Below are 137,188 nucleotides of genomic sequence, written 5' to 3' on the forward strand. Positions count from 1 at the left end.
CTGAAACACTTCAAACAGATGCACAAGAGAGCAAGACCACTGGAAGGACTATTACTAAGCAGAACTCCAGATAGAGAAAAGTCAGCAAGCCAGACAATGATGTGAGGAAAGAGCTCAACTTCACCCATGCAATAAAACAAGCAGTAACCACATTTTGTTGGGCCAGTCAGCTTTCCAGCATTCCAACACTTCTTGTCCTCTGGAATCTGGTATCAGAAAATATGAATAATTCAAAAATTTCAGGTAGAGAACAATTGCAGTTGGCACTGCTGCATTTCTAAAAATATGCGTTACTAAACCAAAAGTGCACAAAGACTCAACAAAGTCACTATGCTAGTCTGCCTTCAAAATTAATTGTTATAAAACTACCTGCAGGAACCAGATAGTGATTTCCACTATCATACTCCAAAGTCTGCAGTTTTCTGGGCCTAGCTTAGTTATTCCAGTTAGCCTAGGAACAGGTTAGCATCCAGACTGTTTTAAATCCTCATTCTTGAATTCAAATACAAGATTCAGCAATTTGTCATCAAGTTGCTTGAGCTTTCACCCTTCTACTTTGCTATCCCTGGATGTGTAACTAAACATAATACAGCTGAAAATAAACCAAAATGATTGGTAGACTGTGGCAGTAAAATTATAAGTAACTGAGCATGTCCTGCAACATAAGGATAATATAAGAATAATATATGAAGCAAGTTAGGACAAGTATGCCTGAGGATTCTCAGTTGGGGTGCTAAGACATTTATCTATTACACTGTTCACAACTAGTTGCTAGCTTACCTTGTTCTCTTTTCTTTATTTCCTTTTTCCATTTGATGTGGAATGTCAGGACAGGTACTTTTTTCAAATTTGAAGAGGAGAATGAAAGTGTTGTTTCTTTAAAATGTTCTGTCTTTTTTGTTCGTGTACACAATGCCTAAAGCAGGACTGTAATGGAAATTCCGGTTAAAGTATTTTCTAGAGGAAAAGGTCAGCTGAAGCAAGAAAGAAGGATGATCTCATATTTCTGACAGCTCAGATACAAGCAAATCTTAGCACCAATAAGTTATGTCATCTGTTAAATTCACATAAGCAGAATGCTTGTGTAGATTTTGCACTGTTATGACAAGGCTGTAGAGAACAGGGGGTAAATATTCCATATGAAATAGCTATATATACAGGGTTACTTGTATCTATTATTATCTTTAAATAAATCAACTGAGAGTTAAGGCCAGCGTGGTTTTCTGTTCTGTCTTCAGAGGCCTAAGCTGTGCCACATTAAAAAACATAGAAGGCATAGATTTATACTTGGCCAGAATAACACAGAAAGCCATACCTTAGTATCTTGCGTACTGAGATACCGTCCATCCTGACCTTGGCTGCAGCTCCATATTTTACACACTATTACTGTCATAGTAACAGACAGAGCCAACAATAATTTGCTTATACAATTCACAATACATTGTCTCCCAGCCACACTGAGGTCTCTTTAACCATCAGCAGATGTGTTGCTTGTATTAGCTATATTTGAACAAAGCAGAATCTATTCAGCCCTACAGTCCCTATGGCTGGTTGGCTGTCTTTTGAGCTTAGTGCATAGCTAATTTGGTGTTCATACCACTGTAAGCAATTACAGCACAGCTGAGGAGGTTCAGAAGTTTTATCCCACAACCTGCTGACAAAGTTGCATGTGTTTCTCCCCTTGCTGGCATCTGAGTTTTAGGAGTAGATGCTCAGAAAGGTTAATTGGAAATTAATACTGTAGATGTTCGGTGACATTCAGTTCTTAAAGTTTTTTCTGTGTGAATAACATCCACAATTTCTTTCACCATAACCATAAAATATTGTGTCACTTATTAAATTGTCAGTATTCATGCTTCATAATTGAGCCACAAAATCTTGTACAAAAATTTATATATTCACATTAATAAACCTGAAAAATAAAGTGATGTAAAAAAGAAAAACATCACCACTGTTGTCCCACATAAAAGACAGAAGGGTTGTGGCTTTTTAATGTATAGTTATGGACCTACTTTTCTAAGCAAAGGCATTAAAGAAAAAAAGCAGACCCCTCCAAAAAAAGGCAAGTCTTTTGTTCCAAATTTGGATTCCTGATACAGCAATACAAATGTACCTAGCACAGTGCAATAAAGAATGCAGCTATAGTTAATTTTTTTCTGGGTTTAAAGTCATTTTGACTGGTAAAAACAGGTCGATCCTAGCACTTGGTTAGGATCAGCAAATAACTTAAACTAGAAGTCCCTGAACTCGAATTCATTTGGACAGAAAGGCTGTTTAGTTTCAAGGATCACTAGGCTGAGAGCTATGACTACTGTTTTTAACAGTAGACAAAGAATTGCCTTCCCAGAAGCTTCCCCAGAAAACTTTTGCTTCCTATTTAAAGAATATGAAGGAAAGAGAAACAGTTCAGAAAGCTGCTATATATTTTACCTTTTTTTACTAATTTTTGCTCTTTTACTTTCCAGAATTAGAAGACAAGGAACAAGTCAATTCTGAAACAGATGGAGTTGACTTAAGAACTCGGTATATTCCTCTGCTTACTTCTCTCAGTACTTCCTCACACATTTTATCTAGCACATAGCCTTTTCCTTTTAATACCTTTATCCCATCATTTATTTCCTTCCTGGTATCCATAATACCCATCTTTGACATCTGGCTACTAAACCTACCATTATAGCACAAGGTAAACATGGAGTTTATAAAGGTGGTTGCTTATTTTGATGGTGGGTTCCACAGCCCAAAGATTTTGCTTTTAAGCCTGACATATTCAGTCTGCAAGAGATTCATACAGCTGTAGAGATGTTCTTATGCCTGCTAGAAAATGTGAAATTTAGGTTCAGAAATTCCCCTTCTTCTTGCTGCCTCCACAGGAGATAGTATTTCTCTAAGCTGATCCCCAGCTGCTTTATTGGACCCTTGAGTCCATTGCCAGATAATACATAACCCCAAACAGCCTTAAGATTGCTGGAAGTTCCTGAAGGGTCTGGATGCAGGAATACTGCAACTCAGAAAAAAGGCAGCTTTATACTTCCTCCCCTGGGTGTCCTTTTTGCTCTTTGGACATAATAGAGCATCCGGACTTCATATTTCACTTCTTTCTCTCTGCTTCCCTTTCTGGAATGCCAGTCTACATCAAGCCTCATGTCTAAAAACTTAGGTGAATTTGCTATAAAGTTAGATGTTGGTCTAATTACTGCAGACTGGATGTTTAATCCTTCTGCTGCTTCTCTCTGAAGAATCACAATGCCTGAACTGTCAAGCACTGGCAACACTTCCCTAGGATCTTTTGTTCTTATATAATAATATTCATCTTAGTTGAGATTATTATGAAATGAAGGACCTTATTCCTTTTCCTAAGATGGTTTTGCTTAGTTCCAATAAGTCTCCAAATTTTCTGAACTTCAGGGTAGTAATTGTCATCGAAATAGATAATTCTGTTCTTATACAGCTCTTCATTGTTCTTCCCAGCTGCCTGTAAAAAATTATAGCTGAGTTTGATAATTCTGGAAACAGAAAACAACATATCTTGAGGGGTATTGTGCTTCTGCCCTTTAAGATCTTTACATAAGACTATCAAAATGCAAGGATTGCATAAGTGACAGAGACAACGTTCCCACATTTTAGTTATTTTCTGTGTTTTTAGGAATGCCATAAATCCTGTCATTGCTTCTCCTTTGAGCTGTTTCCTAAATCACCACATTTTACTCTTTGGAGCCTGTTCTGTTTTACCAGGAAAAATGAGATGTGTGTTCCCTGCACAAGGTTAATCAATAAAATATTTACAGTCTCTTCTCATCTGGCCAGCCTCACTTTAATTTCAGTAACAGTGCTGTCAACTCACTCAGAGAGGCAGTTTAAGCTTTCTGAAGCCTTTGTACTTCATTTCCCCATTCTTTTACTCTTTATTGCTAACTCTTTTTAATGTATTATCCAAGTTTCTGATAGCCAATCGTTTTCACAAAACCCAAGATCTGCAAGTCATGTTGCCTCTTGAAAATCTCAATTTTTGGGAGTATCTGTTAACCCTCAAAGGTGAGAAGATTACTTGGAAAACATGCTGTAAGGTATGGGAAATACTGAAAAAACAAGTTACAAGTATCTTCAAACGTGTACTGTTTCTAAAAGTGCTTCTTTTCTTCTTAATCTTTTGAGGCTTGATTCATGATTTGCAAATGCCTGAGACTGGCAGTGATATTTTTTCCCAAAAGCAGAACAAATTTTGGTTTTGGTCAGCAGAGTACCTCAGGACAGTTTTGGACAAGAGTCACTCTGTATCTCACCACTTAAGCCATTTTCCCCAGCAGTGCATAATACCATACTTCACCTTCCTTTCCAATGGAAAAGACTCTTACCAGTGTTCCAAGTCCTTTTACATCAATTTTTTCACCATCTAAGTGTTGAAATGGATAAAGTGTGGCAGGCAACATTTATTTTAAAGACATATTTTCCAACACCAGTCACATTTACACATGCATCTCTGCAGCTTATATACACAGAGACACGTCAGAAGACTGGGTGATCAGACACAAGAGCAGCAATGAATGCTCAAGGACTGTCAGAATTTGTTTTTGCCAGACTGTTTGGTGCTTGTGCCAAATTCCTCACCACAGCCTGAGATTTGATGGAACTGAATGTTCTGGAGAATATTGTGGAAAGCTGCCAACATTACCCTTAAAATTAAAGAAAGCATTAATTATTATATGTAATTTTATGATTCTGAGAAAATTAAGCTGTTTATTCAGGATAAGCTTTATTACTGAAATAGATTTTTTTAATTGGCAATTTCACTGTACTTTATTTTTTTCAGATCCATCTGTCTGAAAAAATAAAGGGAGCAGAAACTGCAGCGGTGCATGGAACTTAAGCAAGGTACCAGGGTTATTTAAAATTTGTAATATTAATTAATTAATGTAATAAAAAATCTACTCTTTTTCCAGTCCTCTCATTGTAATATTTGAGAACCTGAGATTTTATACTCATATCATTCTAGTTTTTAATTAAAGAAATTAAGAATAAGATTAAATTATGAGCATTAAAAACAAAGAAACAAGAATAGTGAAAAACAGTTAAATATAATTCAAAGTGAATCTTCCTTATATCATGGCCTAAAGATTACTGCATAGGCAACAAACTCAAGGTTTTCCAAATAAAAACTACCCCAGATAGACCTGATGGGAAAGCTGGGGGCTGAGCTGTTAAACACTGAAAGTACTGCAAACACAAAAGTACAAAAAGGCCTCTTGGGCAAGTCTGCAAAATATATTTATAAGTACAACCTGAGGAGATCTGGAAATCACTGAAGAAATTTAAAAGCTATCACTGGAGAAATTTAAAAGCTAAGTTAGGCTGGTTTATACTGAAAATTTAGGTGAGTCTACAGTTCTGGATAACGTGAGGAAGGGTTCAACTACAAATGGCAGCTTCCACTGCAGAGAGCCATCATATGACTATCAAAGGGCCATGAAATGCACGTAGTAAGACTCACAATTAAAACAAGCAGGCTGTGGCATCAACCTGCAAACTCATGCAGGAGCAAAACAAATTTTACATTCTGCAGCATCACACACCTAAATTTTTATTAAAATTAATTGCTATTCTAATAGTCATAGATTCCATCTTTAAAAAGAAAGAGGTTCTTTCCCAAAATATTCCTTTTAAAGATCTCTAAAATAAAATTTAAAAAAAAAACTCAAAGTGAAGTTTCTTCTTTAAATAAATAACAAATTTTAAGGAGATTAAAACTATAATGTCTTTTAAAACCTACCAGTTTGGTATGTTACATACATAATACAAGAATAGATCTTGTTCTGTTCCCAGTTGTCTAGAAGTAATGTCAAAAATGTTTCTAAATAGCAGGATTAAAATACTGCACATTACTTTTTATGCTGCTAGCAGCTGTACTATCCTCTGCAAGTTCAGCATTTCCAAATGATTAGAACTACATATTACAAAATCATGGTTTGTTTACTTTTCTATCAAATACCTTTAATTTGCACTCTGAATGGAAGTGCTTTAGGTTCCAAATCAAATAACATTAGGTTTTGAAGCTGCAGCAGCAAGCACTTTAATCATGTGCTATATGGAACAAGTTCTAAATATTAAGAAGAATATGAGCTCCACCAGCTAAATAAAAGGCTGGGATCTCTGCAAACACAAACTGAATCTCGCTCTCTGTGTGACCTTGAGCAAGCTACTTGATCTTTTTGTGCCTTGACAAGAAAATTATTAAAACTTGGACTTCTCTGACTAACAGATGTTTCTGTACATCAGTATAGAGAATACTAGAGTAAACACATTACTGAAAACATTCATTACAATAAAACTATGTGGAACCAAATTTCTTTAATTCCCTGTGATTTGCATCTTCATAATTCTTACTGCACTCACTGACAAAGGCACTTAAACCATGAGATCACTTGTTTTCCAACAAATTAAGTCCCAACACTTGCCAATCATTCTGCTTCAAAGGTCAAGGAAGATAAAGTCCTTCTTTTCCTTGCATAGATCCTTAAGACCCTTAGAATTACATCTATTTGCAAGAAGTGCTCACAAAGCTAACAAGTTCCAAATATTTCCTTTTCTTAAATGCATGTTTGTTTCAAATCACATGTTTTTAATCTGCACAAATTGTACATTTCTTATTTATCTCAAATATATGCTGTCCAAGAAATAGTATAACTAATACAAGTTAGAAAATACTTTTTTCTTGCTTCAACACAAACTGTTGAGCTAGACAAAAAAACACTATCTTCTCATGACCAAGTTATGAAGCCTGTAGTACTACTAAGTAAAATACTAACTGCAGAGAGTGTCATTAATAGAGCTGAGTACTTAAAATAGTCCTAGCCATAATTAACACTAAATATATGATGGTAAAAGTTTTCAATACATTGAAGTCACAATCACACTTACCTAATCAGTGTAGGTCCATTACATGCTATTCCAAGGTGATCATTCAAAGGTTATTCAAAGCTCATCTTCAATTCTAGATGTATTGAAGAGAGGGAGGGAAATGCTTCTGAGTGTGGAACATCCCACCCTCAACCAGCTGACTAAAGTAACCTGACTCAGTGTAGAGACAGTCTAGACAAAATTCCTAGTGGAGTTACCAGGTTGAACACCTAAATTCAGGTGAGAAAAATGCCAGCCAAATGTGGGACTGTCTTCTTAATAATGCCAGGCAAAGAATGTAAAAATTAACCAAGGTCAATATGTCTGTTAGATAGCAAAATACTTCTAGGTCTCTACTTCTTTTATGTGTAATGGATGGTCATCCTTGCTTGGGAGAAAGATCTTTGAAGCATCTTAAAGCTATTTGGTTTTTGGATTTTTTAAATTTATATTTAGATGAATATATGCTTTATACAAATAGAGAAATAATATGCTTCAACATGTGTCCAATGGTTCTACTGTAAAAACAACAGTGTTGAACGAGACAATGCACAAAACAGGGTAGGGAAAATGTTAAAACTCAGACACAGAAGAAGTGCTATTCCATAATTAATGTGAGCTCTGATAGACTCAAATTATTGCTATTCAGGCTAATGTAAAATAAAAACCCATTAGATGTTGCAGACTCAAGATGGTCCATGAAACTTGCTCTTCCAGTAGCTATCATTCTAGATTTTGGGTATTATTTTATTTTCATAGCACTGATGAGCTTTTATCACAGGGCAGTTAAAATATAAATGTTTAAACAGAGGGTTGGTTTGGAGAGTTTTGAGGGGATCTTTTTGCTTTGCTTAACATAAAAACATCCAATAAAAATTATTACTTCCACTTAGGGCTATTATACATGAATCCATATCTTCCCAAGGATACAACCTTGTTAAACAACCTTTCTAAGGTTGTTAACAGAGTTTGAAAAATTAGTTCAGGTATATAATAATATAGCGATTAACCAGAATATCTCTGGTGTGTCAGACTGATTCCAGAAGGTCATCCAACAACAGCAATGATGTTATATATTATGTGTCATATACTCATCTTGTTGTATCACAACAAGAAGCTATTTCATACCAAAAGGAATCCAAAGAAATTTTGGCAAGGAAACAAGAGATTCTTAGGACATGTAAGCTGGTGCTTACATGTTTTAGTGGCATCCATTCTTCCAACAGATTCCTGCAGACTAGAACTAGCTGTAGAGCTGGGAAGGAAAGATAAAAGGGTATTTTAAAAGAATCTGTGAGCAACATTGATGGAATTATGCTTCCAATTTGAGTCTGGTATGAACTCTAATGAGGTTTCCTCCAGACAAGTGGAAATTTCTTTTGCTTTGCCACTTGCATTGAAGTAGCTCCAGAAATTTGCTCTTAACTCTTAACTGCAATGTCATGAGTTTTCTCTTCATTCTTATCTAATACTTAGAAACATTGAAAATCTAACAATGCCAAGTGCTTGAAAGATGTCTTCACAAGACAGTTTCCAGCACATAACATTGTCAAGGCTCTCTAGTCTCTCACCCATTTCCATGCAGTGAATGAAGTACTGATATATAAAGATATTAATCCAAAAAGCATTTTTTCACTTCTAGGTTAAAAGAACCTCACAATAATACCCTGCTGTATGTCAATATCACACAGGCAGTTGTCATTACAACTGGCTCTGTCCAGCTTTATTTACTATGATCAGAGCTTGATGTGAAACCTGAAGCCCTTTGCCATACCTCTCAAGAAAAGAAAAGAAAAAAGACAAAACAGCCAAAAACCTGACTTATGTTTCCCAAAGCTGCAAATTTAAAGTGATGCTAGTAAGCAGGTTTCTAACGAGCTTTATGAGTAATTAATCAGTTTCTTCTGGGACAAAACAAATTTTCAGACATCAATTATACTGTTGACCAGGGGAAGAGTTAGGTTTTGAGGGGATTTTCTTAAGACAGTAAGAGTAGAAAACCATATGGACCCTTCCTATGGACTCTTCCTATGGATTGGCTTCCCCTTGCTGTACATGGAACTAAAACATACAGTTCTTTCCTGTGCAGAGAAGTCCCACCTTAAATGTAACATTTGTTTTTTTTCCTTTGAGAGCCCCATGGCAAGGCAACTTCACCAAATCTCCTCCACTGTCACCTGGCCCTGGCCAAGCAGGCACCCCAGGTCTGCAGGAGGAGGATAAACGGCAGCAAGGCTCACAGCAAATTTGGGGGGTGACAGCATCCCCTCTTTCACTCCCCTTTTTGACTAAAACATGTCACACCAGGAAGCTCCCATGATTTCCCTGGTTACTCAGTGTCCCCCACCCCATCCCTTAGCAATCTCTTTCCCAACCTTCATGCCATGTTTCATTTCAGCTTTCATCTGTCCTCTTCCTGGCTTTATGCCTCTGTTTCCTTCTTGGCCCACTCCCAGTTGATGAAGACTTGGTTAGGACTGAAGATTAGTCCTAGAAGGAAAGGACAAAATAACCACAATTTAGTGGTTACAGATGCTCTCCTACCTCTCAGTCTAGATGTATCTGTAAAATTTTGCAGCCCTGTGCCCTCCTTCCAGAATTAGGTAAGACTGAGTAGTTTCCAACTGTGTTTATTCTCTAATGCCCTAACCCACAAAATACATCTATGAGCTATTTACATCCCTTATCAGCCTTCATCAGTCAGGTTAAATATCAATTCTTTTTAGTCTGCAGTCCTGAAGCAGGTTTCCTCTTCCACTCTTCTCCACACCTGTTTCAATTTGAATATTTTTTGTGTTTTTAACACAAGCAGATAAAATTATATGAGAATTCAGCTAAGGTCATATTGGCACCACACAGAAAATTCCTCTTTTGTTTAATGCTTCTGCTAGCAATAGTCTGCTTGAGATTTATATTTACTTTTTTCCCAGCTGTGCCACATCCTTGGCTCAGTCAGAAACTTTTGTCTTGCCCTGCTTTCAACTGCAGCTTCCTGTTTCACATAAAATTTAAGACAAGCTATGGCAATGAACTGAAATGTGTTTAATAACGTCTTGCTTCACTTAATTTAGTCACAATGAAGATTAAATGTTATTTATAGTGTTATTTTACTTGTTTAGATTAGAAGAATTTCTTATTCTTGAAAATCTAATAATTCAAAAATTATACCAACACTTATAAACCAAATGCAGGGTGAAGAGCAGGCATCTGTGCTGGTCTGGGACTGCAGTTCCAGAAGCTTCAGCTTTGCTACTGTCAGCTTCAAAGCCTGACTACAGTTTCAAAGATGTCATCATCTTGCTGTAAAAATTAAGCCTATTTTAAGAGGTTCCTCAGCTGTTTATAGGGATTCAGCTCTCAGCACAGTCAACTCAAGAGGTGGGAGCATATGTCTGAGGACATTTCTGGGCTTCTCAGACCTGCACTCTACTTTTCTCAGTGTATGCTCAGTATCCCATAAAGCCTGAGGCTTATCATGGAAATTAGCAATGAGTTGAGGACCAAAAGCCACAATCATGCTAAACTAACTCTGGTTGAAACATGAGGATCTTTGCTTTTTCATATTCCTTGAAAAGGTCATGGCAAAATGACAGATTTACAGATCAGATAATCTTTCTCCAGCTGTTGCTGGAGCTGTGTCTCCTCCCATGCTGGATGTGGCCAGTTAAGCCAGCGTTGTTGCTGTGAAGCATTAGTAGATCAACAAAACCAGGGATCAAGGACTTTCAAAGATTATGATACCAGATAGATTATCCTTTATAAGAGATAAAATTCCTCAAATCTATATATCTCATCACTGAAGTAGTTTTATCAGTGCTGTTTAACTTTTCCACAAAATGCATAATTTCCTGTATTATTTTACAGGCTCACTTTCCTGGTTGCTGGAGTTCGTGCACATTAGGAAGCTGGCTTTCCGAGCCATGCTCTCGATTTTGTTTTTATTTTCCTTTAATGATTTGTCACTGGATAAAACAACAGAGCCCAGGGAGCAGGATCTGAAATCCCAATTCTGCCCTTGGCCCAAGCAGAGTAGAGGGCTAGTCAGGCTCCCTTCTATTTCCTGCTGTCCCCCTCTTACTTCTCAGCTGAGTTTTTTAGCACTAGCTCATCATGCAAGAGGCAAATGGCAGCATGTCAGATGAGGAAAAGTTGCTTCCCTGAGCAGATACAATACCAGAATGCCTAGAATTTGAATATTAGGACAGTGTTAAGTGGGAAATAAACTCCTCTCTTGAATGAATGAGAAATAGATTCAAGACTAGACCTGAGTGACTAAATTAAAGTGTTCAGGCTGTCTGGGTAAATCTGCTTTCCTATGGGGTTGTCACGTAAAAAAGTAGGTAAATTGGATGACCACTTGGCCTGTTCCAGAATATTTCTGCCTTTTATCACTCCGCTGCAAGGGTTAATATGATATGGGCTGTAATGAGCTGGCCAGCTCCTGACATCAACAGAATCTGATTGATTATATGCATAGTACACTAACTCTCTGCAGATGATAATGGCCATTCATGTATCATGCATTCAGCAATCACCAACATCTTTAATACAGATGTAAACCTTTGTATGGATGCCAGTTAAGCTACAATGAAGAGAGAAAGAATGTCAGAGAACATTCATTTTATTTCAAAGGGTCACTCCCGGCAGTACAGCATGCCATTTTGTGCTGTCGTTGTTTCTCAGAAACATAATTCCCAGGAATGTACTGTTCCTAGTTTCAGAAGTAAGGACACAATTAAACAGAAAAATACTCCAAACAGATAAAATCCATTGCAGCACAGCTCTCATCCTCTATGCAACAGCATGACAATGCAATGGCATTTGTGACAAGATGTCAAAGGGGAGAGGGTGACCACTGTTCCATGCTGGACCATTTAGGATGAGCTGGACACTAAATAAATTCCTGTAGGTTTTTTTTACCTTCCGTTCACAACAGGCATTTGCAAGTACAATGTCACAGCATTTTCAGAATAACCTCAGATCCTCCTGGAATCAATGAGAGACACAGGCAGGTACCACAAAACAAATCTGCAGAAGAATAACTCAAGGAGAAACTTGTGCAGGGAATAGAAACAAGGTGCAAGTGGAAAAGGGGATAATATGCACAAAAATGGTGATACCACATAAAAACTTGCATGACAGACTAGACAGGCAAGGAACAGACAGCAAGAAAACATGGGATGGGTCATAACAGAAAACTAAAATTGCCAGGACAAGTAACTTGAGCTGAAAAGTGGGATAAAGAATAGTTTCCAAGGATATGTTTCTTTGCAATATAAGCTGAGATCAGTCCTCCCAGATGCAACTACTACATCATAGTGCTGAACACAGGTAGGGCTGGAGATGGTGACCCCAGACCCTGCCCTTGGCTTGGTGTCACCCTGTTTTGCTTTACACTCAGCTCTTTTCTCTCTTGTGCAAGCACGAGCATGGAGGCAGCAATGCACCAGGGAATTCACCTGGATGAGAATTAAGAAGGAAAAGACAGCCATTCCTCACCTGCACCAGTTTTCTGATCAAATTCAGTAGGAGCTGTTGCAAATGGTTCTGTCAGCATAACACAGGAATCAGCAGACAGAGACTGGCATGAAGAATGAATGTTCATGGAATGGGGCATGGACACATGCAATTAATTACACCTTTGACATTTGCCATTTCTGGTTCATATATGAAAGAGGGCTTGAATGCCTGAAATCTTGTCTGTGTTATTTTACCAGTTAGTCTAGCAAAAACAATAACAGAGAAGGGTCAGAATTAAGATTTGGAGCAAAACCAGCTCTAGCTTGTAACTAAAATAGTTGCTTCCTTGAATAATTAGATTCACAAATTTAGCTGTGCTTTGCCTGCCTGGTTCAGTACACTATAAGCCAAGTTTTACAGCAGTTGGAATTAAATCACAGCAATGGGATTGGTCAGAAAACAAATTATAAAGTACAGTAGATTAAAGGTCAAAGTCCCAAAGAGTTAAGTATTCTTTGAGGAATATTTCCATTCCCTAAAGTAGATGGGTGTAACTCTCAGGCTTGAAGTCATTGATAGGAGTGGCTGATTGCATCAGGTGCATAAATATGGCCCCTGAGAGGCCAAAGTATCCCACAGCACCAAATTAGATAAGTGGGAGGTTTGTTTTCTCTTTCAATCTCTGAGTGGTACTTCGTGCTTACTTCTTCTTCCTCTCTACCGTCCAGGAAATGTGTAAGTCACTTTTCATGTCAAAATCTCCAACAGGGTTGCTTCTCCTTTCAAGACAAGCTTAAGCTATCTGATGTACCATACCAAAAACATGAGAGATATTCAGCAAATTTGCCCACACTGTATTTAGGCAATATTTTGACTGAGGTCATTTAACACTGGGGCAAATGAGATGGTGTTAGGTGTCTGTACTGTATGAAGGAGGGGGAAATATTTCCCACCATTATTTTTGTATGTATGTAATTCTGAGAGACCTATGTATTCTGATAATTAATAATCATATGCCTAGAAGACAAAACACTCACCAATTCAATTTATTCAGCAGTTCTTCCTGTATTAAGACACTACGAAAAAAAGAAAAGGAAAAAAAACCTTCCATGTGCTGGAAAAGAACAGCCTAGGACACCAGAGAGACAAAGGAATGCAAGTCCATTTAATGTATAATCAATTCACCTCAGTTTATAATGGGAATTAATCTCACTTCCTCCTATACAGTAAAAAGCATGCAACAGCAAAGTGTACCTGATGAAAGTATATAGAAAATGTCAAATATTCCACAGATGCAAGCCAGGAGCTCAATTTAATTGGCAAAGCACAATCAAGAGAGAAAATAGATCTAAGGGCTTACTGGAGTTCTCTTTTTGTATAGCTAATTCCCATGCACGTTAATGCCCTGCAAAAATTATTTGGCCTCAACATATCACAAAAAAATCAGTCAGAATTAACTATTTCATCCTGAAGGTGTAATTTTAGGAGACTAAGGTTCAGCATTTCAACTGCTCAGCAAAAGCATTTAACATCAATTAATTTGTCTGAAATTTTCTGGAGGAGATTACTGAAAACTAAGATTGATGATGATGATCAAATCATAGAATCATAGAATAATTTGTGTAAGAAGGGATGATAAAAAATAATCCATTTCCTGCTTTGTGCAGGAACACCTTCCTCTAGACAGGTTGCTCAAATCCCCATCCGACCTGGCCTTGCACATCTCTCAGGGATGGGCAACCACAACTTCTCTGCACAATCTGTTCCAGTGTCTCACCACTCTCATAGTAGAAGAATTTCTTCCTAATATCTAATCTAAACCTACCCTCTTCCATCTTAAAACCATTGCCCCTTGTCACTACAAGCCCTTGTAGAAAGTCCCTCTCCTGCTTTCTTGTCACTCCTTTTACATACCAGAAGGTGCTACTAGGTCTGCCTGGAGCTTCTCTTTGCCAGACTGAACAACCTCAATTCTCCCAGCTTGTTTTTCACAGGAGAGGTTCTTCAGCCCTCTAATCATCTTTATGATCCTCCTCTGGACTTGCTCCAGCAGGTCCACATCCTTCTGATGTTGGGGCCCCACAGCTGGATGCACTACTCTGGGTGGAGTCTCACAAGAGCAGAGCAGAGGGGCAGAATCACTTCCCTCAATCTGCTGGTCACATTCCTTTTGATTCAGCCCAGGACATGGTTGGCTGCCTGGGCTGTGAAGACATGTTGTGGGTCATGTTGAGCATCTTACCAACCATCACTCACTCCCAAATCCTTCTCCTCAGGGCTGCTCTGAGCCCATTCTCCACCCAGTCTGTGTTTGTGCTTGGGATTGCCTCGACCCAGGAGCGGGACCTTGCACTCGGCCTTGTTGAACTTAATGATGTTCACTCAGACCCACCTCTCAAGCCTGTCCAGGTCCCTCTGGATAACATCCCTTCCCTCCAGTGTGTTGACTGCTCCTTCTAGCTTGGTGTCATCAGCAAACCTGCTCAGTGGTACCAGCTCAGTACTACTGTCCATGTCACCGGCAAAGATGTTAAACAGCACCCATCCCAACACCAGTCCTTGAGGGATGTCCCACTCTTTGAGCATGACTATCTAGCCAATTCTTTATCCACTGAGTGGTTCATCCATAAAATCATATTTCTCCAGTTTAGAAACACAGATCTTGTAGGATGAACAACTAAAATAGGGAAAGATTTGTGTATCCTTAGTTCTCTACTTGTCTTGATTTTGAGTGACTACTTCAGATGCAGAACAACTTCAAAATAAGATGTAAAGACCTTCAGAGCTTAGGATTCCAGACAGCAGCAGATTTCTTTGCAGGTCACAGTTATTTTTTAGTCTCAATCCTGCTGTCCCCAAAACAGTGAGTAGCCAAGGTCTCTAACATTATAGTGTTTGTTACAGAAGTTTGTTCTTCTGCTCTGTCATATCTCAGAAGAGGCATTGGAGAGGTCTCTTGCCTATGGCAGAATTTGTTGAGACTCTCTTGCAGATCATTTTCAGAGCTACATGCTAAAACTGCGAGATAAAATAGAGCCTATGAGCACCAGTATGATATCCTGCTATAACAGTCATCACCACCACAACTCTCTTGGCTAAATGGAAGGAAGAAATACCCACAAACAAATGGGACATTCAAGAGAATTTAGCACTAATCTCCAAAACTGAAGGATGTTCTGCTTCTTGATGTTCCCAAATTACATCTCCCCTGAAGCCCTTCAAAGTTCATTTCTGGACAACCATTGGAAAACACCACAGGATGAATTGCCTGAGCAGTTCAACGCCTACCTGAGGCCTGAACCTTCTTCAGATCCACAAACCAAGCACTCCTGAGACACTCAATCCAGCAAGTGCTTGAAAAAACATGCAAAAGGCAGTGGAGTCTACCATATTTTTCCAAAACAGCTCCGTTTAACCAACAATGGATTTGCTCCCTCTCTTGCTGCCAGCTATGGAGACCTACCCTTCCCTTTCACCAGCTCTTGCATTAATTTGACCCCTTGAAAAGTGAATTTAGCTCACTAAACTGGCATAAACCTAATCCAACAACAACAACAAAAAAAAAAAAAAATCAAGAAAAAGTGAATACTTTTCACCACTTTAGCTTCCATAGCTTGCATTTGGAGCTAATGGATCAGACACATTCTAGGGATGACAGAAGGGAGACAAATGGAGTGTGTGTCCAGGAACAGGCCTGGCCCTTTCACCAGCAGCACATTCGTGGTCTGAATCAGCTGCCTCATGAAGCCTCACCCTCAGGAGAGGATAAAGTCTGATGGAGAGGCCAGATACTCTGAAGAGGACTGGGGAAAAGAGTGAGACCTTTCTAGTCCAGTCGCAGTGCAGGAGGGCCCAAGCTGCTAGAAAATCAGGGTTAGGTAAGTCTTCTCAGAGGAGAGTTGTGACACCCTCTGGCTTGAAGTCTGGTCACCCCACAGCTCCAAATGGAAGGAGAGGCAGGAAGGGCAAGGGAGGTTGTCAAAGCCTATCAGTCCCTGGAGCAGGGGTACTGCTGGACTAGTCATGCCTTTGAAAGAGTAGTGCTGCAGTTGGCTGTGAAGACACAAAAAATGATGTGTCCTCCAATAAGAAAATTAAGGACTAATCACAAAAAACTTTACCACAGCAACTGAGGACATAAAGGCCTGAGCTGAAATAAAAGCCTATCTAACACAGCAAAACTGGACCACATGCAACATTTTCTGGTTAGTATATACAACTGAGAAACATCAGAGAGCAAGAAGCCTGGGTTGACAAAGCAAGTAAATAATTTGTCAAAGAGAAGAACCTGCCCCGTGTTATATCCATGTATGGATATAATTGACCACATTTCATCTTAGGAGAAAAGAAAAGTTGTGGCCAACTTCAAAGGGAACTGAACAAAAGTATTCTAATGATTAATGAATTAGCATCGTTGAAGTAAACGAGCTATTCTGAATGCCTGCCCAAAGGCAGTCATGGGAAAGTTTCCAGAACTATTGTCATTTTTCCTGGAACTCATTGACTTTAAGGACTCCACAGCTGCAAGAATTGTGTGAGCATTTCAAGACTGTCATTTTCACCACCGATTTTCTGAAAAATTCTTCCTGAACTGATTTTTATTGGTTTCAGCTGGGGAATCCATTGCACCCAGCCAGGAAATGCCACATGCCTCCTAAGCTACTGCTCTATTCTTCTTGCACTGATGCTATCAGATACTCAAATTTACTTCAGGGAGAACGCTGGGGGCCAAATTTGCCCTCTGATGTATGCACACAGCTCCCATAGAGCTAATGCAGAATTTTTTCGCCTTTGATGCCTCTTATGAAGAAGCCTGGAAGTATTGCATTAGAACAGGGAGTTCACACTATTGGTGGTCCCCATTGTCATTAACACAGTTAGTGGCGTTCCAGTGAAAAACACAGAACAACTCTTTTGTTTGTTTGTTTTATAAGCAGATCTTCCAGGGTGGGATCTGGCTTGCTCAAATCCTGCCTAAGATTAAACCTCAGCCTCTAAAATCCACGTAAACCAAGAGTGATCCATCCTGCTTTCTTTTGGGAACTGTCTAACCTTTTAGGCACTCAAATAAATCAGGCACCTTCCTCCTCTGCCTGAAAACTCTGCAGGCAACTAATTCACAGCTCCATGCTCAGCAAGGCCAACTGAGCACACTCCCACAAGGAGTTAGGGAGGGTATTTCACTCCTGCTCAGCAAGACCAACTGAGCACACTCCCAAAAGGAGTTAGGGAGGGTATCTCACTCCTGCTCCCACTCTTACTCCCAGCCTCACCAAGCCACAACTTCTGTTGTGCTGTGATGCTCATGGGACCCTTGCTGTGGCAAGCAGCACAGCAGAAAAGCATCCACTTCTTTGCAGGGCTTGTTTTCTACTACTACAGTGAGTTGGGTCAGCTCCTACACAGTCTCAGTCCCACAGCCAGCCCTAGGTATGTGGTTGTACATGCAGACAGAAAGTGTGAATGAGACCATGCTACAGCATTTTTTGGCTTATGAAACTGGTTGCTTTATTGCCAGTTAGTGTTCAGAAGGCCCATTTCTGGGGAGAGAGGAGCTCTAAGTCATATGCTTAGATGACTTGCAAGCAGGAAACTACCCTAGATCTACCTCTACTCTCAGCAAAATCTGCATAACTAAGTAAGGCCAATACTACAGCTACTGTAAATCACTGACTTGAAAAACATACATCAGGCAAGCTTGTTCAGTTGCCTTGGCTTTTCCTTGATACAGTTTGGACTTTTTCTATGAAGTCTAAAAAAGACAGACAAATTAGAGCAAATTGTTAAAGTGGATTAAATACATATAAACATAATTTCACACTGAAGGAAACATAAGTGAAGACATGTAACTTGGAGCAGAACTGAAATCCACGCCCACCAGCTGCAGCCAGTTCACCTCCTCCTTCCCACATGAGCACACACCCCGGGCGTGCTGCTCTGTGGAACTGCTCTGGTCCTCTGTCCAGATTCCCAGCTTCAGCAGAGCTTTGATCACAGCTCTTTCCTGAATGCATTCTTGTGTGTTGGAGCAGCCATGTGAGGGGCCTTGATGGGACTGAGTGCTGAGAGCCACAACAGAAACTCATTTAGTTTGATGTGACAAAACTGCTCCTCAGACAAATGCTACGTGGTGGTCCCATGGTAGGAACATGTGTAGAAGGCCTTGCTGAAGTAATAATACTAAAGTAATTTCATGCCTCCACCCACTTCCAGGCCTTGAAAATTTGTCATCCTCAATTGGTATAAATGGATGCAGCTTCTCTGAATTCAGTGAAGCCATGGTAATATCCTGAGAGTCTGGTCTTCACGGTCTTACAGTACTCTACCATAATGAGCTTTATTCTGAGTCCTATTTATAAATAAAGACTTGTTCTTTGTAAGCTCAACCTTTCTCAAGTCATTGAGCAAAAATGCTCAATTTTTTCTAGCTTCTGATTAGAGAATAGATCTACAGACTACCTGTATTTATAAGTACGTAAATACTTAAACTCCCATTTCAAAAAATTAAGGACTAAGTTCTGTAGGAGACATCCTATAAAAGAATTCTTTCCCAGGTCTACAAATGATGTTTCAAATGAATTTGATATCCTAAGATTACAGAGAGGAAATATTAACACCTAAAACAAGTAAATCAATGTGTGAACTTTGGTTTACAATACTTTCTGAAGCAGTTGTTGAATACTTGTTTTCAAGTTCTTATGAGCTCATTTGTTAAGCAACTCCATCACTTACATAATTGCCATGAGTAACCGTACAGACACATGTCATTTTGGCAGTCTACTCAATCACTGACAGCATTTATCCAGCAATTTTTCAAGCACATAGAAGGTCTAGATTCCCAGGCCCACCAGTGGTACAAAAGAAAGAGGGTACAATAGACTCCTCTGCCATCAAAAGAAAGCAGCCACAAATACATCAGGAGTCTTGAGCAGAAGGACTCACAAATGAGTTAGACCGGATTTGGGTGCAACACAAAAAGTTCCAAAGATCTAGATGTGACATATAGGCTGAAATTTCAAATAGCTTTGCCTCTCCACAAGGAGGGGCCAATATCATCCCATATCTTGCTTACAGATCTGGTGTTCAAACAACCATCTGAAATTCTGAAATCAATGCAGAATGTTGAAACTGTTAAGGTGTTTAAATCTGATGGGTGCATTCAGTGGGGCCAGTTCTGTATATGAACTGAAATTCATTGAAACTGTGTCTCTTCCAGTCCAATTCATCTGTGATTCTATGAAACACTGTTTAACAGCTATTTTATTTAGTGAAGTACAATCACAACCAGGTTTTACGTTTTCCTAAGGCCAACGGAAAAAGTTAGAGCATTAGATAATTGCATTGCCTGCTTAGAATGCAACATTTCACACTGGAGAAGGATGGAAATATTATAGATCACTGCCAGGCATGCAGATTTGTTCTTATAAGATTTCTCAGGCTCAAAATAATTTTAGATTAAAGAAAAACTCTGTTTCAAACTACCCTGCAGTAGAAAAAGTTCCAATGACAAACTTCTACTCTCTTCTTTTTTATTTTACATACCTTTTCAAGTCCCTCTCTACTCCACTGTCAAGTTCTGTTAGCATCACCACACTGAGAAAGAGACTGGAAACAAACCACAAGAAAATCTGTCTTGCTAAAATTAACCTGATTTTTCTTTTCATCTGAGATGACTAACTAGCATTTAAAAAATAGCATTTTACTTTAGTATAGTGAAGAGACTAGCCAGAACTGCAAATTTTGGATAGAAACTTGGTTTTCAATTTTGTTTTCCAAATTTCTTTTATACTTTCAAAGTCAAGTGGATTTAGGCTTGTGTTTTGACGTCTTCTGCAGGATTTTCCTCAGTGACCCACCATTCTACTATCTTCCCTCAGAGCTTAATCTTCCTGTTAACAAAGAACAATATATTTGCACACTGCCTTGCTAACATAATGAGCATAGTTATAAACCACAATTGCTGGACACTTGAACTTGAAGTTCTCAGGGAATGGTTAAATGAGGTCAGCCACAGGAGGGGCTTAAAATAATTAAAGGTAAATTTGCACTAAAGTTACAGAGGCTAAAGGACAATGGTGGGCAAGGAACCATCTATTTTCCATGAACCAGTTAAGCGGAAAAGATTGTTGAGACCAAGGTCTTATTGCAATATTCATTAGCATTGGATGATGTATAGAACTGGCATATTTAGAGAAAGTTACAGTTTGTTCAGTGGAAAGGAAAAATCTGACATACTAACCATGCATACACTTTCTCTGAAGTCAAAACAGAGAGAGACTTGCTGCTTTAAGATCTTTGGACAATATTAAAAGGGCTAGAAGACCATTGGGACTGTCTTGGATTAGAACACAGCATAATATCACACTGGGAAATTCACACAGCAAAACTGTGACAGTTGCAACAAAAATGACCTCAAGTGTATAATTTGAATTTCCCAAACTTTAGCTGAAAAAAAGGAGTATTACAAGGCCTGTTCAAGTTGGCCAAATATTCAAACAATTTTATAGTCAGGGAACGGAGATAAATATTTGACAAGAGCTATTAATCCTAGTCAGATATTCTAAGTTGAGTCAAACAATCTTGGGAGTGCTCCTATCCACTACCTGAAGAGACAGCCTGGACATCTGGTCTAGATATCCAATATCTAGATGTGTAGAATACATAGATACATGAGCTGACTCCCTCCCAGCAAGTTCTTGAAATGTATCTGTCCTGGAGCAAAAAGGATAGTACTTGCCTGGACTCCACTCTAAGGAATAGGGAGGGATGGAGTGGTAATGGAAGTGGGTTTGTGACTGTGGATTTTAGAAGAAAAAGTGGCAAAGAGCATAATGGACAATGGAATTTAGGAAAACAGCTATCAAGAAATGCCATTTTAACAGGTTAGAAAAAACAAAAAGAGTCCAGTTGTTTAAAAAAGCAGCAATGAGGGTATTGTCAAAAAGCAGTAATTCTTCTAATCCATGTCTCATGTCAGATGGTGGCACAGCATTTCACAAAAGATGCCAGATTCTTGTGAGGAGTCTGAAGATGTCTAGAAATACAAGAAAAATTAGGAATTGCTGAAGGAACTCAGAATATTTAAGTCTAGGGAAAAAACCCAGACTGATTTACAAAATTTTGATAATACTCTAAAGATAGAATAGTGCAACATGAAGGAGATTAAATTAACCAGTTAGCATGAACATGTCTGATTTTGAAGTGGTCAAAAATTCTCTGAATTTACAGCAAAAGAGGTTTAGGCTGACATTAGAGATTTCTTTCTCTAGCAAAACTAGTGATGCGGTGCAGTGGAAATTCAACAGTCCCAATCTATTAACAGAATTTTATGAACAACTTTCATCAGTGCCTGCAATAAATGTAGATAATTGCCTTGGAATAAGTGGTGGAGTAGATGAGCTCAGTCATTTCCTAAAGCAGACTCCAGTAAAGCTAATTTTAGCCTCGAGATGCAAATTCCTCTTGGCTCTCTCCACAGTTAGTCAAGAACAGCTTCTACAAATGCAGATACAGAGCAGAACTCTCCCCACTGGCTTAACATGAATAGGCCCAATAATCCCCCAAAGACCATCCTGGTCCCCTCCCTCCACTACTGCCACAAATAGTTTTGTGCTCCTTTCAATCCACTTACAGTCTTCTCTTCCTGATCTTTTTAAATACCAGACTTCAGCCTGTGAAACCCAAAAAAATTCCCACTCCTTCTCACTGTTATCCTTGTTCCTTATTTCTCAGTATTGAAGAATCATAATTAATTGAGGATTCTTACAAAACAGATCAGACTGACAGTCGTGTATGAGAAATGCCTTGGTCTGCGTTACATTCAGGTTTGTTTTTCAGGAAGTGCAATTACAATATCACAAGTGTCCTTTGTCTCAAATTTTTTTAATCAACACTAACTAATCAGCAGATATTAGTGCTCTCTGGAATATTCCCTCAGGTTTGAAAAGTAGTCACAAGTCAGTAATCACTCTTAAATACTTGCACGAGAAAAAAAAAAAGTGGCCTCTTTGCCTTCCAAAAAAACTTCGTAGTACCTTTGAAATTAGCTATAGTTTAGTAGGGCAAATTGCCCCATAGTAAAAACAAAACAAAAATATAATCCCTGACAGACAGAGGTCAACAGCAACAATAGGCTCACAGTCATTCTCAGGTTTCTGCCAGGGATAGGGTTCAGCTTCCACTGTACAGGTTATGTGCAGGTTCAGTGACCACAGAACATGCCCTTGAGCCACCCACTTTCCTCAGGATAAGCTGGCTGCAGAGTGCTCCACCCAGTCCTGTCCTGTGCAGATGCTTCAGTCTGTACTGCATGGGCAGGATTGGCAAGTGACACTGATCATTCAGGGTGAGACCACAGGCACTGCCTCAATCTCAGAGGCACACAGCAACCTCTGCACTGTGCTCCCTCTAGGAACAAGGGAAAAAAAAACATTGTGGCCATATGGTCATTTTATGAATTGCTTTTGCTTGCCAGGAAACACTTGGGGACCCCTGGTTCAAACAACCCTCAGTTCAGAAATCAAGATTATATCTAAAGCCTCTGGAGATAAAGCATAGTACCAGGTAATCCAGACACATGTAAGTTTCAAAATTATTAGAATAGTAAATACTCAAATCTCAAGTACTGCTCAGCCCTTAGCATTATGGTCTGCTAACCCCAATGTTATTCAGCTGCAGATTCTCTCTATCACTTGCTTGTGTTTTATAAGCTACCATACTGGGACTCCCAGGGTAAGTGACAGCAGAGGATGTGGCCACAGCCGAGTATTGACACAGGCAGCATAGCCTCAGCACTGAACCCACCTAATTCACCCTTACATTCCCACTAGCCAGCTGCAGGATAAGAAGGGCTGTAGATAACTCCTGGGGGCTGTAACAATAGAACTGTAGAATCATTAGGATTGGAAAAGACCTCCATGATCTTCAAGTCCAACCTGTGGCTGAACACCCCCTTGTCAACTAAACTACAGCACTAAATGCCCTGTTCAGCTGTTTCTTGAGCACTTCCAGGGATGGTGAAGCACTTCCAGGTGATGGCTTTTTCTCTACCACTTCCCTGGGCAGCCAATGTATTGGGTGTGACAACACTGTCCACGAAGAAACTCATCCTGATGTCAAATCTAATGGTTTGGAAATAAGCAAAAATTATGTTTACACTGTCAAAAAGGTCCATAGGTCACTGGTTCTTCTTTGGGAGATACTAAGCAGTATGAAGCCAAAGCAGACCACTGGGCTGAAGTGTTGTTGGCAGGAGAGACTTGAGGCTTGGCAGAGGAACCCAGCTATTCAAGAACTTTGAAGGGAGTAGAGTGAATGAACAGCTACAAAGTCATTCACACAAGAACATTGAATCTGAATTAGATTTCATGAAAATGTAAAATCGCATTATCTGTTGACAATTAGACAATCCTACTAGGTCATAAGTGGGGAAAAGCCTGAAAATGGCAGAGAGAACATATGCATTGCTCTCTGTGAAAACCAGAATGAGAGACACAAGTGATAGTTTGCTAAAAGCAACCAGACAATGGGCAGAGAGAAAGAACTGGCTAAGAGAGAAAAGCAGGGCATCACTTGGTGAGAAAGTACAGTCAATGGCCATTTCTGCAAGTATCAGAACTAAGGTTCAAATGAGGAAGAGGTCAAGATGCAAGAGATTAATTAAATGGTCCCTTTAGCTGCACCCCCAGCTGGAAAAGGGAGACTGCTCAGGAAAAATGATCAATCAGTAAATAGGTACAAAACTTACTAAGAAAAGTAAACAAACCAGGAAATATCATCCAATAGACACACTTGGTTTATTTTTCAGCTCATAGAATTGAACTCATTTAAACAAGTTTATGATAAATATTAAGACCCATGCTGCCTAAGAAAAGCAATAATGTATTAACATAAGCCATGCCAACTGAATACTGAATGCACCATAGGAATGCTATTGAATAAGAATGAATAAGAAATACTGAATGCCTGGAGATTATTATCTTGATGATGCCTCTATTATTCATGTCATAACCAGAGCTCAGCACTCCTACAGAGTAGCCCTGCATAGCTTCCAGCAAACTCCTGTTTTTTTCTCTTCCAAATGGTGAAGTTTTGTCTTGAGGTTTTAAAAAGGTTTATTGGTAAAGGACAGAAGATAGGTCTTGCTGCGGTGCATGATCAGTCATTGACTCTTCTGAAAAATATTCATCATATTTATGATTTTAAAACAAAAATTCCTTGAAGCATTTTCAGGCTTTGCTTTACAGTTTTCCACACTTAAATTTTGGATACAAATAGCAGCAGATTCAAACACTCTGCTGGCATTTCCAATAGTCCATAGTCATCAAACTGGCAGCTGTGTAGCACTAGCAACACCACCTGTAATTTAAGATGTATACATAAATAGTCAGGGGTGTAAAAATAGACTGTCATCTTTACTGAATATGAATGCTAAAGAGCAAAGTGTTGCAGTTCCTTTTCTCAGGTGATTCAGATTTATAATGAACAAATTTCTTATGAATCCTCAGCAAGTATGCAGACAACTGAATGTTAGCCAAAGATTCAGCACAAAGGTAGGTTGAAACACAGGAAGAGAAGTGTAATAGTAGCAATATATAATTTATTCCAGTATCCCAGTTACACTTGTATCTGCTTTCATCTCCACCCAGATATTTTCCTGCACCCTATAAAGAAATGTCAAGCACATTCCTAATCTGGTGTTGAGTGTAATCCGACATTTGGAAAAGTTTGGTAACTAGAAGGTGAGGTCACATACACCCCTGAGAGAATCTGGATACTTCAAAGGATGAAGTTACCAAGCAAGCAGAAATTATTTTTGCAACTTGCACCACAATACTAAGATTACATCTTTCTTCTCCATTGTTACTGAATGGAAAATAATCCTTATTCAAACATTATTCTTCAAAGACAGCCAGAGGTTCTAGGCAGATAGCAGGGCCCTTTCACTTAAAAAAAAAAAAAAAAAAAACCATAAAAAATTATATTAAAAATACTGGTTACATTTCTAAAAGAGGAGGAGGAAAGGTTCTCCATAAAATACCCCAAATAATGAGCAACATAGGAGGGTGAGAATGGCTGTGTATGGTGGTAGAGTAGCCCAGCTTTCAGTGGGATCACAAAAATTCCAGTAGGTGTCCTGGTTGCCCCTGCCCCTGGCTGTGCCAGAGCAGCAATAATGCTGTGGTCTTCACCTCTGACCCACCAGGCTCCAGCAGTCCTTTCCCTGTATGCAGACTCCTATAGCCCCCTGACATGGTGGCTTCTTGTACCTCAGTTTTCACTCTGCCCAGGACATTTCACATGCACCTCATGCTCTTCCTCACCAGTGCCTCACAGCACCATGGGCATTCCTCAGGCCCTTTCCCATCAGAAACCAGCTCTACAGACTTCCTCAGCCTTTCTTACCTTTCCCTGTCTACCAGCCTTTGTGAAAGATCCCTATCCCACTTGATGAGAGTAAATCATTAAGTCATCACCATTTCTAGCCTTTTACTAGAGATCAGATCACCTCCCCCTGCTGTTCCACAGCTTCATTTCCATTCCTGTCTTCCCTGCTCACAATTTCTTTTGTACAGCAGACAGCTTCAAACTTCATTTTTACCATCTGGAAGACAAGACAGCATGCTTTGAAGAGTTCCCCTCCACCATATTTAATCCAAATCCTTTAGCCTTGTGGGGATGAGTTGGTTTTGTCAGTAATTTGAGTAATAAGAGCACAAACACAATTGCTAACTGAGCCAAGCTGTGTCTGAGCTTTCCTCAGTAAAATTCCTGTCCTAAATCACAGCTCCCTGTCTTTTAAGAAATAATTGCTCTCCCAACTCCATCTGTCTTACAACCAGAATGGAGTCAGTGTTTTTTACATGTCTCCAAATAAGCAAGAGAGATGCAGGAACCAGAAATTTAGCTAACAAGAGGGATTGATAAGATCAGCAGTGCCAGCTTGCTATAGAAGTTCTAATAAATGAGAACAGTCCAATTAATAATGGCCTTTTAAATATTTCTTTCAGTTCTATTTAGTAGATGAGAAATTATTTTCAAGAAAGATATTCCTAGTTTCTGGTTTGATATTGGACCCCCTAGCTAATATTTTTCTTTAATTTCTGTGCTCTATTTGCCTTCATTCCTGAAGACCTTTTTTTCTTTTTTTCAAAGCCCATGAAAGCTCTTGTTAAGCGTTCATCGGAACACACACATCAGTTCTTGTGTGCTGCCTTCTAGCAGAATGTTCTTAATTGAAAGGAAAACCCGGCCTCCTGCTAGGTTTGGGTGGGCTGCAATTAGTTCCATACTAGTTAGTTTTTCCAGAAAGTCATATAACTCTTCTACACAAGCATTCCCACTTCAGACCAGCTGCAAACAATATGCTGAGTCAGAAAAAAGAAAAAAAAGAAAAAAAAAAGAAAAAAAAAAAGGCAGCAGAAGGAATTTTTCATTGAACTAAGAATCCATTCAGTCCTCAAATCTTATAAAATATGTCTTGTACTCCATCTGTCCTGGAAGATACACACTCTAATCATGACAGTCCTTGGCACTCGCATGGGACCTGTGTGCCTGCAGTGATACTGCAATTTCCCTCACTGCATGGAGGCTTTGGACTCCATCAGCCAGGGACATCACCTTGCAAGCTAATGGTGTGGGCCTGTATGGGGAGCAAGATGCAAATGTCCCCTTATGCCTGAACCACACTGCTTCAGTGTTAAAAAAAAAAAAAAAAAAAAAAAAAAAAAAAGCATCTTCCTTACTTGCAAGGAAATCAAAATCCACTGCCCTAGTAGTAAGTTACAGCAATGGAAGCCAGGATAAAAGTGTGCCGAACATCTGAATTTTGGCAAATTCAGATGCAAATGAAAGTTGGAGGAAACCTTTTTCAGGATACTTCTGGTTTACTGGAAGCCAACAAAGCATGAAATGGTCTTAGCAGTTTGTTATTTTTTGATGTAATGTGAGGATCCAGAATCTCTTGACAAGTAGAGTAGGAGCTCAAGTTTCAGTTTGCTGATTGGTGGTTTTCTGGATTCGTCCAAGAAATGTATTCAAACAGCGTGTGCAGCAGAAACCATTGTAGTCATGAATGTTCAATGGCGAACATCTGAAGGTGGACATCAGATAATGAAAACAACAGCTAAGTAAATTATCATTTTCATTTCCAAAGACAACTGTTAGAATTGGGATATGTTTTGTCTTTTTACATGCACCAAGGTGTGTGCTAGGATTTTTCTATGTTCTAACAGAAAACCATGCAGGTGCATTCGAGCCTTTACTAGACCTAAGAAACACTTATGTTGAAATCCATTAATTTTGTGGGGTTTCACAGCCATGACTTGGATCAGGACAGTTGGTCCTCTAACACAACTACTGCATAAAAATTCAAAATAGTCAGCCCATATTTAGCATATTCTTTCACAAGCTTCTCTTGGTAGTAATAAAAGACACCAGGTAAATTTTGCATTGTTAACTATGAGTAAAAGGAATGTGTCACATTTTAGTTCACATGGGAAGTGAAAAAAGGAATTTTTGTTTGAACTTTTTCCTTTAAAGTTGCAGGATTTTATAATGGGAAATTTTTGAGAATTTTAAAGGAGTGTTCTAGTTTCACTTTGATTCAAAATATCAAGGGTTTTGCCAAAAAGCTCCAATAGTATGAATGAAATTTATTCAGAAATACTTATTTATGAAACATGATTTAGTATGAAAAAAAATTTTGGAAGTATTTGCTGTGGGAAATTGAAAATTTCCAGTGGAAATTAAGTAAAACCATAAAAAATAGGCATTAACAAAGTATTTTTGGTAAGAAAATCTTCTGCACTAAATACTGGCCAAGAGTAATTAGAATTTATCCAAAAGCCTGAGAGAGCTACAATGGATTTTTGGAATCTTTTAAATATCCCACCTAATGAAGTAATAAAGTTGCACAGTGAGAGTGTGAAAAGATTATAGTGAAAGGTTTGTATCCCAGCAGCACCTGAATATAAACAACATGTTTGTTTAACTGACAACAGCTTTTTTCCATACATGATTTTAAATTTGCAGAAAACTATAAATAGATAGCACTTTCACTGAAAGCCTTAAATTAACCAACTGGGTACTTGACTTTGTAATGTGGAGCAATGTGGAGTGATAATGAACACCATGTGTGCGTGATAATGGGGGTTGTAGAAAATAGCTCTGGCCAGCTGAATGAAAAGGAAATGCTAAAAAGGAAAAAATCTGAAGTCCAAGCCAAAACAAGTGACCTAGTGGAGCAAGTAAAGGTTTGTATTTGGGGCAGGCTAGAGGCCTGAGAGAGATCAGCAATTCAGCAGGGTATTTTTAAGCATATGCTCAAGGCCCTCCTTATTCAGCAGGAAACTTAAGCATATGCTCAGAGGTTAAGCATCAGCTAAAGTCTCATTGATGTCAATGGGTCTTAAACACATACCTAGAGATACATATGTGCTGAAGTGCTTTTACAAATAAGAATGGACTGGGGATCAGGGCCTCAGTCCCCTGGTATTCCATAGCAGGCTAACCCTGCAACCTCCTGGCTTTCCAAATTCTTCAGAGTAGATCTCATTTATTATACACACAGGACCAGACTTAAGCGTTAAGAACTTGCATTACTGCCATTGGTCCTTTGGTACCAAAATAAATCGGAAAGTACAGATACATGTATAAAACATCAGTAGTTTTTACTGCAATGTGTCCAAAGAATTCTCTAAATGATAACATGAAAGCATAAAATAAGCAGAAAGGCAACTTTTGAGCAGGTCATTTAGTCTTTCCAGTACAGATGTAAGAAGACTTACACAATAATGTATTTAAAGATAAAACTGAATCTTAACTGGAAACTGACATTGAGTAATTTATTTTGAAAGAGCACATGGTGCTCTTAATTTTAGTGCAACCAATGGATCTGTATTTCCTTTTGACCTTCTGTGCCTGATTAGTCACAGATAAGTCCACTTATCAATCACAGAGCTGACTGGACATCACCGCAACAATAGTCGCTTTGGCAATTCAACTTCATGTAGACAAACTGTAAAGCATTAATCTGCCATGATACAAATTTAGAAATCCACAACAATTATTCTCTGCATCTCAGATGGCAGGTTAACATTATGAAAAAAATCTCCAAAAATTTTAGGTAAGTTATGTCATACTCCAGTATGGCTTGTCCTTCTTTAAAACTGCATGAAAATATACCATAAAGTGGCATGGGGAATTCTATGGTCAGGTTACTAGTGATATAAAATATATTTTCTATGAAGTTAGCACAGAATTTGAAATTATCAGTGGAAATCCTTCCTGCACATTTCAGTGAACCTGAACAACCATTTGGTCTTTGCATTTTGTAACTCTCCAAGGACAAATATGTGGCAGAGGAAATGGTAATGAAGATGCACTGCAGGGCCAGTTGAGAACTACTTTCGATGGATTCTGTAAATGATGGCCCATTTTAAAACACCCTTAATGCCACAGGAGCAAACTGGGGTGCATTTGTACTGTTGTATGCAAGCACTGCATTGCTTTTCTCTAGTGATGCCATAGAAATGATTATAGCAAAAAAGCTGCCTTAAACAAACAAACAAAGATAACTTCAATAAAATTTATGAAGAAAATCTATTATTTACATGTGTGTTTTCCTTCTGTCAGAGGACTCATGTCTTTAACTGGAGAGCATTATGATTTGGCATTTCCTGCAAATGCACTGAGGAAAAACCACAGTAGTATAGTATTCCTTCCATAGATGTTAATGTTTAAAGACTCACAGAAGTGGCTAATGTTCAATTTCTGGTTAACATTTGATTACTTTCTTGCTTTGTTTTTCCAGATGAAGACAACCTGGTGAAAGCATTCCCACATTCCTCTTTGCACTTCTGCTATGACAAAGCTTAGCTGATGTAGGCAAATTCAGGTTCTAAAAGCATATATCTTAGTCCAATTTTGTTTCAAGTTTCTGCCTCTTTATTAACTAGGGAAGAGCACCTCTTCTTTCTTGCCCAAGAAAGCTGCTGGTTATCATTCCCATCCTTCCAGTCAGTCGAGTAACACATGATGCTAGCCGAGTATAAATAGGAAACAGGTTCCTATGGAATCTGAAATACTGTTTGTACATCCTACCACTGACCACAGCGGAACAATGGTGTGCCAATGACAGAGAAAAAAAAATTACTCTATTTGCTTGCTCTTTCTGTGCCTCTGTCTGAAATATACCTAACTCCAAAGCTATTATTTATAGTTATGAGGTGACAACTGAGAGCTAGCAGTCTGCTGAGTGAAAAAATGTTTGCATTTATCCTTTCTAGAGATATCCTATATATGCACACACATGCATGTGCAGCAGCTATTCATACATACTGGATAGGGAGAAATACCTAATCAACTACAGTGCTTATTCAGTGCAATGAAAGAAAAGTAAAGAAATTCTTTATTTTGTGTGAATTAAATGGCAGAACTTTTTTTATTATTATTATTTAAAGTGAAGATAATTTTAATCAAAGCTTACAGCTACACTGGCATTGTTTAAAACACTGAGAAGCAGTGTTGTAAGTTTTCTGTGAACACTTCTGGGTATCAATTTTATTAAAAAAAAAAACACCTCTTTGGAGTTGCAATATGTTGTAACTTTCTAATACGTTTTTTTTTTAAGTCAGTTTTGGGCAAAAAGGTTGGACAGGATAGACATTAGGAGGAATTGCTTCACTGAAAGGATTGCAAGCATTGCAAAAGGCTGCCCAGGGAGGTAGTGGAGTCCCCATCCCTGGAAGTTTCTAAGAAAAGACTGGATATGGCACTTAGTTCCATGGTCTAGTTGACATGGAGGTGTTTGGCCAAATATTGGACTCAGTGATCTCAGAGGTCTTTTCCAACCTAATTGATTCTGTGATTTTGTGAAAAAAATTTACACTGTTCACACAATCACCAAAATGCTGATGTTGGAGGGGTCTTCTGGAAGTCATTTAGTTCAGCTGCCTGTTTGCAGGACTATTACCAGCACCAGACCAAGCCACTCATAGTTTTCCTTAGTCATGTCCCCACAACCTTTAGGGATAGATATTCTGCCTCTTCTTTGGGTACCCTGTTCCAATCATCCAAAGCAAAAACACTATTCCTAGCCTCCATTCTAACTTCCACAGTCACAATTTGATGTCGTGACCCCTTTTTGGTCACTTGAAGCTATGAAGAAGGGTTTCACTTCATCATCTCCACAGCTTGCCTTCAAGCAGCTCCAGACTGCCTATAGCTGCTTCTTCATCAGGCTCTACAAGCACAGCACCCTTCACCTCTCTGTAAAAGACATGTCCTCCAGGCTTCTGGCCACCTTGGTAGCCCTCCACTTGTCCTCTCCAGCATCTCTATACCCCCAATGTTTCAGCCAACCTCACACATCATTTCTGTAGTTAGGACAAATAGGATGAGCTCAGTTTCATCAGGGTTGCTTGGAAGGCTGTCACTGAACAAGCCCTTTATTCTGCTTGGGATTTATGGTACAGCTTTTGACAGGCCCAGCTGAGGCAGTCTAGGACATCAGTGCCCCAGGCTGTGCCTTTTCCCAGTTCCAGAGGTAACCACTCCTAGCTCAGAGATGGCAGAAAATCTAGTTGCCCAACAGCCTTCTTCTATTTACTCTGCTCTGGGGACAGCACAGGATGGCAGATCATGATGCCTGTAATGGCTGCTATCACCACACCTAAATCCCATGGAGGTCATTTCCAGGTGGACTTTACCTCTGAATTTCAAACAATGTCTTTATTCCTGGATAATTTTTCTCCATTAATGGGTCATTTCAAGGAAATATAAAAAACAGTTCAGTGATCAGATGCAGTCTTATGACCGCTGCCCTTGATTTAAGAGGAGCAGAAATCCCCCTGCACAACTCTTTCCAGCAGAAAAGCATTTAATAAATCTTGTGAAAGTGTGAGATAAATATGGGGAAAAGGAGACACTGATAAGATAAATACTTTCAAAATAGACAGAAACAACAGACAGTTTAAAGTAATTTTCTAGCCAAGTAATTACAAGAGTTCTCTGTCATAATTTCCCATGGAAGAAAAAAGTCAAAAACAAATAGGTAGTAATCTGCAAGTCTGAACCACAGAAAATCTGTTGTACTGTCCTTCTAAGGGAGGGTTAGAACTTATGTTAAAATAGGAGGTCTGTGTTTCTCTAATCACACAGAACTTACAGTCTACATCAGTTCTTGGCCCCTGACTACATGGATTATGGTGGATACTACTCTTCTCATGGGCAGTGTGACTGACCTTGGCCTCTTCTTCAGCAGATCAGCTATGTACTTCCCTGCTTAAGGTGCAAGAAACAACTACTGAACAGACGAACTACATTCTAATAACTGCGATTCCCCCAAATCTCTGTTTTCAGCATGTCAGGATGTTCTGTCCATGTTTCCTACTGAGCAAAGCTAATTCCACTTCCTTATTCTTTTAGGTACCTCCCTGCTCAGTTTATGGTCTCTGGGCTACTTTCCAGAAGCTAACAAAGCTGCCTGGCTCTCCCCATGGGCTAGGAAGAGGGGATGAGGTGGGATTTAGGTTATCTGAACATGGCCTGAAGCAGAGAGTCCAAGGTTCCCACCAGCAGGTGAGAATTGCTTGGCTCTCCTCACCTTAGCCATCATGGATGCTTGATCCAGGCTAAATCCCACCCACCCCAAGGGCTATCCATTCCTACATGCTTCCAGTCAACCTTTGGGAGCTCAGTGTATAGACACACGCGCTCCTCAGGCAGTTCCCTGTGAGTGTGCCAGGACATTAAAAATGTTTCTTGTCCCCAGCTTGGAAATATTTGACTGGTTGAAGAGAAATATACTTTTGGCATGTACTCCCAGCCCACATTTTGTTTTCATATTCTTTCCTATCAGTAAAGACATTTTAATATGCCACAAAAAAAGCTCTGGATGAATTTTCTCAGTTAAAAGTATTTCTGAATCCACACCATAAACAGAAACAGAGCTGACTCAACAGCAACACTTCCTAAAAGCCCAAAACTCAACAGCAAGTTACATACAGGAAACAAGACAGTTTTAGTCATAAAAAGAAAACTCTAATCTCATACTGGGTATTTCTGTCATCTATATGAATCACAGTAATAAGTAATCAGACCTCAGTCATGTTATTTTCCCAATGCCTTAGGATGCAAATTAGTTCTAGAGAAGTAATAAGCCCGTTATAACAATATGAAGGAGACACCTTTCCCTTTTGCACTCCAGGAAACTTGAAAACCCCCTCTGAAGATGCCTACATACACCTGCTCTCCAGCCATCAATTGACACAGAACAGTGGTGGCAAAGACCAGCAAATTCTCTCCAGAACTCTCCCGGAGACACACTGATAGGATGGGATTTTGTGTCAAGCTAGATGTCAGTTCAATTTGTACCATCACAGCAGCATGGAGCAATTTCAACACTGAAACCAGTGGATCAGCCACGTGAGCAATGCCTGCTGTTCCCTCTGTCATATCCTTCTGTGAAATCTGGACACAGGTACAAAGGAGACCCTGTATAACCAATTGCATGAACCTGCATATTCTCAATGAATAAACCTTCTAATACCCTGTGGGGCTGAGGCTGGAGGTAAAAAAACAAGGTTTGACAGGTTCCTCCCCCCCCCCCCCCCCTTTTTTTGCCTATCTTAGGGTTAGAGGTGTCATTGAGTAACCCCTTTCTCTATGGAAAAGGAAAAAGAAAAGTTCTGGTAGTTGATTTATTGTTTTTGTGAACATTATGTTCTAAACTCCTGAAATTGTTTTCAAGAACCAGAAACTGTTTTTAAGATTTTGCTTTGCAAGGAGAAAAAAATGCTCTCCTTCAAAGAAAGAAGTGCATTTTAAAAAAATAAAGAAATGCATGCTTTAGGAATGTTTCTCACAGGAAAAAAAAAATTACACTCATATAAAAGGACATATAAGGCAAAATTCACCAGGGAATAAGATCATAATAAAGAAAATATTAAAGCTTACCAAACTTTTATGCTAATCACGCAGCTAACCTGTCTGACTCCTCTCACATACAACCAGACAAGCTGCTCCTAGGTCAATGTCAGTAAGAACAGACCACATTACACCAGACTCAGTATCTTACAGACTCTTACATGGACACTGCTACACTAACACTCTTACAAGGACATTGCTAAAGGAACACAGGCCCTATTGTTAATCATTCCTTTTAGCAAACTTCCCTCACAGCCTGAGCTAAGCACCATATTAAATTGTGAAGAAATCACTAGAACTACTATGCTGCAAGTGACTTTTAAATCAAGTGCATCAGTTATACGATATTTAGCACTGCGCTGTAAAGGGTGGTAAATGGAGGTGTCATAAATATCTGACTTTATCATCTGTTGACTCATAATCCAGATGCCAATGGGATATAAATCATGTAAAGCATGTTTCCAGATTAGGGAAGTCTGGCTGTTCGCTATTGTTCTAGCAAACCACATTATTTCTTTGTAGGATCAGGAGTGCCCTCTGATGGATAGCAGCTATTACTGGGAAATAAGAGTAGACTGAAAAGTGACACATCCTAAATTGTGAATGCAGTACAAGATATTCTCACATCCTGCAATATGCATTTACAGTTTTCTGTATGCTTAACTACTATAATAACCAACTTTTTTTTTCTTGGAAAGAACTTTTTATATATTTCTTTTTCCATTTCCATCATTTATACTAGTATTACAAAATGCAATCAGGGCACTGTGTATGCAAACATCAAGGTGTAAAATAAATAAACTGAAAGAAATTTAAGACATAAAATACAAAATTTGTGTCACAAGCTCTGAGAAAGGTCTTGAAAGGCTCTGACAAATTCAGACACCTGAAAATTCAAATATTCAGTTGGATATAAAAAAAATATATCTGGGAAACAGGTAAACTTTCTTAAGTGCTTATGTGCAGGTAAGAGCCCAAGAGCTAGTACACATATTTCTAGCTCTGTAAGCTCTAACCTAATAAAACATGTTAATTCTCTCTGCAAACTTTGCCTCATTTGCATTCTTAGAAAATCACAAAAGAGCTGTGAGAAAAAGAAAATATTTTTTTCTTCCCTATCTGTTACTTTACCTGTGTGTCAGCTACTGAGCATCTTCAGGCTGCTTATAATTTTAAATTTTATCACCTCTGATATCAACTGTTCTTTCTAAACTGATTTGGAAGCTGGAGAAGAGTCACAGACTTGGAGTTTTTCGTGAAGACTATTGTGCCCAATACCTGGTAACCTCTCTCCCTTCCACTGGAATAGCAAGACTGGAGCTAACATCTTTGGTGAAACAAAATCCCCTAAAACTGGTCTCAAACACACACCTTCCCTATTATACACCAAAAAAATATAAATGCAAATTTGAAATATCCAAGCTCTTATGGTACTCATGAACAGCACCTTAGTGTTAACAGCAATTAATACTAATACTGATCAGTCAAAGACCCTTAGAAAAGGCAAAATACTAAGAATTGCACATTATTTAATAAGTTACAAATGCAGACACAAGTTTCAGAGCAAAACCCGTCTCCTTAGACGTGCAAAGGATGATGGGTGGCATCAAGGAATGTGGCTGAGGAACAGGGAGCTGTGTGCATTTTCCCCATGTCTCCATCACTGCTGCTGGTGCACATGGGCAGCAGCGGTTTTGCCCTTGGTCTGCTGTACCGTGTTGGCAGAGACCCACACTCTGCTCTCTCACTGCTACTTTATTTTATTGTTATTTTTAAGATCTTAACCAAATGTCATTTTTTAATTTTCCCTCTCATCAGCAGAGCAGGAGGAGATTACAGCTTCGAATGAAAGAGACCAGCAGAAAGCTTTTCTGTGACAGATTTTACTCGAATTTTGCACATACCATAGAACCCTAAATATTCTGAAATAGTCAATACTTAGATACTATGATTGTAGCGTCCCTTTTCCACATGGAATTGCAGGCAGCCGAGCCTCAGACTGGGATAGTCCAGTCGCTGCCCTGGATGGGGTATGAGGCACCCCGCAGCACTCCCGTGCGCGGAGAGCCCTGGCGCTCCGGCGGGCAGCCCGCAGCCCGGCCAGCCCGAGCGCCGGCTCGCTGCGGCAGCGCCCCCAGGCCCGAGGGCTCTCCCTCGCCGGCAAAGGACGGTCCTGCCGCTCCTTCTGCCTCGGTCTGCGGAAGGACTGCTCTGACCTTGTCCCTGAGGGGTTTCTAAACCCCGGAGGAGATGTTGGGGGCCGAGAGCGGGAGGAGGCAGGCCCCTGTCGGGCCATGCGGGGCCCGAGGCGGGCGAGGGGCTGTGCCCCGGCCCCTCAAGGAAGGCGCTGCAATTCCCCTGGAGTGCCGGGGAAGGGGAAACCTTCTGCCGTGCCCCCTCGGCTGCCCGTGGCCCCCAGTTAACCACATGCCGCCTGACAGAGCTTCACGCAGGCGCTCCCGACGGCATCCCGTCCCAAGGCTCCATCCCCGCCGCCATCAGCCCGGGCTGCGAGAAGGAGACTGGGGGCAGGCCGAGCCCCTGGCGGGCCATGGCTGTCCGCGCCCGGCGCTGCAGCTCCCCCGGCCGCGGGCGCGCAGGGCGGCGCGGGAGGGCCGCGTGTGCCGCCGCGGGCAGCGGGTGCCCGGGGTGTCCCGGAGCCGCCTTAGAAAAGCCAGGAAAACGGCTTGGGAAATAGCTTGGGATTTTAGCTTATTTATGCTGAATTGGTGGAAGAGTGTTAAGGTTTAAATGAAACATCCTTTCCACCTTCAGTGGGGCTGTTTAATTTTATATTCAGATTAGTGAAAATATCTAAAGCGGTGCCTTTTGGCTGGTTTCAGAGCAGGACTTTCATTTTCATGCTATAACCTTTCCCACACGTTGCCACTGCCACCCCCTTCTGAAGGCGCCGAGGTGCCATGCCAAGCCTCGGGGCCGTGCTGCGTCCTTGGCACCTCACGGAGCTTGATCCAAGTTCATCCGAGTCCAGATCCAGCCTTCTTGCCTAAATACCCCTCCACGTTAATTTTGTATTTTCTTGCATTTTCCCACGTGGGGTTGCGGAAGGTTAGGGAGCAGAAGTCCTATGAGGAGTGGTTGAGGGAGCTGGGGATGTTTAGCCTGGAGAAGAGGAAGCTCAGAGGTGACCTTATCACTTTCAACAGCTCCCTAAAAGAAGGGTATAGCCAGACAGGGTTCAGCCTCTTCTCCCAGGCAACCAGCTGCAGGACAAGAGGACATAGTCTAAAACTGCACCAGGGGAGGTTTAGGTTGGACATTAGGAGGATTTCTTCACAGAAAAGGTGATTAGACATTGGAATGGACTGCTCAGGGAGGTGGTGAAGGAAAGACCAGATATGGCACTTAGTGCCACAGTGTAGTTGACAAGGTGGTGTTCAGTCATAGGTTGGACTTGATGATCTCAAATGTCTTTTCCAACGTAATTGATTCTGTGATTCACCCACAGGCCTGCTGTGATCTGTGAATTTGGAGGGTAACTTGCATATACACACCCCAGACAAGTGGCATTTTAGCTCTGCAGGAAAGATTTGTAGCAGAAAACTAAGTATTGCTCTAAAACTAGCCAAAGGGCACCACTTTAGATATTTTCATGAAAAAAAAATCCAAGTAGAAAATAAGGTAGATCCATTAAAAATTGGAAAAGTAGTTTTATTTTGAGCTTAACATTTTTCCACCAATTTAATAATAAATTAGCTAAAATTCAAAATTATGTGCCCTCCTAAATTAAAAAAAAAAATCAATTTAAAAGGTGAAATGGGTTATGCTCTTATCATCTCTTCAAAACATTTTTCCATTAAGATTAATGGGAACTGACCCTTTTAGCTTGACATTTTGTACCAAATGTAAGCATTGTCCAGTGGGATAATAGTCATCATAATAACATCATTACAATATCACCAACACTACTTATTAGCATCACAAATACTGTGAGATCCCAGTTCTCTTCTGAAATCCTGGTTTTTAGATGTAGCAGTTTGCAATACCTGCTGTTACTGTTTAGCTACAGCATCTACAAAACAAAATCTGTTTTCAAAATTAGTGGTAAAAAAATTGGGCTAAGGGAAAATACTTGTAGTTTTCTAAGAGGAACTAAGCTGTATGAGAACAGCTCAGAAACAGCAAGTGGCTTACGAGTGAGCAAAAGAACACGGTGAAAGAAGATGCCTACTGGGTCCTTCCTGTGTTCAGGGCCTTGGTGAAGTGCTTATGTTATGAACAGTGTCAGAGAAAGTACCTGAGCCGGAGCAGGGTAAAAGAGTTTCAGGTTTTTGAGGTTGTCTTTCAGTGAAAGCTATATAGTTTAAAATTGTTCTGGATTTCTGTAGAATAAAATATTGCCTTTTGTTGCTGCATAGCACTGGAGAAGAAAAATTACTGCATTTGTACTCTTAAGTGATCAGGCTATTATCAGGTAAGTAGTATGACACCATTCCTCTTTGAACACATGGTTTAAATTTATTCTCCAAAGTTTGACTGGACTTACTCTTTATAGGTGAGGCCTTTCAGATCCTGCATACCTGTCTCTGCCATAAATAAGGAGTCAGAAGTGCAGTGTTGTACTTTTCATTTTACTTGTCTTTCCCCTGATCTGAAATCTTCTTTTGATTTGCTGACAATTCAGGGCAATCATGATTTAAATGCAAGATATATGAAAAAGGCAAAATGAAAAGCAGTCCAGAAACAGAACTCTGTGGACCAAAAGGCAGTGAATTCCCTAGTGACTGGGATAGACGGACTTTAATTTGTCCATAATTCATCAGTGTTATGGAGAAGTATCAATAATAAAACGATATGAAAATACCAGTCTTGTTGCTTTATGGACAAATCGACCTAGCCAGTCCAACACCTTGAATGAGGGGAGACTGACATGCAAACCATGGTCTATACATCTTTACCCTTCAGGCATGCTGAGGTGATGGCAAGATCAAAGAGGCTTTTGAAATGCCAAGTTCTGAGAAAGGAAATTGGGAAATATAACTCCAGAGTTAGCTGGAGGGGGCAGGGATGAGGGTCATGTTAGAAGGTGTTAACCACTGTAGAGAGAAGAGAGACTCTTATCCCAGATGGTGCAGACATTTCATTGTTGAAATACAACTGTGACCAGCGCATGTTATAAGGTAATGAAATCTGTCACAACTGGAACATCAAAAGTGGTCACAGGCTATAAAGGAACGGTGTTTGTGGGAGCAGTAGGGGCAAGAAATGTCGGACACTGGAGGCTGTGTCTCTGAGACACTGTAGTCAAGAGGATCAGAAAGGAGAGGAAGGAAGAGATTGTCTTGCTGACAGCTGCCCGAGGATAGGAGCGGAGGACAAGTAAGATATTGCTTCCTTTGTAATGAATCCAAGATGTACCTCCGTAGCCTGACATTTACTGAGTAAACTGAGTTAGTTGCTCACTCAGGCAAGTCCTTTCAGTCCATTCTGGTTTTTCTATACATTCTTAGTACATTCTGTTTTAATTAGACCAGTTGAGTTCTTGATTGTTTGCAAATTTCATGCAGACCTTTCCTTAGCGGTGCTTCTAAAGAAGAGGAACTACAGAAAGATGCCTGGAGCCTATCATAGTTGGGATGTTTGGTCAAAGGGGCTTGGACTATGGAGAATTCTCACAGGAGATGGCACTTGCAGAACTGGGGACTGGCAAACACAAAGGAAACACCTGGATGGTTGGATGTCTTTTTATCTTCCTCTGATTTTCTTATGGCTTAGAATTTGAGAATAATGGAAGTCAAATCAGAAAGAGGGCTGTCAGTCAGCTTTCATGAAAATCGATGCTGCAAAGCAGTAATGTATTGAAAAGCACAAAGTAATTGCAGGAAAAGAGGGGAGAGCAGACTAAAAAGTGCAAGTAGTAGAACTAGACACTTCCAGCAGAGTGCAGCATCACCCTGAATGAGCTATGCATGAGCATGAAGGCTGAGAACCGCTTGCCTACCAATAAAAGATAAAACAGTAGGTGTCTGTAGCAAATAAATCTCTCAGAAAAATAATTACACCTTTCAGTTTTTTACTTTTGTGTAATACTTAGATGGTCTTAAATGATTGACTGTGCATGATAAATGTGTTGGGGATGGAAAGTAGGAGAAAGAATCTGGGACTGGAATTGGAAGTGGCAGCCAGGAAGATCCAGGCCAGACGCATGGGGAGGAGTGGAGAGTCAGCCAAAGAAATAATGAGTTGACTGGTAGCTTGGTGATAGAGCAGGACGCTGGAAATAAATGAACTCATGGAACTGACAGAGCAGAGAATGAAATGAGAGGAAGTACAGGCAAAGAGAACAGGATTAGCACCTGGAGCCAGAGACAGGAAATAAAAAAACATACTGGAAGAGATGAGACAGGTGGGATCAAAGAGAGAATGAATAAGCAGAAAGGATATTCTGTTAACCAGTAAAGCCCATCTATCTACAGAGGTCTTGGGGATGCATATGAGGAGCTATTCTGCTTCCTGCAAGTCTCTGTGAAGCCCCATGTCTGACATAATAGAATACCCCAGGAAGAGGTCAATACTGTAGATTTAAAGGTCCCAAGCCAACTGTGGTATCATGGAGCTGCCACATGATAGAACTTATGATTTTTTTGTTCTCATTTTCTTTTTTTAAAAAACTAGGACATTGCAAACAAAATTATTTTTTAAAACCTTATTAAGTTTGCAGGGTCAAATCTGGAAAAGTCAGGCAATGAGACAGTCAGAGGATTTTACCCAATCCTCTGTGGAAGGGCATTGTGCTAGGTCCTTGAAGCACATGGCCACCTGGGTCTTTTTGCACTGGAATTCTCTTTCACTTTCGGTATGGAAAAAAGCTTGTTTTGGGGGTGATCGGGTTTGTACAGTGAAGGAGGGTGACTTCTCTCCCTTTATACTTCTTTTGTTGCAGAAATACAAAGGACATAGGACAATGGGGAGAGAAGTTTATGGAGAAGGACAATGATATGGCAAGAGTCACTGGACAAACCCTGAAAAACAGCACTTTACTTCAGTGCCTTAGCACCTTCCTAGCTTTGTGATATCTGGGAGATCACTTAGTGAAACTTTGCTAGTTGTTTTTGTTTTCTTCTGCTTTTTTTGGCTTATTTTTGTTTTCTAAGTGGTGATCATGTCATAAGGTGCTTGGCTTGAGGATCAGTGGTGTGCAGTGTGTAAGACTACCAAAGGCTACAACTGAAGCAGTACCATGCTTGAGACAAGGACTATACCCATTTGAGTACTCTGGAAAGCCAGGTATCAGGAGACTGAGCTGGTGAAGGTGACAATTCTAACCTTAATTTCTGTGCACCATAAATTCTTGATTTATAAAATTGTCATGATGATGTCACTACATTACTCCAGAGAATCAATCTAGAAATTAAATAACATTTTGGTAACACTAAGGGTACAGCAGTGAGGGATTCCATAGTCCATCTTGCACATGAATCAGAGGTGCAATTGAAAAGCATATTTTATGATCTTCTAATTAAAACCTGATCATAACACACACAGAGTGAAGTGAAATTAATATTGTGTGGCAAACATGGGATTCATCTGACCTAGTTTGAGTCATCTTGACTTGCTCCAGTCAGTAGGGATTTTTTTCCAAAGTAGGTGTCTGTGACAGGCAGGTCACTCGTCTCTCTGTGTCTACTTGTTAGCTGCTTTCTCATAGAAAATTTATTTAACAACCAGGTATTTTGCTTCATGGCTTAAAAATTACTATGGTATTTCACACTGTTTGTGCAAATCAATGTGTTTTATTAATGGCATGTGCAAAATACACAACTACACCAGGTCAGTCAAGAAGAGACACAGCTATCTGGTCAATTTGATTTCCAAACTTTATTTTCTGACCAAACAATAAAGGTAAAGTAAAACCTAACTTTGATCTCAAAACTTGTTTTATTTTAGATTCCTACATTATCTTTTACAGACCCTATTTTTTTTCTACCTGATACTTTTCCCTAGACAGTTCTTTGTTTAACAACCTGCCCCACATACTCTTAATCTGGACTGTAAACTCCGGGCTAGGTCTCTTTTTTATGTTCTGTCTGTGTAATACCTAACATCTGAGACACCTCTTAGGTTTGAAACTAAGCGCTTCCATAGAACAGGTAATAAATACTCATCATTCCAGTATCATAATGGTTTCAGTCAAGTAGAAGTAAAGCAGTATAGGTCAGAGATCTCTGGCTGAATCTTGCACTGCATCCAGGAGATCTAAAGAGTACTGGTGAAAATTCTACAGTGAACAATTACATGCAGGTGCCATAGGAATGGAAATAGAGACTGAGGAAGTTAAATCTGCTTTCAGTAGCAGCACAGGGTTCAACCAACCACACGTGGTTGCTGTTCCATTCTCAGGGAAGAAGTAGTGACTGTCCTGTAGCAGCTGGAAGGGATGCTATGAGTCACTGGTACCTTTCCACTAAGCTCTAGTCTAGTGTGGAAAGGAAGGGGAATTTTTCTAGAGGTTTTTTTTTTTCTTTTTTGCACGTTTCTGACTAGCCAAACTGCCTGAGAAATTTCATTGTAGAGCTCCCCCAAAAAATTAGGGGGACAGATGCTCTCCCTATCTCCCAATTACATGCACAGTGTAGTGAATTATCCTCAAGGAAAGCAAAATACCTTCTCACTTTATTAAATTAAAATTACTATACTGGACATAAAGCAGTAGATATAACATCAGCTAATTCCACAAGGCTAACAGCAATTAGTGACATTGGCAGAAACTGATGCACAGGAAATTTCACATTAATATGAGGAAGAACTTCTTTACGATGCAGGTGACTGAACACACTGGAACAGATTGCCCAGAAAGGATGTGGAATCCCCTTCACTGGAGATATTTGAGAGCCATCTGGATGCAATCCTAAGCAGGGAGGTTGGACCAAATGACCCACTGTGGTTCCTTCCAACATGCCCCATTCTGTGATTCTGTGATATTGAAAAAAGTAAAAGATACTGATGCATCAAAAGGCACTGAGTATGTTTGGACTAAACATTGCAATGAAAATTCATACTTCTAAGACACAGAAGAGAGAGACAGTAGAGGAGGATTCCCACTGCACCAGGATGGAAATGAGAATTATATCCACAGGATTTACTGAGAGAAAGAACAGTGTGGGGGATTGTTTTGTCTTATAAGACATGCCTACAAGCCCATTACCAGAGGCATGAGAGTGTGCCCAAGTAGAGCATGTTCTTGTTCAGCCCTGGAAAAGCAATGACAGCATGTCTCAGAGATTATGTAAGGCAGGGCAAAATGAAGCCATGCTTGGGGGCGATGAGCTGTATGAGAAGCCAAGGACGTTTTTTTTATGTCCTTCTGAAGTCTGATGAGACAGTTCATTGCTCTGGGTTCTCATTCAGTTCAGACTGCCTCCATCACACAGCTAGAAGGATAGCCTGTGTGAAAGCTGAGGACTGAAGTCTGGTTATTTCTGTAATACCATAAAGGAAAAATATGCTGTGAATCACCATTCCTTGCAGATTAGTAGATTGTTGAGCCAGACCACCCTGGCATCTTTGTGGTAGAACATGAGAAATTCCACCTATGTGGGACATTTACCCAGCTGGCTGGCAGGCTCTGTGACAGCTCTTAATCATCTCAGAGCCAGTTCCTGAAGAGAGGACTCTTCTGGCCTCACTGCTCTGAGTTCCTCTAGTGCAGCTGAGAGGCTCTTTCCATTTGGAAACCAAGTATTTTGTAATAGCTGATGTGAGCTGCTAGGAATTGCAACAGAGATGCCAGGAAGGAATACAGTGACAAAACAGGCCTTTTACCAAGAAACCCTGTGTGGAGACTCCAAAAATTTCTTCTAGCAACATTTGAATGCTAAAGTCAAGATATATAAATTTACCTTTGTTCCATGCTGGCCTCCAGATTAAGACTAAGAATTTGTTTCCCATCCAGTTATGCTGAGTGACCTAGAAGAACAATACACAGCAACCTGCTCCATAGAGGGAAACAACAAGGAAGGGTAATTCCCATGGTCTCTCAAGGCACTGCTGGCTGGCTGTGGAGGTCACCAACCAAGGTTTGCAGCACTTGCCCATGTCAGAACTAGTCCTGTGTGAGAGGTTTGGAGATGGTTAAAGAAACTTCAGAAGTGCTTTTATGAGATATATCCTGTGCTGAATATGAAGACTGATCTCCACTGTCCTGGGATGTGCCACTGACATTCTGCAACAAGTCTTAATCACTTCTTTCAGAGGAGCACAAGGGAAGAAAGGAAGGAGTCAACTGCATTACACATCAGCTGTCTCTCTTATAGACTTGCTAGACAGACACTCTCTGATGGTCTCTTGTCTTCTCTCACTTCAGTTCCAGCAGTCTGGGGTTTATTTCTGTATATTTCCACGATGTTACTCTTTTCCTTAAAGTGTTGGTGATAGCCTGAAGAGGCAGTGATAGGAGCAAATGGATTGGATATCCAGTGACATCTTGTTTTAGTAGGACATCCCTTGGCTTAGATACCTTGTTTTGGGCATCCCAACATGATTCTGGAGTAGGTCATTTTAGTATAAGGCTAGTCTCACACATTTTCCTCTTATTGCCTGAATTAATATTCAAGAAGCTATTTTCCAGCATGAAAACGGTGTCAAGGAGCCCTTCCCACAGGAAAAGAATGCCTACTTATGCAATTGATCACCTTGCAAATGGATGTCACATGAGATGAGACCTTCACAGCATCAGAAGGAGCAGCTTCCTAAGAGAATCATCATAAACAGCCAAGGCCAGCAGACAAAAGTGGCAGGGTGACCCTCCAGGAGTGCTTCATTGTCCACCCTATTCCATGAGGTGTAGGGTGAATTCAAGACAGCCCTGGCTGTTTTCTGCAACACTCTGCCCAAGCAGACTAAAGCACACATGTTTCTGGCATGGAGAGCTTTGTGGAGTTCGGGGTAGGGTTGTGCTGTACCAGCCAAAGATTGTGTATACACAATATTGTGTGTACAAGTCCTTTTTGCTTCCTTTGGGGTTTTGCTATCTCTCTGTTTGCACACAGCTGTGGTGGGCAGAACCAGCATCTGTTTAGAAATAGTGTGGCTGTGGACAGGGATTGATGAGGAGAGGAAACAAGGCCAGACAGATGCCAATGAGATAATTGGTGCTGGTGCACACAAACATTCAGAAGTGACTGGCCAGAGTTATCTTTGTTTCTCACACAGCTGACTTCCTAGCAGATTTGAGACACTTGGTAATGATGGTGTTGCTATTTGTCTAGCAGATTAGAGCAGGGCCACTGGATAAGGATGAAGTGGATGTGACTAAACTCAGGACTGATATTTATTTTCAACATATTTTGAGCCATTCAAACTTATCAGGTCAGCAGAGACCTAGACTGGGGAATGCACCCCAAAGAGCAATCCATCAGGCCTGCCATGGCATGAGACACTCAGATGCCCAAAAGAAGCCAGCCAGACACCCAGACCTCTGCCATATGAGGCTGGCAGGTATGGCACAAAACCTACACAAGGTCCTCCTTACTAGAGGGAATCCTGGTGAGCACCAAGCAAAACCAGCACCTTTGCTTGAGTGATGAGTTCCAGCTGCGTGTCTACTTTAGTGTGACCAAATCCCTCTCTAACTGTCCATGACTGTCCCAGCCAGATTTCCTCTGGCCACAGTGAAAGCTTAAGACAACTCGAGCTCATGTAGTCACCTCCTTGTGGACACCTGAATGTGTCCTGGCTTTGAACTGAATCCCAGCCAGGCTGCAAGCAGAGGCCAACTGCGGAAGAAAGCAAAGCCAAAGAGGATGTGAAAAGGAGGGCAGGAAGCACAGCTCCAGGTTTTGCTAGCATGCAGCTCATGCCATTAAGAATTGCCCTGTGGTGGGGAGGGCAGTGCACAGTGCAGTCACCAAGGCAATAACAAGATACCACACAGCTGTTCTAAATTAATTCAAGTCACATCTGGGAGCACAGAGACAGTGGAGCATAGCCATCATGGAAGAAAACACAGGTTCATTCACTTTCTAGCCATCTGAGGAAACAAACAAACCAAATGAGTCCAGATTCCATTCTGCAGACTTCGGGTACCCAGGAAACTGGGGCATGACATAATCCGGCAGAAAGGAGACAGCAGCTTGTTCCAGCTTCTACTGTAATGCTGTAAGAAACCACCACTTCCCCGCACAGTGGGGGAGCTCATGTTTTTAAGAGAAAAAGCGACCTGTCGGTCACCACTTACAATGTGTTTTTGTCCAGAAGTTCCAAGGAGGTGTACAGAAGTGGCAGCACTTTGACTTTGAAACATTTTTTTCTCCAGATAATTTTGTTGTTTAATAGTGGAAGAAGATGTGGACTTGCACTGTGAGTGCATGAATTAAAGAAGCAGGTGGGAAGTCTTATTTTCTGAAGAGATGGTCACCCCATGCTGTACCCCTAACAAGCTGTTTATTTAAGGCATTGGCAGATTTTCCCCTCACCGTGCATTTGCCAAGCCACAACTAAGAACTTTCCACTTAGCCACGGAAGGAAAATCTTGAAAGCAATTCATGAATCTACACTAAAACCACTAGAGCTATAATTAAATCAACTCTTAAAGTAGTGTAACTCTTTTTATCGCTGAAATAGCAGTCTTTATTTTAAGCATCATTGGAGAAAGAGGAGGAGAGAGGCAAACATTTCCATGTGAAGGCTTGGAAACTCCTTTCAGCGTACTAAACATTCACCAAGGCTTCCTGTGAGAACTGGAGTTTGTCCTTTCACTGCTGACTGGATTTTCATCTGTTTGACCTCCAGCAGCCGGCTGAAAGCCCTTCTCCAACCCGACAGCAGCTGTCCTCGGGTGAAAGACGTCGGTGGGACAGCGGGGACTGGGACGTGCACGGGCGCAGGACATTGCCTGGAGCTGGGAGAGCACCAAGGGCAGGCGGACAGCGAGTGAGCAGCGAGGCGCGGCGAGGCACAGCCGGCAGCCCGGGCGGCCGCCCCGAGCCCTCCTCGCCCACGCCCAGCAGATGCGGAGCACCTGCGGCGCCCGGCGGGCGGCCCGTGCCTGGCGGCGGGCGGGTCGCGGCCGGAGGCTGCGCGGGGCGGCGCGCAGGCTGCGCGGGGGCCCCGGCGGCTCGCCCGCTCCCCGCCCCGCCGCGCCGCTGCCCGGCCCTCCTCCCCGGCCGCAGCCGCAGCCGCCCCCTGCGCGGTGCGGCGGAGCGGCGCGCAGCCCCCGCGGGATGGCGGGGCTGTGGCTGTGGCTGTGGCTGTGTCTGTGCGCGGCGGCGGCGGCGGAGCTGCGGCTGACCCTGCTGCACACCAACGACGTGCACGGGCGGGTGGAGGCGCAGGGCGCGGGCCCGCGGCGCTGCGCGGCGGGAGCGCCGGGATGCTTCGGCGGCGTGGCGCGGAGAGCGGCGCGGGTGGCGGCGGAGCGGGCCGCGCACCGCAACGTGCTGCTGCTGGACGCCGGGGACCAGTACCAGGGCACCGTGTGGTTCTCCCGCTTCAAGGGCCGGGAGGCGGTCCACTTCATGAACCTCCTGCGCTACGATGCCATGGTAAGGCGGGCCGGGGGACGGCGAGAGGCCCGGTGGGGTCTTCCCCTCCCTCCCTCTCTCCCCTTGGGTGCTGGGTCTATTCCTGCCTTTGCTCGCCTATGCCGGTTTTTCTCATTGCCGCCTCCTTCAGTGCGTAACGTTGCCTCAGAAAAGGCTGTAGATAATGCTAAAATCGTGGCCAAAGGCAGGTGGGAGGCAGGCAAAGAGAAGGGAAGTGATTTGCTGGGTGATGGGCTCCCGGCCGAATTAAGTAGTGAGCTGGCAGCCCCACGGGCAGCCAGAAACTGGGAGATGATGGCAAGGCTACACAGAGTGTTGCAATGGAGCTCTCCTTGGCAGAAGCAGGGGCTGGACGGGCTCTGTTGGAGAGGGGTTGCAAAACAAGGAAATGACCCCAGGAAAAGCCGGGCGAAGAGCCTGGTCTGAGACAAAGGAGTTAACTCTGCCTGAGGTTCGCAGCCTGTCCCGCTTCGGTCCTGCGGGAGACCACAGGTGGCACAGGTTGACAGTGCTGCTTCCAAGGGTGGAGGTTTTTAGTTTCCATCAGTCCCATCCTGGTTGTGTCCAGTACCCTCAGAGCTGTGGTCATGACAGGTGTACAGGGGGCTGGGTATATGAGGGGCTGTGTACAAACAGCCCAGATATTACAACAGTGCCTTAGTAAGGAAGGTCTCCGAGACTGTGCTAATCGTGCACCTTTACTCTGCCTCTTTTGGTCGTGCAAGTGCTGAGAGGAAGTTGGAATTTGTGGCTGAGATTGGGGGATGTCACTCCATGTCCTTAAATCTTTTGTCTCAGAGCAGTGACTTATTTTGCTTGTGTACAACTCCGGAAAGGAGAGAGATTAAAGTCATGTTTGAGCATGACTGCTGTTGTGAGAGTGACTGGATCTTTATTTCATCCCAGCTGTCAGCTTAAGGGGAAAATCTTCTGGATGTATCACTTTCTTTGTCTTCATCTTTTTTGTTTTGTCTGGAAAGGACTGTGCTTTCCTTTCCAGGTAAAAGTGGCTTCAGGTGTGTATTCCCTCTGCCTCAGGACAGCTGTGGAAGGGAAAATCATGCCCCAGTGCACTTTCTTAGGCTAAGCACCAGACAGGTCTGTGAGGGATACTGCTCCCTGTTCACATGCCCTAGTGAACGGTTTTCTAACTGTGAAACTAACATTGAGGTCTTTCCTCCCAATGGTGATGGAGAGGAGTGTGTGCATTCAGGACTCCTCCTCACTGAGAGCTGGGGAGCACTATTTCTGCAGTGCAGGAAATAGCTTGAGGTGGTTTTTCCTACCTTTCTTCATAAGGCTTTCTGCTGTCTGTCATTTTTCAGTCTTGTGCTTGCTGGTATAACTGGTTCGTGGGCAGTCTGCGAGCCTGTACAGTGCCTGATTATATCACAAGAAGAAATTTTTTCAGGCAGTGTTGAAGTACTGTTCAGTTCTAGAGAAGTTATGTAGGAAGAACCCGGTTTTGGAGATAGCATGAGCTTTTTCATCAGAATAAGCTTTTAAAATAAACCTACCCCATACCAGATATCCAGAGGCTTGTGCCAGATATGAATGCCTTAGGCAAAGTAGTCAACCACTTGTTCTCTGTGGAGGTGCTGCTTATTACAATTTGAATAGAAGGTGACAGGACAGGTGTAAACGTTCTGTAGCTTCTCTGTCGTTCTCTGCTGTCAAAGAGTCTGAGGAAGAGATGCCGAGTGTCGGGCAGTGATGCAGCATCTGTTTCTATTCTGTCTGTGGACCGTGCAGTGGGGATGGTGGCTGGGTGCGGCACAGGGAGCAAGGTGAGAGCTGCACTGAGAGGGGTGAGCTGGTCTTTCTTTAAGTAAACTTTGGGAAGGCACAAGTAGGGGTGGGGATTACTGAAATGTTTAGAAGTGAGCTACAGGACTAGGATTACAAACAGGGAGCATGAATCACTAAAGTTGTTACAGGATGCGGGCAGGAACCATAGGAGGATTTATGACAGCCTGGAAACATTAGAGGTTTTCTCCACAAATAGGAGCAATTTTCTTTTTTAGGTTAACCTTTTTTCTCATTTATACCTGTTATCACCTCCAATATGTTTTTTCGTTTCATTACCTCCCAAAAATTATCATGGCACCAACCTTTTTTTCTGGTGTAATTAAGACTAAAGTTCAATATCCATTCCTCAAAGGCAGTAACTGGAGAGGTGATGGAAGTCTTCTAGCTTTACTTTTAAGTTTCACCCTTCTGTTAATTTGTATCCTGATTTTTGAAATATTTTTAGGACTTGCTGCTTGTAAAAAACAGGATTATATAATCACATGTTGTGTGCCTGAATATTTCTGTTTATTCTGCCTTGTGACTTACACTTATGCTGGCCAACAGATTCAGATTTGGTTAAGGGATATTGCACAGGTGCAGAGTCCCAGGGGCTCTGGGTGTAGGGGCAGTTAGGTAGAGAATACCAACCCAAAATAGTCCACATCTTCCTCCTCAGAGGAGGAGTAGTATCAAAAGAAAAACTGTCTTTTTAGCCACCAGTAATTTCTCATTAACAACTTAGTAACCATCTACACCATGGTAAAAGTTTTGATTAAAGCTACTGTCCTAATGGACATGGAATAATCCAAATGCCAGACAGTAGAGCCAAGAGAAACAATCTTTCCTAGCTGGTTGGTTGGGTTAAGACTTTGGGGGTTTTTGCCTCCAACAAGCTGGTGGCAGTTATATCCCATTCAAATTTGTAATTAATTTTCAACCTTTTTTTTTTTTTTTTTTTTTTTTGATGTTGGGGTTTAATTGCATATTTAGGAGGAACAGAAGGCATATACACTAGCCAAAAGGAAAGAGCTTTGTACCCTTCTGATATACTCTACTAGTCCATAGGTATCTTTTCAGAACATCCAGACAGCATCAAGATTAATGTCTTTCTTCTGTTTATTAGTTTTTTCTTTTTTTACAGCAAATTAGATTGCAATTAGAATACAGATAGGAATAGAACATAGTTGGAGTGCACTGTGTCTTCCCAAGTCAGGACTTTTTCAAAGATAGCTCTTGATTCTTTAGGAAAAGTGCTGCAGCAGCACACAAACAATTTGGCTCCTTCCCAGGGGTGTGAGCAGTGTTCTCACCAGTGTCAGCAGGAGCAGCTGATTTCCAATGCAAGTTACTGCTGATACCCTGAAATTTTCACAGAGCTATGACTACCTGCCTGTGAGGATAAAAGGAGCCAGGAATCTTTGTCTGTCCCAAAAGGTAGACACTGCAAATCAATTGATTGAAATATTGAGCTCCCAAACCTGTGCTGGCTTCAGGGTCCTGCTTGGTTTGGAGCGTGATCAGGGTTAATACATCCATTTGAAGAATAAAAGCTGAAGTAAGCACAGCTGGGTGTGTGGGTTGTTTATGTAGAACAGAATGGTGCATAAGCCTTGTGAGACAATGAATGCAGCTTTACCCAGTTAATTTCAGTATAAAATTAAGAGCACACTTTTACCTGGAAGAGTTGGCCCATTGGCTTTGAGGCCTCTTATGGGCTTTGCTCCAGCTGCAACCTGAAACCTTGTATAAATTTGTTATTTACCAGGTTACACAATTACAGTGTTTCTGTGGACACATCTTTTCCTTGCCTAACACTTAAATATGCTACAAAGTCCTTGTGTTTATGGTGTTTCTGCAAAATGCCACCTATGGAGGTTTTGCTGGCTTATCACCAAACTTGCAGGCACAGGCTTGTGGCAACTTAGGCTGAGCATGAAAAAGGGGCAGGTAGGAGAAATTTCCTTCAAGGTAAGTCCCTTTCCATCTGCTTAACTGACCTGGAAAAACCAAACATCCTCATCTGGGTGATATTGCCTTGCTAATCAATAAATAGGACTTCTCGATTTGTGTGTCATGACACCTTACTGTGTTAAGTGCACACCCACTTTGGATTGGCTCTGGGGGTTCTCCCTAACTGATAAACATTACATCTTCTTGCAAGTAATGATATTGATGGTGGATATGACATTTTCTTTTTGCATGTTAAAGTACAGAAAAGCCTTTAATGCAACACAAGTATGTTTTCAAAACTAGACCAAGCACAAAGCTCTTAAAATGCACTTTTTATTTAAAGAAAATGCTAAGTATCAATGACAATATTTGTTCAGTATTTAAATAATGTATTTTCCATACACAAAATATATGTTTTCCTTTGTGGTTATTAATCCTGTTTTTTAGAGCTACAGGATCTAAAATGAATGGATTTTGATCTGGTGCACGGTCACAAACAGGTTTTGGATTTTTAAATTTTTATCATGTATCTGTATCACATCATCTGTATTCCACATCTGTAGCTACGTAAGAGAGTCTGAAAAACAAAAATCTATATCTAAAAAGAAAAATAACCCAACCACTTCTGTGTTCATGAGAAACAGCAATGTGTTGGTTTAGACAACTTAGGGTTTTCTTTCATAGAACATAGACTTTGTTTTCTCAAACATAACGTATATAACTTACGAGACTATTTACACTGAATATTTGAGGTAGGTTCTCATATTTTCTTCTTGCTTTTCACAGGCTTTAGGTAACCATGAGTTTGATGAACGTGTGAGTGGATTGTTGGATCCTCTTCTTAAAAATGCAAATTTTACAGTCCTGAGTGCAAATATTAAAGGGAAAACTCCATTAGGAAATGAAATGATGAAATATGTTCATCCTTTTAAAATAGTTCATTTTGACTCTGAAGCAGTTGGAATTGTTGGCTACACTACAATGGAAACTTCTTTTCTTTCACAGCCAGGTATGTTTTCTTTAGTATGTAAGTTTATGTCCTTTGTTACTATTTTATTTTCTACTTTTTTAAATCCAAAGACAAATGTTTTCAGCTGAAAAGTGGGAAGTATGTTGTTTTATCAGTATTTACTTTTATTACGCAACTTTGCCTGATTTTTAACTTTAAAAAGGCTTGCTGACATAAAACCCTCTTTCATAAAGACCTGGACCATATCTAAGAATATCAGAAAGTGAGATTGCAGGAGAGCTCAGGGACTGTTTGGATTTTTGTTCATGCGTGGGTTTTTAAAGTTATATTCCATGATATTTTAATAATTATTTATTCATTTAAATGAAAGTTAAAACATGAATGCAACTTGTCTCTAGCATGAAGCATGACATTTCTCTGTGTGTTGAAATTTTGTTCTTGGATACCTCTATGCCCAAAAACAAGAAGAGGTTCATACTTGTTTTGAAGCAAAAGTTGCCCAAGATGTTTTTAGCCTCTCAAAATATTTGCAAAAATTTGACTACAGAAGGAACACCCATTCAGCTTTTACCATAATTGCTTCATTCATGGGTAAAATTAGAATGGGTGAGGAAAAAGGCTTCTCAATTTCTGACTATTTTTTCCAGTGTTTCAGGCGGTTTGGTTTGATGAGAGTTTTGTTTGGGTTTGGTTTTTTAGTAAAATAAAATGGTCTACTGGAATGAGAAACACATTTAAATCAGCTGTAGGAGATATGAGTCACTGCCTGCTCAGAGTTCAGCCTACACGTAACAAAAACAGAGTTTCTTCCCTGGGTTTTGCAGTTAGGGATTCACTACTTTGAAACTTTCATATTGAAAAGGAACTTCACATTATTATTTCTCTTTCTATTGCTTAGTAATACAGAAATAGTACATTGTTTTTCTGAAAAAAAGGAATATTCAATACTTTGAGGAAGCATTAGAATATAAAACTATTCCTTCTGTGATTTTTAATTCCAATGCTGTATGTTTAACCTGTCAAGAAATGGACATCTGAGGTCTGAATAGACTTATTGATCTCACTTCTATTTTTTAGTGATGTGGTTTTGGGTTCCTGTCTTTTTGTCCCCCGGCAAAAGAAGAAAATGGATCTGGTTTTTGTGTAGGCAATAGAATTTTACCTGTGCCTGAGGGCATGAGGGTGGATATCATCAGACGTCATGCTAGGTTTGAATAATGACAGTCAATGTTGTGCTCCATTAGGGATTAATAAAATCTGCTGCTGCTCTTCTTCCAAACACCTGTGTTGGGGCAGCAAGATCATCAAAGTAACCATCTTGCAAATAAATACACTAGGTGAAAATCCAGATAGTGCTAGAATGATTCTATGAAGCATTTGAATACATTTCCAATAATATTCAGACATCATGGCCAATGCTGAGATTGGTATGCTGATTGGTATGCTGAGACATTGTAAGAGACCACAGCTAGATAAAAAAACAGTGTTAAAAGGGAAGTCTTGTTAGCTCCATAGATGGAGCTGAAGCATCCCTAAAGAAGTATATCCCACAGTGTAACTGAGCAAAAAGCAGAGGAAATTCTAACAGCAACATTTATAGTGATCAGAGTTTTTATAGTTTTCTGCTTTGTCTTCTTGGTGTGTGGAGGAACATTTAGAAGCTTTGAAAATGTGAACTCAGGACACATTAATATAACTCGGTGACTATATATTGCCCACGACCTAGCAATCCTTCTGACTGGTAAAATCATAGCAGACATGGGTCAGTGGCTAAATAATTATCAATCTAGTTTCTTATGTTCAATTAATAAGGGACCTTTCTAATTTTAAATTAATCACCTTGCATATCTCTACACATTTCTTCTAGATGATTCTGTTTGCTCTGCCTCTGTGTGTTTTGGCATGCTCTATGCTCTTAGGGCATTCTCAAGGCAAACAGGAAATTTGAAAATGCTGAAATGTGAATTCCTACATTACTGCCTTCTGTGAAAGTATTTTTTGAATGTGATTTCTTCTAATGTTAAATTTCTATAACTTCCACCCAGCTATGAAATTATAACTTGTACTTTTCATAATCTGCTTAAAAAAAGGTTATCAAAATACTATAACGGAGTATAAAGTCCTTAAATCTGTGTTTGCATTGGGAGAGACCAGTTAATCTCTGCTGAAGATACTGTTAATGCCACTGTTTGGAAACCATAGGGATGGGAAACACATATATAGACTACAGCTAATTGTCAGTTTTTCTGGAGTTCTCTGTTTTGCTATGTACAACTATCTCAGCTGAGTGCCCAGCAGGTTTTTCCATGTCCTGAAAGAGTAGCTCATAACTTGGCACATAGACACAGTTACTTGCTAGCATTTGATGGTTCCAGCCCACTTCCTTTAGTTCTGTAATGTTGTTTGGTCCACTGTATTTTTGTATACGGTGTAAACACAAACCTACTTACTGTGTAACCCTACAGACAGCAAAGTATTTACTAAAACTATCAACTTGGCAGAGTTTACAGAAACAGAATTTTAAATTGCATTTATTCCACTATATTCTGGCTATTTTACATACTTTTAACAGGCAGAGGGTTCTTCTCCCTTGTTCAGATGTAACAGTTTGGCGTTTTTTTCTGAAACTCTATCTCATGTAAAAAGAGAAGAGGATGCCAAATCCGTTTAATACCTTGAAAGAGAAGTGAAATATTGAGCAATAATTTAGTCAGATTTGATTCAGATTGTTTTGAAAAATGCTAGATGAATGCTAAGCAGTATACTGCTTTTTGGCTTGTTTCTTAGAGAATTGAACACTCTAATTGCTCTTACAGTCCCCCACTGTATAATTTTCAAACCTGCTGGCCTATTTCATGTCAACTACATCACATACTCCGATGACTAGGATGCAAATGCCATGGCTAGGCCATGGAGAAGGGGTGAAAGAAGCCCCTGCAGCCCCAAGCAGAATTCCCTTTCTGAAGGCAAGGCAGACAACAGATCAGTGGGTGAGTGGATTAGAAGTGGGATGATCTACCTGAGCTCTGGTGTCTGCTTGTCCTGATATAACAGTCAGGAAAGGGATGGGCTTACCTGCACAGGATGAGCCTTTTTTTTCCCTCATTATGAAAGTGGGTTGGTTTGTTTTGATACCTTTCCTCTACAACAACCTGAAAGAAGGGTGTAGCAAGGTGGGGAACAGTGTCCTTCTCCTAAGAAACAAGTGACAGGTCAAGAGGAAATGCCCTCAAATTTTTTCCAGAGGAGGTTTACATTGGATTTTTAGGAAAAAAAAAAAAGTTATTCTTGGAAAGGGTTGTCTAGCACTGGGACAGACTGCTCAGGGAAGTGCTGGAGTCACCAACCAGTCTACATCCCTGGAGGTGTAGATGTGGCGCTTACGGACACAGTTTAGTGGTGGACTTGGCAGTGCTGGGTTAATGGTTGGACTTTATGACCTTAGAGGCATTTTCCAGCCCAAAGGATTCTATGATTCTGTGGGTTGAAGACTAATAAAAATGTGTCTTCAATGTACAGTACATTTATAGGCTGCAGTGGTGTAGAGGGATGGTGCTGACAGAGCTGGTGCTGATGGGGAGATTTTTTTTTTGTCATCAAAGTTTTTTGTCATCATACTGGCCATGGGAGAAGTTAGCACACTGGCACCTGCATGATGGCACAGCTCGTCAGTGGCTCATTCCTGCTCTTTGTTTCAAGAGCTCAACTCTCTTTGCAGAACTGGTCCCCACACCAGTGAGTGCAGCTGGTCCACGGTGGAGGGAGGAGTATGTGCAGAGCCTGTGCTCAGGGATCAGTTCTTGCACTTCCCTTTCTGCCAGCAGCTCTGCATCAGGCCCAGCTGCTGCCAAATGCAAGGGTGTGCAAAGAGGGGCTGAAGTCAGTGGTTTCCTTCAGCTTGGAGAAGAAGGCTAAGAGGGAACCAAATATAGTCTTCCACTGGTGTAAGGGAATTTTTTAGAGAAGAGAGGGACAGACACTTCCCAGAGGGGAAGAGAAAGGACAGGAAACAATGAGCACAAGCAGTAACAAAGGAAATTATGGTGGGACTTAAGGAAAAAATTTTTCATGGTAAGCATGGTTAAGCTGGTAAACATGTTGCCTAGAGTGACTGGAATTTCAGCCAGCTCAGATTAGACCCTGAGCATCCTCATTTGTCTTTCTGTTTGTCCCTGCTTTGAGTTGGTTTTAGACTACATGGCTCCTGGAGGTCTCTTCCAACCTCAATTAACTTTTGACTCTTTGATTTTGAGAAGAGGTCCACAGGAAGAAAATGTGGGGATGCAGTGCACAATTCACTCTGCAATGTGCAGTACAAAGATTGCCTCGGGCACTAACAGAACTATTGAATGGGTGTGGTGCTGAACCAATTTATGTTGTAACCCTCTTTTATCTCTTCCATTGTAGCAGCTTCCTCCGCATTTCCCGAAACATTTTGCAGTGGATTGTGAATTCGTTTCACTCCTCCCTTTGTTATGAAATAATACAAGTCTTTTTTTCTTTAAACGCATATTTCAAAATGACTTGATCAAAAAATTCTGTAGGAAGGAGAGAAATTAGGTAGAGGGGGAATTGATAGAAAAGTCACTTGGTTGTCTTCACCAGGAAGTCTAAGTTTACAGTTGGTTGAACCTGTCCTTAAACTCTATTCTTAAAACTTTATCAGGGAAATTATCCTCTTACATAGGAAGTCCTTTTGTGCAACCCAAACCACTGTGCCCAGGATAAAAACGCCTGTTATTCTAGTGATCATGTCGATTTCCAAACATCCTTGTCCGGAAAAGGTTTCTCCTTTCCGTTCCTTATGCAGTTGTTTCAGGGTGGTAGTTCAGACGTGTGCTGTGCTGCATTGGTATTACTGAGAGTGATTCACATTAGGTGAGATTATTTGTATGAAAAGGCAATTCAGATTTTAATGGAGGACTTTGAAGAAGCTGCTGTTTAAAGCCTTGAGGAGGGGGGGATAAAGGAAAGAACAAGATAAGGGTGCAGTAAAAAGGGAGATTTAACTTGGGAAGAAGATGGATGATCTTAAAGAAATACAGTTGGGGAAGAAAAAAGCCTTTGTAATAGAATAAAACTTTATATGCAAACACTGGCACATTTAATTTCCTTTCTCTAGTTAAATAATAAAAGCCATTCAATTTTTGATCCTACTGAATCTTTTGATGCCACTGAATCTTTTTACAGAGTTATAACTTTTATTAGTCTAGGCAAGTACATACAGAAGTTTGCAGAACATGCATTACATACATTGTTGCAGAAAATGTTGTATTAGTCTAAGCACACAGGTGCTCCTGAGAGGCTGAAAAACATCAGCTCAGATCAAGAGCTTGAACCAGCTAAGGATATTTGAAAGGCACTGCCATTCAAAGTCCTTTTAATTATACAGGCTAATATCTGATGTCAACTACTTTATTTCAAACTAGCAATTAAGGTACTTTGTAAGTAAATTCTTTTCATTTATTTTCTTTTTTAAGGGCATGATGTAACCTTTGAAGATGAAATCGAAGCATTACAACTGCAAGTGAATAAACTTACTGCTATGGGAGTGAACAAAATAATTGCACTAGGACATTCTGGTTTTACTGTGGATAAAAATATTGCTCAAAAAGTGAAAGGAGTGGATGTTGTGATTGGAGGACATACAAACACATTTCTCTATACAGGTATTTTACTTCTTACTAAAATGTTTTTTCTAAAGCTAAGCTGAAACTCTTTGTCTTTAAACTCAGAGAACTTTCACCAATGTAGTTTACTGCTGGCTGCACCCAGCCAGGTTCATAGCTGGTACATGTCCATAACTTCCATGGAAGAAACCAATCAAAAACAGCCTGTGCACACCAAGTACCACAACCCACTGAGAGCTTCCATAATGCTCTGGATGTTCAAGGTGACCTGTGCAAAGTGGGGAAGAAGAATAAAGGTAGTAATACTGGTAAATTACTGCTAAACCTACTGTACTTCTTTTAAGTTCACATCTGTAAAAGACTAAATTAGTGGTCTACTTTTAAACATGTATGTGACTTAACCAGAAAAAGCATTCATAGAAGACTTCAAAACTGCTACTAGTGTTGATTTTCTCTGTAATGTGCTTCTACATTCATAGGTCTTCATTTAGTCTGCCATTAAAATACTTTCCCCAAGTTTCATCTGGCTTTTTTCAATCCCTCTTTTAATCTCTGACTTTATTCTTCTTTTCTGTAGAGGCAGATGTCATTCCATAGATAAACATTGCTGATCTGTTTTCTCCTGCAGTAATGCTACCTTAGGCAACACCTAGCATCAGCAGCTTACCTAGTGATGTTACCTTCCCGGAGTGTAAGGACACAAGTAAAAGAGAGGCTGTTTTTTTCTGTTTAATTGAATTTTAAAAATTCTTTAAATTTACCAGAAACTTTAATAACTGGTTGAGACTATAATGGGAACTAACTGTATTTTTTAGAAAAGCTTCCTGTGTGCCCTAGTCACAGGGATTACATTATGTACCCTACCATAGGAACTTGACCACTTAATAGGTTTGCACTGTCTGTCATTCTCTCCTCTCCTCTCCCTATTCATCTCCTCTCTGTTTCTGATGCCTTCTTTGTCTTATCCTCTCATGCTTTTTTTGTCTTATCTCTCACCTTTTGTTATCTCACTTGTTAAAAAGAAAAAATTGCATGCCTCAGTTACACTTGAACAGATCAGAATATCTCTTGAATTTGGCTCCAGGGAATAACTTCGATTACTAATCTGGAGGCACAAAGCATTTAGACACCTACCTACAAGTCAGAGTTCACAAATGCTTTGCATGGGGGTGCAGCACAGAAGTAGCCAAACTGGAACAACAGGATGGACCATCCCAATACCATGTGTCTAAGAGTGACCAAGGGGGATGGTTGAGGGGACTGGATGCGCCTGTGGAGACATTTTACTCAGATCTGCTCATGTTTTTCACCAGCTTGCAGCTCAGGGACTCCCCAAGCCAGAAATGATATCTTGATATTTACTTCTCCATCTCCTCTTGACTGCCTTCAGCTTCCACAACAGCCTATAGCAGGGCCTTCCAACACTGACCTGCACAAGCCACAGAGACCTTGGTCTTGTCTTGGGGTGCAGCCTGCAATTTTACTGAATTATTTTTGAAATGGGAAAAAAAAAAAAAGGATGGATTCCATATCCAAAGTGTGCATTAATTGTGGATTTACACAGTGGAATCCATATTATCTTGCAGTCTTGTTGGCCAGTGCCTATAGGGAGTTCGTGCCTCATCATGGTAGCCACAGTAGCCAAAATACCTTTTTGGGTGTGATCCAAAGAGGTGCCACACGTCACAAGTTGGAATCATGATGTGAAGTGCTGCAGGAGCCGAGACATCTGTGCTCATATCCTGTCTAGATCTGCAGGAGTTGGCAAGCACAGCTCTAGTCACCCCAGAGAGTACCCTGCTGTCAGACTCTGTCAAGCTGCTCCACCCCTCCCCATTTGAAGCTGTCCAAGGTTCACAAGGTCAGAGAGAGCACACTGCAGAGACTCTGTAGCCTTCAGGTTAAAAATCTCAACTGGGAATGACTTCTGGTCCCTTTTCCAAGGGCTCTGCTGTTTTGATAAAACAAAACTGTCTTACTTTTTTTATTAATACTGGCAAGATGAGAAAAATAAGGAAGTAATGTCTGGGGGAGATACACCAAAACTATCTATTTAGTCAAAAATATGATTTTTGACAGAATGTGGTCTGAGCATATAATTTTTATCCCAAATGCAGTGAAACACATGCTCACCCATTCAGGAGATCATGAGTGCATTTGTGAACCATGCCCTGCTCAGTCAAAACCACCAGTCAACATTCCCAGAGAAACAGCCACGTCTGTGGAGATGATTTTACTGCAGAGTAAAACATCTGATTGGAAACATCTTTTTGCATGTCTCTATGCATATATAAAGCTTATAAGCCCTCATTTAAATCAAGAGGTGTAATCAATAACTGGCAGTAGAATCTGGGAGAATGTTCCAGCTCAGTCTAAGTGGAGATGTATGAGCTGTTCAGCCTGTTCTGTCACAGAGGTTTAGAGACATACTGCCCATGAAGACATCTACACAGAGAAATCTTAATGTAAGGGCTTCATCCTGGACTAGTCCAACCTGTCTCTAAGATATTTGCCAATCTCCAGTTTATCCACAGGTTATAAGGCAAATATTGTCCTGACTTGTTCAGGTGTTCATTTGGTTTGTAGAACTGATTCAAACAGCAGTGGTACTTTTGGGTTGGAGCAGTTTAATTCCTGGTTTTCATCAGAACTGATATTCTGAAAAGGTAGTGTGTTGGCTAAAACAGGGTAAGAAATAGGAAAGTGTTCTATGTTCTTCAGTCACCCAGTATGAGTATCGGAACTCAAAATGTCTCTCAGACATTTTTAGAGGTTCCAGGCCTTGGTCAGAAGTATTTCAGACCCTGGCAGACAGCTGGAAACAGCTGTGATTTTGAGTTTGAGCCATGGAATGAGTTACCAACTTTGGAGGTGGAACAAGCAGTCACAAAAGGTTAGATAGTATAGTAAAAGTAGTTACAAAGTAGAGGGGAAATTTTTTTAGTATTGTACAGGGGGGTTTTAACACTTGTACAGGGGGGTTTTTACTTTGTACATGGGGGTCAGAAGTTCTAAGATGGAGGAAAGTGGGCTGATCCTGTTCTTCCTCCTTCTTTTTCCTTGCCTCCATGTTCTTGGTGATGTTGGCACTCACAGATTGGTTTAGAGTAGAAAAGCACTTTGTAATATTGGTATTGGGGGAAAACTGTAAACATGTAATACGTAATATATCATATAAAAGATAGCAGCAGCCCTGGGTAGAGAGGGAGAAGAAGAAGACAGCAGATAGAGAGGATGTCAGGGTGTGTGTGCCTCTACCCAGGCCGCTGACCAAGCAGCCGCAGCCCGAGAAGACAATCTTTTAGATAAATAACAATAAACTGCCTTGAGACCGAACAACAAGAGACTGCGGAGTTTTTCTTTGGAAGCACGGGTTGGAGGAGGAATTTCACCACCAAATGGGACTCCAGAATAAGGCCGGGGTTCTCACATATGAGTTTGTGCATTTGTAATTAAGCAGCATCTCATGCCTTGACTGAGCATGAATTCTAGTGCTGTGTTTGTTGGGGTAAGATGCACTGAATAGTCTTTGCATTTCAGAAGGAACACATGTATCTTACAAGGGAAAGATATCATAGTGCTAATTAATCCTGCAAGGAAGTATCAGAATCAGTATTTTGTTAGGAAACAAGAAATGAGTAAGACTCTGGACAAGCTCTCAACTACACACAGCTGATATAAACTAAAATAATGCCTAGAAAGAATAACTTTCTAATGCCCTGTTTGTTTGAGAACTAAAGATAGACAAGAAATCAAAACTTATTCCTTTTTCAGTTCAGAAAACCCCAAATTTATTGTGTGCGTAAATCCTGGAGAGTCCTCATTAGCTACAGGATTTCTTAAATTCTTCCCCAAATAAATGAATATTTAAGTGGCACTCCAAGGAACCAACTCTGTTGGCCTGGTTGAAAGTAGAAAATCTAGTTCTGTCGTAAGTTTGGTTCAGTTTGTGGTTTGTTGCAGCTCTTCTCCCTGGAGAAATAGGAGGGATTAGAGAGGAATAGGAATTGTATTGGAGTTCTAGAAGGAACATTTATCATGCTGCTTATCCTAGGATTTAATATTGAGTAAACAACTGTAAATTGAAGGAAAGAAGTTGTTCCGTGAGCAGTGGAAGTGAAGAGGTTGCTTTCCTCTGGATTCATGTCCTCATACTCCCCCATGTCCCTGCTTTGCCAGCAGCCCAGTGGTTACAGACACATGGATGGGAAATGCCACTAGTTTTGGGACAGGAGTAAGGAGCAGGCTCTGAGGGAGCTCTGTCACACAGCACATGAGGGCTCTTGGAGGTAGCCAGCCTTGGTCTGACAGTGGGGCAGAAATAATGACAGGAATAACAGCAGGGAGAAATACAGCTCAGATAATGCTGTCAATAATCAGATAACGTCAAGGAGACACAGGGAAGCCTGGTACCCTTGAGTCAAGAGCTGTGCTGTGCAGTTCCAGTTTTCTTTGTCACTTTCTGCCCCTGTGTGGTTCCTGTGCTAACCTCTGCCAACTGAGCTATCTCTTTTTCCTGCCAGTGCCTTGCCTTAATCTGTTTCCAAATCCTCTCCCTAGTCATCTTTCAGACTTTGCAGGTTGATAGGAATTTTAAATCCATGACCACACAACTTTAATGCTAATGAAGGTTGTTTTTGCAGAGAATTTGCAGGCTGTTTGAAATTTTGGAGGCTGTTTGGTATAGTGAAAAAAAAAAAATCATCTGGCTCTATGTACAAATTCACAGAACTGTTTGTAGGTATTCTATCTGCTTATTAACAGTAAAATGCATTAGACTTTTCAGACCAAGAAGTCTGATCTATGTTTTACTACGATACTTATTTTCTGTCTGATGCATAATAATGTAGTACAAAGGCTTGACAGTAAACTTTTCATCCAGTGGCTGGTATGTTTGCATTACTGAGGGGTTTAGATTGCAATAATTGGAATGAAAAGTTGCTTTGTTGCTGTTGTAATGTGATGTCATGGCAGAGTGTTCTGTCATAACTTTAAAAAACACTGTGGCAGTTATTTGAGTTCGTGTCCAGAAAACAACATTGTCTCTTATGAGATAACTGAGCAATCAAATGTCTGCTTGTTGTCCAATACAGCCATGGCTGTTTCTATCCTATCTGGGTTTCTTAAGGCTGAGAAATGTTTGAAATGTCACTGTAGTAATTCCTTGAAGGTAACATGAGCTGAAGACCTGCTTTTAATGCTTGTTCTGTGCAGGCACCCCACCCTCTACTGAAGTGCCAGCTGGCCCATACCCATTCATGGTTGACTCAGATGACGGGAGGAAGGTGCCAGTAGTACAAGCTTATGCTTATGGAAAATATCTTGGTTATTTAAATGTTACATTTGACAAGAAAGGGAATGTAGTCGAAGCAGTTGGAAACCCCATTCTGCTGGACAGCAGCATTCCTGAAGGTATGTGGACTAGGCATTTGAGTTTCCCTGCAGCACTCTGCTACAATTCAAGTCTTGTCATGTTAAATACAATGTCTGAGTAAGAATTTAGCTTATTCACAGTTCTGTGTAGGGTTCAGCCTGTGTAACAGTTGAATATGCATGCATTCAGAGTATGTTTTTATCTATTTAAAATCCCTGAAAGTCCTTTTGTAAGAGTTCAGGTGATACAATACCTTACCACTTTGTGGAACCTGTTTTAACTAGTCCTGCAATTGTGATTTAAAAGAGTATGAGGACTAATTTACAGTTTTGCCAGAGGCTGGGTTCTTCAAGCAGAGTTTAGAGCAATATAGGAAAGTGGAAATGTTCCAGGAAAAACTTGAAGTACCCTGTCAACTGCTCTGCCAATGTTCAAATACAATATACAAACCCATGAGTTTTTGTTTGCAGTGCTAACTGCGTTCAACATTTTAACTCTGAAACATTTAAAGAAGTGAGAGGAGGAGAATCTCTCTGTCACTTTTTCTTTGTAACTCCATCTGAGCTCTATTGGTTTTGTTGTTTTTTTGGTTTTTTTTTTTGTCAGGTCTGCAATTACCCAGGGCTGATTTTCTAATCTGTTTCTTCTCCAGTGTTTGCAATATGAAGTTCTGAGCTTTTATCTGACTTTCTAGATTCTACCTGAGTATTTGTAAAACAAATCCTGCAAAAATTATTTGTTCAGATATTGTGCTATTCTCAGTGACCTATTAATGCAGTGAGATTATGTAATGAAACTTTATATTCTCCCTCTGAAGTCAGTAAAACTTAAAATTCAGATACACTGGTGGTATAATTTTATAAATGTTCTTGCTGACAAGTGTGAGCAAATTGATTAAAACTAGTAGCTGATAAAAAATAGTAACATCTGTCTGCATATACAAGTAACTTTGTTTCTGAAATAATTAAATTTTCACCCAAGAGACAGATGTGCATAGAGAATTAGTTTCTATAAAGGATTTATTCCTTGACATTGATATTTAAGCTATTTTTCCTTTTAGCACATTAAAGGGAGCAAATTACAAACAGCAAAAAAAAAAAAAGGCATCAGATCAATCTCACTTGTATTTTTAAAATTCTCTCATCTGTCAAGGTAGGTATTAGAAATCTCTCTGCCAGAGTTTAGAATAGGACTGGGCAAAAGTACAGAGGAGGTAATCTTGCTGTGGCACAGGACTGGCTTATTTCCTTGATTGTCCTATCTTCTCCCCTTATGGGCTTTTTTTGAAGCAAATATAGTTGCCACGTTGCTTGAGAATCTTTTAGGGGAAGTGTAGCCTTTTAGAATCTTGAACACCTTTTTCTTCTCCTAAGGTTTGTATTCACTGAAGTGTCATTAATATGAGATATGTATGATGCTTTTTCTACATTTTTATATTACTTTACAGACAAACACATCAAGGAAGAAGTGGAAAAATGGAGAGAAAACTTGGGGAATTATTCTGAAGAGATTGGAAAAACTAGTGTTTACCTGAATGGTACAAGCGAAGCATGCCGTTTCCAAGAATGTAACATGGGAAATTTGCTTTGTGATGCTGTGGTAAGATGTTTCCACCACTACAGGTGGCAATTACATCTAAGGGTTACTCCAGAGCTATCCAGATCCAAGCTGTCAGCACATGGGCTCTGTGCCTGCTTTTCAACACTGTAATATGCAGTGTATCCCTAGAAAGACCTGGCAGAAGCAAGGCTATAAGGAATGCTGCTGTAGAAGTAAGCAGCAGCTTGTTCTTTGTGCATAGCCTCATAGAGAGCACGGCTTTCTCACAGAAGGCTTTGAGGCTGCACTTTCAAGGGACATGGCAGTCTGATCTAAGAGCCCAGCAAGGAGGAGAGCTCAGCTCCCCTGCCCCTGTCCTGCTACTGGCCCCTGCTCACAGCACTCACCCTCTGTCCTCTCATTACTCACTGGGCTTTGCTGCCACTTCAGTGCACTGGCACAGAAAACAAAACTGCTGACAAGAATTGTCCCCCTGAAGAGCCCTAAAGCTGCCAGCTGAAGCAAGGAGTGGGTGGGAAAGGCCATGAGCCCAGCTGGGCACAGAACACCCCAGCCCAGAAGCAGCCACCAGCCCCTGCTGTGCTCTGACAGGCACTACTGGGCTTTAGCAGCCACGTAACTCCACTTCCTGTTTCACTGCCCTGCAGCAGCACCATTTCATTTAAGTGTTTCACAGAAAAACATTCACTAATGTTTTTCTGTTTCCCAAAAATTTACTTTTCCATAAAGGGAAAGTTAATAAACATGAATGTTCAGTTAGGTATGTCCCCAAAGCTATTTATCTAGTCCATAGTATTGCTCTTATTGTAGTCCTCAAAATAATTCTCTAGTTCATGAGCTAATTTTCAAATCAGATTAATGTTTGGGAATTCTGCATACAATTCTCCTAAAATTGGAGCATCTTACTTTTGCTTTTTTTTTTTTTTGTGCTAGACTTTTATTTGCAAAAATGTGAACAAATACTTTGGCACTTTTCAAGCTTAAAGAAAGTAACCCTGTAATCTTTCGGAAGTCTGTAGATTTTCTTGCAATACATTTATTCTTAGGGGGGGTCAAATTCTATTTTAGTTCAATCAGTGTCCCTAGACAATCACTTGCAGTCATCTGCAGATACATATATTTCTTTTTGTATTGCCTTACCAGTTCTCTACTTGCTTTCCTGTCTGCTGACATGTGGTTAGAGTTGTAAAGGGAAAAAAATATACCTGCCTATTCCACTAGCTTTAATATTTAGAGTTGTCCTGAGAAATTGAGAGATTGAGAATTACAGAAGACTGAATGTTTGTGCTGAGTCAAAACAGAGGTTCAATTAGTTCAGTGATGCATCTCAACCAGTAATCCAAAATATTAGAATAAAGAGGCTGACAGGCCTAGATGGCATTTTACAAAGGACTTTAAAGGGGCTCAGAGGTGAAAAGACTGAAATTTGTAACAGCACTGTGTGAGCTCCTCTTTTAAGCTGCCTCGGCTCAGGACTGGGAAGTTGCAATCCTTTGATTATGAATTACAAACCTAAGCATGGATCTGGCCTCAGGGCATAACTTTGACTAAGCTGGAGGCACAAAGCATTTACAGAGCTGCAAGTCAGAGGTCACAAACAGGGCACATAGGGGTGCAGCAGAGAAGTGACCCACCTGGAACACATGACAGGATCATTCATCCCAAAGTTTTGTCTCCAAGAATGACAGGCTGGGGATGGTAGGGGATGAGCATAGTCCTGGAGAAGCCTGTGGAGCTGCTGTGCTCAGATCTGCCCGTGTTTCCCACCAGCTTGCAGCTCAGGCATTCCCAAGGTAGAAGTGGTCTCTTGACATTTACTGGCTCAACTGGAACATGTGGGGAGAGCAAGAAACAACAAAAGGGAGGGAGAGAGGGAGAAGGGGAGGGAGACAAGAAGGGGACTAGCTCCTGCAGAGCAGCTCCACCGCTCTTTGCCTGCCTCCAACCTTCCAGCAGCCAGTGGCAGGGTGTTCCACTGTGGACCAGCACATCCTGCAGAGACCTTGCTCTTGTCAGTGTGTAGCCTGCTGCTGCCCACTGCCTGCATAACTGCTGGGGGTCAAGTTGGTCCTTGCTCTGGAACACTTGCTCCCCATCCACCATCACACCACTCATAATTTTATGGCCTTCTTGAATATTTCCTTCTATTATCATCTGTTTAACAGGTCAGACAGTCCAAGTCTACATCCTCATTCTACATTCAGAAGTTTTCTGTGTCTTTGGCCATCCTCATCACCCCTCTCTGAATCTTTTGGGTCTTTTTATCATTCTTGAAATGAGAAAAAATTACAAATTCCTACCCTTCTTAATTTTATAGGTTTTTGTCATGTGCTTCCTCTACTTCTCTCTGTAAGACTGAAGAGTTATGACCATAATCATTCCTATGTGGAAACCAGTCCATCCTATTATCTTAGTTAATTCAGCTTTTCCCATCCCACTCAGTTATTTCTGAGGATTAATACTGGAGGCTTATCATCCTGAGGCAACTGAGCAAATATCTGGTCTCCATTCTCTTTACTGTTAAGGATGTCACAAGCAAATATTATCCTGTCCTTGCATTTTGTCAAGAGCCTCACTACTGAACTGCTGGAGACACATTGCTGTGCCTGTTTCCTGTTTTTCCACTGTTCTACACCTCTCTAGTTACCCAAGATCCTTCTAAATATTAAAAACCAACCACAGAGAAGCTGAAAAAACTTAATTCCCTGCAAAATTATTAATACATGCTTTCCCGAGGAGATTTTAATGAACAACAGTATTTAAGGTCCTCTTCACTTCTAAGTTCCCCAAATATGCTTGAATCATTTGTCTTTATCACAGTCATTGAAATAAATAAAAAAAAAATCACTTTTCTTTTATTCAGCTAGCCTGCCTTGGCCATGCCAAGACACACAGATTAGAGCAGAGCCCAAGAATTCGTTACAGTAAAGGGCAAATATTTTTCATGTTAAGAATTTTAAAAAGCAAAATACTCCTTTGGGTTTTTAGTAACTTAGTATTTTACAACAGGGCTGAAGATAATGTCAAAAAAATTCAAAACCTGTCTGTTTTTTTTCAGTCTCAGATTGTATTTGGTGTAAATTTCCAGAGCCTATAATAAGTGCAGAAAAAATCTGTTTAAACATTTTCCTTTGGTAGCTTTATGAGAATGTTGGGCATCCGGATAAAAGGACGTGGAACCACGTTTCAATGTGCATCCTGAATGGAGGTGGGATACGGTCACCCATTGATGAGCAGAGCACTAATGGTAGGTAAAGTTACCAGCTGAATGGCAACTTCATCAGAAAGAAGGAATCAAGTTATGTCAGCCTGAACACAGTGTTAGGTATGGGCTTGGTTTGATGGGGTTTGCACAGTGTTTAGATGCGATTTCAAACTTTCTCAAGTGGTTGTCCATCATTTGAGCACAACTACACTCGGGCTGACATTGACAGAAGTCTCTAGCATTGTTTGTACACAATGCTTTTTACAATTTCCCTCTCTCCTTGCTGCCTTGGAACAAAGAAAGGTCTCCTGCTGTACAAGGTCATCTGGACACTGTGAGCCTTCTGTAGTCTGCTGTAGAGTAAGTAAATTCTGTGGTTTCTGAATGCTAAGGTCTTAGTTTTTATTTTCCTGATACCACATAAATGCAACATGAAAACAAACAGCTTTCTCAGTTTAGCTAAGTCTTTCTGTAAGACTGTGTGAGTAAATCTTAACTGGAAAAAATGCCTGACAGTATGAATTGATGTGTTTCTTTATCTTAGATTGCTGGTTTGTCATGTATTTTAGTAGCTCTGTTCTAATAGCAACACATGCAGTTACATCACACTCAGATTTATTGGTTTTGATATTTGCTGGATAATAAAAGATGCAGGTTCTTTGGGACAAAATATGTGAATCTCACCCTTACCAGCCCTCAGTTTCTTAAACTGTATTTGCCACGTTCCTTGTCAAAAACTTGATGTTAAACAATCCTAAAATAATTCTGTAAACAACAGGAAAAAGAAACTAAAAAAATCCAACAACAACCAAAAACTCCAAACCAAGAAGTGAACAAAGTCTCTTTCCCCCAGGTAGCATCACTGTAGAAGATCTGCTGTCTGTTCTACCATTTGGCGGTCGTTTTGATATGGTGACATTAAAAGGCTCCACACTGAAAGAAGCTTTTGAGCACAGTGTGAGGAGATACGGAAAAGGAAGTGGAGAGCTGCTGCAGGTTGGAGGTATATTTTCTTCTTTCCTCTTCTCAGTTTTCCAAAACAGCCATCCCTCCTGTTGGCCTTTTTACATCTGGAAGCCTTTTTTTAAGACTGGAATGTCAATCTGGCCATAGATCCTTGCCCTGTGCCTCACATGCCAGCCAGCAGCCACTGTTTATCTTATGTGTGTTTAATTGAGCCACTGCAGCACACAGCCCATCGCTGTTCCCTTCAGCAGAGACAGTTTTCTTGAGCTTCCCAAACCCATAATGGCACCAGTTTAACACTGCAATTAACTAGGGGAAAATATAATTTAGTATAGCTGTAACACAGAAATAGCTGCAACAAACTCCAGTTTTCAGTTCCTAACTGGCAGCCTACCTGTGATCAATTTCAGTTTATCAAAATAATTTTGTGCAATTCTCTAATGATTTATGACAGTTTTAGAGTTTGTCCAGTTTGCTATGGAATTGCTCCAGTGAATTTCTAAATATTTTATGGATTAACTGTTAATATAAAAAAATCTACTCATATCTTTAATTGCAGCTGCCTATGTGTTTATCCAGATGCGTATTAGGCTACAGTCATGTTTATTCCTGGTCTCTCTGTGATTTAGTGCAGATTTTAGTGTTTAGTTATCAGAAGAGCTAAACTTCAAGGGCAGGGGCTGATACATTCCCTCTTTCCAAGCCTCTAATGCCATACGCCCTGAAAATGTGATCCCTCACACACCACAGACACAACCAGTGTCTCACACTTTCACCATTAAGTTCCCATATTCTTAGGTACCTCTAATGTAAAACAGGAACAAGCTCTCCTTGCTGCCTCTTCACAGAAAAAGAAGAAAACCAGTAGCTCTGGAAAGGGTTCAGGAAAATGCAGAGCAGGAAGAGCGCCAGGTTTGGAAGAGCTTCAGTGTTTTGAATGACCTTTAGTGGCTTCCTCATCTGTAGATTCTTGGCAGGGCTGCTCTGGGGCCTGGCTCTGCCCTGGCCTTGATCAAGGAAGGTTCACAATGAGAAATGTTGCTTCTCCTACAGCGAGGAGACACTGCAGTGTACAGCCTGGTCTGGCTTTCCTTTTTCAGGACAGTGCCTATTATCCAGAATAGCTACCGAGTTAGGCTGGCTTTAAAAAAAGTAATTTCAGCCAACAGGGCAGGGAAATTAGACAGCATGTGACTACAGAAATAAGGGAAGGTATTTTTATCTTGCAGTATTCCAATCCCATGACCAGTAATTTCCTTTTGTGGAGTAGTGATGAGACCAGAGATCAGATAAGTAAATAAGGTGTGACAGTGCTTCGGCAATTCTTATTTCTCTTGAATGTTCTTGCATCGAAGTTGAGCAAGTGTGCAAAGAACACAGGGCATTAACTGTAATTCAGAACAATACAACCCTCGGCCACAGAAAGCAATGCAAAGAACCAGCTGAAGATGAGGAAGAATGCTGGTTCTGGCCCTGTGTGTTCGCCATGCCCTGCACTAAGTGGCATTCCAATGTGTATTTTTGTAGGCATCCACGTGGTCTATGATCTCTCCAGAGACCCAGGAAGCAGAGTTGTCAGCTTAGAAGTGCTTTGCACAGCGTGCCGAGTCCCAGCCTATGTCCCACTCCAGATGGATGAAATATACAATGTGACTCTGCCATCCTACATGTTATTTGGAGGAGATGGCTACAGTATGCTGAAAGACAAAAATCTGGGATACAGTAAAGGTAAGGGGGATACAGTCCAGGTAAGTATGGGCACTAACAGAGTAGCAGGCAAACAACTCCCAAAAATTAAAAGATGTTTTTACAGTCCAAACCTCAGACTTTTTGCCTATACTCAATCAAATTTGCTTCTACCCTGACAGCTCTGGCTTGCTAGATTTAGTTGTAGGCAGCAACTACATTCTTTTTCAGTTAAAACCACAAAAGTTTCAAGGAGAAACATCTTCACCAATTCAGCACTGCTCAGAGAGCAGTCCTGAGGTTGTGGTAAACCAGAAAAGAAGCAAAGAACATGAAGAGTACATATTATACAAGTGCCTTGCACTTATACTCATTACCGAACAATGCATCAGTAGGAAAGATGCTGTTTTCTATAGACCTTAAATTTCCACTGTATAGAAGGATTTAGAAAGACAAAATCTTCACCTCCACTGTTAAACGACATGCAGCTCAGGCAAACAACACAGGGTGAAGGGAAAGATGCCAACCTGCTCAAAGGGAATGAGCCTGCCCAGCCAAAACCAGGGACCCCCAGGAGCTCTGCAGGCAGGAGAACGCAGGGTGCCACAGTCACCACACCACAGAGGTCGAAGAGAGGTGTTTTGTAATGCTGGTTTAAGGTCCTCTAAAGCTGCATGCAAGGTGTTAGAATGTCTGTATTTGTCCAATTGTTATCATCCATCCTTCAGGATGACAGGAAACTTGAAAAAAATTTGAGATTAAAATCCATTATTTCTGAAAACACAAAAGGGGTGTAGTGCTGTACTAAAAAAAATGTCTCATAGGAGCCAATCTACATTTTTGCAGAACTTTAATTTTGTATGTTCTGCTTGTTCATGGTGAAAGCATGCTTTTACCTCAAAAATTTTACTTTTGGACCTTTGTTACAGGCTATTTTTTTTTGTTTCTACAGGTAAACTTTAAATTTAAAGTTGATTCTCACAGGTACAACTGGCGTTTCAAATCAAGTTCAGCAAAACTTGATTTAAAACATCAGCCCTACTTGTGAGACTGAGAAAGATCATTAGGAATAGTGAAAGGGAAAGGGAAAGAACCTGTAAGATTCTGGTAAAGTCTTTCAGTACAACAGAAGGGTAAAACTGTAATTGTTCTTAAGATGGAGGGTTACCCTTTAGTATTTTAAGAGTTTGGATGAGAAGGGGCTCATTGCATGGTTGGCAGCAGTGACTGAAAAGGGCCTCCCGTTGTAGAAAATCCATGTAATACCTTGTGCTTGTGTGCACACAAGCAATGCCAAGACTATAAACTTCTCCTAAAAAAAGTAAATTTGAAAAAGTGTAAGTGATAGCTTTGCCAGGTCTACAGCTCTATACACCAAACAGGTGGGAGACTATCTCAATTTCACTAGAAAATACCATTGTAACAAATTCAAAACAAGCCAGACAAAACAAAACCAATTTGTTTGTTTTTAAAATAAAAGTTGCTGCCAAGAATTCTGGCTACAAACCCCCACAGGTGATATGTGCTGATTCAGAATGGCAAACCATAGAAAACAATTTGATTCTTGAGCTAAAACTGAAATTTAGGCAAGTTCTTACATTTTGGTTAAGAGCTTGAGATGCAGAGAATGCTTTTTTGTTTCTTTAGGTGAACCTGATGTTGAGGTTGTTTCCCGCTACCTCCAGAGAATGAAGAGAGTTTACCCAGCAGTTGAAGGTCGAATAAAATTTTCTTCTGGAAGTCTTATTGAAGCAAGTCTCACCCTGATATCTGTATTGTTCACTGTAACATTCTTGCACACTTGATTTTTTGTTTGAAGGAATACAGGAGGAGAGATGATAGTGAGGAAGCTGTAAGAGACCCGTTCTCTCCTGTTACACCTTACAATGAATGAGCAGTGAGGCTGCTGCACGTCAGCAGTGAGCAGCCCCCTGCCTTGTCTTTAACCTGGTGGTGCCACTGGAGCACTGTGTGCAGGGCAAGGGGGCACAACCCATGACTTCTCTTGGTCACAATCAGCAGGTACCTGAAATTGAGGTCTCAAAAGCAAAGTTCCAGCAAATACTTACTGCTCAATCATAGAACAGAGACAGACTGAAACAGAGTATTGTAAATTGTCAAATTCTTTTAGCTGCTTTAGACAGTGAGATAAGAACCTGATTCCAGACGTAAACAAGCTTCAAGAAATGGATTTATTATAGATGTATATTCCTTTCTCTGATCTACACTCAGGGTTAAGGTATTCAATATAATATCTCTACTTTGCTTTTAGTTATGTTTATCATACCTACATGAATGCCTGAAAGAGCTGGATTAAACTTGGTGCCATTAAAATAATGAGGTCTATTTAATATGCAGTTTTAAAAAGTTTTACTACTGAAAAATAAATATCACACTTTTATTTTCCATTAATAAAGGATGCAATGAAAGCTTGACTTGATTTTGACCAATTTTAACAAATTGAGTATTCTTCACTCTTAAATATGACAAATTTGGGGACTGTATCTAGAATGATAACACAATCTTTGACTGTATTTCATATAAGTATGCTCAATTCTAGACCTCTTCCAAAGAACAAAGCACAGGACTGCTGCCTGTTACTCTGTATTAGCAACATTCCAAGAAAATGTCAGATACAGGTATTGACTCTTGCAGCACTTTTGGCATCCTTTGGAAATAGTCAGGTAATGGGGCTTTTTACAGCATAACCTGGCTTTATGATAACTGTGATTATACCTCTTCTATGGGAAGGCTGTGTTTAAAAAAATAGTTGTAAGAGACAGGCTAATAAATATGAAATCATATTAAATGCCAAATGTACATTGCTGATGCTTTATCAATAAATTATTGTTTATAAATGAGGGCAAAAATATAATTATTTTTCTAAGATTACTGGGAATTTTGACATCAACATGTTTGGGTTGTTTAATGCTGTTTCAAAATGATTGTTTTGAATAAACCTGCTATGTTTCCCTGGAAAGCTCACTACACTCTTTCAACACTGAAGATACTTTCCTCTTCCTTTCATTGAACCTGTAGATTTCAAGAAGGTGCATTAAGATAAACATTCAGGATGCTGAAATTTAAAGACCCCATTCATTTCCACATCCATTCAAGGGCTGCTCCTGAAAGGCTCTGGACTACACAGCTGGATTAGGTAAGGGATGTAGAACAGGGATTAGGTAAGGATGTAGAAACGACAACTGACCTTGTCACACTGTGAGTTATATGCCCTGGCATTGATGATTTGTCACTTCTACTCCCCAAGTTGTTAATTTACAGAATGGTCCTCTCTCATCAATATCACACCAGTAACAGAGAAGGCAGTGACAGACAGGGCTGTGCCTGCACTCTGATTCTGAGAGTTGCAACAACTGCTTTGGCAGAGGCAGAAAGGAGAGAAATAACACTTTTACCTTCCTTTGACAAACAGAAAGGAAAGGTCTGCAACAGTAATAGAGACAAATTACACTGACAAAGGACAGCAATGCTGCATTAGATTGGTTTGTTTGTAAAAAAGGAGAAAACAGGTGTTTGAAAAGAAAAATTAAGGAATGCCTATTAAAGCAACTCTGTATTGTTCCGCAAGTAAAACTTGTTATAAACCCACAAATAAAAGTCCTTTTCAAAATGTCTTCTATAAAGGCTGGGCCAACAAATAAAGACTTAGAAAAATCTTCCACACATTTTTATATGAATGATTTTTATAAAATGCTGTGAACAGACTCACAGCCTCTTTTCTAAGCCTGTAAAGAGGATGTCAGGAAGAAACCACAAAGCCAGATAAGAAACTGCAAAAAAAATTTTTTTCACATCCATTATTATATTTTAAGAGGGCTTTAGATTTGAAGGTCAGATGTTAAAAAGACTGAATTACAAATGTCATTTTCCATGCTCACAGAAAGGTGAAGGCTAAAGACAGTTCTGAGATTAATTATTTGTATGTAATAGATTCAATCATACGCTTTTGTTTGAAAAAAAATATTTGTTAAGACACTTTAACTTAATGGCAACATTCTGCAACTTCTTTCAAACAGTTTTTCTACGTATACTTTCAGGAAGACATCCAGTAATTGCTCTTTTAGCAGAGCATAAGTTGGCTGATTGCCCAGCTATCTTTTTTGATGTTATCCTGTAATTTCATTCACTGAGAGATTTGGGGGAAATTAATTAGACTTTTACTGGTAATAGCTAAAACAAATTTTAAATTAAAGGTAAAAATATTTTATTTACTTGTAATTGGTATTACATTTTAATGTCTTTATTGCATAAAGGTATTTTTTGAACTTAAATCTCATGTTATTTACAACAAAATATACAAGGCAATGTTAAAACGTCACATGTCCATCACAACAGTGCACAGCAGATCCTACTGGGTGTCCACTCACATCCAACTTGACACAGAGCTTGCTTCCTTTGGACCCTGTCAAACAGGAAAGGGAAAAAATTACTTATTAAGTTTAAAAATGTGTATTTACACAGAAATTACTGAACTGAGCTGCAATGATTAATGGTATCTGAAAAAATCCACTTGAAACCAGAGTTATGAGAATGGAAAACTACCGTGTTTTAATACAATTTCTCAAAATAGGTGTTCTCTTCTTTCTCTAAAGTCCTTACCTCCCCCATTACTAACTGCTAAATACAGTTTTCCTAACATAGTAATTTTCTGCTCTGGAAATAGTACTGGAGAGATAATTTTTCAATTGGATTTCTTTCCTTACTCTGCCTGGAATGCTTTTTCCCTCTCAGCTGTCCCTTTTCCTTGTATCCTGTCTGACAGACTCCCAAGGGACTGGCTGTACACTATCTCAGGGGAGATTTTCAGCTCTTGAAGCTTGCTGACTTAAACACGCTGCCATCAAACACAGCACACATCAAGGGATCCCGCCCATATCCGCACTGGTACGTGCAGCAGGAACTACCTTCAAGATACCAATCTCAAGACTGGGAAGCAGACTGACATCCCCACTAAGGAAAATCTTCCCATTTCTCCCATCACTGTTTTCCCTGCCAAAGGAGCAGTCCTCAAAACAAAACCTCTGGGATGCTCAATTTCCCCTTTACAAGCTGACTGGCCAGAAACATTTTTCCATTCTCCACTGTAACTACAAAACATTTTGGTATGAAGCAACTCAAAAAGGACCATTCAATGCTGAACAGAGAGAACAGGCAGTGGACTGATTCCACCCAAAACATAAATGCATGGATAGCTAAGTAAGAACCAATCATTACTTTTAAACTTCCCCAGTGCAGTTGTTAGGAAGAAACAATTCTCTTTTTAAGTGGCTTCACAGTGACAAGTGTTTGCAGTAATTTTGGGAAAATGTTTTTAGGGCTCTAGATGAAAACCACTGCCCATCCCTGCACCCACACCCTCTCCACCTTGCATTTCCCCTCTCAGTCCTGGTACACCGACAACCAGGTTCCACTGCCAAACATCACAGATGCAGTACTTTGCTCTGTATTGCTCTCAGTAAATAGCTCAAGTTCCCAGCTGAAGTATTTTTCTTGCTTTCCCCTACTGAATTCAGGGCCAGGGATTCCCTTGCTGTGTCCCCATCAACTTCAGTCACAGAGGACAGGGGGAGCCCACCCCTCACCCATGCCATTTCACCAGGAGCAAAGGTGGCAGTAGGAGGTCCCTCCTCAGCAGGTGGTTATGAAACACTGCAGAGCAGCTGGGCAGTGCCACAGTTACTCAAGAAAAAAGAATAGATGAAGAAGTAGAAAACAAGATCTTGATTTACCTTGAATAATCTTCCTCTTGATTTGTTTTTACATGAAAAATATTTTTCCCCATTAAATATACACAGCTATGAAACCACATTATGGCTCGGGTGGGAAAGGTGCCTCTGGAGGTCACCTGGTCTAGACCTCAAGAAGGGCCACCTAGAGATGCTCAGGATTATGTCCAGGCAGCTTTTAAATACCTCCAAGTTGCCCAGCATCCCTGGGCAACCTATGACAGTGCTTGGTCATCCTCACAGTGAAGTGTTTCTAGATGTTCAGAGGGAACCTCTGGTGTTTCAGTTTGTGCCTGTTGCCACCGGTCCTATCAGTGGGAACCACTGGTTCTGTCTTCTTTGTACCATCCCCTCAGTATTTACAGACATCAATAAGACCCTCTGAGCTTTCTCTTCTCCAGGCTGAACAGTCCCTGCTCTCTAGCCTCTTCTCATAGGAAATATACTCCAGCTCTTTCATCATCCTCACGGCTTCTCCACCAGATTCACTCCAGTATAGCCGTGCTAATCCTGTACTGGGAAGCCCAGACCTAGACACTCCAGATGTGGCCTCACCAGTGCTAAGCAGAGGGGCAGCATCACCTCCCTTGACCTGCTGGCAGCACTGCTCCTGCTGCAGCCTGGAATACCATCAGCCCTTAGTTCAGCTTAGTGTCTTTCCAGCTTGCTGGCCCCCAGCCCATCCTAGCACCTGGGTCCATTCTTCCCTAAGAACAAGACTTTGCACTTCCCTTTCTTAAAGTTCATGAGGTTCCTGCTAGTCTATTTCTCCAGCCTGTTTAAGTCCCTTTGGAAGGAAGCATGGCTCTCTGGTGTATCAGCCACTCCTCCCAGTTTTCTGTCATCATCAGGCTTTGCACTCTTGTCCCATCATCCAGATCATTAACAAAGATGTTAAACAGGACTGGAGCCACAACTGACCCCTTGGATAACTCTGTCATTACTGGCCTGCCTCCAACCAGACTTCATTGCACTGACCACCACCCTCTGGGCCTGACTGGTGCTTTAAAGACTATTTAAATGCCACTTTTTTTCCATAATAAACTGAAGAAGACCAGTGTTCCAATAAATACATATAATTAGCTGTTGAGATACAAAACTCAGTTCAGCTGAGTAAAATAGCAGGGCTAAGTCAGGTCTTTTTCTCTGCACTCAGGTTCCCAGGCTACTTCCTTGTTCCCCTGGTCAGCTGCCTGAGCATTGGCTTGAGGAGGGCAGCTACAGAGCTGAAGCACAAAGTAGGTCAGACTTGCTGAGCCAGCCTCATTTCACTGAAAACAATGCAAGTGCTCTGGCTTGTGCCAATATCTTGTATTTGTTTCTGTTTGTCATGCAAAACAAATCACTGCTGGCACTCTGCAGTTGTCAGGCACAAGGCTCATACAAGGAACATTTATTGTTAGTGAGGGGGTTTTTAAAATTTGTTTTGGGATTTTTTTTTTTACTAGCTAACTAGCAGGTATTTTCTGCCTGCCATGAAGACCAAACTGTAAAATTGCTATGTAAAAATCTGCCAAGGTTTGATATACACAAGAACAAATGTCAGACAGATCCCAAACCTAATGATATGCATTTATATAGCCATTTCTCTTGTGCAAATTCTTTCTACTTTATCTGGAGAGCTAAAGTTAACATTGCAGTGACCAAAGTAGAGGTAAGAAATCCTCCTGCCAGTATTCTCAAGAAAAATGCTGCAGTTTTGCATGCAGAATTCCCTTCCTAAATTAGAAAATACATAAAATAGACTGGAGATAAATCAATCAAAGAGAAAGGCACAGAGATCCTGACTGCTGGTTGATCTGCCCAAGTCTCCTGAAAGGCAACTTGGACTTGTTGCATGCTAAACAAATGGGCTCAAGCTGATTTGGAAAGAGCTAATTAGCCAAAAAGCCAATTATTTCAATATATTGGAAAACACATATTTTCCCCAAAATTTAGAATTAATATTTGTAATAGCGAAAAATAGCAAAAATGTACCAGTGGCCAGACTCAGTAGCAGCTTGAAGAATTCTGCAGCTCTCAAACAGAGGTAGCACATACCTTAATCAGCTCTGGAAAGAGTTCTTGAATCCCAATGTCCAGCAGAACATAAGTTAACTAAAAGAAAATACAGAAAATTAAGGGCACTCCAAGGCAAAACTACTGCTTTTTATTCTTAGTTCTGAGTAAGAGCCCACTCCTCTGCTATATCAAATATTCACTTTAGGAAATCCTGTGCCAGAAGGCAAGTTTGTCACATGTAATGAGTTACCTGTTTGTTGAGCACTGGCTGCTGCAGTCCATCAAACAGAAGCCTGATGCCTTCATATTTAGCCTCTTCCCCAATGCACTTGCCTATTAAATCTAGACCGAATTCCAAAAACAAACACACAAGTCATGAGGAAGTGCTGCAAAGCAGCTTTATGATGCAGTTATAGAACAATTAATTAACATGAAAAAACCTGTTTGGAGTTCAATTTTTTTCTGTCTCAAATAGTAAATGGAAAAAGCCTCATAATTTGGGTTCTTCTGTGGAAACCCAGAGCACCAGGAATATTTCTTTATCTGCTCTAGAGTATCCTGACCCCCAGGGGAGCACTGACTTTGACCCTCATTCACAGAGAAAACTTCCAAAGCCTCAAGGTAAACTAGAAACAACAAAAGTGTGAAATAGATTTTAGAGATTGTAGAGAGTAGTGTAGTATGTCACATGGGTAAGAAATTTAGGTTTTAGGATTTTTAGTATGTTATAAATGGGTTCAAGATAGAGGATATAAGGTGTTGTCTTGAGTTCATTTTACTTCCTTCTTCCTTTGTCTTCTTGAGTTTAAGTAGTATCTTGTAATTGAGTAAAAAAATCCACATTATAGGTCTTTAAAGGTCAGTTATTAGGTTAGAAAGGAAAATATTTTAAGTGTCACTTCTTAATTGAGTGTCTTAGTTTTTAATTAGACTTAAAAGGCCTTATAACAAGAGATTGTTAACCATTTTTGCACTGTTTTTCCTGCACGCAGAGTCTGGTGCTGACAGTGTGCTGAAGTTTTAATAACAACAAACAAAAGCTAAAGACTTAAAAAGTCCAATGCATCTCTCATTCCTAACACAAAACTGCTCCAAGAGGGTCTCTCCTACCAAGGGAATCCCCAAAGAGTTGCCCAACTTAAGACCCACAAACTCACATTCATCCTTTTCTCCTTCCTTTCCTTCAGGGCTCCACACCCAAATAATTACTACACTTTTTGTAGTATCAATGTTTTGTTCTAATGCACTGTTTAATAAATCACAAGTGTATTTCAAAAAATTACTTTAATTAAATGGGCCCCTTTCCTAGTTTATACAGTGCAAGGATAACTCAGATGTACCTTCCAGCTTAATGATGTGCCTCTTTTTAACACAGTTTTCATCTGGATAAAATACAAATCATAGGAACATTCAAAAGATGAAAAATTATGGTACTATGTTAATGTATAAAGCTCTTGATTTCCATCACCATGTCTTTATTAATCACTATGCTACAACCTCAGTCAGCAACACTTAAATGACAAAACTTGAACTGCTGGGTTTTTACATCTGGTATTCCAGTAAATCTCAGCAGCCCAAGTATTATTTGATTTGGAAAGACAGTGTGACTGTGTTTGGGTTAAATATGTGCTTGAACAATTAACCACACTCATACAGGCAGTCATGGAATACAGAACCTGGAATGTATCTCATCATTTCTTCAAAAGTCTGCTTGGCTCGTTTCTGTTTATCCTGGAGAGAGCGAGGCTCAGTGTTCTCACAGAACACAGCATCTGCAGTGGAGACATTGAAAAAAAATGTACCTTTAGGCAGCTACACATCACTGACATAGAAATATGTTTTGGATTGTGGCTTCAAAACTGAATTTCTTCTCTTTATTGATTAGAAGGGAATTCTAATCTTGTCAGATAATAATGTTTGCTTACCTTAGCCTGATCAAATCCAGAATACCCCTCCTGTTTGAAGGACAATCATCTTTTCACAATTTGTTTCCATTCTTTTCTAAGTTTAACAAATTCTCTTTAAAGTTTTGATCAATTCCATTTTAGGTTAGCTATGATCTTCTTAATCACAATTTTCCTCAAGCTTTCAAAACTATAAGCAGTATTTACACCTTGTGCTAAAACACTATCTGGAACTGTCAAAAACTTCAAATTTACCTATGAAGGAGAAAGCAAGTACTGCTATTCTTCAGAAATAACAGGTGCTCAGTTTTGGTTTTAGGCTCTGAGAGTCTTACTGCACTCCTTTTCTGTCTTTCACAAGCTTCATTTTTGGTTTGATAAGGACAGAGCTGTCCTTACTCCAGAGTTTTAGCCAGATGCATTGTTTGGATCAGACTGTAGTCACGTAATACTCTACAGCTGTGAGGTAATTAAACATTTTTTTTAGTTGCTCTTCCCTTATTTGAAGGTTGGGAATATTCAAGCCCTCTCAAGAGCCAACCACAACAAAGGGAACCAAAAAATTAACAATAAAAGACTGATGTAGTACACAAGTAAAGTAACTTAACAACTTAATGAAACATTTGTGTTGATACAATAAACCATTTTATTCTGTTTTTCTTGTTCTTTGCACGCCTCGGCAAATTACTATTCATAATACTTTTTTTCTGTAATCATCAATGACAGACAATATAGGTGGCTCAACATCTTTCCATAATAAGCTTTGAAGTTAGTCCAGGCCCACTTGATTTTTGATACTCCACCAGTGTTAGTCAGCATTGCACAGTTCAGCACTTGGAAACTTCACTGACAAAGACCAGACTAAAGCAGCATTTTTTCACCACAGATGTAACTATTACTGACCTCTCAGCAGTGTTATCAGAGAAACCAACCGGTGCTCCTCAAATAGCTGTTCTAACTTGTTATGCAAGTAATAGTCTGTGTACAGTTCCATTGTGTTTTTGAAGAGAATTCTTCCTCCCATCAAGAGATGATGCAGCCAGTCAGGAATATGGAAGACTACCCTACCTGTAAAGTCACAGAAACATCCATGAGTAGGAACATATATGAGGGTCTCCTACTATTCATAACAAAGGAATCATTTATTCAAAATAAAAGAAAAATATTGCAAGCAAGAAAAGAATATTTCAGTTTTGTTAGTGCAGCACTGAAAATATCAGTATTCTCCACAGTGCTTATCAAATGTTTCCTTTAGCTATTTATATTAATTTAACAATTCCAATTCCCAGAGTCTACCAGCAGCCTAGGTAGACCTGAGAAAAGGGATGGGATCTACTCTCATAAACTCATACTACTGAGATGCAGAAAGATGAAGACATAACAAAAGCAACTAAGCAAAGATGAATGATAAATGACATTTTAGCACCACAATAAAGTCTTCTAAGAAATGACCACGTTACTAAGTTGTATATTAGCTTTAAAGTGTTGAGTTATATATGACTGCTACAATAGGATTTCATTTCTTACCAGAGACTTCATATTTGTCATGAAGAATATGAATACTTAAGAGAAATCACTTCTTACCAACATACATTAAGTAGTCATAGACTCCTTCTACAGTCATCATTTCCAGGAAGTAGTTCTGATTTTGTCGTCTTTCTGTATTCTCAGACCGGTTTGCATTATTCTTGAATAAATCATTAAAAAGCTAAAAACAGAAACATAAGACTGAAACCACCACATTCAAGGGCAAAAGGATAGCCACTAGATCTTTGGATTGGTTTCTTTTTATAAAAGCAGCTTCCTTCCAGAGCTTTCAAAGAACTGATCAGGGCATTGATTTGTTTAATTGTTTCTGGTTTTGTTTCTTCAAATCCTTCACTTTCCAATAAAGATCACATCACATGTTGCCAAGATACACAACAACCAAAATACCCGGGTTCACAACAAATCAGCACTGAGACATTAATTCATGAGCCCTTCTGCTCCCACTACCTTCCTCCAACCTAAACAATTATATGATTGTATGCATCTAGACATTTATCACAGGCTCTGATTTCCTTGATGCACCCTGTTCTGAAAATGAGGGGCTAAGAGGATACAAAGCTTGTCTGCCTTTAAATCACAAGGGAAGTCTACAACATCAAAGTATTCCTAAAAGCTCCTGTTGGTTTCCACTTTGAAATAAATACAATGGTTTCTAGACAAAATATACAAGTTTTTTACATAGAGAAATAGCTTTTTCCCCTGCCAGTTTAATTATTTATAGTAAATCATCATGAACTAATATTTGGATTTCTTTCCATTTACCTAATTTCTCAATTATATTCCTTTAGCCTGCTATTCTCCTATGTCATCACCTTCCTCCCTGATCCTTTATTGTCTTGCCTTTGATTCTTTCTGAAAAGATACTGTTAATTCTTGGAAAACTTCAAAAGGCTCTTCTCTGCACACCAAAAGGGGTCCCAAACCACCTAGGCAGCACTCCTTGCCTCCCCTGTCCCCAGGTCTGTGAATCCTAAGAGAGGGAAAGGAAAAAGTCTCTAAATCCTGATGCTTTCCATGTTTAATATCTAGCAATCCCTACTAACAGTTTATTTTAAATTAATTTACCCCCAAAATAGTTAATCTAGATGTAAAATAGGATTTATACAAGAAACCCTATTATGAAAAGAAAGTTCAAAAGTTCATGCCACAGTTCTAAAAAAAATGCTGGAACTAGAAGCAAGTGCAACATAATCACAGAATTGCCCAGGCTGAGGTGATTGCCAGTCAAAGAGGTTTTTTTTACCACTCGCAAAATAACATAAATTCCAAGGAACAGGAAGTAATTTGTTTATATATGGTTCACTTTCTGTACTGCAATTCTCCCCAAAATAAATAAAGCCGAAAACACGCAAGTTGCAACACCACACAAGTCTCTAAACAGAATGATTTGCACTCTTAGGAAAAGTTACATCAGGACATCTGGCAAGAGTCAGGTTTTTGACCTGTACTCCTTCAAGTCCTCTCTTTTGTTAGGTGCTGAGGTACTGCTATTACCTTCTCAAGGTTCACTCAAACTAAACAACACCAACTTATTACATAAATTACACAGAAGGGCAAATATGGTTAATGCACTTATGGATGACTGGTATTCAGGAATGTAACAAACCTAAAAATAACACATAATTATTCACACCTACTTTATGGAATCATCCCTGGTAGGTTGCTTAAAAACTCCGTACAAACTGAAGTCTACATCCTCCTTAATACTGAAACCAGAACAGCAGAAAAACCTTAGCTGTAGTACTGTAACTTGAACAAGAGCCTCCTTTATTTTTTAGATACATCTGACAAAGGTGATAAATACTGAGTCAACTCAAAGCAGCCAATTGTGCAATGTAGACATAGGTTCAGTGTCTGGAGGCCAAACTAAATCATTATCAGCAATCTGGTAGGTAACCTATAAAAAAATTAAACATGTAGGCCAGCTTAGGGCAAAGCTTTTTGACTTTCAAGTGCTACTTCCTCTTTTACTCCAAACCAAAAGCATCATCTGAATGCTGACTGTACCACCATACACAGCACAGGATCTGTGCTGCACCTTAAACAGTAATGGTTCCTTGATCAGAGGCACACTTTGAAAGCATTTCAGAATGCAATCTACAATGCACTGCAGCAGCCATAATACAAAGTGGCATTAGACCTCTACTTCCATTTTCAGTATCTTGGCTCAGAAGAAATTCAGGTGAAAAACACACAACTGGTTATTTAGCACAGAAATTGAGATTATACTCACAATTCAGAGAAGCACAAGATTTTGCTTTAGATGTTTCTATGCATGTTAATATTTGAGACTAACACCATGAACTTCAATACTATCATTATTAGTATCTTTAGGATTAGACAATAATAATGATTGTAACCATGAAATATTCTTAAAAGGCTTACAATGAAGAAATTCCATGAATTAGTATTGATTAATAATGGGAGCCAAGCTCTTGAAGTCAGTGAAAAATAAAAGGCCTGTATGAAGAAAAAAACCAAAGTAATCCCTTGTACAATATGCTACCATGCCTTATTGGGAAAAGTAAGCAAAGGAAGCATGAATGCTCATATAAAGTGCCTCACAGAAAAAAAAAAAAAGTTACTCAATGTTAAGTGCATATGCAAACACACACCCATACATTCCAGCACAGGTGTGAACTGTACAAAAACAATACCATGACTATGAATAATATCTACAGCCAGAGGCATAAATGTCTCTCCTGTTCTTCCTCCTCATTTAAAAAGTATAGAGGATTATACCAAAATAATACAAAGAAAGATTTTATGCAGTGTCTGAATCATATCAGTCAGTGTAAGTGACCACGTCTTCCTCCAAGTAGCTACCCAAACACATTTGTAACACTGCTGGTGTTCCAAAAACAGCTTTTATTGCTGTTGGCAGGCCATCACAAGCCAGCAGAACAACGCCTTTATTGGCATATTTTGCAAAGTCTGCATCAGCTGAAAAGTCATGACCTATTATAGCAAGTCTGACAAAAGTATGTTCAGAAGACGATCAAGCTGCTTACAGACCTTTGGAATGAAAACATGGCCAGAAATCCTGCTAGTGCCCCTAGGAGGGGGAAGCAGAGCTTTTTGTGCATTTGCTTTTTTTAACCTGGCAGGTTGGTAACTCTTATTCTAGAGCATGCAGATCTGTCAGAGCATTAGGCACGTTTCTGACTGGGCCTGCTCGGATAGATCTTCAGGCATTTCTTAATTCAGCCTGCTGAGGAAGAGGGAGCCTGCAGATACCCCACTCATGGCAGCATTGGGGACCATGCATTGTAATCTCAGCACAGTCCAACATGTTGCAACTGAAATAAACTGATCCATGTCAGAAAAGACACATGAGAATACGGTGGCAATACAAGCATAAGGTGGAAATTTACTGCCATTTACCAAAAAATTGAAGATCTCTCTTGCTCTGAGATAATGTTCTTCTCACAAATGGGCACTCGGGAAGTGCTAACCTTTCATCTCTTTGGCTGCCTGCCAGATCCCCACACAGGCTCCATACAGACAGCTCACACTGTCCTGGTACAGATGTTTGGCATTCACCTCCTTCTCCAGAACTGAGGTGCCTTGCTGCTGCACAGCAGTTACAGAATCACAGAATGGACTGGCTTGGAAGGGACCTCAAAGATCATCTAGTGACAGCCCTCTGCCATGGGCAAGGACACCTTCCACTAGACCAAGCTACCCAGAGCTCCATCCAATCTGGCACTAAATACTTCCAGGAATGAGGAATCCACAACCTCTATGAGCAACCTGTTCCAGCACCTCACCACCCCCACAGTTACACATTTTTTCCTAATATCTAATATGAACCTACTCTCAGTTCCATTTCCCCTTGTCACTAAATGCTCTTAAAGTCTCACTCAATCTTTCTTGTAGGCTTCCCTCAGGAACTGGAAGGCTATATATCTGCACAAAGATGTCACGTCTCACAACATAAGTGAAAGTGCAGAACTGAACAGCTCAACTCTATGCCACACATATCTGAAGAGTAGGAAAGTGTGTTACACCAGTCTGCCTTTGGTCTGGCCTTTGAACTGAACACCGTCAGTGTCTGCATTCCTAGACAGCATTTTCCAGCTTGGCTTCATTTGAAATAATGTTAGTTTATGAGTTCTAAGACAGCTCCCTAATATGAGAGAAAATGTGTGATTAATTTTCCCCACTTCTGTAAAATGGGAAAGGAACATGACTTACTGTACCTTCTTGTTATTTTCAGAAGTGGGACTCAGAATAGTAAGTTCAGGCCTGCTTGGTTTAGGCTTGGGAGATTCACAGGAGTTGATAAAATTCATGATGAATGGCTCCAAATGCTGACCTTTCTGAAAAAAAGTTATGAGTGACCTGTCACTTGCATAATTACAGGAAAGTGAAAACAAAAACAACAAAAAACCAAGAATTTTCAAGAAAAGTTTTGATTAGCCTGTAACTCGGTAATCTCATAAAATTAGCTAATGAAGTTAAGATATTGGCAACCTGAAAGACTTACCTCTTTCATCAGCTTTCCTGGAACAGATTTTATGATTTTACCTACAATTAGAAAGAAAGAAAGCACCTTCTGTTATCTCTATCTGATTTTAAATACATTTTGCCCTGATAGATTTGATGTACTCATTGTCTTGTAGTTATTTTAAAATACAGTAATTTTTTTTAAATCTGCTTGGTTATATTTGATTTGGCATAAAACCCTAAGAAAATAGTCTTGCACTTAACCAGCTTGTAACCTATTAATTACTACTCTTCAAGAAAAGATACTTAGAAATATTCAGGTTAATAATATTAACCTGAATACTTAAAAAAAAAAACAAAAATCAAAAAACCACAATAAAGTACTATAGTAGTAAAGTGCTACCACTTAACTATTCTAGAGTTTAACCATAAATAGCCCTAACACTGTAAAACTGCTAGTACTGCTACAACACCAGTACAGGCAAAATTCCTTGTACTTAAGCTACTCATAGAATCATAAGCACTTATCACAGAAGAAATCAAGATAACTAGATTCTCCTCTTTCTGTGGAAAAATCAGCAAATCTGGAGAGATTCTATGGGGAACCAGCCTCAAAAACCCTGGTGAGTAGAGTTTTCTAAATCAGACAGGTTACGGCATTGGCTTTAATGATCAGCTCTTGTGTCCTGATAAGGCTATCAGGATATGGCACAGTAATTTTGAATGCTGAAAAATGAAAGTGTCTAGGACTAGTTTTAAGCACTACAGTTACAGTAATATTTTTCTTATTTACATGTCATTAAATATGGAATTTACATCAGAAAGTATGCACAGAGATCAAATGGAAATAATAAAAACTCTCCTTCTCACAAAAAAGCCCTACCAAAATGCCAAGACTTGTTATAATGCTCTTTATGGAAGTGAAGCACGGTCTCAGATAGGAAATGCATTACAGTAAACACCATAATTATAAGCTTTTATAAGGATGCATGGTTCACTCTAGAAGGGAGACCCAAAACAAAACCCAAACTTTTTGACTGGAGGCTGAGAATAGAAATCTCACTCAACAACTCATGAAGCAGACCAAGAGAAGGGCTGCCTTAGCAGGACCACACCGTGAGTGGGAGGTGCAGAGATGCAGCAGCGCAGCTCGGACACAGCTCTCTGGGACCACAGCCACAAGTGGCACAAGACATGGAGACAGCATGGCCATGAAATTGACCTGACCAGCTCAGGCACACTATTCTGAGACAGCTACATTGCAGCCAAGCCATACTACGGTTTTCTTTTTTGATTTATTAAGAACTACTGTCATTAGACATTAGATCTTCTCAATTTCCATTTGACCTGCCTCTATCACACACACAGATTCTATTAAGTAGCTCTATTAAGTATTATGTTAGAAAGGATCTTAATATCAGCTAATACTAGAAATATCAAATATTGGAATTTTCAGAATAAAATAAGAGGAGTTTAATTAATTAAAATCCAAAGTTTGTACGTGTAGTTTTGTAAGTGTTCATGCCACCTCATCTGCCCACGATGACAGACACATTCCAATTGGACTTGTGACAATATTGTAAATTTTCTTGAACTATGCAATTTATTAACAGAAACCTTATCTTGCTTGTTGACACGAAAATTCAAAAGCCACTTAAGCAAATTTTTCCAAAACTTCAAAATGTCTTTTTTCTTCAAGGAAGAAGCATCAGCATATCTTCCTTGCAGAGCTATAATTTTAGGGGCTGTGAAGGAGCAGAGTTATCTATTCATTACTACAGTCGATAACAGAATCACAGAATTCAATCACAGCATTCCTATTTGTCAGCATAAACAAGTAGCATATTACATACCAAGATTCACATCAGGCAACATTTTATCAAGAAATTGAGTCTCTCCTCCATTAGGGGATAGGAAGTCAGCTAAAAGCTGGCTGTTACTTAGTTCTGGATGTTGCAGAAGTTTCTTTGAAACAGAAGGAACAAAGGAAGTATAAGTACTTTAAAACTAACCTTTAAAAAAATCTGTTTCTGTATAGTAATAAGATATTCAAAGAGTATTATACTGCCGCAAATATCATAATTTGCACAAGATTTCTGTTTTCAGTCATAAGAAACTTTAACATTGCCCACTTGAATCCTTTCCCTAACTACAAAGTTACTTGGAAACAAACAAACAAAAAAACCCCAGATATTCTTTTATTAGTTTTAGAATATATTTTGCTCCAAATGTTTGTTTGATACCTGCAGATATTCCTGAAATTCCTCTCTCTTGGATTTTAAGAACTCATAGTTCTTGGGGCCAATGATTCTCTTTGAGGGAAGCTGAGCATCAGGAAACGTACCTAGTAAAGATATCAAGGAGTTTAAATTATTCTTGTTGTGCAGTAAACACTGATTTTATTATTTTAAATTTAATCTAAGTAATGAGTGATAATCACAGCAGGGCAAAATGGCTTTCCAAATGATGGAGAACGTACCATGAAACTCTGTAAGTTTTGATTCAAGCACATAGAATTCAAGATACCTCCTGTAGACAGACCAGTGTTCAGGTTCATGTCCAACTGGATTAAAAAAAAGTTAAAAATAAACCAGGTTTTATGGCACTTGGGAGACAAATTAGCAACAGCAAACATATGATGATTATCATAGGAAAACATCAATGGCATTAGCCCCCTGTTGTAGTAACATAAACCTCAAGGTACTTCTAATGTCACTGTAAAATGCATAACTGGTAGACAGATATGGTACTACAAGGAAATTATTATTTATGGGATTACTACAATCTAAACAATGGAGTACTGCATAACTTCAACATTTATAATGGCTGACTATATTATATCTATTTTCTAAATTGAAGTAGATGATTTACAGAAATAGTACTTGTTGAATACAGTCCTCTGCACCACCAACTTGAATGCTGATGATTGTTAATCCTATCACTAAAGATATCACTAAATGCCTTTTAAATACTTTCTGCTTTTTGTGGAAGTATTAGTCTCACTAAGACAAATCCCAGCAGCCTTAGGATGATGCTGTTTCTCCCCACTCCATTATAGATGTATTGCTATCCAGATACTGGTAAACTAACTGCATGCCACAATGGTTCCTAATAAGCAAAACACTTTCATTTCCTAAGAACTAATTTTAAAGTTATATAAAAAATTACTTGTTGTTCATTATTCCAACGTTCAGAGTGGGTGAAAAAAAAATGACAGATGTTTATTAATATGAATTTTAAGACAAGTATTTTTGGAAAGAAACATTTCAAACTTTGGCATGAAGTCTAAATAGAACTGATTCATGCTGAGGAATCAGTTCTCAACTAGCAAATGCTAAATGTGATCATTTGTCTCTTAAACACATTTCCTCACAACTTTCAAGCTATTATTTTGAAATCAGAACACATATGCAAAACTCACTTGCAAAAGCCAACAGAATACAGCACACTAGAATATTCTGAGTTCACTTTTAAATGAGACTTTATTGACCTGCAGCATTGCATACCTGCCCTTCTATCATTTCTCTCTACATCAATGCAGAATACAGGAATTCTCTCCTTTCTGTCTTTTCTTTCCAAGGAGGGATCATCAAAAAAATCAACGTATGGGATGCTGATTTTCCACGCAGCAAGGTTGCGGGGTGTATTTGGGGTGCTAACAGCCTCCTCAGGAGAATCATCTTCCATCACCATAACACCCTCTTCAATCTGTAAGGATTCAAACAGAGATCTCCAGTTCTATTTTAATTGGTACAGTCTACCTCTGCTTCAAACCAATTCCCTCCTCCTTTTCAAATTTTCCATTTGTCCCGCAACTGTGGTTCAGATAACAATATCCCATGCAGTAAATTCTACCACTGGCTCTATTCATGACTGTTTAGCATAGAAGAAAAACATTAACTCAAGGAGACATCCAAGACAAATAAGACAGGACTGTTGGCTCCTGATCTTTAGAGAGAATTCTGCATCACAGACCAACTTGACAGCAATTTCTACACTATGTTATTTATGGTCTTAAGGTCTTGTGGCAGGTTGCAGATGAAGAGCCATGCATGCAGTCTTGTGCACGCCTTACTACCCAGAATTGGAGGAAAAAGTCTTGCCTATAAAAATATCTGACACTGATAGTTTGGGAACTTCTCTGTACAAAAACAGTAAGCTCAGAAGCACAGAAACTGGGGATGTGACCTTGGCTTGTGAATGAATACAGAGAAGATAAGGCAACTTTATCAGAAGCCAGCACATGAAAACTGCAGTTAAAAAGCAGAAGTTTAACATTTTCAAATGAGAAAAGGAGAAAAAAAATTAAAGCCCAACAAAGACTTCAAGTAAAATTTAATGGCTTTACTCACAAAATCATCTCCTACATTTAAGTTATAGTTAGGCAACATAGCTCCTTCCATTGCAGAACTCTTGAATACACCTTTTATTTTGTTCCCGATTTTGCTGATTCCAAATGATTCTCCTCTCTTCTGCGTGGTCCTAGGATTATAGAAGCCACAGTTCACAACAAAAGGCACATTATTACACAGCTGCTCATTAGGCCATTGCACACCATTTGCAGATAAGAGAAACAACTCTATAAACAGGTATCCAACATATTTACAGTTCCCTTAGTTAAAATTCATTTATGGTATATCTGTTCTCTGATCAATCAGCAAAATTTCTTGATTACACTTTTTAAGAGAGACACAGGAATCCCATATGCTTAACCACGAATAAAGTCTTACAACTTACTTATCCTAGTAATCCATGACACAGAATAAACAATTAACTAGGTAAAACAACTTTGTTTTGACAGCAGAAACTATGGTATTGCTACAGACATGCACATCAAGTAGGTCATTAACTTTGTCCTCCTCCTTGTACTTGTATTTAAATATTTATCCTTGTACCAAGTGTAGATGCATTTTTAATGGAATTTTACAAGCAGATATCATTCAAGATAAATCTGGTTTTAAGCAGTAGAGACAGATAAAAGGAATGTGCAAGGAGCAAAACTGAGCATGAGAGGAAACAGATGCAACTGAGGAATCCTAGCTTGAAGAGCCAGTCTGACAGAAAGATGAAGAGTTTTTAAAGTCTTGCCATTTATGACAAAGTGTCCAAAAGCCAACAAATCAGGTATGGGAATAAGAAAAATACTTGGGCAGCAAGCACACTCCTCACTGAGAGAACATATTTTTTATTATTATTATGTCCTTACACAAGTCCTGGCACTGAAGATTATTTCTTGCACAGAAATGCTAGCAATTTTGGAAAGAAAAATATTTCTGTTGAATACAGAATCAGCCTGAGGTTCTTTATGGTGATTCACTATATACAGTTGAGAGACAAGTTAAAAATCAATACAGTAAACTTCAGAATCAAACATTCAAACCAAATTTATAGACTGCTATTAGACATACAACTAGTACTCTGAACTACAAAAAATCCTGTTTCTTTTTCCTTTAAAACAAGTAACTATTGACTCCTGGAAGGGATTAAAAAGAGAACTGCAGCAATCAGTAGGTAAAGCATTTTCATCATTCATAAAACCATGCAGACAACATCAACTGCTGACTCCAGGCACGCACGTGCATGTTACTAATAACCTTCCTGTTTACAGTCTTACACAGACTGTGTACATGACCAAAGTTGCATAAATAACCCACTGATTTTCCAAATCTTTTGCTTTTTCTATCTCATCTAATCACCAGGTCCAAAGCATACTGGCACCATCTATCTTAATTATCTCTTCTATGCAAAGGCAAGGTTGCTTGGCTGCTTGCAATCTAAATCCGTATTTGAACACTTTTACTCCATTCCTGCACAACTTCTACTACACGTTACTGTGCTGAACTGAGCTGTTACATAGGGGACCTTACCTGAATCTTGTTCAAGTGCTTCAACCGGGCTAGAAAACACAAACCTCAATCAGACAAATCTAGCTCTTCTGGAGGCTGGTATTTCAGACCTCTGGCTTAACCTTGAATGGAATTTTCATCATTCCTCTGAAAACTAGTGCAGCTCTCAAGAGTTTGACCAAAAACATTAATTTGCACAAGGTCAGTGATTTGATACGAGGACTCCAGGCTCAAAGCAGTTCTTTCCCACAGTGAGCATGCTGTAGGTGAAGGCAGCATTCACCTGTAGTGAGCTGTATGCAGCCAGGACTCAACCTGGCAGCTAGGAACCAACCCTTCCAGCCCCAACATAGAGCCCAAAGATTACACCACATGAATAAAAAGCAATCACTGAACTGGACAAGTATAAAGTGACAAACTAGGATAGGAATCTCTTCACAGGAAAAGACAAATTCAGAACAAACATCATTGAATAAGCGGGTACACAGACACTGTCCACAATATATGGAGAGAACACAGGACTGGTTTGGCAAAAATCCTTGATCATAAATCACATTAGATGACCACAGAAAAAGAAATTGTGTGGATGCTAACAAAGATGGATGGACCAACAAAAGGATGACTTGACATTTCAAAGAAATGGAGCAATAAAAAAATATATACAAAAGGTATCACAATGAAAGTCTAACAGACTCACTGGCTAAGCAGACATAGAAGAAAGACCTTGGGACTAGGTAGAAGGAAAGATGGGACTAGGATAGGGACAGGTTCAAGACTTGAAGGACCAAATATGACAGGAGGTAGCCAGCTTATAACAGAGACTAGAATATTTTTAAGATCTGGCAACAAATATATATATATATCTCCAAAACTTGGAGATATTAGAAAAATATCTCACTCCCTCTAGTGTTAATCCACATAAAGAGCATTATTAGACCATCATTCTATAGTTGCTTTCTCAGGAGGGTCCTCTGTGCAGAGTCTACAGGCTCCAACATTCCTGAAGAATGATGTGACAACAAGAGCTTGGAACACTTCGTTTTTTTCAAAAATTCCAAAAGTAACACATACCTAACATTTAAAAAATTACAGTTATTGTTTGCTCTATAAGAGGGAATTGCAGACTGAAGACTGCAGTAGTCCACTGTGGCATTCTTCAATCATGAATGGTTGCAAAATCATTTTCCCACAGGATGCCTGCCTCATTCAGTGCACTGAACAGATTCAGGTGATGAGCCAGGGCTGTGCAGCTGAAGAATGATGCTGTGAGCCTCTCTGGGTCAAGAAGGACCAGACCAGTTGTATATATCAGACAAGGCAGATATTAACATGCATTTGAAGTCATAGTACCATTTCCTTTGGCTGACTAGATTCCCTACACACAGTTAGGAGAAATGCTGAGCACATACTGCTGCACTTGAAAATCAATGAGCTGCATTTATAACTCAAGAACTCCTTATTGCTCAACAATTAAGTTATAGCTCAACATGCTGAACTGGCACATAAAATATAAAAGCATCTAATTACCTTGATTTTTAACCCAAAAAATTAAGTTGAAAAATTTCCCCTCAAGACTAGATGAGCAAACTATGTCATACTTATCCTCTGTTAAATTCTAAGGAAAAGTCCATGAGGAAAACATTGTTTTCTGAGTTTGGATACCTTGTATTTAAAGAGGCATGAATAATGAGAAACAAACCACTGGACAGCTACTAAGGCATTAACGAGTGGTCACATACTACCTTACAGCAAATTTAAAAAAAAATAGCATATGGTGTCATCAAACCTGTAACAGTCACAAGAGAAGCTGCAACTTGGGCAACTGTTGGTTTTGAGTGCTTAAAAATCATAAAATGGTTTTATTTGCAGGTGATGTTAGACAATAATCACTCCAGAGACAGTTTGCAAGACAAAACAAGCACACAAGTGGATAACAATATGACATGGAGTAAAGGAAATTTTGGAGCAGCTAGCAGTTACAAGTAAAAAAAAAAAGGTTTCAAGGTCTGGAAATATATTCAGCAAAGTGTTAATGTACAGCAAACAATTTCAAGGCAATGTAAACACATGAAATTAGTAATTAAGCAATTTCTAAACACCTGTGAAAAGGACATGGGGAACAAAGATTTTTGTGAAGAGAAATGCACCTCAGTCTGGAGAAGACATTCATGTCTTTTACAAATAAAATGAACAGTTAATTACTGTTAAAAAGGCTCTATGATGAAGTCATGAGAGATGCAGCATAACTAACACACAACATTTATTGAGTGTTAGATAGACTTACCGTAAGTCATCCAAACTCAGGCTACTTCTGCAACAACAGGCAACAAATCACCTCAGAGCCCAGCAGAAAATCAAAATAAAACCAAAACAACAAAAGAACCCGAACCAAACCAAATCTGACTGACCTATCCCAACAAAATTCAATAGGTTTTGACCATCACCATAGGTTAAAAAAAGATGTAGTACCATTAGGACTTCCTGACCTAGAATCCTAAGAAAGTGGAATGTGAACAGTATTTACTCATCTCACCATCATCACAAGCCTGGCCTTTGAATTTGAAACATCAGTTATCGAAACTTTCAGGAGATTCAGCACAAGCAACCACAAATTAATAGAGAACAATTTTCGTTCTTGGAGTTATTTGTAATGCCAAATAGCCAGCTAACTTTTCCTATTACCTATATTCAGAAGTCATGTAGGAATCAAGTTAATTTAGCCAATACAATGAAAAGGCTGTGGCCTCACTTTGTGTAATAATACATGCTTTCTCCCTCTGTCTATTAGTATAGCATATACATATATAATACAGTATAATATACATATTAAGTATAGTAAGAGCCAATATTAAAAATTAATTTTTAAAATATTTTTAGTTCACAGATTTTAAGAATTGTCACACATTTCTAACAGTCTACATAACCTGGTATATAGAACCAACGCCTCAGACATCAACCCAGTAATTCCAATCAACATGTTTAAATGAATTAACTATACTGTCACCACACAGAGGAATTTAATTCATTAGAGCTACTGAATTGTGGACAAACTAACATGGGATAAAAACATTAGATTTTGTTTTACAGAAGGATCTGATTGTAAGACATCTTACACTGCCTTTGGCTGTGTAAACTGTGAAACTGGAAATATAACCTAGCAGGTTAGAAATTATGATGACTATTACACTGTATAGAACTTTTCACAGACTTAGTTCCACGGGTTTTTCTCCTAACCACTCCCTGAAATTGTTAGTGTCTTTTCTACATGGTCCTTTAACCTAAAAAATGCTTTAATTTCACTGCTATTCTAATATTTGTCTATTTCCATTTGTGGTTATGGTATGTCAAAAATTGAGATAGATACACAGAAATCCAGAAATCTAAGAGTTCATACTACATAACAGCTTTTCTTTGTTCAGACTTTCAACACAGACTACATTTAAGTAACGTAGTAATGTATTATAAATACATAAATATGAGAGAGAGATGGAATTCTTGTTTTCTCTTCCACGCTACTCAAATTAAGTTAACAGACCTAGAACTTGAAACATCAGTTATCATAGGCCACACACATTAAATACTAGGTAAAAAACATCAGTTACAACTGATGACAACCACAGTTAGTTATCAAGTAGTCAGAATAACTTCAATGTGACTTCTTTACACTCCAGAAACCCCTGGCACTGCTTCACTATTGGCTTTGCAGTTCTCATAGCACATTATTTGTCCTATCTGTCTGCAAAAAGCTATGATTGTTCTGTAAAGTTCAAATAAGTGATTCAAACCAAAAAGTGATTCAAACCCTCTTCCTACCTTTCCACCTATATTTTCTAGAAACTGTAATTTTCTTGTCTTGCAATAAGGGAAATGTTTCAACACATCACCGGCATGCATGTTCCACTGGGATCTCATACCTACTTCTTGATCTGATTTTTTAATCAACAGTATCTATGCAATACACACACTGTATCCACACTAAAGCACATCAAAAATATGGTAAACAAAACTAATCTCTTTGCATCAAATTATTTTCAAGCAAAACTAATTCTAGAATAAGGAAGAGAGGGCAGGACAAAATATATGGAATAACATCTGGAATAATTCTGTAAGAAACCTTGATTTTTCTCCACCCCCTTGGAAGTGACTGTACACAATTCTGCAGAGGGAAATTCCAAAGCAACAGGCAAACTACTTGCAAGATAGGACCTCTGTTTCATGGAAATAATCATTGAGGCACCACTTCTGGAACACACAGTATCTTGTACTGTAAATCAGCATATATACTGAGAGTATTCAAATTGCTCTAAATGTAAACCAGATACATTTTCAGTAATGCTATGGATGCTGTTTGAGAATATGCTGCAACAGCCGCCAAACAAAATTTGTTTATTTTGTAGCCAGAGATGCATTTCAAAGACTCCAGGCAGCAACGGCCTGTAAATTCCCCCTTTCTGTTTTTAAAAGCCAAGTACCAGAGGTGACCTACATGTTTTCATATTTTAACTAGATTTAAGAAGAGTATTACAGAATACTTCCAACCCCTGACATGAACAATTTGGGGGAAGAAACCAGGGGGCAGATTTAAAGGTCTAGGTGTAGCCTAGCCATCTTCAACAGAAGCTTGAAGCGTGTTTAAGGCCATCCTACATGGAGTACTGTGTAGGAAAGGAATGCAGTTTGGGCTAGCTGCCTTCATCCCATGCCTCTTCGTTAAGAAACAGAAGTTTGCCAGCACCACTAGGGGACAGCACTACACCAAAGCTCCAGTCCTCGACCTACAGAAACTATAAAGACTACATAAAAGACGTCACCAATGGAGACATAATAAAAAAGAACAAATCGGCCCATTTTTGAAGAAGAGGAGCAGAGAAGAAAGGTATATGCCAGTAATACGAATCTCACAGTAGGCTGTGAAACAGGAGTTTACTGCCAGGTGTAATTCTAATGAAAGCAGTAAAGGTAAAATGAATCAGTGTTACTCCTCTAGAAGAGGACAAGCATTATCATTTTCCACAGTACCATGGATCTTACTTCATATCAAGAAAGAATGTCTATCCAAATTAAAGACTATCTCACTGATGTTTTCCTAGGCCATAAGAGAAATTCATTTGGGCTAGCCTACAATTCTCAGAGCCATCCAACAAAAAGTGAAACAAAAGAAATTTTGAGGCCTCAAGGTTTATCAACCCAGCCCAAGCCCACAGGGGAAGATCAACTATCCCCACCACAGGAGAGGCTCTTCTCCTCCACAGGCTGTGAGGAGCCTGAAGGAGGCCTGGACTGTAAGTATATGGCTCAGAAACAAGGCTTCTGATGCTGCATTTCTGCACTGGAGTTGAGGGAAAGAAAATACATTTGATTTAGGAGAAGTGGCAAAACCTCCCTACCATGGTAAGAGGAGATTCCCATCAAATAACCCAGCCGGTTTGACACAGGGTATGCTGTACCTATCCCTGCAACATCTGAAATCCAAGAAGACACAGCTTGGCACCACTAAAATGGTGCCAAATATACACAGTCAAATCATCACTTTATTTTCACATAATCTTATTCTCACTGCTTATTTTTTTCCCTTCCCTCTTCTCAAATGCCGAGGTCTAAATCACACACTGAATTCTTGAATGTAAAATACTTAAGGAGAGGAGATGTCTCATGTAATACTGCTTGCATCTTAAGTATGTAATTTGTTCACTTAAAAACAAAAAATAGGGCTAAAATTTAGTCAAATTAATATAAGACAACAATAAAATTCTCACAGCTTAATATTTTGATGTTTTTAATTAAAAACCAAAGAAAACCATACCTACCTGTTAAACTTTGAATTGCGGGTTGGTGACTCTGCTCCTCTTAAAAGATGTCTGAAGTACTGTAGCAGACAAATAAAGTATCAAAGAAAACACTGGATTAACTGACGTAAAGGCTACCGTGCAACAATATTGCAAAATTCAGGAAATAAGAACTGAAGGAAAAGCCAATCTGACCATAATCTAGCAGTTAGAATTTTAAACTGGAAAAGGACAGACCATACAATAATCAATACATGAGACTAGGACTACTTACTTAATCTTATGTAATCATGAGATTAAAACCACAAAGTAGAAATAAAAATTCAATTAAGCACCAAAATCCACGTCTCCTCCTTTTTACAAAACCAAGCATTTGAAGCATTATAGCTATCATGGGAGAGATGACCATCAAAACTATTTTTGAGAAAAGTTCTTTTTATTAATGCCAAGTAAGGCAAGTACCCAATCCCTGGACAAATCAACATATTCTGCTTCAAATGAATGCAAGAAGCTTAACACACAACCTGACTTATACACACAAACTTCTGAAAGGAACATGAATTCAGACTCACCCCTGTGATTAAAGTGTGTCCTGCTAGAAGGCCTTAGGCAGATAAAGTTAACCCAGTGCAGGGAATTCTTAAGGTGGCATTTAGAACCCAATCACACAACAATCTTAAATACCTTGTAAATTGCATTGAGTGATCTTCTTGAAAACAAACACCAGACTTTTAGCTGCAGGAATGCATAATGCTGATAAAACCTAAATACAACTTTTGTATCTTTAAATACCATTACATTTTTAAAAGTAAATAAAGACATTGTGTTCTACATCTATCGGGCCTATTACTTTTGCACCAAATCTGTAATCACAAAGGCAGGGTGAAGAGGATTTTGTAATAGCTGTCATATACACAAATTTTTACATCAAAAAAATAAAGTTTTCCTTTTATTCTGTGATTTTATTCATTCTGGACTAGAATTAATTTTATTTTTCTACTGAGAATGGTCCAGATCTAGAATGTCAGCTGAAGTGGAAAACGAAGCCATGTTTTTCAGTTCCACATACACATGACTGTTGTAAATAGTGTATCCTAAAAAAATGTAGTCTTGCTTTTAAGACTACTCTTCAAATCTTTCATGCTTACCTCATCACTGTGACAGAACATGGGAGTAAAAACATTCTCAAGCAGAGAAAGGACGTGCTCATAAGCTTCAAAAAGACACCGCATAGTTTGAAGTTTCACAACATCCTTATACGGACCTTCAGCAACTATTAAAAAAAAGTAAGTATGAATAGAGGGTGATATACATAAAGGCATATAAAGTTCATGTTTTCTTCTGGTCAGAGCTGGTGATTACTTTACAAGCTACTCAAAGTTTTATAAATAAAAAATAGAAATAAATTGCCAAAAAAAGTATTAAGCACAATATAGCACGGGAATAATATTTAAAAGTGGCAAAAAAAATTTGATGATATTTGGCAAAATTTGTTTTCACTTCATTACAAGATGCTGTCTAAATTCCAATGTACATTATTCCTTTTGAATTCCAACTTACTTCTTTGAATCTCTTCCACAATGAAAGGGTCAAATCTAATCTTGTCGATGCTTTCATCCAAACAGTAAGTTTTATAAATTTTCTGTACTTCGTCATGAAGAGACATCTTTTCAGTATCTGATAGCTCTGGTCTCAAAATCCGGTCATTGAATTCCTCTGAGAAATAAAGAAAAGAAGAAAACATTGCTTGATCATCTTGGCAAACAACATCTTGAAGTACTCTATAACATTTTCCTCTAAGTAACTTGCAAAACTTCAAAATTAAAAGCAACATATGACATCTCAAAATCTGAGGTAACAAGGCAGCTGCCTTTTTATTAACTATAATTCAGATCTGTTCATAAAGTTATTGCTAAAAATATTTTGCAATTAGAAGAAATTATTCCTTATCACAGTAAGGATAAATTCATGAGGTTGTCCCTGGCATATGAATGATTTTTTTCTTCCTAAATTACCCAAATGCAAATTGCAGTGCTCCATTAGAATTATTTCCATATCATCAAGTAACATCAGGACACATCTGTAATCTTACCCACAGCCAGGCAGAACTGCAGCACATGGACAGCCCCTTCCTGTTTCAGGAAGTTCATAAACCGAAATAAAAGGTCTTGCTGATCTCTGATCTCCTTTAGCTCCAGTTTCAGTACCTGAGTAGGTTAAAAATGCTGTCAGCCAACTTTAAAACTTTCAGTCAGTACATAAATAACGCAAAGAGCTGTAGAACAAAATCAGCAGGTAAAGTACAACACTTATTCAAAACAGGAAAGGGAATAAAGGTTGCCTTTGCTTACAGATGGTTTTTTATTTCTTGGCTCAGCAAATTTCTGAAGGAATGGAACCAATGATGAAGTAGGCTCAGTTGCTATCTCGGGCTGCAGAAAAAAATGCCAACTGGGTAAGAAAGCTCCTTTCATGGGTGATCAAAATGCCACTGTTTTAACTGTCAGTACTCACTGGACTATCATCAATGAAGATCAGCAGTAAATGGTTGACAGTATCCTGCAAGAAACACAACACAACAAAAAATTATTATTAAAGATATTCAACAAAATAGATTAAAATTATTTCAATACGATGTTATACCCAAGATTAAATGTGAGTATATTAATACTTTTAAAAAGGTAAAACCTGGCAATACACGTTTGAGACCTAACCTTCAATGGTCTCCTCAAGTTTTTACATGCCAGGGAATTTCTGAAGAGACTCACAAAGAAATATTCATTACCCAATGGAAGAAAGGCCTCCAAAGCATTATTACTCCAAATGCAGATCTAATGAATTAGTAATACTTCCACACTATAGTACTTTCTGTTTGCAGCCAAGTGATGCCTGCATAAGCCCTGCCAATTTGCCTAATAAAATATATGCATATATAAAAACAAGGATGGCAGTGCTGCAGCTTCAGAAACATATGCCCCTTGATTTGCAGAATTAAGGGGGGAAAAATTATTTCAATACAGCTGCAAAAAAAGGTGGTTACTTAGACTGCTATTAAGATGCACAGAGCTAGAGTTCAAGTAATTGAGCCCTTATAAAATGTAGCAATAGTAAGTTGTAGATATTTACACTAACACAGCATTCTCCCATTTGACAGGAGCTGTAATCCTTCACTGAAAAATACATGCTTAAGAGATCACACCAATACTGTTAATTCAGTCAGTTCAGTCAGTTTGTTCATATGAACAAACAAAACAGTTGGCCACAAGATTTCTTTTTCTTGTATCTAGTCAAAATGCACAGCAAGTAAGTCATTGCACGCCATTTGCTTTACCACAATATACTTAGTAGGTAAACAGTAATTTTGAATCAATTAAGATTATTCTTGTGCTCCAAAGTCTTACAGGGTCAGCTAAGAAATCCATTGAGGGAAGGAAAACTGAACCAGGGAGAATCTCTCTAATGAGAAGGGCCAGGGATCTGAAAAGAAAATAAAAGAAAGGAAATAAAAATCCAAAGTAGTACTAGATTACATAAATTTCTAAGTGAAGTTTCCAACTCTGTCATATACTACTAGAAAATATTTTAGGATTTAATAATACCATAAGCATGCTATTTTAGAGATAAAGGGGTAAGGAAGATGACTGTGAAGTTCATTCTTTCACTTTCCAAAATTATTGTACTACTACTATTGTAGTATGGAAACACTTTAAAAAACACAATTCTAAGTAATTTATATACCTGCACTCTGTTGACTTTGGGGGCAAAATATAAGGAAAAAGAAGTTCAGTAAGTTTTCTTAAGTAGTGAAGTTCATCCCTTCGGTTTCTCAAAGCAACATGCAGTTCTGGTCCATATTCTTCTAAAGCAGCTTGCTGCAAAAATTCTGCATTTTTTACTGAAAGTAAAAGACAGTGTTACAGAGTTGCTTCAGCTTCTTCTTACTGGTAAACAAAAGGCAATTGGTTTTTGTTTGAGCTAAAAAGTTAGTATTTGTAGCACAAACACAACTGCCAAAGAGATAAAATGCTGAAATTTTACAAAAGAACCTTGGCTTAGACTTTGAAGCCTAGCTATGTAAAAATAAAATCTCGCACTGAAATAAGAATTCCTTCACCAAACAATTGCAGTTTGCATGGTATCCAGAATGCTTTCTCATTTATCATTATATATAAATATATAAAAAATAATATAAACTCTTATTTACTTATTCAATTATATATATATATATATATAAACTAAATATAAGAACTCAGCATCTGGATTCTTAAAAAAATTACATCATGCAAAGTCTGCCTCTAATTGCCTTTTTCCTGACCTTCTTCGTGATCTCCATTTTTTTGGCCTAGAACAGAATTTGAAATCAACGTCAACTTTTACTCAATCCTGTAGTATCTGTTTCCTGCTTAGAACACATAAAAACAAACGTGAAGGAACATACATTTTAAACACAGGGTCAATCAAGCCAAAACCTGCAGGAGGATCTGCTACAGTACTGCCTCTTAAATTACGGTGGAATTGAAAGACTACCTCCTTATCAGATTAAAAACTATAGATATTAATTAGAAGCAACAATGTTACATTTCTTCAGATCACTTCAAAGGCAAGAACTGAGCTGCTGTAAATCACACCTAGCTGAATTAGCAATGTGGCACAGCCTCTTGCCAACACCACCACCAGGCATAGTGAGGTATGTAATATATTCCCAGCTACCCTCAAAGTTAAAGCTTATTCCCAGCATATCAGAGAAGCCTGCTGGCTTGGCCTTCACAGCCAAAACCCGTGAGTGGTATCAGCTGACAGCGGGGATGCAGCAATATATATCACCTGATAAATCTGCCCAGCTGGTGTCACTAAAAGCAGAGAGGAGGAATGCACCCTCTAGCGAGGACAGGTAATGAATTGTGGAGGTGTCTGTGCAAATAGAAATTACTAAGAGAGGTAAGAGCAACAAGAGTAGAAGAAAAGGAAATGCCCCCTAAAAGCAATCCACGTTGAAAGGATTTAGAAAATAAGGAGAAAAGACTAGGCTCAACTAGCAACCAAAGCAGGGTCTTAAAGCTGTCTCTAAACCGTGTATTGCGGTGGCTGCTTTAGCAAAGTTTACTAGAAAGTGCTACTAAAAGTCATTTTCAACTGCTACTTCACATATCTGCCCTTAGGAAATGAGTCTTTTTCTTTAAAACATTGAGGAAAACAAAATGGTTATATTTTCAATACCATACATTTAAAATACAGTTCGTTACTGCTAAAGAAAAGTGTTTCCAACTTCTTGGTAGAAATCAAAGGGAACATGAAATTTGCTGTAAAACGGCACTGCAAGATTATCTCCTATCTTGAAATTGCTGTTGTGCCATGAAAGACATCCAACATGATTACACTATGTCTCATTACTCATCTTAATCATTAACACTACTCACAGGACCAATGGCATGTATTTATGGATATCAAGCAGACATTTGGAGGGAAAGAAGAAAAGTTCACGACTCCAGTTAAAGTAAACATCTACACTTAAAAGTTGAATGAAACCACATTTAGTAGATACAGCATGGTGGAACACAGCCAGTGAAAAAAATAATAACAACAGCAAGAGTTTCCAAATATTTCTTCTGTATGCAGTTTAAATATAAGTTTTACATTAGGTTTTTGAAGATACTCTTAGCTTGGATAACAAATATGCTTCTGCTCAAAGTCTCTCCATAGCTTTTCAACATATTACAACTTCACTAATGCAGATCTGAAATCATTCTACCTATAAGAGCTATGAGGTACAGTGCACAGATGTACAAATCCTTTTATCTATAACTGCTCGTTTGGAATATAAAGGAAAAACTTCAAGAAGCATTCCTAAATGATCATGATTGTTCTGACCAGACAAAACCCATATTCCTGTCCACCCCTGTACAGATAGAGAAATTTAGTATTTTCATTGTGGGCCAATAAAAATCAAACCAGAAAATAGAAATATGTCCTGTAACTTTTTCCCTATTTGCCTTCGCAACCACCAGAAGAAAAATGCAAAAGGATCTAATTAAAAAAAAAGGTCATAAGGATAAAAATACAAAGCAATATAATCTCAAACATGCATAAAAGAATATTAATATTTGGCCTTTGAAACTGACAACCTATTACGTCTTGACATTACCTTTTTGCCTGGCTTTGGCTATTACTTCAATGTGTTTCATTGCTGCCTTGAGCATCTTCTTTGTTACAACCGTTGGAATGTCCACCTAAAGAATAATTTCAAAATCAAATCAAAACTGTTCTATTTCCTCACCCCTCGCAAATTTATTACCGACAACCATCAATCATAGTAATTTGATGATATGTTCCAGTTTGAACTATAAAATGAACCATTGAGAAATAATTCAAAATTCCCTAGGTGAGCTGACAGGGACCTCATTCTTCTGCCAAGGTATATAAAAACACATAGAACTAAATGCCACAAACAACACAGTTAACACATTTATTGTCAACTCATTCCCATTATGTTTTTTTCATTGCAATAAATATAGCAAGGCAGTGTGATTTTTGAGTCACAGTATATGAAATCCAGTTCTATGGGATGATTGGACCACCAACAAAAGGATCAAGTTAACTATGCTCTGCATGCCTTAACACTCTGTAGTCATGTCCACAAGGACTAAAACCAAAGAGAAACCTTCCTGCTCACAGGAAGAAAAAATGTCACTCTTCAGGTGATGGCAGAACCCGAAGAGAATTTGAGTTACAGAGTCAAAAGACCATTAGTGCCAAAACCATGTGATCATATGCCAAACAAAAAACGCATATGATCTATCAAGGATTGTATTAGGGTCCTGCATTTCTATTTTCTCTGGTGGCTACAAAAACTGAAGGAGAACAATTCAGGCACAAATTACTTTGGGTTGTCTTAGTCCTGCTCTAAACAGGCTCTGATCAAGGTGCTCAGGGCTGTATCCAAGCTGGTGCTGAAAACCTCCTCAGGTGAACACAGTCACCTCTTCCAGCCCCAATTATCTTGGTGGCCCTTTGGTTGAACCTGCACTACTTTCTTACAAAGAAGAGCCCAAAACTGGGTTAGTATCCTAAATGCCATCCAAAGAGTACCAAGTGAAGGCAGATAATCTCTCCTTGATTTTCTCTGCTCCTGTCACTACAGCCCAGGATGGTGTTGGTGTTTTAAGCTGCTATTGGTGGTTCATATTCAGCTCACAACCTACTATGGGCCCAGGTCTTGGCAGCAAGTACAGCTTCTCCCTGAAGCCAGTCAGTCCCCAGCCTGTACAGTTTCAAGGGATTCTTTATCACCTGCAGCAGTTTTCACAGAAACTCATCTAGAAGGTGATTTACATGTTGCATACTCTTTATTTTAAACAAGAGACACCTCAGAGATGCAAAAATATACACCTGTGAATGTTCAAAATCTAAGAATTCTGAACAAGTTTCTTTCCTAATGGAGGAATCCCTCAATACAGGATCTTGCCAGACAAGTTAAGAGACAAAGCAATTGCAAAGGCCACCAGAGCTGAGAGAAAAGCTGGTGGCTTTTATTCAATTGTACAAGGAGAATATTACATATTCCTGCACACTCCCCTATAATATTTTAAGTGTGCAGCTATGACCTGACCTGGCCAGCCCCAACAAGCCAGTACAATTGACTGGAGCTGCCTAAAAGTAAGGTCAGCTCCTGTTTACAAGCACAAAAGGACAGGCTTCTGCTTTTCAATGTAAAATCCTGTCTTCTGTGCCTCACATTCCAACAGTAATTTCTAGAAATTAAGAATTTCCTATGGCTTATAAGGAGAGGACAGAATTTCTTCCTGCAGAGGTAACTCAAAGAGCACAGCTAAGGAAATTGTTATCAACACTGCAGTAGACACCGTGAACTTTTGTCAAAAACTTAAATCAAATGCAGGGTTATCTACACCACACTGTACAAAGGCGTGGTATAACCCTTGCCTTTCCCTTCAAAATCTATAACCAATCCAGAAATGGCCACAGCAAAAAAAATCCAGATTTGAAGTATTTCAGCATACATTTAAGAGCTGACTGGCCTGTAGTGCTTTTAACTTCATTCAACAACCATGCTTTGACCTAGGCAGCTTTGAACAGAAAACAAAAGCATTCTTTTCATTAAAGCAATTTGCAATTTTCAGTCTCAACTCAAAAGTAGACTATTCTTTGGCAAAAAAAAATAAAGATTTCATCTAAAAAAAATGAAAAAATGACCTGTGTTTTCTTATACAATTCTTCCTCAATTTAAACATTTTATCTCTATTAGCTAGAACTATTGCTTTCAAGCATTTAATAATAAATCCATAACAGAGTACAGCTGGCTTGGCAAAGGTATACAACTATTTTATTTTTCAACTGACGATGATGAATTTCTCAACATATGTAATTCTGTGATTAACTTTATTTTGTATGGTTCCCCTGACAGTGCTTAATACTGACACGTGTCTTTGTTGCACATATTGCCTACCCAGAGAGCTGAAGATACTACATTTAAATCCTCACTGTCAAAGGCAGAGATGGTAAATTAACACTCTACTTCAAGATGCTGTAACTCACTTGAGATATCCCAATCGATGCCTTATTACATGATCAATACAGGAGACACGGTCACTTTCTGAGTCAACAATGGATCCATGAACAATGCAACTAACACCAGCAAGTATTACAACCCCAAATTAAATGTTAAGACCTTGGTCTAGATTTTCACTTTGAAGATTTACTCCTTTCAAATCTCCATACAATGTCTGTGCTACATGGATTTCCTAATCTTCCCCCGTATTCATTTTAAAAAGCAACATGTCTGATTTAGAGACAATAAAGAAATCTGGATTTGATATGTAAGAAGGAGAGAATCACACTGTTAATAAGTCATTACAGGGTACATGTACAACTTGTAGCTCAGGAAATATTGCTGTAAGTAAGGAGGGGGAAAAAAGACACATATTTATGGTAGTGGCTCCAACAGAGAGGCCAGCACTAATTCTGGAAATTGAGTTAGCAACCCTTTCTGCTTACAACAGCCAAAAAGTTACAAGCAGTTCCTGTGAAACAAGCTTGAAACTCTTCACCAGGAAATAGTTGTGCTGTCAAAAAGAGAGCACATACAAAAAAAGTAAATGCTAATAGATTAAGCACATCAAATGAAAAGTATGTGCCAATAGATTAAACACAACAAATAAAAACTTCTAATCTTTAGAACTCAAAATGCTCCTGAAGAATTGCACTAATGTAAGAACCACATCTGTTTTAATTCTTACCTGGTCACCTGATGACAGTCTAGTTTTTATAGACAATGTAAGGGCCTTGTTTGCATTTTAAGAAGATAAGCAAGCAGAAGCTAGAACACAGCTCACCATTTTCTAGTAGGTCTTTTTCAGTAATTCTCAAAATGGTTTCCACTTGAATTAAATCACCAAAAGACAGCTAAAAGGTCACAAGATTTTAATAATGCCTTGCACTGGTGTAATAAATATATCCATTTGCAAGAACTGAGGAAAGGTTTGAGTCACAAGGGACCTTCAGAGACCACTTATTCCAACCCCCAGCCACAGCAGGGACATCCTCCACCACAACAGGCTGCTCAAAGCCATATCCGACACAATGCTGAACACTTCCAATGATGAACCTTCAGAGATGGTTTACAACTATGAAGGGGATAAGCTCCAAAATGATGGGGTAGATACCAAAAAGAAGTAACTCAGATGGTTAGAAACAACCTACACTGTAAGGCTGACTTCAGAATCACAATTTAAAAAAAAAAGTAACTAAGAACTCACAAGAGATGAATATCAATTAATTCCAATGGAAAACCAACACTAATAAGTCACCTTACCTTGTGAATTCTCCGAACTAAGACAGATGCAAAAAAACGTAGCGTCCCTCTCAGTTCATCCACTGAGGACTCATCATCAGTAATATTTCTGCAGTGTTTCAAACCATGGCATATGAGAAAACAGAATAAAATAAATCTCTCTTAATCCAACCACAATACATTTGGCACTATTAAAAGCATAATAATAACAATGTTCAACAGTGATACTTCAGCTGGAATGAACTGAAATGAAAGTTACCAGAAAGTCAGCAGTCTTCTGTCTGAGGAAAATACACTGCATTCTCACAAGTTCTGTGCATACAACGGCTTAAGAAAAACATCAGGAAATTGCAATGATATACCAACTCCTGCTGTCATATACTATCTGCATGATTTTGACTGAGTAAAATCTAACCTAGTTTCTACATATGGAAACACATCCAAACTCAATGGTGTAAAGGAAATTGAAATTATTTAAAGTGGCTTCTGCTTGGAAGCAAGAACTTAAATAGATTTCCAAATCGCTACGTCAAAATATCATCCAAACTTTTAACCTGGCTTGACAGTTTCCATCCACTGCAATAAAATATGTGCAGTGAAAACTCATGGTAAAAATAATTAAACGTGATTCAGGAAGAAAAATACCTAACTCCATGACTTTTTTGGAAAACTGAATGATAACAGGAAATACACTAAGTCTTAGATGAAGAAACTGCAACGAAACTGAGTGCAAAAAGATCATAATACCAGCATTCCACAAAATGCAAGCAAAAACCAAAAATCTATCTGTTATTAATATGAACTTTAGAGCATGACTAATATATTGGTAAAACTGAATTATAATAGTTGAATAATGACATAATAAAGGAAGTTGCATTAGTTTTAACTAATGATCATATGCAAGAGCCATCACACTTTTTGGTGAAAAATGAGTGTAGTAAGTAGAAATATTACTTGTGTTATAAGAGAACCCTACAAGCAAGAACAGGACATTTAAAAATAGTTTTAAAAATTATGCATAAAATATTTTACATTATTCAGCATTCAAATTTTAAAGCATTTTTAGCCTGGGTTATAGAACATTCAAAGGCATGTTGATGATGAACAATCAGGTACATATACCAGAGATACCAGTGACCTGAGAGTCAAAGTATGCAACTAATTGCATGGAAAAAAAAAAAAAAAAAAAAAAAACACCTCAAAGAAAGCAGCCTGGCACAAGAATCACAACCATCCTCCAAGAGCTAATCAAATGCAGATAAGAACACTGTAGGGGAAAGTTTGGTTTAAGATCAGCAACTGACATTTTATAAGCAATATGGTTAGAAAATACCCACACTGTCAAAGGGATTAGGATTGCCAAGGGATTAGCAAACAAACTGTATTACGGTATTACTAGCATGTGACAGACAAGAAGATATATGAAGTAATTTGGACCAAGAAGTTGTTATTTTATTGACAGTTGGATAACCAGTATCTTGGCTAACTCAACTTGGACACGACTTTATGCCACATACTCTCGCAACAGATTTGCAAAGACATTCTTTTAATCACCAGCAGACTGAAGACTGGCAAAAGAAACATCATGAACCTGTAAAATGTCAAATCTACAGTGACTCAGGGGAAAGTCCAAATAACCCTCTTGGAAACATTTTAAAAGCTGGCTGTGTTTTCCCAGAACTTTAAGACTATTAATTGTAAACAGTTACAAAGTCTAATGTCTCAGAGATACACCCAACTGCTATTGCATGCAAAGCCTTACTGGATTCACTGATAAATGTAAATCATATACAAATAACAAAGTGATATTTTTCCTCTCTGTGTCAATTATTCTTACAAAACTTGGCTAACTCCCTTCAAAAAGATGTAGAAAATAAGTCACAAGCTAATAAAAATGTAAAGCTATGGTTTGTAACTCAACAAAAATTCAGATCTTTTCATGCCTTACTTGCATTTTAAAAGAACTTGCATTTAAAATAGAAGCAGCTCCATATATGAAAACATGGTGTTTAGTCACCACCAAAGAAAAATGTTTTCATAACAATGTATTACAAAAAAATGTAGTAATTACTGAATTCTGTCCTAATCTGAGAGAACTGGAGTTGCAGTACCATGAATGACCAAAAAATATTTAGTAAGCACAGAGTGAGCCATTTAAAATAACACTGGTATAAGCAAGATATTATACATGTATAATATCTTATATATGTACAGCATAAGCAAACTACTTAGATCCATGTTTTGTAGCTCTACAAACTTGGGATTACTTACAACTATGCTCTATTCTTCTCACAAAGTTGAAAAAAAAGATCTTAATATAACCAGCATAAATACTTTAAAAAAATAAAAACCAAAAATGCACACAGGTATAATGACCTATTGCAGTAGAGTTCACTGGATTTTAAGCACTAACCCTCATTCCCCTAAAGTGGTCTGAATTTAGGACCTGCTTAAATTTTAAGCTGCTAATAAAAAAATTAGAAATTCTTACTCAGTTTATTAATGAAACAAACATAAACCAGCTTTTATATGCTTATAGCATTTCTATTCCTAAGCAAAAAATCCATTATTTTATCTTGCAGCACACCCTGTAAACATTATACTTCCCTGGCTTCTCACTGAGATACATCCTGGTAACAGTAATGTCCAAGACAGCATCAGTTGGCATAGCATATAAAACAAAAAACAAGTTAAAAAAAAAAAAAGGTATCTTCTGTGCAAAATCCATTTACATGAAAGGCAGAGCAGCTAGCCCAAGGATTTATGCCCAAAGTTTTCTTTGCAAAGGAATGTAGCCACTTTTTAGCAGCCTCTCTGTCAGGTATGAATTGCCTGCTGGTGCTCACCCAGCCACACTGCTAAATAAGGACAGCATGGATGCAAAGGCTCTGGGAAGAATTAACCTGAGTGAGGTTCATTTGCTCAGAAAACAAACATGTCCTGGATGCATGAATCCTCACTGCCAGGGGATGTGAGCTTTGCCAACAGTGCAGGTACAGCTAGAGAGGGGAAAGTCAGAGCTGACATGCTCTACAACCAGCTCTCAAACCATGGCACACACAGTTCAGGTCTCCCTGCAGAACCCCTGCTGGAAACACCTGAATGTCTAGACTAAATAGGATCAGCTCTGACATTACTACTGTTAAACTGAAACCAGTAAGCCTTTCAGGACCGAGACGTTTCCTGTAGAATTGCTTCACTGAACTCCCAGTATTTCAGGTTCACTGAAAGCTCGTTAAATTTCTTCAGCATGGTGTGAATTTACGGAACTAGTTCAAAATCCGGAGGTGCAGCCATGCAGAACTTAGGGCAGGAACACCTACACTGCTCACCAATGGGCAGGGTGGAGCAGAAGGTAGGCTGGCTGGCTTCATACAAAGTGTATTTCACACTGCATTTCTAACTGTACATTATATATATAGGGAATTATTATCCCCACCAGATGATGTATTCCAGACTTCCACTGCCTTGGCTGTCAAAGAGATAAGTTAATTGGTGGAAGCCAAGTTTTCTTGTCAGTCCATAATAAAGACATTAAAGACACCTTCCACCAGCCAAGAAAAAACTGTTTTCCAATCATGCATTTGTTACTTTATCAACAACCCAATAGAATATGCTCTAGTTTTCTGTATTTGAAAGTTTAAAACCTTGAGATTTCCAACTTGCATTCACAACACGTGGTGCTAAAGCTCCCTCTGCTGTTTGCATTAGCAGTGAAGTTTTACACTTCAGCATATTCAACACACAAAGTTAAAGGTAGAACATGGAAGTATTGTCTAAAATCAAAAACCCAAGAGGCAAAGAAGTCTGAACAGTAAATTTTGGGTCCCAGAGACAGAAAAAAATCCAAACAACACAGAGTAAAAATAAAAGAAAGCATAATTTTTTAGGACCATTTGAACTTTTTGTTCCATGAAAAAGTCAAATTCAATAATTAAGGCAAGATGTTGTTTTAACACATTAATACCAGCATTATCAGTTAGAAAAATTTTAATGTCTTCTTACAAAGTACTACAAAGCACTAACTAATACATAAAAGTACAAGAAAGAAAACACAAAAGAAAAACAAAACCACACAGAAAAAATAATCAGCCATAATATTTTCTTTATTCACTATTTAATAGTTATTTGCACAGTACTATTCTATTCAGCACAAAATAATCACCGACAGTCTTAAATGTAGGAAATTTATAAGATGATCTCCAAGAAGTTGGCCATAGATATTCTAAATATCTTTTCTTTAAAACCCTGCAAAGTTTTTTTTTTTTTTTTTTTTTTTTTAAGCAATGTGATAAATCAGTATGCTTCTAATCTGGAAGTAAATTTCAGAGGTAGTGACGGGTTGAATTTTTACAAATATTTTCATCAATGTGTATTTAGTTCCAAGTAAGAGTTATCACAAAATGAACATATAAAAATAGACAATATAGAAGTGTTTTTAGGATGAAATCTAAATTTCAGAACCACCTCTATTTTAACTATATTATTAAAAAAATCTGTTCTACTCTGCTAGGAGACAATAAAACAATTATTTCTAGCACTCAAAAGTATGTTTTATCTTTCCCTAAGGAAACAGAAATGTTTATTTTCAGATGTCAACTTCTTAAACAGGTGACAAATATTTATGATATTAAAAATAGTAACATTTAGGTAAAGCTCATACCTGTACCATGGATAAATAAAGTTTTCCAGCACCAACTCAAGCACCTGTGCAGAACAAAGACAAACAACCACGTTACAAAATAAACAGTTTACTACAAATCCCTGTTAGAAAGTTAACATCACAAACACCCTCCAAGACTCATAGGACATAATTTATACATGATAAAACATAAAAATGTCTAAGTTGTGACCCTGTTGCTAGATCAACCATTTTGCATTGTAATCAATACTTTCGGCAAATAACAAGTGATGGTTTCATCAGGTATCAACAAGAAATCTGCCACAACTACTATCAGTAACATGAAGCACAGTGCCATGGCCACTACCAGGCAAATGCTACAAAAAATGTAATCTTACCTTAAACAGCCCATCCCTAGATTTTCAGATCAGAACCTGTTCTTTTCTGATGCAGCATGGAGCATCCCATAGACACAGTTACAAACTACACTTACACACACCTCCATCCTTTTTCACCCAAACCTCCACCTTCAAGGTGGGACAGTCATTCCTGTATGCTCACTACTCTCAAAGAAAGCAAAAGAACAGTCATAAATAGCAATTCCTATGAAAGCCAGCCGTAACAAGGAAGGAGACAAAAGGATGAAGTTTTCTTAAGATTCCTCTTTCTTCACTATAGCCCCAAGATATCACCCACACTACCTTCTCCCACTGCAACCTATCCCTTAATTTGAATCAGTGTTTTAGAGATCAGTTTATCCAAAACAGCATCAATGCTGATGAGGAGAGTAAGAGAGAATATATGTGTTGCTATGTGAGGCTGCTCACCACATTCTGCTGAACGAAAGGTTTTCCAAAGCCACTGTGTACAAATAAAAAAGTGAAGCCTGTTAGAAAGGAAAGCTGAATGTAACAGCTGATACACAAGTGTCATTCATGAGAGTAAGTGCTATTCTTCCTACAAGTTCTGCTGCTACACTCATTTACACAGTATGCACTGCAAGAATTCAAGACATACTAAATTTATACTATCTTTAGGGTATTACATGCTTCTGCTTCTCTCATGATTATAAAAGCATACTCAACAAAAAACACACATAGCCTTTTTAATTCTTCTCAACCCTTCAGAGGTGAGCAACTCATGAATACTCTTTTTCTGTCTTCACTAGTAAGAATATCACCTACTTAGACTGGATAAGCTACTTTCTCTTTTCCAGCTGTTCCACTTCAGTGATTTTCTTCCCCTCTCTCTGAAGAGATGTTTTGCAGCTTGGGATAACATTAGATGTCTGTGTTATGGACCACACAAAGTCATCAGTGTCTTTTCTCCTACCCTTATGTGCTACAGTAGTAATAGATCTCAAAACTGTAATACCATCATGTGCTAATGATGGATGGGTAAGCTAAATGTTTTATCATGTTGTCCTGTGTCATCCCCACCTCCCATCTCATATTTCTATTTATAAGCAGGGTGGAAGGGTGAAGGAAATGACAACAGATGCTTCAATTCCCAGTCTAGAATAGACTAAGAAATCCCAGAGAACCTTCTATGAAAGTTAATCTTCAGACAATAGAAAGGAGTCCTCATCCAGCTCCAGTCAGCAATCACAAGCCATTGGCCTTAAAAGCAGTATATTAGACTACTTAAACCAATTTCCTTGATAGCTTCCATAGCACTACATGTGCCACCAATTTACTCCACAGAAATTTCAGTCTCGCAAGTATTGTGACACTATTTTTCTTCATGCAGAGTTCCTAACAAAATAAACCTCTTTCAAGGTTCAAAGTGCACTCTTCAGAAGTGCCTTACAGAACTTGCAAAAAAAATCCATCTGTCTATTAAAGGAGCCCTTTACCTTCTTCCTCCACTTTTCCTCTGTGCCTCCCCATCAGGAGCAACAGCAGCAGAGCATCTTCTGTTTGGAGTGGAAAGTGCACTTGCAGAGCCTTCAAGCATGGAACAGTACATTCAAAGGGATACAATGAACTCCTCTTGAAACAGCTTTTTCATTTATGACTACTTTTGAACTGAGAGCCTGTCTATCAAGCCTTCCATAAATGTGCCACTACAAATTCAGTTCATCAGATGCTAACGTAACTTTTTGGCCTTCACTTTCTCTGTAGTCCTATAGAGGCCTCTGAAGGCACTAGTAGAATTGTTTCCAACACGGAGAGATCTGATCCTTACTGCTGCCTCAGCAAAACATGCTTCTGAGATTCATCTTCTCATGGTTATTAAATAAGCAAGGAAAGTAAAAAAAGGTGCAAGACCTGATGACCCTTCCCACTCAAAAGTGGAAGACAAAGACTCCTTCAGATTCATCCCATGTTGTAGTAACCGAGTGCCAGCTGAACCATTTTGCAGACTTGCCAGTGTTTCTCTTCCACAGCCACACTGTAAGAGCAAGCTTTATTGTACTGCTTCCACAGAACACTGCAATCTCACTAGGCAAAGACACAGAGACAGCATGCACAGAGACAGACAACTAACTCAAAATGCACTTTTCACTGGAGTCCACTTATCGTTGGTCAAGATATCAGAAGGCGAGACAAGTTTTGCTAGGACTCAGGTTACCTATATGACCCTAATAAAAAATGTGTGGACACAGAAAGCAGCCCCTACTTGCAAATTAATTAAACACATGGCATGGCAGAGGCAGTTAAGTATGATGCTCCATTCCACTAAGATGCTGTACAGAAGTTAAAGCAGAGCTACTGTGCAAAATCATCCCTACTGCAAAAATCAAAGCACTCCAGAAGTAATAAGCCATTGACTGGCACTAACTGGATTTCAAGGCATGCAGTCCATACTGTTTTTCCAACCCTATCAGCATTCCAGGCTGTGTCAGTGCGATTCTGCTGGACAGAAAAAAAATTGCCACATCATCCACTGCATTTTCATGAAGCACTGGGGAAGCAGGACATGTGTACCCACTTCCATTCTACCAACAACGAAAATATAATTCAGGCTCAATTGCTCACACTTCACACATGCCAATGAAGTAGATGGAACACCACAAAAAATGACAGCTAATGATAAGCCATTTCCTTGTCTGTAAAGTATTATTCTCCAGTTTTAAATACAAATTATGAGTAATTTAATTTAAAATCTACCTATTTTTTCAAGCATTTTGCAAAATGTCTGGTTTTACTATGTGTGGGCAGCTTGAAACTGGAAAGAGATTACAACTGTAAAGCCAAATGCAGCAGGTAGCAATATAAGCAGCAGCTGAATTAAAAAAAAAAAAAAAAAGATAAATTCTTTTCTAGCATGCACTGCAACACTGCAAGCTAGTCAGTCTTTGCTGCCGAGATGAACTTTTTGGGGACTGCCACACAACTGACCCCAATTGTCAGAAGGAGGAACTGTAGAGACGAGTGATGACTGAATCAGTAGCAGATCAGAACTACCAGGCCCAATTAGAACAGAAAGGAGCAATGATTTGGTACATAAACCACAATAACAATTATAAAGCCTCAAAAGACAGCACAACTTGACAGCTGAGGCCACTTCCTGGGGCTAGAACAAGCCATTGCAATATTAAAGCATACACTCCATTGTGTTACTGCAAGATTTCAGGACTTGCAAAGAGCGCACACCAGCAATAACTGATTTCTTGTCATGCATTTGTCTATTTCTTGCTTTTAGAAAACAAAAAATTATAGTCTTTTAATTATAGTATTTTAATTTAATCAAGAACCCGAGATGAATTTAAAAAGTGAGATCAAAAGACAGCAGCACCTTGATCCAGTGAGACTTTTTTTTCAGCATGCTGACAGAGAGTAGCTGAGCAGCTTTCTACAGACTTGACTTGTAACTGTCTCTCACATAGCAAAAATGAGATTGTAGAGAAAAAGATGAATTCATTAACAGAACAAGAGGATTAAATTCTCCTTTATACAATCTGTAGCACCTGGATTATACACAATGTAAAACTGACCAACTGATATAATGTCCTAATTCAAAAAGAAAGAAAACATTGAAGAAGCAAATGTAATGCAAAATGGATTAAAAAATGGAAACAGAATTATACTTAAGTCACTGCTTTATTTTTGTGCAGGATGCAGCCCAAATTATAAAATATTGATGGACATATGGTTGAGACAGTTTAGCCTTCAACTATAACAACAAGCACAGGGAGGAATGTCCAGGCACAGGTTTTGTTATTCTTCTAAACCATGCACAGCAGCTGAATAGACTAAAACAAGGCTGCAAAGGTTAAGAATTTGCAAAGTGAGACAAGCTATCATCACAATCCAAGAAGAAAAATCCATACTTGTGAGGAAAACGGATTTCTTTTGATTTGAGTGTGTATTAAATTATTCTGAAAGCACTTGAAAACACAAGTTTGAAGGCTATACACCTGGTTCAAATTAGAAACATTTGGAAATGAGAATATGGCCAAAATTCTTCAAGCTGCAAAAAAAAACCTAGAAAAATTAAAACACAATTTAAAAAATTGAAAATTATTCCAAGCATTTGAAGGAACAGCTTTTTAGAAACAGGCTGCACTCCACAGTCCTTTAGAATCTAATTAACCTTAATTAATTTTACACTGTATCAGCTTCTCTCTAATGTATGACTAACCAGCAAAAGAAAATAAGAGCAGTCTCTCCTTCCAACCTGAAGCAGGCTATCCAATTCCAGGCCAGCATTACATGCTGCATCCTCAGAGCATGTGGTCAAGAGGAATATGGTGTGGGCAGAACCCCTTGCTACCCTTTTAAACCAGTAGAGAAGAACTGCAGTGAGGAACCATGCAATGAGATGTCTCATGCCAAACAGCATCTGTCCAACACAGGTGAAAAGGTGACTCAGGCTACTTGCTTGGGTCCATCGAGGAGGGTGACCCTGGCTCACTGCCCTGGGAAGGTCCAGAACTCAGGCCTGGTTCTTCCCTCCAGTTAAGCACACAAAGGAGGTAATGAGAAGCATGGGCATGGATACACATAACCCACATCTGCAGCGCTAAATAAAGCAGGGCCTGGGACACGCCACTGAAGTGAAAAGTAACAGCAAAGAAAAGGCCACTATTTCAGTAAAAGCAGAACTACAGCAACCACATACAAAATGCCAAGAAGATAACTGTGGTATCTACTCATATCACTTGCAAAGAGATACTACAAAGACCCTTTTCAGCACCAAATACCCATTTAAGCCAAACAAGAAAATTTCCAGTTCTTCAGCATTTACAACATCCTTGGTTAGACTGCCACAGCTATTTGGTACCCCAAATCCTAAAAATATTAAATGCCTAGAAGCATTTATTTTACATTCTATTATTAAAGCAAGAGTCTATTGAAATTCTATTCAGCAATATTGTCATTTTAATGCACTTAAACTTAGTTTAAAAAATAGATTAAGTAACTTTAAAAGAATAAATGTTTATTTCTGAAATCACAGAAGTCACTTCATCCAACTAGAGGAAGTCAACAAGTTGTTACTTGTTGTTTTCTAAAAACATTCCTCAACTGTCCTGTCCTTCCTTAATGTTTTCATTCTCCTCCCACTCCTTCAGTGGGCCATGCTTGGGACAACATCTCACAGAGCTGAAGTTTTAGCTTATACCACAGACACACATGGCTCTGACTTCATACACCATGCTGTTAATTGCAAGAACTGACACACAAAAACTGACTCACTTCTGCCATGCCAGTTCTTCATCCTCCTACCACAGAACTGCAAAGTTGGGATTCTAAATAAATGGATATTAATCTACATATGTGCTTGTGTATTTCCCTAGCTTCAAAAAAGACAAAGCTTATCTGTTTAGCTCCCAATACATTTCATCAATTACCAATCACGGAAACAAATAAAAACCAAGTCCAAAGAAAAACTGCTCTTCAAACAGCTATTTTTTTAAAGAGATTAGAACAAAACAAAATTACTGACTTACAGTCTTGCTACAGAAGATACATATGCTGTTCTTCTTTGAGTAAATTCAGCAAATTCTTTTTTAAGACAGTTTGTTACAGCCTTGTCTGATAATTTTAAATAGATTCATGGAATGGTTTGGGTTGGAAGGGACCTTAAAGATCATCTAGTTCCCATACTGTGCCATGGGCACCTTCCATTTAGCCAGGCTGCTCCATCCCACCTGACCTCAAACACTTCCAGGCATAGGGCAACCAAAAGTTCTCTAGACAACCTGTTCCAGCACCTCACCATGCTCACAGTAAAGAATTTCTTCTCAATATCTAATATAAACCTACTCTATCAGTTTGAATCCATTCCCCCATGTTCTTTTAATAGTATTTTTCCATCTTTCTTGTAGGGTCCCTACCATCAAATTATGATCTTCATCACAGAACCTTTGTAATTGGAGCAAATCATCTTTTACCCTCAACTATGAGAAACTAAGCAGGCTGAAATCCTTAACTTTTTAAGACTCAGGCATGTTCAATTTTAACTGTTCTTTCCATTATTCTTCCCAATTTACACAGACATTTTTTCTGTGTTCTAGGTGCACTGCCACACAAGCAGTCCACGTTTAAAAGCAGGCCATCTTGGCTCCCTGCTCCCAGCAAACACTCCTTTGACTTGACTTTTGCATGAAGAAGTTAAAACACCTGCAAAGTACATATGGTCTAGTGAACCAGAAGCAAAAGGTTTCAAAGACATGTAATAAAAACCTGCAGAATTTGTACTGAATGTACAGAATGTACAGAAGAAACGATGCACCAATTACCTCTGAAAGTGATGCATCAACCTTGGAAGGCACTTTCAGATCCAGCCATGGCTGATAGTTTTCCAGAAGCAAAGTAGGTCTGTAGGAGAGCATGGAGAAGTTTATGTAACAATGTGCACTTGACAGTTTCCTACTGTGGTGTGTAAAATGGTAGCAGTACCAAGCTTACGAGTGCCACATATGTAATTTACCTGTGCCTCTTGCATTTGACCTTGCCACATACAGCACAGCTGTGACCGTGGGGAAACAGCTCCGGCAATTCCAGCTGCTAAGAGATTTGGACAAGCTTACATTCTCCAAAATGATGACTCTATTAATATAGACACATCTGTGAATTTTCTTTCAGAGCTGTTACAGAGAACTAATAAAGACAAACTTATTCTTCCATCAGGAAAACAAGATAACAAAGCATAGAATGAAAACCAACCGAATCTTAAAAGAAAAATTGCTACTGCTGAAACGAAATGAGAGGACACAGGTATCTTTTCACATCTCCACTCACCTCACCGTACATTAATCAGTCTAGTAACAGACCAGATGATTTTTCTGCCTTACTCATAGTCTTGAACTACCGCAACTACCTTTTTAGCCCTATGAAATTCTGCATTGAGCTGTTTTAAGTTAGAAAAGAGCAATTTGCTTTGGGAATATTTTTCTCTTTGAAGTGCAGTACTGCTTAGAGAATTTCAATTACAGTGAGCAAAACAGACTCAACACTGGCCTGCCAAAAGGAGGACAAATTTAGAAAAGAAAAATCCCCACTAAAGAAGCAAACAACAACATAGTTTCTCCACTGCAAAATGTACAATGAGGGAAGCAGGAAACAACATCCTTGGACACTCCAACAACCGGCCTTGCAGCCACATGTGGGATTTGATGGGACTATGCAGAAACACACAAAGAATTCAAAGTATTAACCATCATCTATTTGCCACAAAACACCTGTCAGAAGGAGTATATGAGCTGTACTGACGCACAGTATTTCTGAAAGCAGCTAGCATTAGACAAGAATTGTCTCCATATAGATTCTTATCATATTTTTAAAAAGCACAACACTCTTCACATGCATATTTACCTTGGGTTTATATTTTATTGTGAACAGAATATTGGGCAGGAGGGAGTCCGGTCCCAAGGAACAGTAGAAGGTGACGACCCCAGCCACGAAGGACCAGAAGACCATCAGGACATGAAGATACCTTACAGACACACGGGAAGGAAAAGGCGCTGCGTGAGAGCGAGGGCGCAGCGCCGCCCGCGCCCGGCTGCCCGCCCGCCCGGTTACCGGTTGAGGAGGAGGGTGGCGGTGCCCAGCCCCAGCAGGAGGCAGCAGGAGAACGGGTACTGCCGGCAGGTCTCCCGCAGCCCCTCGGCGCCCCGCAGCCGCCGCAGCAGCCTCCGCCCGGCCGCCCTCACGCCCCCCATGGCGGCCGCTGCCCGCCGGCCGGGCCGGAGGCGGGGCCGCTTCCGCTGCCGGCGCCCGCTGATGGCGGCGCCGCCGCGCCAGGGCCGCCCGCGGCCGGGCGGGGACAGCGGCGGGGCGGAGCGGTGCCCCGCGGCCGGGCGGGGACAGCGGCGGGGCGGAGCGGTGCCCCGCGGCCGGGCGGGGACAGCGGCGGGGCGGAGCGGTGCCGCCGTCCCTGCGGGGACAGCGGCGGGGCGGAGCGGTGCCCCGCGGCCGGGCGGGGACAGCGGCGGGGCGGAGCGGGGCCCCGCGGCCCCGCGGGGACAGCGGCGGGGCGGAGCGGGGCCCTGCGGCCCCGCGGGGACAGCGGCGGGGCGGAGCGGTGCCGCCGTCCCTGCGGGGACAGCGGCGGGGCGGAGCGGTGCCGCCGTCCCTGCGGGGACAGCGGCGGGGCGGAGCGGTGCCCCGCGGCCGGGCGGGGACAGCGGCGGGGCGGAGCGGTGCCCCGCGGCCCCGCAGCTGCGCCGGGTCACGTAGCGTGCGGGCACTGTAAATAGCAGGTCTCTGATGACAGCGAGCTTACCTCGTTATAAATACTTGGGTTCTGGACAACAAGGGGTTCCCAGCGCCAAGCGGCCAGAAAGTGCTACGTCTGATTAAATGCTCTATGTTTGGATGATGACTGAACTGAATCATTCAGCGACTGGAACACTAAAACCCTATAAACACCACTCAAAGCTTCATATATTGGCTGCAAAGAAAAGGAAAAGTAATAAGATCCCACCTTAACATCAGTGAGTATACAAGAGTAAGAAGACATTGAAAAGACAGGAATTCTAGAATGTAGTTTATTGCTAGCGAAAAGAATTTAAAGCCAACTTCACACGAATAACACCTTCAGTTGCACTGTAAGGCACAAGCTTTCAAGCCACTGGAGTGCTTTCAGCCGCTCTGCAGTTACTCAGCCTTACGAAATTCAAGGCTCTGTTAATAAGACACCGCTGGTTGCGGGTGTATCAGTTCAATGGACAAAATGAAACAACTTCTGGGAGTTTGTACCCATAAAGGAGCTTCTAGTGGCAAGTATGAAGGAGACCTGCTCAGGGAGAGATACCCGGTTTTACTTGTTTGGGAAGGTGCTGTTGCATTGTGTGTCCGTTTGCACGAGTCCCACGCAGGCACATTGGGCACGCTGAACAAGTGAGGGCACATGAAATACTGAAATATATCTGTTCAGATGAGCCACGTTTATAAGTCTTCGCTGAGATCCCCCGCAACAATGCTGTTAAGCAAATACTGGTATTTGGAGGGTTAGTCAGCATCTAGAAACTGAAATCCAAAAACAGCTTTCAGAATCTTTGCTCAGATGCTTTGTCAGTTTATGCAACACTTCCCTTGACCTCTCGAGTAGGTGAAACACTGCAGCTCGACTTCAGTATGTTGACCTTTCTCAGAGTGCTTGGCAAAAGCCCAGGGTCAGCTTGAATTTCTCTAAGAGTCTCTGCACAGTATTATTTCGTGTCAGTCCACACTTTCTAGTTGAAAAAAACCAAGATGCATTCACACAGCAAATCTCCATACAGCCTATTCAGAGGAAATCAGTTTTTCTAAGATGCATTTTTTTTGTTATCAGCTTACTTTATCCTCAGCTTTACTGATGGTGATTTTTAGTCACTTATCCTGTAATGCTTTTAATAAGGAATAATTTTTTAAAATCTGTAATTCTTACAATATTTCATGAAGATGCCACAGCACAACATATCTGTAATACAGGAACTGACTTTCACAGCAAACCAGCAGAAGATTAAGTCAAACTTCTGCTTGTGTTTACATTCTATCCTTCAGGTAAACCATCTTCAATTTATAGCTTCATTGTTCAGAATTGTGCTAATTTACTGTAAAGTTGCCACATTCGCATCTGGCTCTAATTGTACCTCATTATCTTAGAAACCGTGCAATTTCCTTCACAGACTTTACATCTGCTGCGCAGACACAACAAACTGCTTTACCCCATCCTGCTCTGCTGGAGACAGCAGTGTTGGCATTGCCCATCACCCTCTGTCACTACAGACAGGCCCCTAGATTGTTCTGGTACACTGAAAGACCAAGCAGATGTTTATTTGTTTTTCAACAAAATAAAACTACAGAAGAACAAAAGGGAACTGCTGACCACAAGCTTTTCAAAATTCTTTGAGAAATAAGAACTTTAACCATTCCCTGGAAATAGCAAGATTTGAATAGCAAGGCTCTGAAGTAATATGGCCAGGACTGGGTTACTCTGGAAAGATAGATTTTACTTTAGTATTTAAAACATAAAAGGATCTTTCACTGATTATACAAATCATCTTGTGGAGTCAATTCTCCCTGGTTTGGGGTTTAGGGTATGTTTTCTTTGATTGCAAGAGAAGCTTGCCTATTCTAGGATCTAAGAAGTATATTAGAACAGATTTTCAACAACTTAAAATATAAAAATACAATTCCTGACTAAGTAATATCAGTTATTAGGCTGAGATTGCATTTACCACAGTGCTTTTTTTTTTTACTTTAAAAATGCCTTTTTTAAACAAGCCAGATAGTGAACTGTAATAAACAGATTCTCACCAGTTCATTGTATTTAATTTACTCTGCAAGTCTGCTTTTGCTCTTTTCAAGGCCTTACATAGTTCTCTTTTTCAAAGATACAGTTGTCAAGGCTAATTTACAATAGCTAATCCTTCATATTTGCTCAGCAAGGAATTAATTTTCCTTTATAATTATTCCTCACATGCCCCTGTTTGTTTTGTGGGCCCTTTCCAAAAAGTTTAAATAGAAGGCTTCATATTTACTTCTAACTACAGCCATTTAGCAGAAAACTCTAGAGAATACTTATTTCTAATATTCAGCATATAGCTAAGCTTAAGGAAAGAAGTGAAACTGAAGCTGGTCAGTCAGATCCCAAGAAAGGCAAGCACTAGTAGGCTCTTTGTAGTTGACTTTTTCAAATTCAAAACTTAAAGGGCATCCACCAACAGTTACTGGTTTCCACCTGGGACAATCCAGGTGTATGCAACAAATGTAAGGTGAAAACTACCTTTTAGTACTTTCTGGCCTTTAAAGGAACACTGAAACTCCAGGGAAGTGATGGCTGACCATTTGCTGAACATTTCTGGTTTGGGTAGAATAATAATTAGCCCTTTGAAAAGCAAAATTAGCTTTACTGTAATAAACACGGTTATATTAATTTATCTAATAATGTGTTAATTATGGCATTTGGAAGTCATACCCAATACCCACACCAACCCATGCTTGCCAGCTCTATGGAAATGTGTGCCACCTGTAGTTGTTGGGTCTTGTATTTGCTTCCTGGATCACATGCTGACCCTCACTATGACTAGATTAATGCAAACTGCATGAGAAAGTGAGAACCTGGGCCCAGAAGAACCTGCTCAATACAGCAACAAAGACTTTGGGTTCCTGGATAAAATCCCTCACAAATTTTCTTCTACAGGAATGGGGAATTCAGCAGCTGCAATAAGAAGAAAAATGGCAGGTGGGAGGGAGAAATGGTTTAAGAAAAGATGTGTGAAACACTTCATAAAAGATCACTGGTCCCCACATTTGCAGGGAATGGCAGAGACAAGTTGTTTGTTTAGAAGCAGATTTAGAAAGCAATTGAAATTAAGGGGAAAGACCAAAGTTTCAATTATAACACACCACTCAAAATTAATCTTTTTTTAAGAGACTGTAAAATACAGTTCTGTTATAAAGCCTGAAAATACTTACTAGGCTGTATTTAGGACTAAAAATACCAGGCAGAATAAAGACTTGCAGGGCAAAAAAAGGAAGACAAGGAGACTGTTCCAATACAGAAATTCAAGGACCCATTTCAAGTGGAGTTTCCAGAGGGTCAGTTAAGTATTCCCAACAGGAACAATGCTTTGCAAACCAAGGGGTGCCGAGGAGCACAGAGTGTGTTAGAATTTCACTGGGACAAGGTCCAGTCAGGAAGAAGACAGAAAGCCAAAAAAACAGGCAATGTACTAGAATCAGTTTTGCCTTGAAGAACTTATAACTCTCAAGCAGAAAGTAAAAAGATTCAGACTGGTATATAGAGCTTTTCTTCAACTTGTTAACATGAGAAAGAATTTTATGAAGAAATTCTTTCACAGAGAAGACACCAGAGAGAATTTAGATATTGGAGATGAAAATAATTTGTTTGGTCATAAACTATTTATGGGACATTAAAAAAGAAAATAGATCAGTAAATTACAAGGTCTAGGCGTTGACTACAACACAGCAAGAAATAGAGGCCTGCAGGAATATGCACAAAAAAAAGAGAACTAAAAGTATAGAGGTGACGATGGAAAATTGTTAAAATAAATTAATATTATGATTTATGGCAACATTTGGCAAAGCTGTACTCCATAGAAATTTTATCTTCATTCACTTGAGCAAAAACCAAGGTTTTTGGATATGCACCTTAAGTATTAAGTGAGGTTGGTCAACTGGTTGTATGTGCAAAGGAAAGATCTGGAAAATCTAAATTCTTTGAAAAATGTAGGCTGATTAGGGAGGAATGAGGGAATGTCAAGATGGATATTAAGAATTTGTAAGAAATTGATTGTAAGTACTAAGGAGCTGTATTCATGCAAAGTGTTAAAACAATGCCAGAGCACCTATGTAAGAGGTCAGTCAAAATGAAAATTAATCTGTTGACTTACTGTGGGGATAAAGAAAATCTTGCCCTGGATACACAAATTGTGAAAATAACTATGTCAGGTCCTGAAGGGAATTCCTGCTTACCAGCCATGGTCAATGGGGAAAATTTTCAAGTAGGGAGTTCAAGGATGAACTTGAGCCAGAATCCTTTGTTTGCAGCTGAATTTAAGTGTCAAGATAATCCTGTTAATGTGTTTCTGTTAAACCAATACAAACTGTTGCAGCACCTACACCTCAGAACTATGGTGAGACCTGAAGAATTTAAAGCTAGTTAAGTTTTTCATCGTAGATACACACTGGACTCGTGGAACAGCTGTGTTGGATCAGCGAAAGTTCAGTTGAGTGAAAATCCTGTTGATGATAGCTATTGGGGATACATACCTAGGAAAAAGCTGTAAAAGCATGGCAAGAATATAATAATAAGTTCCTGGAACTCTGATTCACAATCTTGGGGATATCCTGAGAAAGAATTTACTTCCTAAGTTTCAAGTTGCTTTTGAATAAAAACATCCATAAAAATCATTCCACCACCTGCACTTGTGTGAGTGAAGATACAGGTCTCCAAGCATTCATGTGTTTATTAGAGATAATGAAAAATCATTCCCTATTCAGCACAATTGATGCTTATCATTTTACCAAAATATTTTGGTCATCTGAGAAAACTGTCTTTTCCAAAATTAAGATTCCTGCTCCAGTGACTTGTCCTTCACATAAGAGCACTTTTGTACCTTTTATCATCTTTGTTGTTCTCCCTTTCCTTTTCCAATTTTATTAGCTCCTCTGTTGTGTAGCAGTGAGTAGGGACAGGCTGCAACATGGGGAACAAAACTGTTAAGAAAATAGCATTCAAAATTATTTTTATTAGACCTAGTGCCTTCTTAAATAGTTTGACTTTTTTGCCCTGCCTCAAAAGTACTTTAACATTTTTGTCAGTGAAGATTTATGATCCTTTTCTCCTAATTTGGATACAACTCTCATTTCTGATGGATTCATTTTTTCCACCTTAAAAGAAAAACATGAAAAAAATCCCAACCTAAATCCTTCACGTACTCAGGAAATTCTAATCAACAGGCAGAAGTCATTAAAAGTAGAAAAAAGACTAACTGTAACTACAGGTTGCTGTTGTAAGGCAGCTTGTATCCAAGAAAGCTTTCTGTGGATACATAACATGCCTATGTAAACCCAGACCTAGTGATGACATCTGCGAGATCAGGCTTCTTTTGGTGACTGGTGAGCTGGTATCCTAGAGCCCATTGCTTTCAGCTTCTGCGGACACAGCAGCAAATTCCTGGAGTGTTTTTGTCAGGTCAGAATTCCAGAGAGATATTTTTAGTTCAAGCAACCAGTTCCTCCAAAAACATGAAGTATGTAAAAGCAGCATGAACAACATTAATTGTCACATTGCAAAAGTTTTTTGTGCTTACATCTTTCATCAGGTACTTCATAGGAACTTTTATGGGCAGTTTGCCCATGTCTTACATATTTCGTGGTATACCTGGAGCATGTAGCTCCATGGTAGAGCTTCACTGCAAGAGGAATATGACTGTTTTAATGAGAGTTTGAGAAGTGCATCTCAGTACCATGCTCTCTGCAAGGCCAGGCTTCCTTACACTCATAACTGATCCATCCTTACAGCTGATCAATGCTATCTATTGAAAAGGTACCTAAGTTCCTGGAGGTATCGCAAACCTTTTTTGCCATCCAAATTGCTGGTGTATCTGATAGAAAAAAAGGCATGTATTATTACATAGCACTTCCCCTCTAGCACTGGCATTAACAGTCCTTCTGCAGAAGCAGATGGTCCCTCTGTGGGTCTACCAGCAGACAAGGAAAAGGCACAAACTGAAATCAAGAAGCAAAGACTATTTGCAAAACTTTGGTGAGTCCTGCAAAATTCCACTGAAGTTTTGCTTTGCTTTTTATTTTCTGTTTCGTTTAAGGAAACTAGCATTCTAGCTAGGAAGGGATTGGAGCCACTAAGGTCTGATACCATGCAGGGAATTGCTATTATAACTCAGTATTTTTCTGAAACTCAATAAATTGATTTGTGACTGAATTACTTGCTACTACATAAGCTACCTAGCTTACCTTTGTACAGAAGAATCACAAAACAAATTGCTTAAAACACCAGGCAGTACATTTTTCCTCTTTCATAAGCACATATTTTGAAGTATGTATTAATAAAAGAACATTTAATTATGAAAATCAGTTTACTATCCTTTCTATCAAACTTTAAGGAATAACATTTTCTTCCCCTTAAGACACTGTGAATCTTCCAGTCCAAACTCAAGTTTGGATGTTCTCCATAGGTAGTTTGTAGTATTTTCACCACCACCACCTCAGAAATTGCAGGTGAAGACTGAGGTCTTTGGGATTTCAACAGATGTTTAAACTTAGCTCCCAGTGCAACACAAATAAATTGGATGCCATAGATAGACCTCAAGTTGAGGTCACTGTAGTTCACATACAAAAGGGAAGGTTTTTTCCCCTGAAGAAAGTAGATTTTGCTTCAGAAGATAATCCAAAACAGAAAGGATTATCTAATATCATCCAGGTTCCCATCAGACCATATATTGAGGATGAGTAGAAAATTCTCCACTTACCACCATTCAGCTTGGATGCAGTAAATTGTACATTAAGTACTAAGCTGTAACTGTAGAGTGGTGTTTTGTCCACATCCAGTGTGTTTCTGGAATAGATTATGATCAAGAAACTTGGGAGTATCAGCTAGTCTCAAATTCTGGAAAGCCCATGTATCTGGTGTGTTCTTGGACCACTGCCCAGCTGTGTGCTCCCCTCTCCATTTTCCCCTTCAGCTGTTAGGTCTGGAGAAGTCAAGCTACCTATTCAGTAATGACTAACTCTCCTTCCCCAAAGCCCAAGGGCAAAAACGCCAGAGAAAGGACCAAACTGAAATAATGTATTATGTGGAAGGGTAGCCTTGATAGTGAGAAGACATTAATTTAGTACATTTAGTCCAAGGTGTCCTAGTTGAAAGCTGATCACCTGAGTTTCACAAAGAACTCAGACCAGGCACCTAGCTCTGTAATTTCACATTACTTCTGCTTTCAGGTACATTCCCTTTTCCCAGTCTTCAGAGGTGCTGCTCACCATGATCATGCCTGCAGAGGAAGTGACTTTTCCTGACTAAAAGTGACTTTTCCTGTCTATGAAAATAAATCCTGTATATTCTCAGCACTAATGAACAACAAAGATTTATCCTCTTAACTCAGGAAGTAGAGACTGCGCTGGCAAATAATTTCCAAGTGTATTCTACCTTATCACATTCCTTCTTCAGCCTCCTCCTACCTTCAGATCTGATACAGGCCTTAGCTTTAGAAAAAAATCCCTTTTGTTCATCAAGGAAGTGTAATTCCTTGAACTAAGATACGTAGCCTAGACTCAGGGAAACAGAACATCTTCAAACAAAGTTCAGCAACCTTTAGACTGGTTCTTAAGTCTTCATCTCTTGGGGTCCCAGAGATATGTGTCCAAGCATACTGTTAATTTTAAGCACTTTCATGTCTGAGTAGCAACCACCTTCAGTGTAGAACACGCTTATTTGGATTCCTTGCACTACCAGGTCTTTAATGAATTAATAAATCAGCCACTTCTCCCTCCCAGGATGCTGAGCTTGTATCACACTTTTCAAGAACAAACGCAACCCTGTACAAGGCACTAGTGAACTTGGGAGCTCTCTGGGCCCATCCTGGACTTGAACACTGCAGAAGCTGCTGAACTGACATTCATTCACCCCAGCTTTACAAGTGAAACACCTATTCTCATGTTGTGCCCTGCATTGAGACATTCAAATCAAGACTTCAAACGCAAACTTTGCTAGGAACTTGTCATTTCCACAAGCATCCCTCAACTATGAGCCATCACTGGGCCTTATTAAAAAGTTTTTCTCAACTACCCTTCTTTTACCCATGGCAAATGTGTTATACCATTAAAAGGAAATGGAAGAACTCCTTACCTATGTGGGGAAAGGTCTGACTTTGGAATATGTGTATCAGATATTCAAAGCTGGCTCGTATTGCCCTCTAGACAAGGCCATTCGTTCATCACTTCCAAACAGCAATTTTACAAATACCAGCTCTAGGACATCACTCACTTCTCTGAATAGGACATCTGAAATAGCAGCATTACACATAGCAACAGAGTGATTTTTTTCCACAGATTGTCTATTTTGCTGTGTTTAAAATCTCCTCTCTTACAGAAATGTAATTTTCTTTTGAAATACGTATCAAGATAAAGTGGCCCTGATGATCCTAACAGCCAGGACTGGGTATTCTTACCTTCTGACATATAATCCAAGGTTTCTGTCTGATTTGGCCTGGTGTTTCCATCTGGCCAAGATCCATCACCTGACATTCCCCTCTCATCATGCTGTGGCTGCTACATGGTGCCTGGCTAAAGAGTGTACCTACCTTTCACAGGAAAAGGACAGATAGGTTAGAGGCAGGGAAGATTCTACAAAGCTGTAACATAGCTAAAAGAAGTTGTATGTTGTGGTTTGCCATGTTATTTCCCTATTTTTTCTTTAATCCTAGATTAGAAACTTGCCACCGGTGTAGTTCAGGCAGATTTGACGGCCGTCTTTTGCCCGCAGGGAGAGGACTTCTTTTTCAAACTGTTTCATTTCTTTCCATTTTCTCAGGAAGCAAATAATATGCTTTGTTAAGAGCTTTCAAGAATGGGGAGTATTTGTGATGTGATTAGTCCTAGGCCAACCTGTTAAATACAAGACACACCCTTCGGTATTTCTCTGAGGAGGAACTCCCTGGTTGTCAATGTTGCTTGAGAAAGAACAGAGGTATTTGGTATTTACAGAAGACCCTGCAAGTTTTTCTTTTCACTTTTTGCCCTTCCAGATGTCTAAGACATGTCTGTTCTTTCTTAATGTGAACATTAACCACAATTTTAGTTCATTTGCAAAACCTGAGATCTCTCTACATTACTTTTACCATGTGGCAGAAAGGCAGAAATTCCAATATTATCACATTAATCTCACCTTCCCCATATCTAAAAATTCCAATACCTTTTCCTAAACATCTTTCATATGGGAATTGGGGGTGGGGGGGGTTGGGGGTGGGGTGTGTGTGTGTGTGTTTCTGTTTTCGTTCCTGTGGGTTGGTTGTGTCTCTCCCCACCCACCCCCCAGCAGTATATGCATTTTTGCTAACTACAGGTATTCTAAGATTGGCTCTCCTGGTAAACAGGTTCATTCTTTAACAACAGAGTCAAAAAGTTATCTTGATACTAAAAGGCATGCCTCAATTATGGGATCTAACTACACCCAGCCATCTGAACTTAAAACCAGAATTGCTAAAGTATTCTTTCTTTAACTGCATTAAGGATTTTAATCACACGTTTTAATCTTCATATATTAAAGAAAAAGGTTGCTTCACAAGGATTTAGAAACTTGTAATACACACTATGCATGAGTGTCTCTTGTTCTTCCAGAGACTACAAAAATTGGAGTTGATCATCATCCACCTGCAGTGTACCAGTCATTAGCTGTTCTTTACTAGCTCAATAGTAAAACTACAGAAACACACTTCAATACCACATAATCTGCTTTAGCACAGGCCATCACTGAAGGTAGTTCGTGCACACCTTGTTGAGCTGTGACCACTACCTGGTATATCTCAATGACATCTGTACCTGCATGGCGGGTACACCTTCATTACACAGTGGCAGGCTTCATTTGCCAAAAAGCTTAGTTAGCTTTTTTTTTCACTATTCATCTGTATACTCCACTCATCACTCAATGAAAGCAGTACTATTTAGAAATATTACACTTGAGGCAATAAACTGTGAATGTTTATATACTGCCATTAAGAAAACAAAAGTCTTTACTTGCTAGTAGCAACCTGTACCTATTTTAACAGTTAACCTAAGACCAACTAGCTCAAATTAACTTCTGAGGTCTAAGACTTGCTGATCGGTTCAGGACATGTAAATATTAAGATCATTTTCTTGGATTGAAACATGGCCACCTGAACAAACTGAACTTCAGGTTAGTGTAATATTAAGCAAAAATACATATTGCCATTTATAACACTGTTCCCACTGTAAGGTCACTTCCATGCAAACCCAAGCTACAAATGCCATACAAAATCCAATGGATTGAAGACCTTACAGATCCCTTCTTAAATGGAAGATCGATCTCACTGGAGTTATCCCCATAATGAGTCAGGGTTTTTCCTGAGAGGTTGTATTAATTACAAGAAAATAGAGCAGAGCAAGGCACTGCTAATGATTGAAGCCACCTAAGCCTTGTTATATCATCAGGTCTTCTAATGAGAGAAGTTATTGCTAGCATGAAACCCACATCATATTTCTTCATCTTCAAATGCTGACAGATTTTAACAACAGATATACCAGTTTTCTTCAGAGCAGCTTTTAAGCATCTCACTAATTCAAAAGTGTAAATGATCACGCTGCTCTAAATGAAGTATTATAAGACATATAGGACAGTTTCATTGGACTAGTTTAAGGCAGTTATACACTGATCACTTCCTGGCAAAAGACTCATCAGTGATTGTCACTGAATGTTTGTCTTCTGCTAGAAGTATCAACTTAAGCACACACATGAAACTCAAAATTCTGTTGAAAACTGTGGATTGGAAATAGGTTGGCTTATCAAAACAGCTGTTTGTACTAGAAGAAAAAACATTTAATTGCAACATCCAAAGGAAGTCTTTGACCACAATCTGAAACATGAACAATCCTTTAATAGCCACTTCTGCTTTCCAGATGCAGGGACTATGTATTTTTATCTGTCATTTCAAACACTGTAATGTTAAATCACCTCTGAATTGTAACACACATCTGCATAATGAAAAGATTACCTATAATTTATTTTATGCCAGCTCTCAACAGTGTTTTGTAACACAGCTTCATTTAAAGTATGCTGACATTGCTTCTTAAGTAAAGCCCTGGTTTACTGATGAGGCATCTATTTATCTTTGTCAAATTCCCAAGAAGGAAGCTTTTTAATCCCAAATTCATTACACTTAGTAATAGTACTTAGTTATTTTTAAATAACCATTCTGAGCGACAGAATTAGGTACATTCCACATCACACTGAAGAGAAAAAAAAATCTGAAAACTGTTATTAGGGGGTAGAACAATACTGAAAGCATCACTCCTGTAACCAGAAACTCAGGATCTGATACATTCCATTCCTGGCTTTCAACAGATGATCCATGTTCATGTAAAAACTCTTAAACTATTATGATTACTAACCCATTAGTGTAAAAATAGATACTGAATTATCTATGAAGCATTTAAGACATTTTTAGATCTGAAATATTTAACACTAAACAGTATCAGATTACACTCAACATTCACCTGGCTTTGAAGCAGACACACTAAAATTAAAACTTAAAATGCACAACCAGGGTTAATCACTGCAGATAAGGAATCAATTAAACAGTCTACCGAAGTTGGACTTTAGGTACTGCAAGTCATTTAAGTACTAGAAAGTCTATTTTTACTTACCATTATCTTCTGTGCAGTCAAATGACATAGACTATTCTACTGGCTGTGCAGCAGAACTAAGAGTGCATTTCATAACTTCTTTTCTGCACGCCAGTGACCAAGGCAAGTACACTGTCACACTAACCATACATATGGAACTGTGACCAATAATCAGCCAAATGTCACACTCTGATTGTGGGGAATTCGATTTTTGACACTCCAAGTTTTACTTAAATTACCGTTTGAATACAAGTGTTGGCTTTAGAGTGGACACCAAACTTCATGAACAATTACCTGAACTGAAATGTATTTTGCAATTCAAACTTTAAATATTCAATCTGCATTTAAGTACTTATTACCTACATGTTACAACTGCATTTTCTAGACTTCACAGATGCTTTTATTTTTCTACTTTTTTAAAAAATAAAAAGCTTCTACCACGTACCTGGAAGTCTGACCATCTAAAGAAACTTTCGTGAAGATAGCTTTAAAAAAAAAAATCACATAACCCAATTTATCCAGATAAGCTCAGCTGTGCAGCATCTGCTCAGGAGTTGGTAATTTAAAAATATGTATTTTATGGAAAACCTAGTAACCAGTTATATATTGGCAAGTATAATTACATGAGACAGTCACCCCTCTCCAAACTGCCGGTAAACTAACAACGTAGTCCTCGTGGCATTTTTCAACTCTCTTTTGTAACAGTCTACACAAAGGGGCACCTAAGCAGTGACTCTTTCCTCCCATGGATTTTTTTAGCCTAAGTAAATATACACTTGCAAACTGTGACCAGATAACTGTGAAAATCAGGCTCCTGGAAAGATTTTAACATCAGAGTTTCTAGGAAATATTATTTATTTGTACTAGATGGCTGTAAAATGAAAGTAATTTGTTCCTTCTTCCTCCACTACCTGTATTAAGGATCAAGCAATCTTCAGCTCAACTTCCTCTTCAGTTGCCACATCCCATCTTCATCTGACAGAGCAAATGGCAAAGTACAACCTGGTCTTTCCTATGCCCAACTAATGTAACTAGTTAGCTCCAGACAAGAGATGTCGTGCTGGTGCTGGAGGCAAATCAGCAAGACTCTTCATAAAGACAGACTTTTATGTCTCTAAGTCCAAATAGTCACAAAGTCAGGAATTATAAGATTCAGGGCATGAACACAGACTCAAGCTTGCACTTGACCCAGTTCAATTGTCCAAAAACTGTTTTGTCACGTTCCCTGCCTCGCTGCCTACTTCAAAACTTGCTACTCCATTTTAAACAATTAATATTTTCCACTAATATCTCACTAATGTGAGGGAATAACAGTCTTAATATTGTGCAGTGTATTAATTTAAACACACTCTTTTGTGAAAATGTTCTGTGTTTATGTCCATGTTGCCTTTCAGTTTTATTTCTCAAAAAAATAAAAAAAAAAAAGGTCTCCCCTCACTGGTGTATGGAAGCACCAAAATAATTGCTAGGCTGAACAGTAAAGTTAAGCCTCTGAAGAATAATCAAAGGCACAAGGGAATAAAAATGTGCAGCCATGTATAATATTTCTATCCTGAAGTTGGGAATCCTGCTTTTAGAGGACACTACATTCATTTTAAACTATGTCATACCCCTCACCCCCAACAAGAACAGAATTAGTATTCCTTATTTTAGATTTTAAAGACAGTATTTACATAAGAGTTGTACAACGCAGAAATTCAGAAACTGATCTTAGTATCTTATTGTAGTAACAGCCTTCCTCCAACAGTATAAACACAAACTTAAGTTTTGGGTCATAACAAATCTCCTCTTTAAAAATTGGAAAGAAAAAAATTACAGTTGCATGTCCTATATGAAACCTTTCAAACAAAAAATGAGTATTAAAACAGGAGTATAATTTTAAAAGCTGTGTATTGGAGTGTTTATAAACCAGAAGTGTTAAGCAGCAGCTGTTTCTGGTTTCTTATTAAATTCAATTAGACTACAAATTTTGAAACGCATTACAAACCAATGTGGAACTATACTACTTATGCACCTTTGCAGGTGTTTCAGTAAAGAAAGCCTCCAATGAGAATAAACAGAGGCAGCACAATTATATTAAGTCAAAACTTGCCTTCAACATGCCAAAAAGAATTGTGTCATATGTTCATTTGTCACCAAAGCACCCCCTAAGAGATGCATTATTGCTGTAGAACATTTCAAGTTTACCAACACCCAAGTGCAACCAAACTGATGTTGTATATATGCACTTGCCCATTCTCACCAGTATTTCCAGTTAATGTTTTTTCTTTAAACAATCAAATTTAAAGCTTTGAAAAATAACATTTTTTTGATTTTAGGTTTTTTCCCACAATATTAATCACCACATGCAATTTAGTTTTCTGATAATTTTTCTAAAAAACTGCACCAATATCAGAACAGTGCAAATCATATTTAATTGTAAAAGTTATAATGGCTTGAGTTCATAATTAGAGGGAACACTGTCAGGATCTTGGTATTTTGCTCACTCACCATTGCTTGCATTCCATTAAAAACTTTCCTGTCAATTTTGCCTTTTTTTATTTCTAGTCATCCCCCCATGCTTTTATCAGAGCTGAAATTAGGAATTTAATCCACAATTTCAACACACAGAGTGCGCCTTAGTTGCAATGTTTTTATGCACTTCCATCTACCGTTACAAATTCCAAAAACGTATTATCCCCCGCAACACGTTTCCAGAGTAAGAACTAGTCACTAGCACTTGTGATCCAACAAGTGTTTTAAGTTTTTCAGCAATGGAGAGATTTCAAGATTAAGGAATCTGAGGGCTTTCCCTCTCCTACAGTCCCCAGTGTTTCATTTCATAGCAAGTTCAAAATTGGTTTCCACATCTTGACAGTGTTCCTTATAAAACCGTATGACAGTAAAAGTGCCAGTAGGCATGGCAACCTCTTTGAAGGGAGCATTTAAACTCCTTGGCACTGGGAATGCCAGCACCAAGGATTACATTGAAATTGAAAATTATACTTAAGGCTACAATTAGAAAACCCACTTTCCATAAGCCTAATTTTTTAAAGTAGATTTCAAAATTCAGAAGCTAATGCAACTGTTAAGTTTTACGCTCGAATCTGAGGAAGAAATTTCTTTTCTTTAGCAAGGGCAGTATATGAAACTCTGGTAGCAAATGTCTCTTAGGCATTGACTACTCATTTCACCATTGTTCACTCACTTTGTCCTAAAAGTTCAAAACTGGCAAGGCACATTTACATATTCCAATGAATATTGACAATTTTTAATTACACTTTATGTCCCAGCTATCCCAGTAATTGACATACAACATACTAAAATGGTTTATTAAGATAACAAAAAAAAATCAATTAATGTGAAAACATACAGGCTATTGGCAACCACTATTCTAAAAATTATGTAAATACAAGTAAACATACTGAAATGTGTGCGATTCTAAGTTTTTAACCAGAAGATCTCTGTACTAACACACATTTATATTAATGACACATAAAAAAAATAAAAACTTTATTACAAAAATAAGTTACACTCGCCTCCAGCTTACAGTATAAAACAATTTTATTTGCAGGAATGCAAAATGATTGTTTGCCATGAGCATTTTCAACATATGACATGTCTAATTTTGTTAAAATTTGCATTTACTGGGGGAACTGGTGTGTATAAAACCTTAATTAGGTATAAGCTTCAATTTTCATTGTGGTGCCTATGGGTATGTAGTATAACTGCAGTATCCCTTTGTGAAGGGTGTTAAGGGAACTCTTTATGCCAAGTCCAAAGTAAGTCATAATTTTATCTATCCTTTACCTATATGAAACTGGACTTGGCAAGGTTCTGTTTTTGTTTTTCTTTTTTTAAGGGTTGTTCAATAGAGGATGCTTCACCACTGAACACTCACTGTCATCAAGGTGCTTTAGAAAATTAAAAACATAGCACAAATGATTGTACTCTACTCTACTCTACAGGTTATCATGATCTGCGTAAGAGAAATGGAAAGCTGATCCACGTGTTTTTACAGTGATCAGCAGCAAGAAATGCACTAATGAAAACATACCTTTTACCTAAAAAGCTAAACTACAGCCATATACTATTCTATGATTTATGAAAAACTTCAAAATATCCAAATGTCAGGCTTCACTGTACAGTTGTCAGTTTTAGTCTGACCTTTTATAAAGGGACACTGCAGTATTTAGTACAAGTTGCTGATGCACTTTTTTTGAACATCTGATGTCTTACAAAAGTAACATCTTGCTAAACTATTATACATCCAAATAACTACAATATCTGAAGAAGCAAGGCTGCTTTTTCAGC

At 39.3% G+C, this 137,188-nt stretch overlaps 3 protein-coding genes across 11 annotated transcripts in view; 1 reads left to right on the forward strand and 2 right to left on the reverse strand.

Annotated features, from left to right (window-relative positions):
- Nucleotides 1-47,231: 47,231 nt before the first annotated feature.
- On the forward strand, nucleotides 47,232-73,897 carry NT5E (5'-nucleotidase ecto). Its single transcript, XM_085574800.1, has 9 exons — nucleotides 47,232-47,780; nucleotides 52,308-52,530; nucleotides 57,972-58,160; nucleotides 63,336-63,533; nucleotides 64,943-65,094; nucleotides 68,194-68,302; nucleotides 69,114-69,263; nucleotides 70,754-70,954; nucleotides 72,560-73,897. The coding sequence occupies exons 1-9, from the start codon at nucleotides 47,247-47,249 to the stop codon at nucleotides 72,715-72,717; spliced, it is 1,914 nt and encodes a 637-aa protein (XP_085430926.1). The 5' UTR covers nucleotides 47,232-47,246; the 3' UTR covers nucleotides 72,718-73,897.
- A 1,254-nt stretch (nucleotides 73,898-75,151) lies between these two features.
- SNX14 (sorting nexin 14) lies at nucleotides 75,152-120,773 on the reverse strand. 6 transcript variants are annotated; one of them, XM_021545895.4, is made up of 29 exons: nucleotides 120,590-120,773; nucleotides 120,383-120,503; nucleotides 119,499-119,572; nucleotides 119,308-119,386; nucleotides 112,662-112,705; nucleotides 108,020-108,107; nucleotides 104,336-104,420; nucleotides 101,932-102,088; nucleotides 101,595-101,670; nucleotides 100,708-100,752; nucleotides 100,545-100,625; nucleotides 100,286-100,400; nucleotides 99,754-99,909; nucleotides 99,342-99,466; nucleotides 98,215-98,273; nucleotides 94,692-94,718; nucleotides 90,914-91,043; nucleotides 90,068-90,269; nucleotides 89,041-89,124; nucleotides 88,805-88,905; nucleotides 88,415-88,526; nucleotides 86,602-86,642; nucleotides 86,315-86,434; nucleotides 82,149-82,272; nucleotides 81,468-81,632; nucleotides 80,337-80,432; nucleotides 78,911-79,002; nucleotides 78,700-78,756; nucleotides 75,152-75,335 (listed from the first exon to the last, which is right to left on the reverse strand). In XM_021545895.4, exons 1-29 carry the CDS (start codon nucleotides 120,727-120,729, stop codon nucleotides 75,297-75,299), a joined length of 2,835 nt encoding a protein of 944 aa, XP_021401570.1. In that variant the 5' UTR covers nucleotides 120,730-120,773; the 3' UTR covers nucleotides 75,152-75,296. The 6 variants fall into 6 exon arrangements, with proteins under 6 accessions (XP_021401570.1, XP_021401561.1, XP_085430924.1 ...); XM_021545886.4 differs by having other exon boundaries at nucleotides 119,499-119,575; XM_085574798.1 differs by having other exon boundaries at nucleotides 78,637-78,756; nucleotides 119,499-119,575.
- A 15,647-nt stretch (nucleotides 120,774-136,420) lies between these two features.
- The window catches only part of SYNCRIP (synaptotagmin binding cytoplasmic RNA interacting protein), a 24,679-nt gene continuing 23,911 nt past the window's right edge, over nucleotides 136,421-137,188 (reverse strand). For all 4 annotated transcript variants that reach the window (XM_021545866.3, XM_021545857.3, XM_085574802.1 and 1 more), the window contains exon 12: nucleotides 136,421-137,188. This exon is cut by the window's right edge. The gene's annotated coding sequence lies outside the window, so the exon portion shown is untranslated.

The sequence above is a fragment of the Lonchura striata genome, chromosome 3 (assembly GCF_050655825.1).
Source record: "Lonchura striata isolate lonStrDom1 chromosome 3, ASM5065582v1, whole genome shotgun sequence".
Taxonomy (NCBI): Eukaryota; Metazoa; Chordata; class Aves; order Passeriformes; family Estrildidae; genus Lonchura; species Lonchura striata.

Bases quoted from the DNA above. Each gene is read 5' to 3' on its own strand.
- NT5E (XM_085574800.1), top strand. From the start codon at position 47,247: ATGCGGAGCACCTGCGGCGCCCGGCGGGCGGCCCGTGCCTGGCGGCGG. The intron at 47,781-52,307 runs GTAAGGCGGGCC...TGCTTTTCACAG, and splicing joins TCCTGCGCTACGATGCCATG to GCTTTAGGTAACCATGAGTT. The intron at 70,955-72,559 runs GTAAGGGGGATA...TTGTTTCTTTAG, and splicing joins AAATCTGGGATACAGTAAAG to GTGAACCTGATGTTGAGGTT.
- SNX14 (XM_021545886.4), bottom strand. From the start codon at position 120,729: ATGGGGGGCGTGAGGGCGGCCGGGCGGAGGCTGCTGCGGCGGCTGCGG. The intron at 112,706-119,307 runs GTAATTGGTGCA...TGTTCTGCACAG, and splicing joins TTGATGCATCACTTTCAGAG to GTGCTTGAGTTGGTGCTGGA. The intron at 104,421-108,019 runs GTAAGGTGACTT...ATTATTCTTTAG, and splicing joins TAGTTCGGAGAATTCACAAG to GTGGACATTCCAACGGTTGT.